This window comes from Heterodontus francisci, chromosome 20 (genome assembly GCF_036365525.1).
Source record: "Heterodontus francisci isolate sHetFra1 chromosome 20, sHetFra1.hap1, whole genome shotgun sequence".
NCBI lineage: Eukaryota > Metazoa > Chordata > Chondrichthyes > Heterodontiformes > Heterodontidae > Heterodontus > Heterodontus francisci.
Window position 1 is genome coordinate 81703922 of NC_090390.1, and position 144179 is coordinate 81848100.

General features: G+C 46.1%; 1 protein-coding gene across 1 annotated transcript; it reads left to right on the forward strand.

Annotated features, from left to right (window-relative positions):
• The first annotated feature begins 13729 nt into the window (after positions 1 to 13729).
• On the forward strand, positions 13730 to 120130 carry sfrp5 (secreted frizzled-related protein 5). The gene is made up of 3 exons (XM_068053126.1): positions 13730 to 14738; positions 32469 to 32546; positions 118763 to 120130. The coding sequence occupies exons 1-3, from the start codon at positions 14219 to 14221 to the stop codon at positions 119086 to 119088; spliced, it is 924 nt and encodes a 307-aa protein (XP_067909227.1). The 5' UTR covers positions 13730 to 14218; the 3' UTR covers positions 119089 to 120130.
• Positions 120131 to 144179: the final 24049 nt, after the last annotated feature.

The window sequence follows — 144179 nt, forward strand, 5'->3', positions numbered from 1 at the left end:
AGACATAGTAGATGACACAGAGAATGATAGACACAGACATGAAGAGAGAGAGAGAGAGAGACATAGTAACAGACCCAGAGAATGATAGACACAGACATGAAGAGAGAGAGAGAGACATAGTAACAGATACAGAGAATGATAGACACACACATGAAGAGAGAGAGAGAGAGAGAGAGAGAGACATAGTAACAGACACAGAGAATAATAGACACACGCATGAAGAGAGAGAGAGAGAGAGACATAGTAACAGACACAGATAATGATAGACACAGACATGAAGAGAGAAAGAGAGAGAGAGAGAGAGAGAGACATAGCAACAGAAACAGAGAATGATAGACACAGACATGAAGAGAGAGAGAGAGAGAGACATAGTAACAGACACAGAGAAGAATAGACACAGACATGAAGAGAGAGAGAGAGAGAGAGACATAGTAACAGACACAGAGAATAATAGACACAGACATGAACAGAGAGAGAGAGAGAGACATAGTAACAGAAACAGAGAATGATAGACACAGACATGAAGAGAGAGAGAGAGAGACACACAGTCACAGACACTGAGAATAATAGACAAACACACATGAAGAGAGAGAGAGAGAGAGACATAGTAACAGACACAGATAATGATAGACACAGACATGAAGAGAGAGAGAGAGAGAGAGAGAGAGAGATAGTAACAGAAACAGAGAATGATAGACACAGACATGAAGAGGGAGAGAGAGACATAGTAACAGACGCAGAGAGTAATAAACAAACACACATGAAGAGAGAGAGAGAGAGACATAGTAACAGACACAGAGAATAATAGACAAACACACATGAAGAGAGAGAGAGAGAGAGAGAGACATAGTAACAGACACAGAGAATGATAGACAAACACACATGAAGAAGAGAGAGAGAGAGAGAGAGACATAGGAACAGACACAGAGAATAATAGACACACACATGAAGAGAGAGAGAGAGAGAGAGAGAGAGACATCGTAACAGACACAGAGAATAATAGACAAACACACATGAAGAGAGAGAGAGAGAGAGACATAGTAACAGACACAGAGAATAATAGACAAACACACATGAAGAGAGAGAGAAAGAGAGACATAGTAACAGACACAGAGAATGATAGACACAGACATGAAGAGAGAGAGAGAGAGAGAGAGAGACATAGTAACAGACGCAGAGAATAATAGACAAACACACATGAAGAGAGAGAGAAAGAGAGACATAGTAACAGACACAGCGAATGATAGACACAGACATGAAGAGATAGAGAGAGAGTGAGAGAGAGACATAGTAACAGAAACAGAGAATGATAGACACAAACATGAAGAGAGAGAGAGAGAGACATAGCAAGAGACACAGAGAATGATAGACACAGACATGAAGAGAGAGAGAGAGAGAGAGAGAGAGAGACATAGTAACAGAAACAGAGAATGATAGACACAGACATGAAGAGAGAGAGAGAGAGAGAGAGACATAGTAACAGACACAGAATGATAAACACAGACATGAAGAGAGAGAGAGAGAGACATAGTAACAGACACAGAGAATAATAGACAAACACACATCAAGGGAGAGAGAGAGAGACATAGTAACAGACACAGAGAATAATAGACAAACACACATGAAGAGAGAGAGAGAGAGAGAGTGAGAGAGAGAGACATAGGAGCAGACACAGAGAATGATGGACACAGACATGAAGAGAGAGAGAGAGACATTGTAACAGAAACAGAGAATGATAGACACAGACATGAAGAGAGAGAGAGAGAGTGAGAGATATAGTAACAGAAACAGAGAATGATAGACACAGACATGAAGAGAGAGAGAGAGAGAGACATAGTAACAGACACAGAGAATAATAGACAAACACACATGAAGAGAGAGAGAGAGAGAGACATAGTAACAGACACAGAGAATGATAGACATAGACATCAAGAGAGAGAGAGAGAGAGAGAGAGACATAGTAACAGAAACAGAGAATGATAGACACAGACATGAAGAGAGAGAGAGAGAGAGAGAGACATAGTAACAGAAACAGAGAATGATAGACACAGACATGAAGAGAGAGAGAGAGAGAGACATAGTAACAGACACAGAGAATGATAGACACAGACATGAAGAGAGAGAGAGAGAGAGAGAGAGAGAGACATAGCAAGAGACACAGAGAATGATAGACACAGACATGAAGAGAGAGAGAGAGAGAGAGAGACATAGTAACAGACACAGAGAATAATAGACAAACACACATGAAGAGAGAGAGAGACATGGTAACAGACACAGAGAATGATGGACACAGACATGAAGAGAGAGAGAGAGAGAGAGAGAGAGAGACATAGTAACAGAAACAGAGAATGATAGACACAGACATGAAGAGAGAGAGAGAGAGAGACATAGTAACAGACACAGAGTATAATAAACACACATGAAGAGAGAGAGAGAGAGAGAGAGACATAGTAACAGACACAGAGAATAATAGACAAACACACATGAAGAGGGAGAGAGAGAGAGAGACATAGTAACAGACACAGAGAATGATAGACGCAGACATGAAGAGAGAGAGAGAGAGACATAGTAACAGACACAGAGAATAATAGTCAAACACACATGAAGGGAGAGAGAGAGAGAGAGAGACATAGTAACAGACACAGAGAATAATAGACAAACACACATGAATAGAGAGAGAGAGAGAGTGAGGGAGAGAGACATGGTAGATGACACAGAGAATGATAGACACAGACATGAAGAGAGAGAGAGAGAGAGACATAGTAACAGACCCAGAGAATGATAGACACAGACATGAAGAGAGAGAGAGAGACATAGTAACAGATACAGAGAATGATAGACACACACATGAAGAGAGAGAGAGAGAGAGAGAGAGACATAGTAACAGACACAGATAATGATAGACACAGACATGAAGAGAGAGAGAGAGAGAGAGAGAGACATAGTAACAGACACAGAGAATAATAGACACACGCATGAAGAGAGAGAGAGAGAGAGACATAGTAACAGACACAGATAATGATAGACACAGACATGAAGAGAGAGAGAGAGAGAGACATAGTAACAGACGCAGAGAATAATAGACAAACACACATGAAGAGAGAGAGAGAGAGAGACATAGTAACAGACACAGAGAAGAATAGACACAGACATGAAGAGAGAGAGAGAGAGAGAGACATAGTAACAGACACAGAGAATGATAGACACAGACATGAAGAGAGAGAGAGAGAGAGAGACATAGTAACAGACACAGAGAAGAATAGACACAGACATGAAGAGAGAGAGAGAGAGAGAGACATAGTAACAGACACAGAGAAGAATAGACACAGACATGAAGAGAGAGAGAGAGAGAGAGACATAGTAACAGAAACAGAGAATGATAGACACAGACATGAAGAGAGAGAGAGAGAGAGAGACATAGTAACAGACACAGAGAATAATAGACAAACACACATGAAGAGAGAGAGAGAGAGAGACATAGTAACAGACACAGAGAAGAATAGACACAGACATGAAGAGAGAGAGAGAGAGAGAGACATAGTAACAGACACAGAGAATAATAGACAAACACACATGAAGAGAGAGAGAAAGAGAGACATAGCAAGAGACACAGAGAATGATAGACACAGACATGAAGAGAGAGAGAGAGAGAGAGAGAGACATAGTAACAGACACAGAGAATGATAGACATAGACATCAAGAGAGAGAGAGAGAGAGAGAGAGAGACATAGTAACAGACACAGAGAATAATAGACACAGACATGAAGAGAGAGAGAGAGAGAGACATAGTAACAGACACAGAGAATGATAGACATAGACATCAAGAGAGAGAGAGAGAGAGAGAGAGAGACATAGTAACAGACACAGAGAATAATAGTCAAACACACATGAAGGGAGAGAGAGAGAGAGAGAGACATAGTAACAGACACAGAGAAGAATAGACACAGACATGAAGAGAGAGAGAGAGAGAGACACACAGTCACAGACACTGAGAATAATAGACAAACACACATGAAGAGAGAGAGAGAGAGAGACATAGTAACAGACACAGAGAAGAATAGACACAGACATGAAGAGAGAGAGAGAGAGAGACACACAGTCACAGACACTGAGAATAATAGACAAACACACATGAAGAGAGAGAGAAAGAGAGACATAGCAAGAGACACAGAGAATGATAGACACAGACATGAAGAGAGAGAGAGAGAGAGAGAGAGACATAGTAACAGACACAGAGAATGATAGACATAGACATCAAGAGAGAGAGAGAGAGAGAGAGAGAGACATAGTAACAGACACAGAGAATAATAGACACAGACATGAAGAGAGAGAGAGAGAGAGAGAGACATAGTAACAGACGCAGAGAATAATAGACAAACACACATGAAGAGAGAGAGAAAGAGAGACATAGCAAGAGACACAGAGAATGATAGACACAGACATGAAGAGAGAGAGAGAGAGAGAGAGAGACATAGTAACAGAAACAGAGAATGATAGACACAAACATGAAGAGAGAGAGAGAGAGAGACATAGTAACAGACACAGAGAATGATAGACACAGACATGAAGAGAGAGAGAGAGAGAGAGAGACATAGTAACAGACACAGAGAATAATAGACAAACACACATGAAGAGGGAGAGAGAGAGAGAGAGAGAGACATAGTAACAGACACAGAGAATAATAGACAAACACATGAATAGAGAGAGAGAGAGAGTGAGGGAGAGAGACATAGTAGATGACACAGAGAATGATAGACACAGACATGAAGAGAGAGAGAGAGAGACATAGTAACAGACCCAGAGAATGATAGACACAGACATGAAGAGAGAGAGAGAGACATAGTAACAGATACAGAGAATGATAGACACCGACATGAAGAGAGAGAGAGAGAGAGAGACAGAGTAACAGACACAGAGAATAATAGACAAACACACATGAAGAGAGAGAGAGAGAGAGACATAGTAACAGACACAGTGAATGATAGACACAGACATGAAGAGAGAGAGAGAGAGAGAGAGACATAGTAACAGAAACAGAGAATGATAGACACAGACATGAAGCGAGAGAGAGAGACATAGTAACAGACACAGAGAATAATAGACAAACACACATGAAGAGAGAGAGAGAGAGAGACATAGTAACAGACACAGAGAAGAATAGACACAGACATGAAGAGAGAGAGAGAGAGCGAGACATAGTAACAGACACAGAGAATAATAGACACAGACATGAAGAGAGAGAGAGAGAGAGACATAGTAACAGAAACAGAGAATGATAGACACAGACATGAAGAGGGAGAGAGAGACATAGTAACAGACGCAGAGAGTAATAAACAAACACACATGAAGAGAGAGAGAGAGAGACATAGTAACAGACACAGAGAATAATAGACAAACACACATAAAGAGAGAGAGAGAGAGAGAGACATAGTAACAGACACAGAGAATGATAGACAAACACACATGAAGAGAGAGAGAGAGAGAGAGACATAGGAACAGACACAGAGAATAATAGACACACACATGAAGAGAGAGAGAGAGAGAGAGACATCGTAACAGACACAGAGAATAATAGACAAACACACATGAAGAGAGAGAGAGAGAGAGACATAGTAACAGACACAGATAATGATCGACACAGACATGAAGAGAGAGAGAGAGAGAGAGAGACATCGTAACAGAAACAGAGAATGATAGACACAGACATGAAGAGAGAGAGAGAGAGAGACATAGTAACAGACGCAGAGACTAATAGACAAACACACATGAAGAGAGAGAGAGAGAGAGACATAGTAACAGACACAGAATGATAGACACAGACATGAAGAGAGAGAGAGAGAGACATAGTAACAGACACAGAGAATAATAGACAAACACACATGAAGGGAGAGAGAGAGAGACATAGTAACAGACACAGAATGATAAACACAGACATGAAGAGAGAGAGAGAGAGACATAGTAACAGACACAGAGAATAATAGACAAACACACATCAAGGGAGAGAGAGAGAGACATAGTAACAGACACAGAGAATAATAGACAAACACACATGAAGAGAGAGAGAGAGAGAGAGTGAGAGAGAGAGACATAGGAGCAGACACAGAGAATGATGGACACAGACATGAAGAGAGAGAGAGAGACATTGTAACAGAAACAGAGAATGATAGACACAGACATGAAGAGAGAGAGAGAGAGTGAGAGATATAGTAACAGAAACAGAGAATGATAGACACAGACATGAAGAGAGAGAGAGAGAGAGACATAGTAACAGACACAGAGAATAATAGACAAACACACATGAAGAGAGAGAGAGAGAGAGACATAGTAACAGACACAGAGAATGATAGACATAGACATCAAGAGAGAGAGAGAGAGAGAGAGAGACATAGTAACAGAAACAGAGAATGATAGACACAGACATGAAGAGAGAGAGAGAGAGAGAGAGACATAGTAACAGAAACAGAGAATGATAGACACAGACATGAAGAGAGAGAGAGAGAGAGACATAGTAACAGACACAGAGAATGATAGACACAGACATGAAGAGAGAGAGAGAGAGAGAGAGAGAGAGACATAGCAAGAGACACAGAGAATGATAGACACAGACATGAAGAGAGAGAGAGAGAGAGAGAGACATAGTAACAGACACAGAGAATAATAGACAAACACACATGAAGAGAGAGAGAGACATGGTAACAGACACAGAGAATGATGGACACAGACATGAAGAGAGAGAGAGAGAGAGAGAGAGAGAGACATAGTAACAGAAACAGAGAATGATAGACACAGACATGAAGAGAGAGAGAGAGAGAGACATAGTAACAGACACAGAGAATAATAAACACACATGAAGAGAGAGAGAGAGAGAGAGAGACATAGTAACAGACACAGAGAATAATAGACAAACACACATGAAGAGGGAGAGAGAGAGAGAGACATAGTAACAGACACAGAGAATGATAGACGCAGACATGAAGAGAGAGAGAGAGAGACATAGTAACAGACACAGAGAATAATAGTCAAACACACATGAAGGGAGAGAGAGAGAGAGAGAGACATAGTAACAGACACAGAGAATAATAGACAAACACACATGAATAGAGAGAGAGAGAGAGTGAGGGAGAGAGACATGGTAGATGACACAGAGAATGATAGACACAGACATGAAGAGAGAGAGAGAGAGAGACATAGTAACAGACCCAGAGAATGATAGACACAGACATGAAGAGAGAGAGAGAGACATAGTAACAGATACAGAGAATGATAGACACACACATGAAGAGAGAGAGAGAGAGAGAGAGAGACATAGTAACAGACACAGATAATGATAGACACAGACATGAAGAGAGAGAGAGAGAGAGAGAGAGAGAGACATAGTAACAGACACAGAGAATAATAGACACACGCATGAAGAGAGAGAGAGAGAGAGACATAGTAACAGACACAGATAATGATAGACACAGACATGAAGAGAGAGAGAGAGAGAGACATAGTAACAGACGCAGAGAATAATAGACAAACACACATGAAGAGAGAGAGAGAGAGAGACATAGTAACAGACACAGAGAAGAATAGACACAGACATGAAGAGAGAGAGAGAGAGAGAGACATAGTAACAGACACAGAGAATGATAGACACAGACATGAAGAGAGAGAGAGAGAGAGAGACATAGTAACAGACACAGAGAAGAATAGACACAGACATGAAGAGAGAGAGAGAGAGAGAGACATAGTAACAGACACAGAGAAGAATAGACACAGACATGAAGAGAGAGAGAGAGAGAGAGACATAGTAACAGAAACAGAGAATGATAGACACAGACATGAAGAGAGAGAGAGAGAGAGAGACATAGTAACAGACACAGAGAATAATAGACAAACACACATGAAGAGAGAGAGAGAGAGAGACATAGTAACAGACACAGAGAAGAATAGACACAGACATCAAGAGAGAGAGAGAGAGAGAGAGAGAGACATAGTAACAGACACAGAGAATAATAGACAAACACACATGAAGAGAGAGAGAAAGAGAGACATAGCAAGAGACACAGAGAATGATAGACACAGACATGAAGAGAGAGAGAGAGAGAGAGAGAGACATAGTAACAGACACAGAGAATGATAGACATAGACATCAAGAGAGAGAGAGAGAGAGAGAGAGAGACATAGTAACAGACACAGAGAATAATAGACACAGACATGAAGAGAGAGAGAGAGAGAGACATAGTAACAGACACAGAGAATGATAGACATAGACATCAAGAGAGAGAGAGAGAGAGAGAGAGAGACATAGTAACAGACACAGAGAATAATAGTCAAACACACATGAAGGGAGAGAGAGAGAGAGAGAGACATAGTAACAGACACAGAGAAGAATAGACACAGACATGAAGAGAGAGAGAGAGAGAGACACACAGTCACAGACACTGAGAATAATAGACAAACACACATGAAGAGAGAGAGAGAGAGAGACATAGTAACAGACACAGAGAAGAATAGACACAGACATGAAGAGAGAGAGAGAGAGAGACACACAGTCACAGACACTGAGAATAATAGACAAACACACATGAAGAGAGAGAGAAAGAGAGACATAGCAAGAGACACAGAGAATGATAGACACAGACATGAAGAGAGAGAGAGAGAGAGAGAGAGACATAGTAACAGACACAGAGAATGATAGACATAGACATCAAGAGAGAGAGAGAGAGAGAGAGAGAGACATAGTAACAGACACAGAGAATAATAGACACAGACATGAAGAGAGAGAGAGAGAGAGAGAGACATAGTAACAGACGCAGAGAATAATAGACAAACACACATGAAGAGAGAGAGAAAGAGAGACATAGCAAGAGACACAGAGAATGATAGACACAGACATGAAGAGAGAGAGAGAGAGAGAGAGAGAGACATAGTAACAGAAACAGAGAATTATAGACACAAACATGAAGAGAGAGAGAGAGAGAGACATAGTAACAGACACAGAGAATGATAGACACAGACATGAAGAGAGAGAGAGAGAGAGAGAGACATAGTAACAGACACAGAGAATAATAGACAAACACACATGAAGAGGGAGAGAGAGAGAGAGAGAGAGACATAGTAACAGACACAGAGAATAATAGACAAACACATGAATAGAGAGAGAGAGAGAGTGAGGGAGAGAGACATAGTAGATGACACAGAGAATGATAGACACAGACATGAAGAGAGAGAGAGAGAGACATAGTAACAGACCCAGAGAATGATAGACACAGACATGAAGAGAGAGAGAGAGACATAGTAACAGATACAGAGAATGATAGACACCGACATGAAGAGAGAGAGAGAGAGAGAGACAGAGTAACAGACACAGAGAATAATAGACACACACATGAAGAGAGAGAGAGAGAGAGAGAGAGAGAGAGAGACATAGTAACAGAAACAGAGAATGATAGACACAGACATGAAGAGAGAGAGAGAGAGAGAGACATAGTAACAGACGCAGAGAATGATAGACACAGACATGAAGAGAGAGAGAGAGAGAGAGAGACATAGTAACAGAAACAGAGAATGATAGACACAGACATGAAGAGAGAGAGAGAGAGAGAGACATAGTAACAGACACAGAGAATGATAGACACAGACATGAAGAGAGAGAGAGAGAGAGAGAGAGACATGGTAACAGACACAGAGAATAATAGACAAACACACATGAAGAGAGAGAGAGAGAGAGACATAGTAACAGACACAGTGAATGATAGACACAGACATGAAGAGAGAGAGAGAGAGAGAGAGACATAGTAACAGAAACAGAGAATGATAGACACAGACATGAAGCGAGAGAGAGAGACATAGTAACAGACACAGAGAATAATAGACAAACACACATGAAGAGAGAGAGAGAGAGAGACATAGTAACAGACACAGAGAAGAATAGACACAGACATGAAGAGAGAGAGAGAGAGCGAGACATAGTAACAGACACAGAGAATAATAGACACAGACATGAAGAGAGAGAGAGAGAGAGACATAGTAACAGAAACAGAGAATGATAGACACAGACATGAAGAGGGAGAGAGAGACATAGTAACAGACGCAGAGAGTAATAAACAAACACACATGAAGAGAGAGAGAGAGAGACATAGTAACAGACACAGAGAATAATAGACAAACACACATAAAGAGAGAGAGAGAGAGAGAGACATAGTAACAGACACAGAGAATGATAGACAAACACACATGAAGAGAGAGAGAGAGAGAGAGACATAGGAACAGACGCAGAGAATGATAGACACAGACATGAAGAGAGAGAGAGAGAGAGAGACATAGTAACAGAAACAGAGAATGATAGACACAGACATGAAGAGAGAGAGAGAGAGAGAGACATAGTAACAGACACAGAGAATGATAGACACAGACATGAAGAGAGAGAGAGAGAGAGAGAGAGACATGGTAACAGACACAGAGAATAATAGACAAACACACATGAAGAGAGAGAGAGAGAGAGACATAGTAACAGACACAGTGAATGATAGACACAGACATGAAGAGAGAGAGAGAGAGAGAGAGACATAGTAACAGAAACAGAGAATGATAGACACAGACATGAAGCGAGAGAGAGAGACATAGTAACAGACACAGAGAATAATAGACAAACACACATGAAGAGAGAGAGAGAGAGAGACATAGTAACAGACACAGAGAAGAATGGACACAGACATGAAGAGAGAGAGAGAGAGCGAGACATAGTAACAGACACAGAGAATAATAGACACAGACATGAAGAGAGAGAGAGAGAGAGACATAGTAACAGAAACAGAGAATGATAGACACAGACATGAAGAGGGAGAGAGAGACATAGTAACAGACGCAGAGAGTAATAAACAAACACACATGAAGAGAGAGAGAGAGAGACATAGTAACAGACACAGAGAATAATAGACAAACACACATAAAGAGAGAGAGAGAGAGAGAGACATAGTAACAGACACAGAGAATGATAGACAAACACACATGAAGAGAGAGAGAGAGAGAGAGACATAGGAACAGACACAGAGAATAATAGACACACACATGAAGAGAGAGAGAGAGAGAGAGACATCGTAACAGACACAGAGAATAATAGACAAACACACATGAAGAGAGAGAGAGAGAGAGACATAGTAACAGACACAGATAATGATCGACACAGACATGAAGAGAGAGAGAGAGAGAGAGAGACATCGTAACAGAAACAGAGAATGATAGACACAGACATGAAGAGAGAGAGAGAGAGAGACATAGTAACAGACGCAGAGACTAATAGACAAACACACATGAAGAGAGAGAGAGAGAGAGACATAGTAACAGACACAGAATGATAGACACAGACATGAAGAGAGAGAGAGAGAGACATAGTAACAGACACAGAGAATAATAGACAAACACACATGAAGGGAGAGAGAGAGAGACATAGTAACAGACACAGAATGATAAACACAGACATGAAGAGAGAGAGAGAGAGACATAGTAACAGACACAGAGAATAATAGACAAACACACATCAAGGGAGAGAGAGAGAGACATAGTAACAGACACAGAGAATAATAGACAAACACACATGAAGAGAGAGAGAGAGAGAGAGTGAGAGAGAGAGACATAGGAGCAGACACAGAGAATGATGGACACAGACATGAAGAGAGAGAGAGAGACATTGTAACAGAAACAGAGAATGATAGACACAGACATGAAGAGAGAGAGAGAGAGTGAGAGATATAGTAACAGAAACAGAGAATGATAGACACAGACATGAAGAGAGAGAGAGAGAGAGACATAGTAACAGACACAGAGAATAATAGACAAACACACATGAAGAGAGAGAGAGAGAGAGACATAGTAACAGACACAGAGAATGATAGACATAGACATCAAGAGAGAGAGAGAGAGAGAGAGAGACATAGTAACAGAAACAGAGAATGATAGACACAGACATGAAGAGAGAGAGAGAGAGAGAGAGACATAGTAACAGAAACAGAGAATGATAGACACAGACATGAAGAGAGAGAGAGAGACATAGTAACAGACACAGAGAATAATAGACAAACACACATGAAGAGAGAGAGAGAGAGAGAGAGACATAGTAACAGACGCAGAGAATAATAGACAAACACACATGAAGAGAGAGAGAAAGAGAGACATAGTAACAGACACAGAGAATGATAGACACAGACATGAAGAGAGAGAGAGAGAGAGAGAGAGACATAGTAACAGACACAGAGAATAATAGACAAACACACATGAAGAGAGAGAGAGAGAGAGACATAGTAACAGACACAGAGAATGATAGACATAGACATCGAGAGAGAGAGAGAGAGAGAGAGACATAGTAACAGAAACAGAGAATGATAGACACAGACATGAAGAGAGAGAGAGAGAGAGAGAGAGAGACATAGTAACAGAAACAGAGAATGATAGACACAGACATGAAGAGAGAGAGAGAGACATAGTAACAGACACAGAGAATAATAGACAAACACACATGAAGAGAGAGAGAGAGAGAGAGAGACATAGCAACAGTCACAGAGAATAATAGACACAGACATGAAGAGAGAGAGAGAGAGAGAGACATAGTAACAGACACAGAGAATGATAGACACAGACATGAAGAGAGAGAGAGAGAGATGGTAACAGAAACAGAGAATGATAGACACAGACATGAAGAGAGAGAGCCAGAGAGAGAGAGAGAGAGTGACATAGTAACAGAAACAGAGAATGATAGACACAGACATGAAGAGAGAGAGAGAGAGAGACATAGTAACAGACACAGAGAATGATAGACACAGACATGAAGAGAGAGAGAGAGAGAGAGAGAGACATAGTAACAGAAACAGAGAATGATAGACACAGACATGAAGAGAGAGAGAGAGACATAGTAACAGACGCAGAGAATAATAGACAAACACACATGAAGAGAGAGAGAAAGAGAGACATAGTAACAGACACAGAGAATGATAGACACAGACATGAAGAGAGAGAGAGAGAGAGAGAGAGACATAGTAACAGAAACAGAGAATGATAGACACAGACATGAAGAGAGAGAGAGGCGGAACAAAAACAAAAAAGACAGACACACTGAAATACATCCACACATTTTGACAAGAGAGTAAAACAGACCTAAGTAAAGCTAAATACATACAAGAACTGAGGCACACACATTGTAGGGGCAAGTAAGAAAAAGACAAATGAGCGAGATTGATCGTCCGGACAGTAAAAGTGAGATGTCAAGAGACTGATTGATTTCGAGACACACACGTGCCCATACAGATACACCAGGATAGAGACAGAGACACACACACAGACATTTATAGAGCAGCTACACAGAAACAGACAGAGAGAAAGAGGGAGATAGAGAGAGACAAGAAGGAAAGAGAATAAGAGAGAGGCAAAAACATTGCGAGTGAGAGACAGAGGAGTGAACAAACAGGGAGAGATAAAGAGAAGCGAGGGTGGAGAAATTAAAAGAAAAGAAAAGGGAAAAGGAGAGAGGGAGGGGTGCAAGATAACGGCAGGAAAAAGAAATACAGAAAGAGAGGGAAAGAAAGCCTTGCCTTTTAAAAGCTGTGTCTCAGTACTCTGAGTTGAGCAAGGTAGCTGTTCCAATGATTGACACACAGCTCTGTGATTCATGCATTCAGATTCACAGGACAAAGTCAGCCCACAAGCTGATTGGCCGCTGTGAAATCCTCCTGGCTTTGTGGGGAATCCTGCAGGGCTGGTCTCTCGCAGTGGAGAGCGAGGAGGAGGGAGCAGCTAAATACTGGCACATCTCCTCAGTCTGCGAGAGCTGAGTGTGTGTGAGAGAGCGTGTATGTGTGTGTATGTGTGTGTCGTGTAGTGTAGTAGTCAGTCTGTGCACTGCATGAGGCTCACTAACATCACAGGCAGCCAGGGAGACTGTGCAACAATCCAAGAAGAGAGAGTGTGACTCTATATCTCTCCATTCCTTCAACACCCGTCAACGTCCTCACGTTTTGGGTAACGGATTCTGGTGGAGACGCCAGTCACTAGCCCACCTGGACTCTGCCGCCCCAGGACCCTCAGCGATAGAGAGCGGGCGGGGGGGACGTGGGAAGAGGCAGCTTTCTATTTTTTCCTTCCTTTCCATCCGCTTCGAACAAGAGTCTGCGAGCAAGAGTGCAAAGTGGACCCCCGAAGGCATTTCGTCCACCGTGTGGGGGGCAGGGTTGGCGCACTGACCATGCAGAACCTCTTTGCCACGTTTCTCGGGCTGCTGCTGGCGGGCCTGGCAGTGCCCAGTTCAGGGGGCAGCGCCGAGGAGTATGAATATTATGGCTGGCAATCGGACCACCTGCAGGGCGGGCGCTTCTACACCAAGCAGCCGCAGTGCGTGGACATCCCCAGCGACTTGCGTCTCTGCCACAACATTGGTTACCGCAAGATGCGGGTGCCCAACCTGCTGGAACATGACACCCTGCCCGAGATCAAGCAGCAAGCTAGCAGCTGGGTGCCCCTGCTGGCCAAGAGGTGCCACCCGGACACCCAGATCTTCCTCTGCTCCCTCTTTGCCCCCATCTGCCTGGACCGGCCCATTTACCCGTGCCGTTCACTCTGCCAGGCCGTACGAGATGGCTGCTCACCCGTCATGGAGTCTTTCGGATTCCCCTGGCCGGAGATGCTGAAGTGCGACCGCTTCCCGCTCGACAACGACCTCTGCGTCTCGCTGCAGTCACTCAGCAACCAGGCAACTCAACCACCAGGTAATGGACAGTCGGGTGAGGGGTTGGGGGCCCGGGGTCAGGCACCAGGGGTCAGGGCATTTCTCACCTCTCTACAAAAAATGCAGTTTCTTGCTCTTTCAAATAACCTTTGCAGCAAGGCTTTTATCTTGAAATTGTTGGTAGTTGGAGATGATCATTAGCGAGCGTTTAATGCAGGAGATACAGGATGACAGGGAGAGAAAGACAAAGAGAAAGGGAGGAGCGAGAGGGATAGCAAGAGAGGGACAGAGAGAGAAAGAGAAGGAGAAGGACATATGGAGAAATGGATATTGAGAGACAGAAAGAGACAAGGACAGAGAGAGAAAGAGGGAGAGAAATGGAGAGAGAGAAATGGAGAATAAAAGGGGCAGAGAGACAAGGGACTGAGAGAGGAAAAGGGCAGAGAGGGAGAGAAAGAGAGAGAAAGAGAATCAGAGAGAGAGGTAGAGGGAGAGGGACAGAGGGAGAAAGGGAGAGAAAAAGAGAGAGACAAGAGCGAGAGACAGAGGGAGAAAGGGAGAGAGGGAGGGGACAGAGAGAGACAGGAACAAAGAGAGAAAGAAATAGAAAGGGACAGAGAGAGAGATAAAGAAAGTGAGAAAGAGGGAAAGAGAGAGGAACATACAGAGAAAGAGAGAGTGAATGAAAGGAACATAGAGACAGAGAGTGAAAGAGGGAGAGAGTGACAGAGAAAGGGACAGAGAGACAGAGGGAACACACATTGATAAGGTGCCTTTCAAGACCTCAGGACATTCCAAAAGTACAGTCATTGTTGGTAGCTGAGGAGAGATAATACGGAGATATGAGCAGAGGGGATGTGATAAAGGGAGAGACAGCCTTAGAAGGAGGGAGGGGAGAGCGAAGGCAAAAGGACAGAGATGGAACAGCAAAAAGAGAGAGGCAGAGAGAGAGAGGGGGAAAGATGCAAGAAGTAGAGGAAGGAAAGGTGAGGGTGAGATAGCGTGAAGGAAAGATAAAGATAGCAATTGAGCAAGGAGAGATAGATAGGCTGGCTGAAACAGGGAAGGGATGAAAGAGAAGGAGAGAATTAAATAAAGGAGAATAAAAGAGATGAAGAGAGTGTCAGACTTTTGAAAGAAGGCACTTTTAATGATTAACAGTTCTTCTGATGTAATGCAGCTGGATTGTGGAAACTTGTGGCAATGCTGCGAAAATGTTGGTACAACTCATTTAGGGGTGATTTGTTTTTCTTCAGTCCCTCAATCCTTTTTTTATGATATATGAATAAGTAATTTGCCAGGAAATGTTACCCTTCATTGAGAATTCTGCTGCTGCAAGCTTTCTGTGCAGCAGGCACCTTACTGTAAATCCCCTAATATAAGGTATCCTTCAGGACCAGGGCTTCTCCCACTTCAAGTCTCAGTATGGTGAAGTGAAGGCTCAGGGCATTGGGGTATCCCCCAGCCCCTTCTGTCCCCAATCTGTGGGTCATTCTCATGCACCCTGCACCCCACGCTCCCCCCACCCCCCGCAACGCCTTCTGGCGGGGTGGCCAATTCCAGAGAGGCATTGACAGTGGTTGCTCATTTGCCAGTCCTCTTGGCTGGAGGATTGCACAGGAAGATCCAAAAAGAGGAGTGGGGGGGGGGACCAAAAGCGAGGGGCTGGCGGAGGTTGGCCCATAACCCACCCAGTGAGCTAAGGATGCCATGTCAACTCTAGCTCCTGGTGGATGGACGTCTCTCCCTGCTGCAGCGTATCTCAAGTGCCTTCTCAGGTTAGAATCATAGAATGGTCCAGTGAAGAAGGAGGCCATTCAGCCCATCGTACCTGTGCTAGTTCATTGAAAAAGTTATCCAATTAGTCCCACGCCCCCGTGCTCTTTCCCCATAGCCCTGCAAATTTTTACAGTTCAAGTATTTATCCAATTTTCTATTAAAAGTTACTATTGAATCTGCTTCCACTGTCCTACCAGCTCACTGGGTAAAAGGTAATTCTCCTAATTTTCCACCTAGTTTGTTTGCCAATTACCCAAAACCCATAAATTGACAGTCTGGTATAGTACAGGCTCTGGAGGAGAATTTGTGGGAATGACTGAATGATTAGTTGGTTTAGGGAATTGAGATCCATTCAGAGCTGGTCTTGTTTCCTGACCTTGTAGTCTGAATCACAGCACAACCCAACTAGTGCAGAAACTTTAACACATCAGAACAAAAGAAAATCTACTGGGATACCAGAAAAAAACTGCTCCAAACATTTTGCCTTGACACATATTCCCTATAGGCACTGTGTCATGTCATTAACCTTTCAATCCCTGACCCTCCGCAGGAGATCAATTCTAATTGCCTCAGTTTAATATTTGAATGCAAAACTTTTTCAAAACCCTTGCCAAACATTTATGTACTTTCAGTTGAAATATTTATCATGCTACATTCAACAAAATAGTTAGATTCATAGAATCTTACAGCACAGAGGCCATTTGGCCCATCATGCCTGTTCTGGCTCTTTGAAGGGTTTATCCGATTTGTTCCACTCCCCCTGATCCTTCACCATAGCCCTGATTTATTCCAAAAAACCTAGATTTTAAATAAATAGGAACAATTTGCTGCAAATTCAACATTTGGCAGTGAAGAGGTTAAATGTGAGACTAAAACAGTCACAAACCATCTCCAGTCCCAGTCCCAGGGTCACAGTGTGGGTGTCTGTGTCTGTGTGTCTTTGTGTATGCGTATGTGTGGATGTGTTCATGTCCGTGTATGTCTCTGTTTGTGTGTGCATGACTGTCTGTGTGTGTGCGTGCATGTGTGTCTGTGTTTGTGTGTGCATGTCTGTGTGGGTTTATGTCTGTGTGACTGCATGTCTCTGTGTGTATGCATGCCTGATTGTCCATGTGTGTGTGTGTCTCTGTCATGTGCATGTGCGTGTGTGACTGTCTGTGTGGGTGAGTACATCTGCTTGTGGGACTGTGCATACGTTTGTGTGCGTGACTGTCTATATGTCTGTGTGTGTCTGTGCATATGCATGACCTTTTGTCTGTGACTGTGTGTGGGGTGTGTGTGCCGGTTGGTTTCTTTGGCCCTCTTTAGCATGATATCTCGTTCACTCACTGGCATTGCCAAAGCTGAAGGTCCCAGATAACTGCATGAGGTAATCACAGTGGATAGAGCCAGGAGACTCTGGTCAGTGACTGAATTCCCCGTGTAACAGACGCACTGTAATTGACGCAGCCTGTGCTGGGAGCTCTGAAAGAAACCAACTCTGCCTGCCTTTAAATTGTGAGAAGGCATCCCCAATCCTATCCCTCCCCAACCCCCTAAACTGAACAGAAATGGTGGTGACAGCTTAATTTTCAGGATAAAAGGAGAACGCTGTCAAAATAAAACTCTTCACTATTTCCATAAATATCTCATGCTCTGCATGGTGCTGCTTAATAGAGTGAGAGCTGTGCACAATCAGATCTTTACAATTGGAACGTGCTTTCTACGGATATAAAAGTTCTTGTCCCAACTGAAATGTATTGCTGGAAAGTTGCAAAAGTAATTCATAGAAGTATCAGTGGAATGTCACATGTATACAATTCAATGTGATTCGGGCTGTAAACATGGTTTTTTAAAAGGCACACACTCAAATGCATGCCCAAACTGGGTGGACCTGTGTTTACAGTTCCCCCGTTAGAGCAACGAGCTTGCGGACACCACGCTCTTGCTTCCCTGTCAATCTAAGGTACCTGTTAAGAACGGAGGAATTGCTAGACAAAAAACAACCAGTTTCCATTTAATTTGCTTTCTACCATGCTGGTCGCACGGATCTCAGTTTTAAAATACATCCTTGTTTTGAAATCGCTCCATGGCCTCGCCCCCTCCCTATCTCTGTAACCTCATTTAACTCAGCAGTTAACCCATCTGTATGAAAACACATGCACGTGGGAAGAGGGACTCAGCTCGAGCGAGTTGTGCCTTTATCTATGAACCTCGCTGCTCGAATGTTTTTACCCCTCTCCCATCAGGTGGGTCAACGCTGACTCAGATTCAGCCCCCTTCTCCTTGATCTGTTCTTCTGTAGTTTCCTTCTACCAAGTGCACTGTTTCAATGTCAAGCACATTTTGGAAGGGTCTGAGGGTCCTTGAGAAGGTGCAGTGGAGATTTACCAGAATGGTTCCGGGGATGGGGGATTTTAGTTACAAGGTTAGGTTGGAGAAGCTGGGTTTTTTCTCTCTGGAGCAAAGGAGATTGAGGGGAGATTTAATAGAGGTCTACAAGATTATGACAGGTTTAGATAAGTTATATAAGGAAAAATTGTTCCCATTAACTAATGGTACAAGGACTCGGGGGCACAGATTGAAGGTTTTGGGCAAGAGATGCAGGGGGAATGTGAGGAAGAACTTTTTTACACAGCGGGTGATAATGACCTGGAACTCGCTGCCCACAAAGGTGGTGGAAGCAGAGACGATCAATGATTTCAAAAGGAAATTGGATGGGCACTTGAAAGAAATAAACTTGCAGGGAATCGAGCAGGGGAGTGGGACTGACTGGATTGCTCCGCCATAGATTCGATGGGCTGAATGGCCTCCTTCTATGCCATAAATGACTCTATGACTCTATGAAGGGGTGGGGAGACAGAGAGACTGGCAGAGAGACAAAGAGAGAGACTAGGTGAGAGAGAGAGAACTAGAGATTGGGGTGGGTAGGTGCGGAGTATAAGAGAGAGAGACTGGGGGAAGGGGAGGCAGAGAGACTGCAAGGGTAGAGAGAGAGAGAGACTGGGAAGAGAGAGAAACTGGGGAGAGAGAGGTACTGGGGGAGAGAGAGAGACTGGGGAGAGAGAGGGAGAGACATCGAAGAGAAAGAGAGATACTGGAGAGTGAGAGAGAGAAAGACTCGGGAGAAAGAGACAGAGATTGGGATAGAGAGAAGGAGCAGGGGAGTGGGGCTGACTGGATTGCTCCACAGAGAGCCGGCATGGACTTGATGGGCTGAATGGCCCCCCTCTGTGCCGTAAATGACTCTATGACCACCCCACTCCCTGTTCTGAGAGAAAGAAACACTTGCATTTATGTACCTCTGGTTATCATTGCTCAGCAATATCCCAAAACTCTTCACGTACAATCAGTTATATTGAAGTGCAGTAATTGCTGTGCTGTAAGTAGATGGGGAAGCTATTTTGTGCACCAGAAAATCTCACAAATTTGTGCTGAATGGCGTTACTTTTATTGGTATTGACTGAGTATGGAATGCAGTTTAGGACATCTCTACTCTTTGATCTTAAAAGCCCAATCTGGACCATTGGAAGAGGCAAGCAAAGTCATCAGTTAGACATCTCCTCCGAAAGATGGCACCTCTGACAGTGTGGCACTGTCTCCGTACTACACTGGGAGTGTCAGCTTAGACGATACACTCTGGAGTGGGTCTTGAGCCCATGATCTTCTGACTCAGATCATGATTGTTACCAACTGTGTCAAGGCTGACACAACACAGCATCCAGATGATAGAACCAGTCTCAGAATAAGGGGGTCAGCCATTTAGGACTGAGATGAGGGGAATTTCTTCACTCAGAGGGTGGTGAATCTTTGGAATTCACTGCCCCAAAGGAACTCCCTCCCTAACAGCACCTACCCCACATGGGCTGCAGCGGTTCAATGAGGCAGCTCACCACCACCTTCTCAAGAGCAATGAGGGATGGGCAACAAATGCCAGCCACATCCCATGAATGAATAAAAATAAAAGTCATTGACAAAGGAAGGGTTAACTTACTTTTCTCCCTGTTGCAAATATATCAACATTGTTTTGGCAATGTTTTTCTTTGTGTGTAAGTTGCAAGATGTAATAAAAATGTTCTTGCAGCAAAACAGATGTTGGGATATATGCAGTGCGGTGGATTCCAGATACTCTGTCATCAGAGAGCGAGGAGAAGTGCTTCTGGGAAACACGCATGGACAAAAGGAGGAGGTCAAAAGTGAAAAAATCAACTCCGATTCATGGATTGGAGTTGATCTCCCATCCCCACCCCTACCCCTACTGCATCTCCCTCAAAGGTTTTGCCTCACCCACTCATAAACTCTGCATCAAATTTGAGTTTTTAAAAAATATCATTTCAAAGTATTCACCTACTGTCCTCAGCACACCCCCCACCCCACACCCCCCCCGCCCCCAATCACCTTATGAGTCTTTGCACTTACATCCAGTGCCTTAAAAAGGCAGGAAAATTATGAAATAATGGAAAACTTGCATTTCTGTAGCCCCTTTCACTACCTCAGGATGTCTCAAAGCACTTTACAGCCAATGAAGGACTTTCGAAGTGTAGTCACTGTTGTAAACAATGCAATTTGTGCACAGCAAGATCCCACAAACGCCCATGAGATAATGGCCAGTTATCTGTTTCAGTGATGTTGATGAAATAGAAGATGAGTTAAATGACAGATTGGTGACTAGGTGACACCAAGCTCGAGCCACATTGCTAAATGGAGACAAAGGGTTAGATCAGAAAAATCAACTGGGGTTCCTTCTCCTGATTGTTAGACAATGACCCCTCCTCGAGGTGTAATGATGTCAGGTTAGGACATGATCAGGCTCACTGGGGATGCTCCCCTTGCTCCCCTCCTCAACCATATCCCTCCACCTGACTCGTCCCCTCACCTGAGAGGGTGGACAGGGACTCTGCTTTTAAACTTCGCTACCTAAAGACGGTGCCTCCGACAGTGGACTGGAGTGTCAGCCTAGATTATGACCTCATGTTTCTGGAGTGGGTCTATGAACCCACAACTTTCTGTCTCTGAGGTGAATGCTATGATCTACGTCACAGCTGATACTGCCAGAGCAATACACCTGTCAGATGACTCACTTGTCCGAACAACTCCTAAAGTAAAAACAGAGGGAGGGCAGAGGGGTGTCCTGTGGAAAGGATATGTCAACTTCCACCTGCCAAGTTCACCCACCCTCTCTGTGGAATGTAGCTCACCTCACTATCTATCTGCGCCTACCCTTATTCCAGACTGCAAGAGATCAGGAACATGTCACATGGGACACCGTGCTAACTAAATTCCCTTCCACAATATCAGTGGACAGGCAGCCCCTCCCTCAACGTACAACATATCAGGTCAAGTTGGTTTGAGCAAATGGTTAACTTGTAATCTTTTGAACTGCTGAATTTACGGTGCCTTGCTTCTTTCTTGAGAAATCTAGGTGAAGGGTCAAGGTTCACAGTGTAGGGCACCAGCCAGTTTGAAAAGAGTAGGAGCCAAGATGATATACATCAAGAAGTAATGATTTGAGGGATGCCTAACTTAGGCCTCAAGCACCTGTAAACTTTAAGAAGGGAAGGCTGAGAGAGGGAAGAACTTTGAGGGCCCTAGTTGGAGTGGAAGCTGATCTGACGAGTCTCAGTATTAACCCAGTGAGTGTTGTTGGAGTCTATTATTGTCATAAAGCTCAAAGTGAATCACTTTAAAACAGAGCAGCCCCAGTTTAGTTACAGTCAGCCATTGCAGGGGTCTACAAGTGAGTTGTGTATTTTACTTTGAGTGTGTCTTAGTGAAATGATTGATGAAGCATTTTCTGAAAGTGATGGATTAATTCTCTTGGGCAGACTTAAGGAGGAAAGCTAACAGTTCTTTCTCTCATGGGCCCCGTGACTTATTTATAGACTCCTTGCGGTAAAATAGCAACAAAACACAAGAACATAAGAAATAAGAGCAGGAGTGGGGCCAGACAGCCCTTCAAGGCTGATCTTCTATCTCAACTCCACCTTCCCACATTATCCGCATATCCCTTAATTCCCATAGTATCCAAAAAATTATCAATCTCTGTCTTGAAAATACTCAATGACTGAGTATCCACAGCTCTCTGGGGTAGAGAATTCCAAAGATTCACAACCCTTTAAGTGAAGAAATTTCTCCTCATCTCAGTCCTAAATGACTAACCCCTTATCCTGAGACTGTAACCCTGTGTTCTAGAGTCCCTAGTCAGGGGAAACAACCTCTTAGCATCTGTACTGTCAAACCCCTTAAGAACTTATATGTTTCAATGAGATCACCTCATATTCTTCTAAACTCCAGCAAATATAGGCCTAGTCTACACAATCTCACCTCACAGGACAATCCCCTCATCCCAGGATTCAGTCTAGTGAACTTACATTGCAACCCCTCTAAGGCAAGCATATCCTTCCTCGGGTAAGAAGACCAAAACTATACACAGTCCTCCAGGTATGGCCTCAAGCAGTTAAAATAGAATTCTGAGTGGGGTTGTCCCATCATAGATTATCTTCCAGTGAAAGTCAGAAAGTCCTTCGAGAGTAAAAGAACCTGCATGAAATGGAATTGCTGACATGGATAGTTTACAGATGTTACACCCAGGGTGTTACCACTACCTTGAATGTGATGGTCCGTGTGCATGTATGAAGTGATTGGGAAAAGCATGCAACACGCATGAAAAATAGGACACTAATTTTTTTTAATTCCACAAGTGAAGTTCTGCAAAATTCTGCGTCCTGTTCTAAGTCACACTTGCCCATCACCTCAACCGTAGCCTGCTTCCATTGGTTTACTGTCCCTCACCCCGACACATCCACTTTGAACTCATTGTCTATGTTGAGAGTTCTCTCCATGGCCACATTCCACCTACATTCATAACCTTGTCCAGCGTTATATCTCAGGGCCATGACAGTCTGTGCTGCTGGTTTGGCTTCCTGTGCTTCATCCCTTCCTCTGCTCTACCACTGGTGTAAGCTCCTTCCGTCATTTTGACCTCCCTCTGCTTTACAACTTCTCTCCCACTATAAGGCCATCTCTTCAGTCAAATTTCCGCTCCCCTTTCCTCCTGTTGCCCAGCACCTGATTCTCCTTCCTAACACACCTCGGGGACAATTAGCTGCGGTTAACAATAGTGTGTGAATGCGCGGTGTGAAAATTCTTCCGATAGATCTCATTTTCCCGCAAACAGCGGGAACGTTGCAAAGTCATTATGGTCCACCTGCCTTGTGAATGGTCAGTCAATGAGGTTTTTATCCTCTCACCCAGAACGCCGACCCCAACCCCGACTCTGCATGATTTCACGATTTATTCGAGGGACAAACTAGGAAAGTGGCAGCAATTCTGCTCCCTGCACTATAGAGGGCATTGGTGTGCAGGAAAAAGAATGAATAGACAACCTGTGAGTTGAGAGAGTGTAAACTGTAGATATCCTGCTGCTTTCTGTGCCAGGTGCTATCAGTCCAAAAGATCACTGATCATTTCCTTCAGTCACTGGAAGACATTTAGAGTAGGAATACAGCAGATTGCTTGTCAAACAAAAGGATTTTGTTCCCCCAGTTTATGGTATCTGAATCTAGAATGCCCTGCCTGAAAGGGCAGTGGAAGCAAATTCAATCGTAACTTTCAAAAGGGAATCGGATAAATGCTTGAAGGGGAAAATGGTCAGGTCTATGGGGAAAGGATAGGAGGTGTGGGATTATTTGGAGAGCTCCTTCAAAGAGCCAACACTGCCAACCCAATACTCTCTCTATCCCTTGGAAGTAAATTTACTCCCTGAATCACACTATACGTGGTGTGTGAGGCCTTGCACATGAGTCCATACCATACTGTGGCTCAGTGTTTTGGGCCACTCTTGGTTGCTCTGATGCAGCGTCTATTAAGAGATGGCCCTCGGTTTTACTACAAGGGTGAAGGTATTCCCCTCAATTTCTTCCATTTTCTCGTGCTCTGTGCTCAAGGTGGTGACTATTTCTGGGCTGCAGTCTCACAGGCATCACCTGTACCCTGTGACTATTCATCCCATGTGACTTCAACAGTCTGCGGCTTCAGGCAATTCAACCATGGGGAAACTGCAGGCAAATGTAATCCTGTTTCACCCAGCATTTCAACACACACTGACACCCACACACTGACAAACACAGACACACACACTGACACAGGCACACACACGCACACAAACACTGACACACAGACACACTGACACACAGACACACTGGCACACACAAACACTGACACACTGACACAGGCACACACACACAAGCAACCACCACCACACTCTGATCTGTACAAATTGACACACAAGGGCACACACATACACTGACACACGCACATATGCAGGTACACACACTGACACACATACACTGACTCACACGCACACACCCCACCACCACACTCTGATACTCACATACAGGCACACAAACACACTGACTCACTCACACAGAGACACTAACACACACACTCACACGTACACACACAGCAGGAGTCACTGGGTAGTACTCACAAGAGGAGACCCTGGTTTATTTATTCCCTCGGACACTGTCACTGAGACTAACTTTTGGTGCCTCAGTGTTGTGCTGACTGAAGACAACTAACTTAGCCACAGAGCCAGATTGAATCTGGGATCTTCCTTGTCTTTGAATTGAATGGGCATACTACATGGCTCGTTTAGTGCTGAGTAGGGGCAGCTTAATTGCCATTTGATTAATAAAATCAGGGATTGGTCTTAAAATAAGCAAATCAATAATCTAGTCAGCGAAACCTGCCGAAAAAGATACCAAGAGCAAGAAGGGTTCAAAAAATGGGTTCAAATGATCTTTAGCCCATTGAATCTCATCCTGTCAGAACATTCCTAACAACTTGCCATAATCCTCCAATCCTCCTTAGATACAGGGGTGGTGCCAGAGGAATGGAGAATTGCAAATGTTACACCTTTGTTCAAAAAAGGGTGTAAGGGTGAGCCCAGCAACTACAGGCCAGTCAGTTTAACCTCGGTGGTGGGAAGCTTTTAGAAATGATAATCCAGGACAAAATTAACAGTCACTTGGACTAATGTGGATTACTTAAGGAAAGCCAGTACAGGTCTGTTAAGGGCAAATTGTGTTTAACGAACTTGCTTGAGTTTTTTGGTGAGATAACAGAGAGGGTTGATGAGGGTAATGCAGTTGATGTCGTCTACATGGACTTCCAAAAGGCGTTTGATAAAGTGCCACATAACAGGCTTGTCAGCAAAGTTAAAGCCCATGAATAAACAGGACAATAGCACCATGGATACAAAATTGGCTGAGTGACAGGCAACAAAGAGTAGTGGTGAACGGTTATTTTTCAGACGGGAGGGAGGTTTATAGGGGGCTTCCCCAGGGGTTGGTGTTAGGGCCCCTGCTTTTCTTGATATATATTAATCACCTGACTTGCGTGTGCAGGGCACAATTTCAAATTTCCAGATGATACTAAACTTGGAAGTATTGTGAACTGTGAGGAGGATATTGATAGACTTCAAGAGGACAGAGACAAGCTGGTGGAATGGGTGGACATGTGGCAGATGAAATTTAATGCAGAGAAATTTGGTAGGAAGTACAAGGAGAGGCAATATAAAATAAAGGGCATTATTCCACAGTGGGTGCAGGAGCAGAGGGACCTGGGGGTATATGTGCATGGATCATTGAAGGTGACAGAGCAGGCTGAGAAAGTGGTTAATAAAGCATGCCATTGGCGGAAGGATCAAGAACCAGAGGACACTGATTTAAGGTGATTGGCAAAAGAATCAATGATGACATGAGGAAAAACTGTTTCACAGAGCGAGTGGTTAGGATCTGGAATGCACTGCCCAAGAGTGAGATGGAGGCAGGTTCAATTGAGGTATTCAAAAGATGAATTTGCAGGTCTACATGGAAAAGGCAGGGGTGTGGGACGAGGTGAGTTGCTGTTGCAGAGAGCCAGCATAGACACGATGGGCTGAATGGCCTCCTTCTCTATGGTTCAAACTCACATGAACCACTCACTAATGTCCAATTTAGCTTCTTGCCAACACATGTAGGACTTTGAGCATAAAGCAGGTGTTGGAAAGGTTAAAAATTATACCATACTCCAAAAGATGCCAACACGATTTTTGTGAGATGCAAAAACATGCAGACAGAGCATGATTGATGTGTAACGGTATTAAGGAGTTAATACTTATATTGTCACTAGTGAAGAATTCAGCAGTGGAATGGTAGCACAGTGGTTGTGTTACTGAGCTAGAAAGCCTCAAGCGTACTTCCGCAGTGCGCCTAATACACCTGCACAGGTCGAATGGAATAAGCAATGTTATCCGAATCAAACCTAAATTTGTTTGGGTTTTCCAAAGCGTTACAAAGGAGATGTACCCCTCTCAGATTTGCAATTCTACCAAAGGAAGCAAAGTCTACAGTAGGGACTAAAATAAAAGGAAAATACTGCAGATGCTGGAAATCTGAAACAAAAACCGAAAGTGTTGGAAATACTCAGCAGGTCTGGCAGCATCTGTGGAGAGAAAAACAGAGTTAACGTTTCAGGTCAGATATGACTCTTCTTCAGAAACAGACCTGCTGATTATTTCCAGCACTTTCTGTTTTAACTAGTAAGGACTGCCTTTTTCTTCCCTTTCTCTATTCACCAACAACAACTTGCACTTATATAGCACCGTCAACATAATAAAATTATACCAAAGTGCTTCACAAGAGTGTTTCCAAGAGCTATATAAGAAGCTTGGACAAAGTGGTACGTTTTTTTTATTCATTCATGGGGTGTGGGTGTCATTGGCTATGCCAGCATTTATTGCTCATCCCTAATTACCCTTGAGAAGCTGGTGGTGAGCTGCCTTCTTGAAACGCTGCAGTCCATGTGGGGTAGGTACACCCACAGTGCTGTTAGGAAGGGAGTTCCAGGATTTTGACCCAGCGACAGTGAAGGAATAGCGATATAGTTCCAAGTCAGGATGATGTGTGACTTGGAGGGGAACTTGCAGGTGGTGGTGTTCCCATGCATTTGCTGCCCTTGTTCTTCTCGTTGGTAGAGGTCATGGGTTTGGAAGGTGCTGTCTAAGGAGCCTTGGTGCGTTGCTGCAGTGCATCTTGTAGATGGTACACACTGCTGCCACTGTGCGTCGGTGGTGGAGGGAGTGAATGTTAGTGAATGAGGTACCAGTCAAGCAGGCTGCTTTGGCCTGGATGGTGTCGACCTTCTTGAGTGGTGTTGGAACTGCACTCATCCAGGCAAGTGAAGAGTATTCCATCACAAACCTAACTTGTGCCTTGTAGATAGTGGACAGGCTTTGGGGAGTCAGGAGGTGAGTTTTAAGGAGCATTTCAAAGGAGAAAAGAAAGTTAAGAGGTGGAGATAGGGAGAGAGTTCCAGAGCTTAGGGCCTCAGCAAGTGAAGGCAAAGCCGCCAATGGTGAAGGGATTAAAATCGGGGATGTGCAAGAGGCCAGAATTGGTGTATTACAAAGAATATTCCTGTTGCGGGTAGATCTGGCTTGATGATTTTATTGAAGATGCTAATTTAATTTTTTAACCCCCAACCAAAAGCAACCATGTTGGGTCTCCCTTGACAACAGACCACTCACAGGATATCAGTGATGGGGAGAAGTCCTTGTGCATTAGGATTCTGGGATTCAGCCCATCTGGGGTTGCCTGACCTCAGGGGAAAACAGCAACAGCTAAGAATGAAACACCTTTTATTTATGGCTATTATCTCTAAGTATATATATTATATATATAAGAATAGACAATGGGAGAGAATTGTGAATTAAGAAGTTCTCTGTATAGATTCATCATTCCCTTTGAGTGAGTGTTATCATATCACACCAAAGTTACTGAATGGTGCTCGGTGATTCTGAATGGATCACAAACAAGAAATGCTGGAAATACTCAGCAGGTCTGGCGGCATCTGTGGAGAGAGAAGCAGAGTTAATGTTTCAGGTCACTGACCCTTCATCACTGGCCTGAAACGTTAACTCTGCTTCTCTCTCCACAGATGCTGCCAGACCTGCTGAGTATTTCACAGAATCACAGAATAATACAGTGCAGAAGAGGCCCTTCGGCCCATCGAGTCTGCACCGATGCATTAAAAACACCTGACCTGTCTACCTAATCCCATTTGCCAGCACTTGGCCCATAGCCTTGAATGTTATGACGTGCCAAGTGCTCATCCAGGTACTTTTTAAAGGATGTGAGGCAACCTGCATCTACCACCTTCCCAGGCAGGGCATTCCAGACCGTCACCACCCTCTGGTGATGCTAGTCCCCTAGCATTTCTTGTTTTTATTTCACATTTCCAGCATCTGCAGTATTTTGCTTTTATTTTGATTCTGAATGGATGTTCACTTAAGTGGGCGGCACAGTGGCGCAGTGGTTAGCACCGCAGCCTCACAGCACCAGCGACCCGGGTTCAATTCTGGGTACTGCCGATGTGGAGTTTGCAAGTTCTCCCTGTGTCTGCGTGGGTTTCCTCCGGGTGCTCCGGTTTCCTCCCACAAGCCAAAAGACTTGCAGGTTGATAGGTAAATTGACCATTAGCAATTGCCCCTAGTATAGGTAGGTGGTAGGGAAATATAGGGACAGGTGGCGATGTGGTAGGAATATGGAATTAGTGTAGGATTAGTATAAATGGGTGGTTGATGGTCGGCACAGACTCGATGGGCCGAAGGGCCTGTTTCAGTGCTGTATCTCTAAACTAAACTGAAGGCAACTATATACAGTTATTTGAAGGGATGATTTAAGTGTGCGCTTTGCAGAAAACTCTGTTTATAATGAATACTCCCAAGATGTATTAGAGTAGGTTAGGTGGCATGGAACTGATAAATGCACAAGCTACAGCTGGCTACTACACCAGCACTCAAGGCTCAATTAAAATAAACAATTATTGGTGGAAGTTTTCAACCAGGGGGCAAGTTTCCAGTCAGCATTGTCATAAAAACCCATCTGGTTCACTAATGTCCTTTGGGGAAGGAAATCTGCTGTCCTTACCTGGTCTGGCCTACATGTGACTCCAGACCCACAGCAATGTGGTTGACTTTTAGCTGCCCTCTGAAATGGCCCAGCAAGCCACTCAGCTGCATTCACAAAAGTGGATCACCACCACCTTCTCAAGGGCAATTTACGATGGGCAATAAATGTTTATCTTGCCAGTGATGCTCACAGCCCTGAAATGAATAAAGAAACAATCAATTTGTGCACAGTAAGCTCCCACAAACAGTAATGTGATACTGCCCAGATAATCTGTTTATTTTTCAGTGACGTTGGTTGAGGGAAATATATTGGCCAGGATACCGGGGAGAACTCCCCTGCTCTTCTTCGAAATAGTGGCCGTGGGATCTCTTACACCCACCTGAGAGGGCAGATAGGGCCCTGGTTTAACATCATCTGCGTGTGATTTATCTTTCTGTTGGAAATGCAGCTCTTTCCCACCAGTAACTGAGCTACATGTTTTCTGTGTACTGGGAGTACGTTTCATCTGAACAGTATCTAGGGTCAGGGATAATGTTATAGCCATGAAGTAATTTAATTTAGCGAGATTTAAGATAACAATGTTTTAATATTTGAATTAAGCTCAATTTAATTAAGTCTACTAGATATAATCTCAGGCTTTGCTAGAATTTAAGGGATCTAAGATGTTCAGTTCTTAATTTTGTTTAAAACTTGAATTTAATTTGAGCCCAAAAACCTACTGTTTTGCTTGTGTGTCAGCTGTGCCTCAGTTGGTAGCATGTCTTACCTCTGAGTCATAAGGTTCTGGGTTTAAGTCGCACTCCAGGGCTTGAGCACATGAATAAAGGCTGACACTCCAGTGCAGCACTGTGGGAGTGCTGCACTGTTGGATATACTGTCTTTTGGATGAGATGTTAAACTGAGGCCCCATCTGCCTGCACGGGGGAAGGGGGAGTGGGGATGTAAAAGATCCCATGGCACTATTTTGAAGATAAGTAGGAGAGTTAACTCCGGTGTCATGACCAATCTTTATCCCTCAATCAACGTTACAAAAGCAGATTATCTGGTCATTATCACATTGCTGTTTGTTGTCCATAAGTTGACTGTTGTGTTTCCTACACTTAAAATGCTTCTTGGGCTGTAAAGCGCTTTGAGGCATCCGGTAGTGAAAGGCGCAATAAAAATGCAAGTCTTCTTTTCTTTCACTCCTTCCTTTAATTCTGTGCTGTTAATAGTCGTCTCAAAATCACAAGGTGCCTGCAGAGCATGTACTTGGGGAGTGCGGGAGGAAAGCAGCAGGAGGCAGGGAAGAGTCACTTCCCCAAGCCACCTGTCCACATCAGCTTGCCAAACAAATTGGCAGGGCATGGTACGAGAGTAAGGACAGAATTTCTCTGCTATTCAATTCTAACCATTAATACGCCAAGTCTGTACACCCAGTTACCCATTACTTCAGCACCAATATAGAAACTCTTATCCTTGTGTTTTTGCTCTCCTTATCTCAGAAAGGATATAAATGCACTAGAGGCAGTGCAGAGAAGGTTCACTGACTGAAACCTGGGATGGGGGTGTTATCTTATGAAGAAAGGTTGGACAGGTTCGGTCTGTATCCATTGGAGTTTAGAAGAATGAGAGGTGATCTTATTGAAACATATAAAATCCTAAAGGGCCTTGACAGGGTGGATGCAGAAAGGATGTTTCCCCTTGTGGGAGAGACTAGAACTAGGGGACACAGTTTAAAAATAAGGGGTCGCCAATTTAAGACGGAGATGAGGAGAAATTTTTTCTCTCAGAGGGTTGGGAGTCTTTGGAACTGCCTTCCCCAGAGAGCGGCGGAGGCAGGGTCATTGAATATTTTTAAGGCGGAGGTAGATAAATTCTTAACTAACAAGGGAGTCAAAGGGTATCGGGGGGTAGGCGGGAAAATGGAGTTAGGCCACAATCAGGTCAGCCTTGATCTTATTAAATAACGGAGCAGGTTCGAAGGGGCCGAATGCTCCTAATTCATATGTTCGTAACCTTCCGTGACCTCACCACTCCTTATCTCTGTAACCTCCGCCAGTCCTACAGCCCGCCAAGATCTCTGCATTCCTCCAACTCTGGCCTTTTGTGCATTCTCCACTTCTTTCACTCCACCATTGGCAGCCCAGACTTCTGCCATGTAGGCCCCAATCTCTGGAATTCTCTCCTTAAACCTCTTCACCTCTCTACTCTCTCCTCCTTTAAGACTATTTAAAACCCACTTCTTTGACCAAGCTTTTGGTCGCCTTTCCTAATATCTCCTTATGTGGCTTGGTGTCAAATATTGTCTGATCACGTTCCTATGAAGTGCTTTTGAACGAGTTTATATGTCAAACAGAGGGAGTGCTGCAATGTTGGAGGTGCCCTGTTTTGGATTAGACATTAAACCAAGGGCCTGTCCGCCCTCCCAGGTAAACATAAAAGATCCCAAGACACTATACGAAGAAGAGCAAAGGAGTTCCTCACAATGTGGGGGGCCAATATTTACCCCTCAACCAACATCACTCAAACAGACTATCTGGTTATTATCTCATTGCTGTTTGTGGGATCTTGCTGTGTGCAAATTGGCTGCTGCGTTTCCTATATTACAACAGTGGCTACATTTCAATACATTACTTCAGTGGCTGTAAAGTGCTTTGGGATGCCCTGAGGCCTTGAGAGGTGCTATATAAATGCAAGTCTTTCTATTAAAGGTGCTGTATAAATGCAAGTTGTTATTGTGTCCGTGTTGATGCTTATGTGGAGTATACACCGGCATGGACCAGTTGGGCTGAATGGCCTGTTTCTGTGCTGCAAATTCAATGTAATTCTAGAATCATTGAAATGTTGCAGTAAATAGATTGAAGGAGGAAGTTTGCTGTTGGTTTCGATCCAGCTAGGTTCAGGAGACCTGTTCTTCCCCACTCTGGTGTCCAGGGTGATATGTTCCCAGGTTGACTCCCACACTGAGCAGACTGAGTGTGCCAGCTGGTTTGTGTTTATAGCGAATCAGATTGATGTTGGGTTATATCTTCTTGGTCAAACCTAAACCTCTGATTTTGCTTGTGCCCTCACTGCAGTCTCGAAGATTTGCCCTCCGTGTGACAATGAGATGAAGGCAGACGTCATTCTGGAGCACTTTTGCGCGAGTGAATTCGGTGAGTCATTCCTCCCTTTGATCCTTCTTCGTTCAGCATGCTAGCAGAAATGCTGGAGATAAAAACTTGTTCAAGGTCCTCGTTTCTCAGTGCCCCCTCTCCCTCCGTCCAATGGGTTGTGATTAATCTACAGAAAAACACCAAGTTGTTCGGGATCACAGAAGAGCCCCATCTGCCCTGGCTCATCGGAGGGTGACTGGCAGAGGTCTGTGGGACGCGGGGGCAGTGGGTCAAATGCTAACAACAGGCAGAGGAACAAGCAAAGCTCCCATTTATATTTTTAGCAGTAATAGACTGCGTAGCTCCTTCAAAGAGCCAGCACAGGGCACAATGGGCTGAATAAACTCCTTCAGTGATGTCAGGCGCAATGACTTGGATATTAAGGGGTGAAGGGGAAGGTATGGGAGAGTGCAGGGATATGGATCAGCAGGGCCGGATTTAAATAATCTGCTGCAGATTCCTGCCAGCCAAATTGACAGACTGTCAGGGACTTGGAGCAAGAGGTTACAGAGGTGGACCCGTGCGGACGATGCCTGCCCCGGCAGTCAGTAAAAGTCTGGCCGCGATCGGAGAGTCAGGTCACGATCGTGGGGAGGGGGCGTGATTGGGTGTAGTCGACGGGGTTTGGGGGTTGTGTCGCGATCAGGGGTTGATCGGTGGGGTTGACTCCGGCTGTGATAAGGACAGGTGATCAGGGGCTGATCGGTGGGGTTGACTCTCCGGCTGTGATAAGGACAGGTGATCGGGGGATATGATCGGGTTGAGGTTGGGTCGCAATCGAGAGGGGGAGTTGATCTTGGGAGTAGGGCGGGGTCAGGTTGCAATTGTGTGGGGCCTAGATTGCAACCTCTGGGCCTCCTTTGGCTCAGGATCCATCTCCCGGCAGGTTGGACCTGACAGGGGAGCTGATGTTGACCCCCTTCCTCGTCCTCCCCCTCCCCCTACCTGCTACCATTACCCCCCACCCAGCTCAGGCCTCAGTTTGAAATAACAGACTGGACCCCGCTTCCTTCCTTTGGGTGTCCTGTCTGCTTATCAAAAGAGCAGGTTACTATGGGGACATGGCAGGAATATAATGGGATCAGAGTGAGTAGCTAACTGGCTCATGTTATTTTAACCCTCCCCTCCTCCCTGGTGCACGCCGAGCGGGGGCCTGTTGAAATCAGGGCCTGTGAGAAGAGTATCAACATGGACCGTGAACACATTCGCTTTTTTAAAAAAAAAACTAGAGTTCCATAAAGTAATTGGGAAATCTGACTCTATGAAATCTGTAATGTATTTGTTTCAGAATTGCTTAACTTGAAAGCTGTGTCGATGTTTAAATGTTCAAAAAAAAACACTGCTTTTAAATCAGTAAGATTAATCTTTGGTACTTAATGGCCAAACCACTTCACAGCATTCCATTTCAGGGCTCCATATATTACAGAAATCATCTTTATTTTAATTATTGGTGGAAAATTAGGGTTGGAGAGAAAGTGGATTCTGCACCATAGCTCATTTCAAGTAAAAGCCAGCCTTAGGCTATCACAAGTCTGTGGATGGCTTGGATTGGAGCCAATCATTAAAGCCTGAAATAAAGAGGGGACATGAGGGCGGGGGGTTAAGGTCATAGGTTGAAGTAGAGGTTGCCAGCTTTCCAAGATTGGTCTGGATTCGCCAGGAATTAAGGACTGATCGCCAGGGCACTGCTGCAAACAAAACCCAGGAGAAAAATCATGGGGAGGTCAAAAAAGTGGTGCTTTTGTTGTTAACTTCTTTGAAAATTTAGTTCATTAATTATAAGAATATTGGACATGGGAATGCAGGTTGTTTGTTTGCCATGTTTTAAAACCTGCTTGATTTTCTTTTGCATTGAAGTCAATCAGAAAGGGTCAAAACCATGATTTCTGATTTGCAATCGCTCATTTGCCTCTTCCGGCAAAGCCAAATTTCACTCCCTTCCCACCTCGTCAAGGAGCAGCCCGAGGCAGAATTTCCAAACCTGAAGTCTTTATTAGTAACATGACTGGTTGCTGCCTTGGGGCGGAATCTTCTACTCTTCGGCCATTTCCGGGTCCCGACACCATTCGGTTAGAGTGCAGGATCTCCCCGGAGGCAGCCAATTAAGAGGACACCTCCCGGTCCACTGTCCAATTGAGAAAGGTGGGTGGGTTCCTGAGGCTGCAGGTCCAATCAGAGAGGCTGCAGCCTTGGAAGGACGACAACCCCATCGCCAGAGGTGGGCACCATCGCGCGAGGGTGCCTCCATCTTGAAGAGGTATCTGCTTCACCTAAATAAACAGTGACCATACTGCCAATTCACCTGTGTGGAGGGGAAAGCCCTCCAAGAATGGCGGGTGGCTGGAGCTCCGGCCTGTTAATGGTACGGCTCCGGGGGGAGGGGTTAATATTGGAGGCCTTGTGAGCCCCCATGACCAGCTGCCACCAGGCACCTGCCAGGCTTGGCCCTCAGTGAGTGTGGGGAGGGGAATCCCCGTCAGTCACACAGAAGATCCCCAATCAGCCCACAAATGGGCACTGAATTATGCAGGTTGGCTAGCCACTGCTGCTGGGCGGGTAGCCTCTGCAGGTGGTGACCCGCTGCTGGGAAGGTCAGCAGGAGGCGGGAAGGCGTCGGACCACCGACCAGAAATTCATCCCAGCCCCATCTTGAAGCCCGCCCCTGAAGGACCAGGAAGATTCCGCCCTCAGTGTCTCCTGACCTAAAATGATAAGCATCAGATACGCAAAGGTTCAGCCTGTGCACCAGGTGGCACTGTCCTGGGAAACCTTACCTATGCAAGCCAGTACCTAAATTAGAAGGGGTTTGGGGGCAGGTGGTGGAGTGTGGTGAGTGGGTGAGGTGGGATAGTGGTTTGGGTTGCACCCTTGCTGCACGGACTATTGGCAAATAAGGTTGCAACTATGACCTTCAGCTCATTCAGTTTCCAATTCCAGCATCAATGCAGACCAGGCAAGGTTTGCTTTTCTACAGTGAGAGAGTGGCAATCACTGAAAGAGCCATAATAGTCAGTTTCAGAGTGGCGTGGAGAATAAGTTGATTAAAACACAGTGAAGAGGCAGTGAAGGTGGAGTGTGTGTAGAATGGAATATTGGAGTTTGTGGGGGGTTTTTTATTTGTTCATGGGATGTAGGTATCGCTGGCTAGTCCAGCATTTATTTCCCATCCCTAACTGCCCTTGAGAAGATGGTGGTGAGCTGCCTTCTTGAACCGCTGCAGGCCATGTGGTGTAGGTACACCCACAGTGCTGTTAGGAAGGGAGTTCCAGGATTTTGACCCAGCGACAGTGAAGGAACGGTGACATAGTTCCAAGTCAGGATTGTGTGTGGCTTGGAGGGGAACTTGCAGGTGGTGGTGTTCCCATGCATTTGCTGCCCTTGTCCTTCTAGTTGGTAGAGGTCGTGGGTTTGGAAGGTGCTGTCTAAGGAGCCTTGGTGCGTTGCTGCAGTGCATCTTGTAGATGGGACACACTGCTGCCACTGTGTGTCGGTGGTGGAGGGAGTGAACGTTTGTGGATGGGTTGCCAGTCAAATCGGCTGCTTTGTCCTGGATGATGTTGAGCTTCTTGAGTGTAGTCAGAGCGGCACCCATCCAGGCAAGTGGAGAGTATTCCATCACACTCCTGACTTGTGTCTTGTGACTTGTGATAAAGGATGGTGTAAGTTTAGAGGACCATGCTGGCTCAGTGTACTGTTACTTCTAAAGCAACAGGTTGTGGAATCAAATCCACCTGCAGAAACTTGAGCACAAAATCCAGGCTGGCATGCTAGTGTAAGGCTGCACTTCAGAGGTGCCGTCTTTTGCATGAGATGTTAAGTTAAAGCCTCAGCTGTCCTCTCAGATGGTTATAAAGGAACCCATGGCACTATTTCGGAGAAGAGTGAGGGAGTTCTCCCTTGTGTCCTGGCCAATATTTATCCCTCAATCAATATCACTACAACAGATTATCTGATCATTATCGCATTGCTGATTGTGGGGGCTTGCTGTGCGCAAATTGGCTGCCGTGTTTCCTCCAGAACAACAGTGATGATAGGAGGAAAGTACTTCATTGGTTGTCAAGCACTTTGTGAAGTCCTGAAGCAGTGAAAGGCGCTATGGAAATTCTAGCCTTTCAAAGAACTTTATAGCCAATTAATAACTTTTTTGAAGTGTAGACACTCTTGTGATGTAGGAAATGTGGTAGCCAATTTGTGCACAGCAAGATCCCGCAAACAGCTGTGAGATGAACAACCAGATCATCAGTTTTTATTGACGTTGATTGAGGTATAAATGTCGGCCAGGACACTAGGGAGAACTCTTCTTCAAAGAAATGTCATAGGATCTTTTACATTCATCTGCGAGAGCAGATAAATGCCTCATCTGACAGTGCAGCACTCCCTCAGTACAGCACTGCGAGTATCAGCTAGAATTTGTGCTCAAATCTCTGGAGTGGAACTTGAACCCGCAACCTTCTGACTCAAAGGTGCGAGTGCTGTTTTTAGAGTGCTGGGCTGCCATGATCTTTTGAGTCCTCGCCTCCCTGCCATGGGGCAGTCATAGCATGGCTACCCTCAGGTGCCAACGAAGGGGGTGATGCAGCCTCTGTTGTGTGTCTGGCCTCTTGCAGTTTGAACACTGAACTGCTAGACTCTAGTGTCCCGTTCTCAGATGTTGGTGGAGGGGGTCTCGAGGTCTCAAGGCATGAGGAGAAGAATAAAAGCAAAATACTGCGGATGCTGGAAATCTGAATCAAAAACAAGAAATGCTGGATTCACTCAGCAGGTCTGGCAGCATCTGTGGAAAGAGAAGCAGAGTTAACGTTTCGGGTCAGTGACCCTTCTTCGGAACTGACAAATATTAGAAAAGTCACAGATTATAAACAAGTGAGGTGGGGGTTGGGCAAGAGATAACAAAGGAGAAGGTGCAGATTGGACCAGGCCACATAGCTGACCAAAAGGTCACGGAGCAAAGGCAAACAATATGTTAATGGTGTTTTGAAAGACAAAGCATTAGTACAGATTAGGTGTGAATATACTGAATATAGAACATCAGCAAGTGCAAACCTGAAGAAAAACAACCTGAAAAAAACAGTGGGTAAGCAAACTGAACAAACTAAGATGAAATGAAATAAATGCAAAAAAAGATTGTAAAAAATGCAAAAAGGAATGCAAAAAAAAGGAAGAAAAAATAACTAAAAATGACGAAAAATGAAAGTAAAGTGGGGGGCTGTCATGCTCTGAAATTATTGAACTCAATGTTCAGTCCGGCAGGCTGTAGTGTGCCTAATCGGTAGATGAGATGCTGTTCCTCGAGCTTGCGTTGATGTTCACTGGAACACTGCAGCAATCCCAGGACAGAGATGTGAGCATGAGAGCAGGGGGGAGTGTTGAAATGGCAAGCAACCGGAAGCTCAGGGTCCTGCTTGCGGACTGAGCGGAGATGTTCCGCAAAGCGGTCACCCAGTCTGCGCTTGGTCTCCCCAATGTAGAGGAGACCACACTGTGAGCAGCGAATACAGTATACTACATTGAAAGAAGTACAAGTAAATCGCTGCTTCACCTGAAAGGAGTGTTTGGGGCCTGGGATAGTGAGGAGAGAGGAGGTAAATGGGCAGGTATTACACCTCCTGCGATTGCAAGGGAAGGTGCCCTGGGACGGGGACGAGGTGGTGGGGGTAATGGAGGAGTGGACCAGGGTGTCGCGGAGGGAACGATCCCTTCGGAATGCTGACAGGGGAAGGGAGGGGAAGATGCGACTGGTAGTGGCATCACGCTGGAGGTGGCGAAAATGGCGGAGGATGATCCTTTGGATATGGAGGCTGGTGGGATGAAAAGTGAGGACAAGGGGAACCCTGTCACGGTTCTGGGAGGGAGGGGAAGGGGTGAGGGTAGAGGTGCGGGGAATGGGTCGGACACGGTTGAGGGCCCTGTCAACCACACTGGGGGGAAATCCTCGGTTGAGGAAAAAGGAGGTCATATCAGAAGCACCGTCATGGAAGGTAGCATCATCAGAGCAGATGCGTCGGAGACGGAGAAACTGGGAGAATGGAATGGAGTCCTTACAGGAGGTAGGGTGTGAAGAAGTGTAGTCGAGGTAGCTGTGGGAGTCAGTGGGCTTATAATGGATATTGGTAGACAACCTATCCCCAGAGATGGAGACAGAGAAGTCGAGGAAGGGAAGGGAAGTGTCAGAGATGGACCATGTAAAAGAAGAATGGCCTGTGCAAGCTGTTAGTGCAGCTGGTTCATTGAAAATGTTTTCTTTATACGCAGTTCACCAACTATCGCTTCACTCCAGAGCCAGTCTCCATGTCCACCCATCCCCCACCGCTAGACATACCCAAGAAATATAGAGCAGAGTGTTGTCTAAATGTCGAGAAGCTAGGAACTGTGCAGGAGCAGGGAGTTTTAAGGGCCCAAGTACAGAAATCACTAAAAGCTGGTGGACAAGTGCAAAGAACAAAGAACAAAGAAAATTACAGCACAGGAACAGGCCCTTCGGCCCTCCAAGCCTGCGCCGATCCAGATCCTCTATCTAAACATGTCGCCTATTTTCTAAGGGTCTGTATCTCTTTGCTTCCTGCCCATTCATGTATCTGTCTAGATACATCTTAAAAGACGCTATCGTGCCCGCGTCTACCACCTCCGCTGGCAACGTGTTCCAGGCACCCACCACCCTCTGAGTGAAGAACTTTCCACGCATATCCCCCCTAAACTTTTCCCCTCTCACTTTGAACTCGTGACCCCTAGTAATTGAATCCCCCACTCTGGGAAAAAGCTTCTTGATATCCGCCCTGTCTATACCTCTCATGATTTTGTACACCTCAATCAGGTCCCCCCTCAACCTCTGTCTTTCCAATGAAAATAATCCTAATCTGCTCAACCTCTCTTCATAGCTAGTGCCCTCCATAGCAGGCAACATCCTGGTGAACCTCCTCTGCACCCTCTCCAAAGCATCTACATCTTTTTGGTAATGTGGCGACCAGAACTGCACGCAGTATTCCAAATGTGGCCGAACCAAAGTCTTATACAACTGTAACATGACCTGCCAACGCTTGTACTCAATACCCCGTCCGATGAAGGAAAGCATGCCGTATGCCTTCTTGACCACTCTATTGACCTGCGTTGCCACCTTCAGGGAACAATGGACCTGAACACCCAAATCTCTCTGTACATCAATTTTCCCCAGGACATTTCCATTTACTGTATAATTCACTCTTGAATTAGATCTTCCAAAATGCATCACCTCGCATTTGCCCTGATTGAACTCCATCTGCCATTTCTCTGCCCAACTCTCCAATCTATTTATATTCTGCTGTATTCTCTGACAGTCCCCTTCACTATCTGCTACCCCACCAATCTTAGTGTCGTCTGCAAACTTGCTAATCAGACCACCTATACTTTCCTCCAAATCATTTATGTATATCACAAACAACAGTGGTCCCAGCACGGATCCCTGTGGAACACCACTGGTCACACGTCTCCATTTTGAGAAACTCCCCTCTACTGCTACTCTCTGTCTCCTGTTGCCCAGCCAGTTCTTTATCCATCTAGCTAGTACACCCTGGACCCCATGCAACTTCACTTTCTCCATCAGCCTACCATGGGGAACCTTATCAAACGCCTTACTGAAGTCCATGTATATGACATCTACAGCCCTTCCCTCATCAATCAGCTTTGTCACTTCCTCAAAGAATTCTATTAAGTTGGTAAGACATGACCTTCCCTGCACAAAATCATGTTGCCTATCACTGATAAGCCCATTTTCTTCCAAATGGGAATAGATCCTATCCCTCAGTATCTTCTCCAGCAGCTTCCCTACCACTGACGTCAGGCTCACCGGTCTATAATTACCTGGATTTTCCCTACTACCCTTCTTAAACAAGGGGACAACATTAGCAATTCTCCAGTCCTCCGGGACCTCACCCGTGTTTAAGGATGCTGCAAAGATATCTGTTAAGGCCCCAGCTATTTCCTCTCTCGCTTCCCTCAGTAACCTGGGATAGATCCCATCCGGACCTGGGGACTTGTCCACCTTAATGCCTTTTAGAATACCCAACACTTCCTCCCTCCTTATGCCGACTTGACCTAGAGTAATCAAACATCTGTCCCTCACCTCAACATCCGTCATGTCCCTCTCCTCGGTGAATACCGATGCAAAGTACTCGTTTAGAATCTCACCCATTTTCTCTGACTCCAGGCATAACTTTCCTCCTTTGTCCTTGAGTGGGCCAATCCTTTCTCTAGTTACCCTCTTGCTCCTTATATATGAATAAAAGGCTTTGGGATTTTCCTTAACCCTGTTTGCTAAAGATATTTCATGACCCCTTTTAGCCCTCTTAATTCCTCGTTTCAGATTGGTCCTACATTCCCGATATTCTTTCAAAGCTTCGTCTTTCTTCAGCCACCTAGACATTATGTAGGCTTCCATTTTCCTCTTAGCTAGTCTCACAATTTCACCTGTCATCCATGGTTCCCTAATCTTGCCATTTCTATCCCTCATTTTCACAGCAACATGTCTCTCCTGCACGCTAATCAACCTCTCTTTAAAAGCCTCCCACATATCAAATGTGGATTTACCTTCAAACAGCTGCTCCCAATCTACATTCCCCAGCTCCTGCCGAATTTTGGTATAGTTGGCCTTCCCCCAATTTAGCACTCTTCCTTTGGGACCACTCTCGTCTTTGTCCATGAGTATTCTAAAACTTACGGAATTGTGATCACTATTCCCAAAGTAGTCCCCTACTGAAACGTCAACCACCTGGCCGGGCTCATTCCCCAACACCAGGTCCAGTATGGCCCCTTCCCGAGTTGGACTATTTACATACTGCTCTAGAAAACCCTCCTGGATGCTCCTTACAAATTCTGCTCCATCTGGACCTCTAACACTAAGTGAATCCCAGTCAATGTTGGGAAAATTAAAATCTCCTATCACCACCACCCTGTTGCTCCTACATCTTTCCATAATCTGTTTACATATTTGTACCTCTATCTCACGCTCGCTGTTGGGAGGCCTGTAGTACAGCCCCAACATTGTTACCGCACCCTTCCTATTTCTGAGTTCTGCCCATATTGCCTCACTGCTCGAGTCCTCCATAGTGCCTTCCTTCAGCATAGCTGTGATATCCTCTTTGACCAGTACTGCAACTCCTCCACCCCTTTTACCTCCCTCTCTATCCCGCCGGAAGCATCGATATCCTGGGATATTTAGTTGCCAATCATGCCCTTCCCTCAACCAAGTCTCAGTAATAGCAATAACATCATACTCCCAGGTACTAATCCAGGCCCTAAGTTCATCTGCCTTACCTACTACACTTCTTGCATTAAAACAAATGCACCTCAGACCACCAGTCCCTTTGCGTTCATCATCTGCTCCCTGTCTACTCTTTCCCTTAGTCACGCTGACTTCATTATCTAGTTCCTTACAGGCTTTAGTTACTACCTCCTTACTGTTCACTGACCTCATTTGGTTCACATCCCCCTGCCACATTAGTTTAAACCCTCCCCAACAGCGTTAGCAAAAGCACCCCCAAGGACATTGGTTCCAGTCCGGCCCAGGTGTAGACCGTCCAATTTGTAATAGTCCCACCTCCCCCAGAACCGGTCCCAATGTCCCAAAAATCTGAACCCCTCCCTCCTGCAACATCTCTCAAGCCACGCATTCATCCTGACTATTCTTTCATTTCTACTCTGACTATCACGTGGCACTGGTCGCAATCCTGAGATTACTACGTTTGAGGTCCTACTTTTTAACTTGGCTCCTAACTCCCTAAATTCTGCTTGTAGGACCTCATCCCGTTTTTTACCCATATCATTGGTGCCTATGTGCACAACGACAACTGGCTGTTCACCCTCCCCCTTTAGAATGTTCTGCAGCCGATCTGAGACATCCCTGACCCGTGCACCTGGGAGGCAACATACCATTCGGGAGTCTCGTTTACGACCACAGAACCGCCTATCTACTCCCCTTACAATCGAAGTACAAAAAATAATTTTAAATTTATCTCAAGAGGGCTGAAATAGAAAGGGGTGGCACTTATGAGACAGTTATAACTTCCTTTTATAACAGTTAGAACGCTCTAATTAGACTCCATTTAGAGCACAGCATTCAGAAGATATAGTGGCTTCGGAAGGGGCGCAGCGCAGAGTCACCAGAATGATACTGGGGCTAAAAGGGTTAAATTATGAAGCCAGTTGCATGGACTAGGCTTGTATTCCCTCGAATATAAAAGATTAAGGGATGATCTAGTTGAGGTGTTTAAGATGATTAATGGATTCAATAGGGTAGGTAGAGAGAAACTATTTCCTCTGGTGGGGGCATAACTTTAAAATTAGAGCCAGGCTGTTCAGGGGTGATGTCAGGAAGCACTTCTTCACACAAAGGCGAGTGGAAATCTGGAACCCCCTCCCCCCAAAATGTTGTTGAGTCTGGGGCTTAATTGAAAATTTCAAAACTGATATTGATAGATTTTTATTGGTAAGGGTATCGAGTGTTATGGACCCAAGGCGGGCAAATGAGATACAGATCACTCATGATCTAGTTGAATGGCAGAACAGGCTCGAGGGGCTGGATGGACTCCTCCTGGTGGAAGAGTGAGGGGCATAGCTCTCGTATAAATAACTCCAAGGAGGAAATACAGAGGAGGGGGTCAAAGAGGTGTCTATGTGCCTCAGTGGGGGCGAGTAGCTGAAAACCTAGGTGTGGTTTACGTTTTCCTGGTCACCAATAGATCTGCTTGCAAAATGATGGCCAACCCAAGGCCCATTAAGAAGTAAATGGTCCTGTCAGATCATGGTGACAACAGACACATCCTCTATTCCCACCAGATAAACATCTCCGTTTTGTTTGTTTACACTGTCACGTCGATTCCCGTCAATCCTGTCAACACTGCTTGATCAGACAACCTTATGCCAGCCGAAGTGTTTTGTATTTGGCACAAAGGTAGACCACTGTCAAGTGGCAGTCAACTAGAGGTCAAAGGGCAACATGCCAATGAACTGGGAAGTAAAAACAAGAAATGCTGGAACCACTCAGCAGGTCTGGCAGCATCTGTGGAAAGAGAAGCAGAGTTAACGTTTCAGGTCAGTGACCCTACTTCGGAACTAGCAAATATTAGAAATGTCAAAAGTTATAAGCAAGTGAGGCGGGGGTGGGGCAAGAGATAACAAAGGAGAAGGTGTAGATTGGACAAGGCCACATAGCTGACCAGAAGGTCATGGAGCAAAGGCAAACAATATGTTGATGGCGTGTTGAAAGACAAAGCATTAGTACAGATAGGGTGTTAACGGACTGAAGATTGAACAGCAGCAAGTACAAACATGAAAAAAACAGTGGGTAAGCAAACTGAACAAACTAAGATGAAATGAAATAAACAAAAAAAAATAGTAAAAAATGTAAAAAAGAAAAAAAGAAAAAATAACTAAAAATAAAAGTAAAATGGGGGGCCCGTCATGCTCTGAAATTATTGAACTCAATGTTCAGTCCGGCAGGATGTAGTGTGCCTAATCGGTAAATGAGATGCTGTTCCTCGAGCTTGCGTTGATGTTCACTGGAACACTGCAGCAAGCCCAGGATAGAGATGTGAGCATGAGAGCAGGGGGTAGTGTTGAAATGGCAAGCAACTGGAAGCTCAGGGTCCTGCTTGCGGACTGAGCGGAGGTGTTCCGCAAAGCGGTCACCCAGTCTGCGTTTGGTCTCCCCAATGTAGAGGAGACCACACTGTGAGCAACGAATACAGTATACTACATTGAAAGAAGTACAAGTAAATCGCTGCTTCACCTGAAAGGAGTGTTTGGGGCCTGGGATAGTGAGGAGAGAGGAGGTAAATGGGCAGGTATTACACCTCCTGCGATTGCAGGGGAAGGTGCCATGGGACGGGGACGAGGTGGTGGGGGTAATGGAGGAGTGGACCAGGGTGTCACAGAGGGAACGATCCCTTCGGGACGCTGACAGGGGAAGGGAGGGGAAGATTCGTTTGGTAGTGGCATCACGCTGGAGGTGGCGGAAATGGCAGAGGATGGTCCTATTGGATATGGAGGCTGATGGGGTGGAAAGTGAGGACAAGGGGAACCCTATCACGGTTCTGGGAGGGAAGGGAAGGGGTGAGGGTAGAGGTACGGGAAATGGGCCGGACACGGTTGAAGGCCCTGTCAACAACAGTGGGGGGGAATCCTCGGTTGAGGATAAAGGTCATATCAGAAGCACCGTCATGGAAGGTAGCATCATGAACTGGGAAGAATCTTTCAGATTAGAGAAGAACACAGAGAGTAGCTGAGAGGACACACAACATCCTGTTGGAAAATATTTTATATGCATCGCTAAGACAGCCTTTTTCCACCTCCGTAACATTGCCCGACTTCACCCTGTCTCAGCTCATCTGCAACTGGAACACTCATTCATGCCTTTGTTAGCTCTAGACTTGACTATTCCAATGCACTCCTGGCTGGTCTCCCACATTCTACCCTCCATAAACCTGAGGTCATCCAAAACTCTGCTGCCTGTGTCTGAACTTGCACCATGTCCCGTTCCCCAATCACCCCTGTACTCGCTGACTTACATTGACTCCCGGTCAGGCAACGTCTTGATTTTAAAATTCTCATCCTTGTCTTCATATCCCTCCATGGCCTCGCCCCTCCCTATCTCTGTAATCTCCTCCAGCCCCACAACCCCCTGAGATATCTGTGCTTCTCTGATTCTGGCCTCTTGTGCATCCATGATTTTAATCGCTCCACCATTAGTGGACACACCTTCAGCTGCCTTGGCCTCAACCCCTGGAATACCCTCCCTACATCTCTCTACCTCGCTTTCCTCCTTTTCGTCACCTGACCTAATATCTCCTTACATGACTTGATGTCATATATTGTTTTATAATGCTCCTGTGAAGCATTTTGGGACATTTTATTATGTTCAGGCTCTATATAAATATAAGCTGTTGTTGTATCTATGTATATATAGAACCATAGAACAATTACGGCACAGAAGGAGGCCATTCAGCCCGTCGTGTCCATGCCAGCCAGAAAAACTAGCCACCCAATCTAATCCCACCTTCTAGCACCTGGTCCATAACCTTCCAGGTGATAGCATCTCAAGTGCATGTCCAGCTACATTTTAAATGAGTTGAGGGTTTCCGCCTCCATCACCAATCCTAGCAGTGAATTCTAGACACCCACCACCCTCTGGGTGAAAGTGTTTTTCCTCATATCCCCTCTAATCCTTCTACCTTAAATCTGTGCCCTCTGGTAATTGACCTCTCCGCTAGGAGATACAGGTCCTTCCTGTCTACTCTATCTAGACCCCTCATAATTTTGTACACCTCAATTAAGTCATCCCTCAGTCTCCTCTGTTCTATGCAAAACAATCCTAGCCTATTCAATCTTTCCTCATAGCTGCAACTTTCAAGCCCTAGCAACATTCTCTTGTAAATCTCCTCTGTACTCTCTCCAGAGCAATTATGTCCTTCTTGTAATGTGGTGACCAGAACTGTACGCAATATTCCAGCTGTGGCCTAACCAACAGGGTTTTATACAGTTCCGGCAATACATCCATGTTTTTGTATTCTATACCTCGCCCAATAAAGGAAAGCATTCCATATGCCTTCTTCACCACTCTATCTACCTGTCCTGCCACCTTCACGGACCCGTGGACATGCACTCCAAGGTCTCTCACTTCTTCTACCCTTCTCAATATCCTTCTGTTTATTGTGTATTCCCTCGCTTTATTTGCCCTCCCAAATGCATTACCTCACACTTCTCCAGATTGAATTCCATTTGTCACTTTTCCATCCACTCAACCAAACCATTGATCTCTTTCTGGAGTCTACAGCTATCCTCTTCACTATCAACTACACGACCAATTTTTGTGTCATCAGTAAATTTGCCAATCGTGCCTCCCACATTTATGTCCAAATCATTAATATATACCACAAATAGCATGGGACCCAACACTGAGCCCTGTGGAATGCCATTGGAAACAGCTTTCCATTCACAAAACACACTTTGTTTCCTGGCCCTGAGCCAATTCTGGATCCAACCTGCCACATTCCCCTGTATCCCATGGGCTTTCATTTTACTGACCAGTCTGCCATGCGGGACCTTGTCAAATGCCTTACTAAAATCCATGTAGACCACATCCACTGCACTACCCTCATCAATCCTCCTTGTTACTTCCTCAAAAAACTCAATTAAGTTAGTAAGACATGACCTTCCCTTAACAAATCCATGCTGACTATCCCTGATTAATCCCTGCCTTTCTAAGTGGCAGTTTATTCAGTCCCTCAGAATTGTTTCTAACAATTTATCCACCACCGAGGTCAGACTGACCGGCCGATAGTTATTTGACCTATCTCTCGCACCCTTGTTAAACAATGGTACAACATTCACAGACCTCCAATCATCTGGTACCTCTCCTGTATCTAGTGAGGATTTGAAGATGATCCTTAACGCATCTGCTATTTCCTCCCTGGCTTCCTTTAACAACCTGGGATTCAATCCATCTGGCCCTGGCGATTTATCCACTTTCAAGTACCTCCTCTCTCATTATGCTTATCATATCTAATATTTCACACTCCTCCTCTTTAACTACAATGTCTGCATCAACCCTCTCCTTTGTGAAGACAGAGACAAAAAACTCATTAAGAACCCTGCCCACATCTTCTGCATCTACGCATAAGTTCCCTTGTGCATCGCTGATGGGCCCAACCCTTTCCTTAGTTATCCTCTATAAACTGATCAAGCATGTCAGTGCTGGGGAATAAAAGAATGACTAGCTGTCTTGCATTAATATAGTGCCTTACATGACCTCAGGGTGTCCCAAAATGTTTTACAGCCAATTAAGCATTTTTATGATGTGTAGTCACATGCCAGCCTATTTGCATACAGCAAGGTCCCATAAATAGCAATGAGATAATAATCTAGTTTTAGGGCTGTTAGATGCATGATAACTGTCGCCCATTAGTTGTCTGCAATTATTTTGCACATTCCAACCCCCCTCCCCCCTGAGACCAGTACAGAATGCAGGCTGTCACTCACAGTGCAGTACCAAGGGAGCATTGCATTTATTTATTCATTTAGAGATGCAGCACTGAAACAGGCCCTTTGGCCCACCAAGTCTGTGCCAACCAACAACCACCCGTTTATACTAATCCTACATTAATCCCATATTCCCTACCACATCCCCACCATTCTCCTACCACCTAGCTACACTAGGGGCAATTTACAATGGCCAATTTACCTATCAACCTGCAAGTCTTTGGCTGTGGGAGGAAACCGGAGCACCCGGCGGAAACCCACACAGTCACAGGGAGAACTTGCAAACTCCACACAGGCAGTACCCAGAACTGAACCCGGGTCGCTGGAGCTGTGAGGCTGCGGTGCTAACCACTGCACTTCATTGTCAGAGGTACTGTCATTCAGATGAGATACTAAACTATCTGCCCTCTCAGGTGGCCATAAGCGATCCCATTGCACAGTTTCAGAGACAAGTAAGGGAGTTATCCCTGGTGTCCTGGCCAATGTTTATCCCTCAACCAACATCACAAAAAAGCAGATTATCTGGGTATTTATCACATTGCTGATTGTGGGAGCTTGCTGTGCGCAAATTGGCTGCTGAATTTTCCTACATTACAACAGTGACTACACTTCAAAAAGCCAAGCACTTTGAGATGACCTGACACCATGAAAGCTGTGATATAAATGCAAGTTCTCTCTTTCTTTCACATAAGTTGGGGCGAATTGTGGTGCACAAGAAGATGGTCGCACTGGAGAACTGTTCCCATTTTGGCGATCCAGTTTTAGCACCAAGTAGAGCTAGTGACAGAGAAGCTTTCCCTACAATGCTGCAACTGTGTGGCTACATCCAATCTCAGAAGGTCAGCCACTACTGGATCAGTGTGGCATACCAGCTATCCTTACCGCTTCTCTGAGGGAGACAGTCATTTTGTGTCAAACTAGGGGCCGTGAGGAGAAGGGAATAGAAGGATATGTTGTTGGGGTTTGATGACAAGAGGTTTTCGTGCCCACTAGCAGCAGTGTTTAAACTGCCACAAAGCTCATTTCACAAAAAACCTAAACCTCTCCACCTCTCTCCTCCTTTAAGAAGCCCACTAAAAGCAACATCCTTGATCTTTTGGCCAGCTATCTAATATCTTATCATGTGGCTCAGTGTCAAATTTTATCTAATTCTGCTCCTGTGAAAAGCCCTGGGGCGTTTACTACAAAGTATTATAAAGTTACAAAGTACTTACAGCACAGGAACACGTCACTTGGCTCATTAGATCTATGTCAGGGTTTATGCTTCACACCAACTTCCTCTTCATCAAACCCCAACAACATATCCTTCTATTCCTTTCTCCTCATGTGTTTATCTAACTTCCCCTTAAATGCATCTATATTATTCACCTCAACAACTCCTTGCGGTAGCGAGTTCCACATTCTCACCACTCTCGAGGAAAAGAATTTCCTCCTGAATTCCCTATTGGATTAATTAGTGACTATCTGATATTTATGGTCCATAGTTCTGGTCTTGACTACATCTTCCCTGTGTTCCCACTATCAAAACCTTTCATAATCCTGAAAACTTCTATCAGGTTGCCCCTCAGCCTTTTCTGGAGAAAAGATCCCCAACATGTTCAATCTTTCTTGATAGGTATAATCAGATCATTAAATATATTCAATAAAGAGTTAGATATGGTTCTTAGGGCTAAAGGGATCAAGGGATACGGGGAGAAAGCGGGAACAGGTTACTGAGTTTGGATGATCAGCCATGATCGTATTGAATGGCGGAGCAGGCTCGAAGAGCCGAATGGCCTACTCCTGCTCCTATTTTCTAATCTTCCGGTATCATTCAAGTAAATCTTTTTTTGAACATTCTCCAGTGCCTCTATATCCTCTATAAAATATGAAGACCAGAACAGTTCACAGTGCTCCAAGTGTAGTCTAACCGAGGTACTAGACAAGTTTAACATCACTACATGAAAGATGCTGTAAAAATGCAAGTTGTGTTCTGACTTTTACAATCCTCAGAGAGAGGTGGCCGTGGCCCTCATTCCATTGACTGGATTTGAAGCCTGGGTCCCAAAGAACAAAGAGAACAAAGAAAATTACAGCACAGGAACAGGCCCTTCGGCCCTCCAAGCCTGCGCCGATCCAGATCCTCTATCTAAACCTGTCGCCTATTTTCTAAGGGTCTGTATCTCTTTGCTTCCTGCCCATTCATGTATCTGTCTAGATGCATCTTAAAAGATGCTATCGTGCCCGCGTCTACCACCTCCGCTGGCAACGCGTTCCAGGCACCCACCACCCTCTGAGTGAAGAACTTTCCACGCATATCCCCCCTAAACTTTTCCCCTCTCACTTTGAACTCGTGACCCCTAGTAATTGAATCCCCCACTCTGGGAAAAAGCTTCTTGCTATCCACCCTGTCTATACCTCTCATGATTTTGTACACCTCAATCAGGTCCCCCCTCAACCTCCGTCTTTCTAATGAAAATAATCCTAATCTACTCAACCTCTCTTCATAGCTAACGCCCTCCATACCAGGCAACATCCTGGTGAACCTCCTCTGCACCCTCTCCAAGAAGCAGAAGGGCTAAACTACGAGGCCAACCAATCCTGGCTTGTCTACATGTAAAATGGCAGACATCAAGAAGGCTTTAGAAATAGAAGAAGGAAGGAGGAAATCTATTTTTTTTTATTCTTTCATGGGATGTGGACGTCGCTGGCTAGATCAGCATTTATCGCCAATCCCTAATTGCCCTTGAGAAGGTGGTGGTGAGCTGCCTTCTTGAACCGCTGCAGTCCATGTGGGGTAGGTACACCCACAGTGCTGTTAGGAAGGGAGTTCCAGGATTTTGACCCAGCGACAGTGAAGGAACGGCGATATAGTTCCAAGTCAGGATGGTGTGTGACTTGGAGGGGAACTTGCAGTTGGTGGTGTTCCCATGCATTTGCTGCCCTTGTCCTTCTAGGTGGTAGAGGTCGCGGGTTTGGAAGGTGCTGTTGAAGGAACCTTGGTGAGTTGCTGCAGTGTATCTTGTAGATGGTATACACTGCTGCCACTGTGCATTGGTGGTGGAGGGAATGAACGTTCGTGGATGGGGTGCCAATCAAGCGGGCTGCTTTGTCCTGAGATTCCTGAGTATTGTTTGAGCCACACTCATCCAGACAAGTGAAGAGTATTCTATCACACTCTTGACTCATCCCTTTTAGATGGTAGACAGGCTTTGGGGAGTCAGGAGGTGAGTTACTCTCTGCAGAATTCCCAGCTTTAGACCTGCTCTGGTAGCCACCGTATTTATGTGGCTCGTCCAAGGTAACCCCCAGGATGTTGATAGTGGGGGTTTCAGTGATGGTAATGCCATTGAACATCATGGGGGGATGGCTAGATTCTCTCTTATATAATAAAAGCAAAATACTGCAGATGCTGGAAATCTGAAATAAAAACAGGAAGTGCTGGAAATACGCAGCAGGTCTCTCTTGTTTGAGATGGTCATTGCCTGGCACTTGTGTGACATGAATGTTACTTGCCCCTTATCAGCCCAAGCCTGGATGTTGTCCAGGTCTTGCTGCATCTGGACATGGGCTGCTTCATTATTTGAGGAGTCACGAATGGTGCTGAACATTGTGCAATCATCAGCGTACATCCCACTTCTGACTTTATGATGGAGGGAAGGTCATTGATGAAGCAGCTGAAGATGGTTGGGCCTAGGACACTACCCTGAGGAACTCCTGCAGTGATGTCCTGGAGCTCAGATGATTAACCTCCAACAACCACAGCCATCTTCCTTTGCGCTAGGTATGACTCCAACCAGCGGAGAGTTTTCCCGCTGATTCCCATCGACTCCAGTTTTGCTAGGGCTCCTTGATGCCATACTCAGTCAAATGCTGCCTTGATGTCAAGGACAGTCACTCTCACCTCACCTCTTGAGTTCAGCTCTTTTGTCCATGTTTGAACCAAGGCTGTAGTTCTCTCACCACAGATGCTGCCAGACCTGCTGAGTGTTTCCAGCATTTTCTGTTTTTATTTAGGAAGAAATTGAGTCTTTTAAAGTGGCTTTCACCTCCTCAGATCATCCCACAGTGACTCACGACCAGTGTAGTGTAAAACACCATTGTAATTTAGTCAAACATAACAACCAACTTGTGCACAGCAAGCTCTCCCCAAACAGTAAATAGTATTCTTGTTTGTGTTTAAAAAATGAATAGAGTGTTTGATAATTTAAATTGCTGCGGTTAAGCATGAATTTTAGCGACTCTGCCTCTCCAAGCCGGTTATGATGAGTATTTCATTAGATTAATGGGTTCCGATCAGAATCTGACAGGTAAGAGAGTGTTGTTTAGTTGAGTAAACTGTTCAAAACCTGCGCTCCAGATGTGACAAGGATTTGTGTTGCAGGTGGATTTGGCCTGCGTGTAGACAATTGGCTACCGTTGGTAGACTTTGAGCCCTCATCAGGTACTGTGCATGTAAGACAGAGTTGAATTGAAGTATTGCATATTAAGGAGCTCAGGGGAATGAGCTGATCCTAAGGCAGGTAATCACCTAGAGCGACACGCTATTAAAATGTCTCTCAGATAGACCTCAAAGTATTGAATACAATTGATAACTTTTCAAGTTTTTTCTATATTCATGCTGGTGACTTGGCTGTCACTGGTAAGGCTGGCATTTATTGCTCATCCCTTGTTGGCCTTGAGAAGGTTATGGTGAGCAGCCTTCTTGAACGGCTACAGTCCATGCAGTGATCGTGCTCAGTGGCAGCTAAATAGAGTTGAGGTGCAGGTCAGCCATGATCTAATTTAATGTCAGTACAGGCTCGAGGGGCTGAATGACCTCCTCCTGTTCCCAATGTTCTTTACAAGGAGAAGGTTATGGGTGAGCTTAGCTCCTGTGATGATAGTTCCTCCAGCACTGGATTGGTCAGACTCCAGTCAGACTTCACTCAGTTCAGTGGAGTTGCTGGAATTTCCAGCTATGTTTGCGTGTGAACGGAATTATCCCCCGCACATCCAGGAAGGTCACGGGCGGTGGAGTCATGGTGCAGCTCGGAGGAGATTCCATGGAGTTTCTTAAACCCCATTGCGTTCCGATTTTATTCACTGTTATTGGTACTGCAAGAAGCAAGATGTAATTTGGTATGTGAGAGATGCGTGTTCATTGATTGTCCATTTCCAGTTATCCTGAAGGTATTGAGGGGTGGAAGTTAAACACTGAAAGGACATCGAGATGGGGCAGGGAGGGGGTGGGTGTGAGTGGTCCAATCGCTGATTCTGTCTGGTGTCATTGGCACGAACCCCGCCCTGTGCCCACATCAAACTGTGAGCTACAAACATTGTTCCAGTACCCTCAGGGACCTCACCGGAGGTGGGGTTGAATAATTCTGACGATTCCGAGGCACATCCTGGTCATAAACTTTATCCCGGAGAGTGGCACGGACAGATTAGTAGAAGGACTCTTTGCTCCTCCTGGCACCAATAAAGTCAACAAAAGATTTAAAGGAAATACCTTACCCTTTCCCAAGCAGCCTGTAGCAGTCCCCCTTTGTGCCAGCCATGGTGCCATGGGTAGCACTCTCTCCTCTGAGTCAGAAAGTTGTGGGTTCAAGTCCCAATCCAGAGATTTGAGCACAAAATCTAGGCTGGCACTCCCAGTAGAGGCCTGCTACCTGACCTGAACCCGACGTGACCCGACAACGTGTGTCGGGTTCGGGTCGGGTTGGGCCCATCTTCAGGGTACGGCGTTCGGGCTCGGGTCGGGCCGAGTCGGGCTGGACGCACACAGTAATTGCTCTGCTGTTAAGTATTGACATTAAAAATACTTACCTGAGCTGGGAGTCCGGGACAAACTGAGTCTGCTCAGTGAGCAACGACATCACTATCACGTCATCGCGCATGCGCTGCAGCTTTGTGGAGCTTCCCAGTCGGAAGGTAAGTAAAGGGATGGTCGGGTTCGGGGCAAAATCGGAAGGGGACGGGCTCGCGTCTGTGGTGGTATGGTCGGGTTCGGATTGGGCTCTTTTTTCCCGACCTGAGCAGGCCTCTAACTCCCAGTGCCCTACTGAGGGAGTGCTGTACTGTCAGAAGTTCCATCTTTCAGATAAGGCCCAGTCTGCTTTTCCATCCCACACCAATGTGGTTGACTCTGATGTGGCCTAGGAAGACACTCAGTTCTATTAAAACCTGTTGCAGACTTCTCAGGGCAAACATGAATGGTTGGCATCCTTCCATCTATGAAAGATGATGGACATGCAGCAAAGGTGGGGTGTCTTCTCTTGCTGTACCTTTGTTGATGGCTGTGAAGGCCATTCTTTGAGAGACAGGTTCTGCCACAAGTGCTGCATGTGAAGCTGCCAAGTGATGCTGTGAGTTGTTGTTTTAGATATTGGCACCTGTTGCCAAGCTGCTGTAGCAACTGGTCGTCATGGTAGTGCACACCAGTTCACAGGATGTGTCACCATTTCCCTCTTTCGCCAGCTACTGCCTCCCAGGTGTGATAGTCGACATTTAGGTCCTTCATGTCACATTTGCAAGCATCCTTGAAGTGAAGCTTTGGGCGCCCCACTGGTCATCAGGCCCCGGCTACCTCACCATACAGAAGGTCCTTGGGTATGTAACTGTCTTCCATCCTGTGGATGTGTCCAATGCACTGAAGCCACCTCTGTTTGATTAGTGCCAACACACTTGGGAGCTCTGCCTTTGGGAGGACTGCTGTATTTGTGATTTTGTCCTGCCATGATATACCCATAATGTACCGCAGACAACCAAGATGGAAATTATTGAGCTTCTTTTCCTGTTAACTGTTAGTCACCCATGTTTCACAGCCATACAGCAAGGTGCTGAGAACACAGGGCTTATAAACCATCAACTTGGTCCTAAGGGTCAGCTTGGTGTTATCCCATGCGCGTTTCACAAGTCGGCCAAAGGTAGTAGCTGCTTTCCCTATGTGTGTATCGAGCTCTGCATCAAGGGACAGATTGTCGGTCACGATGGACCCAAGGTAACAGAATTTGCTAACCACTACCAGTGGGGGGGGGTGGTGTTTAGTGTGATCAGGGGCAGAGATGCAACGCTTTGTCCCATGATCATGTTTTTGTAACACTTTATAGTCAAGGAGAACAAGTTACAGGCATGGGAGAGGCAGTTTATGAGTCTTTGGAGCTGAGTTTCTGTGTGAGCGACTAGCACAGCATCATCAGTGTAGAGGATTTCTCTGATCAGAATGTGATTTGTTTTTGTCTTCGCTTTCAGCCTTGATAGATTGTAGAGCTTGCTGTCTGACCTAGTGTGCTGGTAGACTCCTTCCATATCTGCAGGGAAGGCGAGGATCAGCAGCGTGGAGAAGAAGATGCCAAACAGAGTGGGGACTAGGACACAACCCTGTTTCACTCCATTCTTAACTCCAAAACTGTCTGAAGTGGAGCCATTAAACTGTACATTGCAGTGCATGTTGTCATGGAAGGAGCGGACGAGACTGAGGAGCTTCGGTGGACGGCCAATTTTTCCCAAAATCTTGTAGAGCTCTGCTCTGCTGACTGTGTTGAATGCCTTAGTGAGACCTACACAGCAAAGAAAGAAAGGGTAACTATGAATGGGTTATAAATATTGGCCCTGCCAGTGATGCTCACATCCTGAGAATGCATTGATTACAATAATGCAGGATGAGCTCCTCTATAATTAGACTCCTCTGATATTATAAGGGAAGGTTTATTAAATTTCAGGGCTCATAGGTACCATAATGGACAGGTTTGGTTGATTAAATAGAAAATAATGGCTACCTCGGAATCAGTTACTGGGTGGAATATAATCAAAGGGTTTTACAAAGTCTCCGTGTACCTTCAGGAGGCAGTTTCGAAAGCAGCTCAAAAGATGGACGAAAGGTCTTGTCTCTCTGCTGTTGACTGCAGCACAAAATAAGCTCGATTTTAACCCCTGTATGCCCATCAGGAAACTTGGGTGATTAGTGACAATCAGGCAGTGACTCACCTTGTCTGATCCTGCAGGATTGCACTGAAAGCTTCTGTTTCAAGTAGGCGCGCAAGACACCTGTCAGAATACAGCGGAGCCCTGCTCTAAATATGCAGATCCGTGCCCCCCGTGATGCCATTTTGCTCACTCAAGGGGTTAATATTCCGACTTTTCTTCTTTTTAATAATTGGATAATTATGTGCCGGGCACTCCTTCAAATTTCCGCAGTGTGCTCATGGCCAATAAGGTGCCCCTCTGCCTGCCACCCCCACTCCCATCTCACCACCCCCCGGTACTCGCATCATGTCCCGGTCACCAATCACCCTGTCTTCCCTGACCTACATTGACTGCCAGTCCAGCTGAAGCCTCTAGGATAATCCTGGAGGTTTGGTGACCCTATAAACTGGATACTCAAGGCATTTTATTGTCAGGCTTTGTACTTTAAAACTGTGCCTTCTATATCAATAGCATACAGTTTGTGCTTGAGTGTTTAATTCCTTAATCTTAGACATCAAGGCTGATTGACCCGAGTGTTCCTAGCAGGGTTTAGTTGTATTTCACTATGCACGCCTCTGAGTACCCTTGACTAATTGAACAGGGAAGTGAACTGTGCACAATCTCTACAAAATCAATTCCTCGACTAAATCAGTCAAGGGCATGGCCTGCTAGTGGCGATTGATAGCCTGAGGTCCCGTAAGCATAACAGCTACTGCCCAGGACAGCAAAGTGTCACTGTAGACTTTTGCAACAAGAAAATATGCAGGATGTTGGTGCGAGGCAAAAGTGGTGGTAAAGAGACAATAAAGAAACAAATGATGGGTCTGGAGGAGGTGTAAATGGCAACAGCAGAATCATCACCAGCACCAGCTTTCTGAGAAATTTGGGGGGCGCTCTTTATGATCTGAAATTGTTAAACCGGATGTTGAGTCTAGAAGGCTGTAAAGTGCCGAATCGAGAGGTGTGGTGCTTTTCCTCAACCTTCTGTTGCCCTTCACTGGAACAGTCTCGGAGACCGAGGACCGAGAGGTCAGTGTGGGGATGGGACAGGGAAAGAAAGATTGACTGATTTGCATTTCTATAGTGCCTTTCACAACTTAAGGACATCTCAAAGTGCTTTACAACCAATAAAGTACTTTTTTAAAGTGTACTCACCGTTATACTGTAGAAAGGTGACGGCCAATTTGCACACAGCAAGCTCCCACAAACACCAATGAAATAAATGGGCAGTTAATCTTGGGGGGGGGGGGGGTTTAGGTGTAGTGTGAGGGATAAATCTTGACCACAACACCAGGAAGAACTCCTATGCTCTTCTTCTGGTAGTACCAGGCTCTATATAAATGCAAGTTCTTGCTTGTTGCTTTTGGCAAGGAGCTTGTAGGACATGTTCCTGATTTATTTCACCTCTGACGTTGACAACCAGGATTGGTCACAGTCAAACCCATGTCCCAGCCACGCAGAAGCTTCTGGTGCTGATGTTAGCAGAGAATGCTCTACGTGGCCACATGACATTCTGCGTTTGGCCATTTTAAAGAGGCGTTGAAGGAAGAGACAGTGAAATGTTGTGCTAACAGGCTAAACCTGCATTCACGATTGTGCTTCTTTAAGGGAAGGAAACCTGCCGTCCTTACATGGTCTGGCCTACACGTGACTCCAGTCCCACACCCCAGCATGGTTGAGTCTCTCGACCGCCCCCTGAAGTGGCCTCGCAAACCAATCAGTTGCATCAAATACCCGCTACTCAGCGGTTTGTGAAGAAGGCCCACCACTGCCTTCGCAGGATAACTGGGGTTGGGCAATAAATGCCTGCTTTGCCAGTGACGCCCACACCCCAAGAATGAATTACAAAAACTGGACCAGCATTGGAAAAAGGGTAAGGAGGCATTTCCAGGAGTGTGTTACAACTCATTAAGCACCCCATATTCCTTACAAAGATTTAAACACCAGATCCTGATGAAAAAATGCTGACTGTAGATGTTTGTCTTCTGTTTAGCAAAACAAAGGATAAAAATAACAATTATTACTGTGTTTGAAGGAATGTGCAATGGCGGGTTTCCCCTGATTCATGTGATTTAATTCTTTTGATGGGATATCTTTGATCATTAGCCGGGATGTGGTGTGCGACTGACCCGATGTAATTCCTGTTTTGGACATGAATGAATTCCTTCTCAGTCAGGCCCACATTGTAATTCCCGCAAATTAAGCACGAATCACACATCTGATTTCCATTTTTTCTGGCTATCGTTCCTGCAATAGGAGATCATGTGACAGCTCATCTGGTCTCTCACTGTTTAAACTCCGTATTACAGCAAGAACAACTATCAGTGACACAGCAGATCTCCAACGTAGGAAAAACGGCCCAAAGGCACTTCACAGAAGTGTAAATCAGACAAAACTTGACACTGAGCCACATGAGAGGATATTAGGACAGGTGCCCACAAGCTTGGTGAAAGAGGTAGGTTTTAAGGAACATCTTAAAGGAGGAGAGAGAGGTGGAGAAAACTTTAGGGAGGGAATTCCAGAGTCTAGACCCAGGCAGCTGAAGGCACAGCCACCAATTGTCGACAGATTAAAATCAGGGATGCACAAGAGGCCAGAATTGGAGAAGCATGGAGATCTTGAACGGTTATAGGGCTGGGGGTGGTTATACAAAGATAAGTAGGGGCAAGGCTGATGAAGGGTCACTGAGCCAAAACGTTAACTCTGCTTCTCTTTCCACAGATGCTGCCAGACCTGCTGAGTAGTTCCAGCATTTCTTGTTTTTATGGCAGTTTAAGAATTCAATTGTAAAGAGTCATAGAATTATATAGTACAGGAAGAGGCCATTTGGCCCATCATGCTTGTACTGACTTTTTAAAAAGATAAATAACAATCTGGAAGCAACAAAAAAAAACTGGTTGCAGTAAAAGTTGCCAAGTAGATAAACCTGACTGGTTCACTGCTGTCCCTTAGAGAAGGAAACTTGTCATCCTTACCTGCACTGGCCGACATGTGTCTCTAGTCTTGTACAACATCATCGACTCCCAGTTGTCTAGCAAACCAATCAGTTGTAACTAGGGATGGGCAACACAGAGTGGTCTTTCCCACATAAAGAAAGAGCTTGCATTAATATAGCACCCTTCATGACCTCAGGATATCCCAAAGCACATTATAGTCTATTAAGTACTTTCAAAGTTTAATCACTGTTGTAATCAAGGTAAGAGGGGTTTGTTTAGGGGTGGCCAACACTCGAGGATTGGCTTGGAGTCGGCAGGCATTGAAGATTAATCTCCAGGGCACTGCTGCAAGCAAAACCATGGGGAGAAAAATCACAGAGCCAGTGATTTAGTTTAAACACTTCTGTTTACAACTTATAAAAATATCTGACATGGGGAAAGAAGAAAGTTGGACTGACAGTCAATTATCACCCAATCGCTTTCCACATGGCTGTGGGAAGGTAGGGTGCCGTGAGGGTGGACAATGGTGGGAGTGTGGTGGACAATGGCAGAAGTGTCGTGGACAACGGTGGGAGTTTGGTGTACAATGGCAGGAGTGTGGTGGACAATAGCGGGAGTGTGGTGGACAATGGCGGGAGTGTGGTGGACAATGGTAGGAGCGTGGTGAACAATGGCGGGATTATGTGGACAATGGCGGGAGTGTGGAGGACAATGGTGGAAGTGTGGTTTACAATGGTGGGAGTGTGGTGGACAATGTCGGGATTGTGGTGGACAATGTTAGGAGTGTGATGTACAATGGTAGGAGTGTGGTTTACGACAGTAGGAGTGTGGAGGACAATGGTAGGAGTGTGGAGGACAATGGTAGGAGTGTGGTGGACAAGGTAGGAGTGTGGTGGACAAGGTAGGAGTGTGGTGAACAATGGGAGGAGTGTGGGGTACAATGGCAGGAGTGTGGTGGACAAGGTAGGAGTGTGGTGAACAATGGCAGGAGTGTGGTGGACAAGGTGGGAGTGTGGTGAACAATGGTAGGAGTGTGGAGGACAATGGTGGGAGTGTGGTGGACAATGGTGGGAGTGTGGTGTACAATGGTAGGAATGTGGTGTACAATGGTAGGAGTGTGGTTTACAATGGTAGGAGTGTGGTGTACAATGGTAGGAATGTGTTGTACAATGGTAGGAGTGTGGGGTACAATGGCAGGAGTGTGGTGGACAAGGTAGGAGTGTGGTGGACAATGGTGGGAGTGTGGTGGACAATGGTGGGAGTGTGGTGAACAATGGTAGGAGTGTGGAGGACAATGGTAGGAGTGTGGTGGACAATGGTGGGAGTGTGGTGAACAATGGTGGGAGTGTGGTTAACAATGTCAGGCATGTGGTGAACAATGACAGGCATGTAGTGGACAATGGAGGGAATGTGGTGGACAATGGTGGGAGTGTGGGTGACAATGGTGGGAGTGTGGTGGACAATGGCAGGCATGTGGTGGACAATGGTGTGAGTGTGGTGGACAATGGTGGGAGTGTGGTGGACAATGGCGGGAGTGTGGTTAACAATGGCAGGCATGTGGTGGACAATGGTGGGAGTGTGGTGGACAATGGTGGAAGTGTGATGGACAATGGTGGGAGTGTGGTGAACAATGGCGGGAGTGTGGTTAACAATGGCACGCATGTGGTGGACAATGGTGGGAGTGTGGTGGACAATGGTGGAAGTGTGGTGGACAATGGTGGGAGTGTGGTGGACAATGGTGGGAGTGTGGTGGACAATGGCGGGAGTGTGGTTAACAATGGCAGGCATGTGGTGGACAATGGTGGGAGTGTGGTGGACAATGGTGGGAGTGTGGTTAACAATGGCGGGAATGTGGTGTACAATGGCGGGAGTGTGGTGTACAATGGTGGGAGTGTGGTGAACAATGGCAGGCATGTGGTGGACAATGGTGGGAGTGTGGTGGACAATGGTGGGAGTGTGGTTAACAATGGCGGGAATGTGGTGTACAATGGCGGGAGTGTGGTGTACAATGGTGGGAGTGTGGTGAACAATGGTGGGTGTGTGGTGAACAATGGCAGGCATGTGGTGGACAATGGTGAGAGTGTGGTGGACAATGGCAGGAGTGTGGTGGACAATGGCGGGAGTGTGGTTAACAATGGCGGGAGTGTGGTGGACAATGGTGGGAGTGTGGTTAACAATGGCGGGAGTGTGGTGGACAATGGCAAGAGTGTGGTAGACAATGGTGGGAGTGTGGTGGACAATGGCAGGAGTGTGCTGGACAATGGTGGGAGTTTGGTGGACAATGGCGGGAGTGTGGTTAACAATGGCGGGAGTGTGGTTAACAATGGCGGGAGTGTGGTGGACAATGGCGAGAGTGTGGTGGACAGGGGCAGGAGTGTGGTGGACAATGGTGGGAGTTTGGTGGACAATGGCGGGAGTGTGGTTGACAATGGCGGGTGTGTGGTTAACAATGGTGGGAGTGTGGTGGACAATGGCGGGAGTGTGGTGGACAATGGTAGGAGTGTGGAGGACAATGGTGGGAGTGTGGTGTACAATGGTAGGAGTGTGGAGGACAATGGTGGCAGTGTGGTTGACAATGGCGGGAGTGTGGTGTACAATGGTAGGAGTGTGGTGGACAATGGTAGGAGAGTGGTGGACAATGTCAGGATTGTGGTGGACAATGGTAGGAGTGTGGTGTACAATGGTAGGAGTGTGGTGGACAATGGTAGGAGTGTGGTGTACAATGGTGGGAGTGTGGAGGACAATGGTGGGAGTGTGGTTTACAATGGTAGGAGTGTGGTGAACAATGGTGGGGGTGTGGTGGACAATGGCGGGAGTGTGGTTTACAATGGTAGGAGTGTGGTGGACAATGTCAGGATTGTGGTGGACAATGGTAGGAGTGTGGTGTACAATGGTAGGAGTGTGATGGACAATGTCAGGATTGTGGTGGACAATGGCAGGAGTGTGGTGGTCAATGTCAGGATTGTGGTGGACAATGGTAGGAGTGTGGTGAACAATGGTGGGGGTGTGGTGGACAATGGCGGGAGTGTGGTTTACAATGGTAGGAGTGTGATGGACAATGTCAGGATTGTGGTGGACAATGGCAGGAGTGTGGTGGTCAATGTCAAGATTGTGGTGGACAATGGTAGGAGTGTGGTGTACAATGGTGGGAGTGTTGTTGACAATGGTAGGAATGTGGTGGACAATAGTAGGAGTGTGGTTAACAATGGCGGGAGTGTGGTTAACAATGGTAGGAGTGTGGTGGACAATGTCAGGATTGTGGTGGACAATGGCAGGAGTGTGGTGGTCAATGTCAGGATTGTGGTGGACAATGGTAGGAATGTGGTGTACAATGGTGGGAGTGTTGTTTACAATGGTAGGAGTGTGGTGGACAATAGTAGGAGTGTGGTGTACAATGGTGGGAGTGTGGTGTACAATGGTAGGAGTGTGGTGGACAATGTCAGGATTGTGGTGGACAATGGCAGGAGTGTGGTGGTCAATGTCAGGATTGTGGTGAACAATGGTAGGAGTGTGGTGTACAATGGTGGGAGTGTTGTTTACAATGGTGGGAGTGCGGTTAACAATGGCGGGAGTGTGGTTAACAATGGCGGGAGTGTGGTGTACAATGGTGGGAGTGTGGTGGACAATGTCGGGATTGTAGTGGACAATGGTATGAGTGTGGTGTACAATGGTGGATGTGTAGAGGTCAATGGTGGGAGTGTGGTGAGCAATGGTCGGAGTGTGGAGGACAATGGTGGGAGTGTGGTGGACAATGGTGGGAGTGTCGTGGACAATGGTAGGAGTGTGGTGTACAATGGTAGGCGTGTAGTGGACAATGGTAGGAGTGTAGTGGACAAAGGTAGCAGTGTGGTGGACAATGGTGGGAGTGTGGAGGGCAATGGTAGGAGTGTGGTGGTCAATGGTGGGGGTGTGGTGTACAATCATAGGAGTGTGGTGGACAATAGTAGGAGTGTGGTGGACAATGGCGGGAGTGTGGTGGACAATGGTAGGAGTGTGGTGTACTTTGGTAGGAGTGTGGTTTACAATGGTAGGAGTGTGCTGTACAATGGTAGGAGTGTGGAGTACAATGGTAGGAGTGTGGTGTACAATGGCAGGAGTGTGGTGGACAATGGTGGGAGTGTGGTGGACAATGGTGGGAGTGTGGTGAACAATTGTGGGAGTGTGGAGGACAATGGCACGAGTGTGGTGAATAGTGGCAGGCATGTGGTGGACAATGGGGGGAATGTGGTGGACAATGGTGGGAGTGTGGTGGACAATGGCGGGAGTGTGGTGGACAATGGCGGGAGTGTGGTGGACAATGGCGGGAGTGTCGTGGACAATGGTAGGAGTGTGGTGGACAATGGCAGGAGTGTGGTGGACAATGGCAGGAGTGTGGTGTCCAATGGTAGGTGTGTAGTGGACAATGGTAGGAGTGTAGTGGACAATGGTAGGAGTGTGGTGGACAATGGTAGCAGTGTGGTGGACAATGGTGGGAGTGTGGAGGGCAATGGTAGGAGTGTGGTGGTCAATGGTGGGGGTGTGGTGTACAATCATAGGAGTGTGGTGGACAATGGCGGGAGTGTGGTGGACAATGGTGGGAGTGTGGTGGACAATGGTAGCAGTGTGGTGGACAATGGTGGGAGTGTGGAGGGCAATGGTAGGAGTGTCGTGGACAATGGTAGGAGTGTGATGGACAATGGTAGGAGTGTGGTGGACAATGGCGGGAGTGTGGTGGACAATGGCGGGAGTGTCGTGGACAATGGTAGGAGTGTGGTGTACAATGGTAGGAGTGTGGTGGACAATGGTTGGAGTGTGGTGGACAATGGTAGGAGAGTGGTGTATCATGGTAGGAGTTTGGTGGACAATGGTGGGAGTGTGGAGGACAATGGTGGGAGTGTGGTTTACAATGGTCGGAGTGTGGTGTACCATGGTAGGAGTGTGGTGTACAATGGCGGGAGTGTGGTGGACAATGGCGGGAGTGTGGTGGACAATGGTAGGAGTGTGGTGGACAATGTCGGGTTAGTGGTGGACAATGGTAGGAGTGTGGTGTACTTTGGTAGGAGTGTGGTTTACAATGGTAGGAGTGTGGAGGACAATGGTAGGAGTGTGGTGTACAATGGCAGGAGTGTGGTGGACAATGGTGGGAGTGTGGTGGACAATGGTGGGAGTGTGGTGAACAATTGTGGGAGTGTGGAGGACAATGGCACGAGTGTGGTGAATAGTGGCAGGCATGTGGTGGACAATGGAGGGAATGTGGTGGACAATGGTGGGAGTGTGGTTAACAATGGCAGGCATGTGGTGGACAATGGTGGGAGTCTGGTGGATAATGGTGGAAATGTGGTGGACAATGGTGGGAGTATGGTTAACAATGGCGGGAGTGTGGTAGACAATGGTGGGAGTGTGGTGAACAATGGCAGGCATGTGGTGGACAATGGTCGGAGTGTGGTTAACAATGGCGTGAGTGTGGAGGACAATGGTGTGAGCGTGGTGGACAATGGTGGGAGTGTGGAGGACAATGGTGTGAGCGTGGTGAACAATGGCAGGCATGTGGTGGACAATGGTGTGAGTGTGGTGGACAATGGTGGGAGTGTGGTGCACAATGGTGGAAGTGTGGTGGACAATGGTGGGAGTGTGTTGAACAATGGCAGGCATGTGGTGGACAATGGTGGGGGTGTGGTGGACAATGGTGGGTGTGTGGGGGACAATGGTGAGTGTGTGGTTAACAATGGCGGGAGTGTGGTGGACAATGGTGGGAGTGTGGTGGACAATGGTGAGTGTGTGGTCAACAATGGTGGGAGTGTGGAGGACCATGGCGGGAGTGTGGTGGACAATGGTGGGAGTGTGGTTAACAATGGCGGGAGTGTGGAGGACAATGGCGTGATTGTGGTGAACAATGCAGGCATGTGGTGTACAATGGTAGGAGTGTGGTGGACAGTGGTGGGAGTGTGGTGGTCAATGGTGGGAGTGCGGAGGACAATGGTGGGAGTGTGGTGGACAATGGCGGGAGTGTGATTAACAATGGCAGGAGTGTGGTGGACAATGGCGGGCGTGTGGTGGACAATGGTGGAAGTGTGGTGGACAATGGTGGGAGTGTGGAGGACAATGGCGGAAGTGTGGAGGACAATGGCGTGAGTGTGGTGAACAATGGCAGGCATGTGGTGGGCAATGGTGTGAGTGTGGTGAACAATGGCAAGCATGTGGTGGACAATGGTGTGAGTGTGGTGGACAATGGTGGGAGTGTGGTGAGCAATGGCAGGCATGTGGTGGACAATGGTGGGAGTGTGGTGGACAATGGTGGGAGTGTGGTTAACAATGGCGGGAGTGTGGTATACAATGACGGGAGTGCGGTGTATAGTGCTGGGAATGTGGAGGACAATGGTGGGAGTGTGGTGGATAATGGTGGGAGTGTGGTGAACAATGGTGGGAGTGTGGTGCATAATGGTGGGAGTGTGGTGAACAATGGTGGGAGTGTGGTGAACAATGGCAGGCATGTGGTGGACAATGGTGAGAGTGTGGTGGACAGGGGTGGGAGTGTGATGGACAATGGTAGGAGTGTGGTTAACAATGGCAGGCATGTGGTGGACAATGGTGGGAGTGTGGTAGACAATGGTGGAAATGTGGTGGACAATGGTGAGAGTGTGGTGAGCAATGGCAGGCATGTGGTGGACAATGGTGGGAGTGTGGTGGACAATGGTGGGAGTGTGGTTAACAATGGCGGGAGTGTGGTATACAATGACGGGAGTGCGGTGTATAGTGCTGGGAATGTGGAGGACAATGGTGGGAGTGTGGTGGATAATGGTGGGAGTGTGGTGAACAATGGTGGGAGTGTGGTGCATAATGGTGGGAGTGTGGTGAACAATGGTGGGAGTGTGGTGAACAATGGCAGGCATGTGGTGGACAATGGTGAGAGTGTGGTGGACAGGGGTGGGAGTGTGATGGACAATGGCAGGAGTGTGGTGGACAATGGTAGGAGTGTGCTGGACAATGGTGGGAGTGTGGAGGACAATGGTAGGAATGCGGATGACAATGGTAGGAGTGTGGTGAACAATGGCAGGAGTGTGGTGGACAAAGGTAGGAGTGTGGTGGACAATGGCAGGAGTGTGGTGGACAAAGGTAGGAGTGTGGTGGACAAAGGTAGGAGTGTGGTGTACAATGGTAGCAGTGTAGTGGACAATGGTAGGAGTGTGGTGGACAATGGTAGGACTGTGGTGGACAATGGCGGGAGTGGGGTGGACAATGGTAGGAGTGCGGTGGACAATGGTAGGAGTGTAGTGGACAATGGTAGGAGTGTGGTGGACAAAGGTAGGAGTGTGGTGGACAAAGGGAGGAGTGTGGTGTACAATGGTAGCAGTGTAGTGGACAATGGTAGGAGTGTGGTCGACAATGGTAGGAGTGTGGTGGACAATGGTGGGAGTGTGGAGGGCAATGGTAGGAGTGTGGTGGACAATGGTTGCAGTGTGGTGGACAATGGCGGGAGTGTGGTGGACAATGGTGGGGGTGTGGTGTACAATCATAGGAGTGTGGTGGACAATAGTAGGAGTGTGGTGGACAATGGCGGGAGTGGGGTGGACAATGGTAGGAGTGTGGTGGACAATGGTAGGAGTGTAGTGGACAATGGTAGGAGTGTGGTGCACAATGGTGGAAGTGTGGTGGACAATGGTGGGAGTGTGTTGAACAATGGCAGGCATGTGGTGGACAATGGTGGGAGTGTGGTGGACAATGGTGGGTGTGTGGGGGACAATGGTGAGTGTGTGGTTAACAATGGCGGGAGTGTGGTGGACAATGGTGGGAGTGTGGTGGACAATGGTGAGTGTGTGGTCAACAATGGTGGGAGTGTGGAGGACCATGGCGGGAGAGTGGTGGACAATGGTGGGAGTGTGGTTAACAATGGCGGGAGTGTGGAGGACAATGGCGTGATTGTGGTGAACAATGCAGGCATGTGGTGTACAATGGTAGGAGTGTGGTGGACAGTGGTGGGAGTGTGGTGGTCAATGGTGGGAGTGCAGAGGACAATGGTGGGAGTGTGGTGGACAATGGCGGGAGTGTGATTAACAATGGCAGGAGTGTGGTGGACAATGGCGGGCGTGTGGTGGACAATGGTGGAAGTGTGGTGGACAATGGTGGGAGTGTGGTGGACAATGGCGGTAGTGTGGAGGACAATGGCGGAAGTGTGGAGGACAATGGCGTGAGTGTGGTGAACAATGGCAGGCATGTGGTGGGCAATGGTGTGAGTGTGGTGAACAATGGCAGGCATGTGGTGGACAATGGTGTGAGTGTGGTGGACAATGGTGGGAGTGTGGTGGACAATGGCGTGAGTGTGGTTAACAATGGCAGGCATGTGGTGGACAATGGTGGGAGTGTGGTGGACACTGGTGGAAATGTGGTGGACAATGGTGAGAGTGTGGTGAGCAATGGCAGGCATGTGGTGGACAATGGTGGGAGTGTGGTGGACAATGGTGGGAGTGTGGTTAACAATGGCGGGAGTGTGGTATACAATGGCGGGAGTGCGGTGTACAGTGCTGGGAATGTGGAGGACAATGGTGGGAGTGTGGTGGATAATGGTGGGAGTGTGGTGAACAATGGTGGGAGTGTGGTGGATAATGGTGGGAGTGTGGTGAACAATGGTGGGAGTGTGGTGAACAATGGCAGGCATGTGGTGGACAATGGTGAGAGTGTGGTGGACAGGGGTGGGAGTGTGATGGAGAATGGCAGGAGTGTGGTGGACAATGGTAGGAGTGTGCTGGACAATGGTAGGAGTGTGGAGGACAATGGTAGGAATGCGGATGACAATGGTAGGAGTGTGGTGAACCATGGCAGGAGTGTGGTGGACAAAGGTAGGAGTGTGGTGGACAATGGCGGGAGTGGGGTGGACAATGGTAGGAGTGTGGTGGACAAAGGTAGGAGTGTGGTGGACAAAGGTAGGAGTGTGGTGTACAATGGTAGCAGTGTAGTGGACAATGGTAGGAGTGTGGTGGACAATGGTAGGACTGTGGTGGACAATGGCGGGAGTGGGGTGGACAATGGTAGGAGTGTGGTGGACAATGGTAGCAGTGTAGTGGACAATGGTAGGAGTGTGGTCGACAATGGTAGGAGTGTGGTGGACAATGGTGGGAGTGTGGAGGGCAATGGTAGTAGTGTGGTGGACAATGGTGGGAGTGTGGTGGACAATGGCGGGAGTGGGGTGGACAATGGTAGGAGTGTAGTGGACAATGGTAGGAGTGTGGTGGACAATGGTTGCAGTGTGGTGGACAATGGCGGGAGTGTGGTGGACAATGGTGGGGGTGTGGTGTACAATCATAGGAGTGTGGTGGACAATAGTAGGAGTGTGGTGGACAATGGCGGGAGTGGGGTGGACAATAGTAGGAGTGTGGTGGACAATGGTAGGAGTGTGGTGGACAATGGTTGCAGTGTGGTGGACAATGGCGGGAGTGTGGTGGACAATGGTGGGGGTGTGGTGTACAATCATAGGAGTGTGGTGGATAATAGTAGGAGTGTGGTGGACAATGGCGGGAGTGGGGTGGACAATAGTAGGAGTGTGGTGGACAATGGCGGGAGTGTGGTGGACAATGGTAGGAGTGTAGTGGACAATGGTAGGAGTGTGGTGGACAATGGTAGCAGTGTGGTGGACAATGGTGGGAGTGTGGAGGGCAATGGTAGGAGTGTCGTGGACAATGGTAGGAGTGTAGTGGACAATGGTAGGAGTGTGGTGGACAATGGCGGGAGTGTGGTGGACAATGGCGGGAGTGCGGTGGACAATGGTAGCAGTGTGGTGGACAATGGCGGGAGTGTGGTGGACAATGGCGGGAGTGTCGTGGACAATGGTAGGAGTGTGGTGGACAAAGGTAGGAGTGTGGTGTACAATGGTAGGAGTGTAGTGGACAAAGGTAGGAGTGTGGTGTACAATGGTAGGATTGTAGTGGACAATGATAGGAGTGTAGTGGACAATGGTAGCTGTGTGGTGGACAATGGTGGGAGTGTGGAGGGCAATGGTAGGAGTGTGGTGGTCAATGGTGGGGGTGTGGTGTACAATCATAGGAGTGTGGTGGACAATAGTAGGAGTGTGGTGGACAATGGCGGGAGTGTGGTGGACAATGGTGGGAGTGGGGTGGACAATGGTAGGAGTGTGGTGGACAATGGTAGCAGTGTGGTGGACAATGGTGGGAGTGTGGAGGGCAATGGTAGGAGTGTCGTGGACAATGGTAGGAGTGTAGTGGACAATGGTTGGAGTGTGGTGGACAATGGTAGCAGTGTGGTGGACAATGGCGGGAGTGTGGTGGACAATGGCGGGAGTGTCGTGGACAATGGTAGGAGTGTGGTGGACAATGGTAGGAGTGTGGTGGACAATGGTTGGAGTGTGGTGGACAATGGTAGGACAGTGGTGTATCATGGTAGGAGTGTGTTGTACAATGGTAGGAGTGTGGTGTACAATGGCGGGAGTGTGGTGGACAATGGCGGGAGTGTGGTGGACAATGGTAGGAGTGTGGTGGACAATGTCGGGATTGTGGTGGACAATGGTAGGAGTGTGGTGTACTTTGGTAGGAGTGTGGTTTACAATGGTAGGAGTGTGCTGTACAATGGTCGGAGTGTGGAGGACAATGGTAGGAGTGTGTTGTACAATGGCAGGAGTGTGGTGGACAATGGTGGGAGTGTGGTGGACAATGGTGGGAGTGTGGTGAACAATTGTGGGAGTGTGGAGGACAATGGCACGAGTGTGGTGAATAGTGGCAGGCATGTGGTGGACAATGGAGGGAATGTGGTGGACAATGGTGGGAGTGTGGTGGACAATGGTGGGAGTGTGGTTAACAATGGCAGGCATGTGGTGGACAATGGTAGGAGTGTGGTGTACAATGGTAGCAGTGTAGTGGACAATGGTAGGAGTGTGGTGGACAATGGTAGGACTGTGGTGGACAATGGCGGGAGTGGGGTGGACAATGGTAGGAGTGTGGTGGACAATGGTAGCAGTGTAGTGGACAATGGTAGGAGTGTGGTCGACAATGGTAGGAGTGTGGTGGACAATGGTGGGAGTGTGGAGGGCAATGGTAGGAGTGTGGTGGACAATGGTGGGAGTGTGGTGGACAATGGCGGGAGTGGGGTGGACAATGGTAGGAGTGTAGTGGACAATGGTAGGAGTGTGGTGGACAATGGTTGCAGTGTGGTGGACAATGGCGGGAGTGTGGTGGACAATGGTGGGGGTGTGGTGTACAATCATAGGAGTGTGGTGGACAATAGTAGGAGTGTGGTGGACAATGGCGGGAGTGGGGTGGACAATGGTAGGAGTGTGGTGGACAATGGTAGGAGTGTAGTGGACAATGGTAGGAGTGTGGTGGACAATGGTAGCAGTGTGGTGGACAATGGTGGGAGTGTGGAGGGCAATGGTAGGAGTGTCGTGGACAATGGTAGGAGTGTAGTGGACAATGGTAGGAGTGTGGTGGACAATGGCTGGAGTGTGGTGGACAATGGCGGGAGTGCGGTGGACAATGGTAGCAGTGTGGTGGACAAAGGTAGGAGTGTGGTGTACAATGGTAGGAGTGTAGTGGACAAAGGTAGGAGTGTGGTGTACAATGGTAGGAGTGTAGTGGACAATGGTAGGAGTGTAGTGGACAATGGTAGCTGTGTGGTGGACAATGGTGGGAGTGTGGTGGACAATGGCGGGAGTGTGGTGGACAATGGTGGGTGTGGGGTGGACAATGGTAGGAGTGTGGTGGACAATGGTAGCAGTGTGGTGGACAATGGTGGGAGTGTGGAGGGCAATGGTAGGAGTGTCGTGGACAATGGTAGGAGTGTAGTGGACAATGGTTGGAGTGTGGTGGACAATGGTAGCTGTGTGGTGGACAATGGCGGGAGTGTGGTGGACAATGGCGGGAGTGTCGTGGACAATGGTAGGAGTGTGGTGGACAATGGTAGGAGTGTGGTGGACAATGGTTGGAGTGTGGTGGACAATGGTAGGACAGTGGTGTATCATGGTAGGAGTTTGGTGTACAATGGCGGGAGTGTGGTGGACAATGGCGGGAGTGTGGTGGACAATGGTAGGAGTGTGGTGGACAATGTCGGGATTGTGGTGGACAATGGTAGGAGTGTGGTGTACTTTGGTAGGAGTGTGGTTTACAATGGTAGGAGTGTGCTGTACAATGGTCGGAGTGTGGAGGACAATGGTAGGAGTGTGTTGTACAATGGCAGGAGTGTGGTGGACAATGGTGGGAGTGTGGTGGACAATGGTGGGAGTGTGGTGAACAATTGTGGGAGTGTGGAGGACAATGGCACGAGTGTGGTGAATAGTGGCAGGCATGTGGTGGACAATGGAGGGAATGTGGTGGACAATGGTGGGAGTGTGGTGGACAATGGTGGGAGTGTGGTTAACAATGGCAGGCATGTGGTGGACAATGGTGGGAGTCTGGTGGATAATGGTGGAAATGTGGTGGACAATGGTGGGAGTATGGTTAACAATGGCGGGAGTGTGGTAGTCAATGGTGTGAGTGTGGTGAACAATGGCAGGCATGTGGTGGATAATTGTAGGAGTGTGGTTAACAATGGCGTGAGTGTGAAGACAATGGTGTGAGCGTGGTGGACAATGGTGGGAGTGTGGAGGACAATGGTGTGAGCGTGGTGAACAATGGCAGGCATGTGGTGGACAATGGTGTGAGTGTGGTGGACAATGGTGTGAGTGTGGTGGACAATGGTGGGAGTGTGGTTAACAATGGCAGGCATGTGGTGGACAATGGTGGGAGTGTGGTGCACAATGGTGGAAGTGTGGTGGACAATGGTGGGAGTGTGTTGAACAATGGCAGGCATGTGGTGGACAATGGTGGGAGTGTGGTGGACAATGGTGGGTGTGTGGGGGACAATGGTGAGTGTGTGGTTAACAATGGCGGGAGTTTGGTGGACAATGGTGGGAGTGTGGTGGACAATGGTGAGTGTGTGGTCAACAATGGTGGGTGTGGAGGACCATGGCGGGAGTGTGGTGGACAATGGTGGGAGTGTGGTTAACAATGGCGGGAGTGTGGAGGACAATGGCGTGATTGTGTTGAACAATGCAGGCATGTGGTGTACAATGGTAGGAGTGTGGTGGACAGTGGTGGGAGTGTGGTGGTCAATGGTGGGAGTGCGGAAGACAATGGTGGGAGTGTGGTGGACAATGGCGGGAGTCTGATTAACAATGGCAGGAGTGTGGTGGACAATGGCGGGCGTGTGGTGGACAATGGTGGAAGTGTGGTGGACAATGGTGGGAGTGTGGAGGACAATGGCGGGGGTGTGGTAGACAATGGTGGGAATGTGGAGGACAATGGTGGAAGTGTGGTGGACAATGGCGGGAGTGTGGTGGACAATGGCGGAAGTGTGGTGGACTCTGGCGGGAGTGTGGTGGACAACGGTGGGAGTGTGGTGGACAACGGTGGGAGTGTGGTGGACAATGGCGGTAGTGTGGAAGACAATGGCGGAAGTGTGGAGGACAAAGGCGGGAGTGTGGTGCACCATGGTGGGAGTGTGGTGGAAGGGGGCTGGAGTAGTTGGAACCACGAGGTCATTGATTAAATCAGGAATACATCCAACCAGAACTGGCAACACTAAGTGTGTTGCCAATCTAGATGTAGGCTTGCTGGGTGAAAATCAACGCCAGATGGAGGACTGCAGCAGGGGTAATGTCGCATTAAGATGTCTTTGTTTTCTTTTGTAATAGCACGTACAACGTAATTAGGGACTCCCTGCTAATATTTGCTGTCGCGATCTTGCAGTTTGAGTCACTTTTCCAATTCCCAGACATTTCTCCTCCAGTCTAGCTCCATCGATGCCTTTCCCTATTACTTGTTTCTTTGTGAATCATCAGTAAGACCCCTCCTCATTCGTACCCTTCCTCTTTATTTTCACACTCTAATTTAGACTCGGGGGCTGTGGAAGACAGGATTGTCAAATGCTATCAGCTCATGCAAGGTTTTATCGGAGAGTTAGTGGCGCAGAGAATTGAAACTATCAAGTTACAATATGCAGTTCGTGCACACTCCACACTCCCCACTAGAATTCATTCTACCAGTGAGAAACAACTTCATAAAGTAGACAATGCAACCCAGAGCAGTTTTCAGGCATCAAGACCCTTTGGTTTTTGCCAGAGCATCTCTGTCCACTAAGTGTCAAATGGATTTCGGATGAGACGTTATACCAAGGTGTTGTCTGCTCTCTCAGATGTACATCAAAGATCGCATGGCACTATTCGGTAAAGAGTAGGGCAGTCCTCCCCAGTGTCCTGGCCAATATTTATCCCTCAACCAAGATCACAAAAAAAAATGATCTGGACATTTTCACATCGCTTTTTGTGAGAGTTTTCTGCGGGTATATTGACTGCTGCATTTCTTATATTACAATGGTGACAGAGGTCCTTAAGATTGTGAATGGGTTTGATAGCACTTGTGGAGGAGACAAACACTTGGGACCATAAATATAAGATAGTGACTAATGAATCCAATAGAGAATTCAGGAGAAAGTATCTTACCCAGGGAGAGTGTGGAACTCGCTACCACAGGGAGCAGTTGAGGTGAACAGCGTAGACACAATTTAAGGGGAAGCTAGATGAGGGAGAAATGAATCAAAGTTTTTGTTGATGGGGTGACTGGTGGGAGGAGGATTGTGTGGAGATGGATCTGTTGGGTTGATTGGCCACTTCCTGTGTTTGTTCCTGTGTGATCATCACATCCTGTTCAGGCCTGAGATGTCATGGCAGTTTTCCGCCTTTGTCTTTGTCTCGGTCGATGCTGAGTCAATTGTGCACCTGGGGAAATCACACATCGGCCTTCTCCGGCTAAAACTCATGGTCCCTGTATTTGTGCTGTGGGTTCCACCCGATGTCTCAGCCCTCACACCATTTCCTTAGAGGTTTCATCGATCTCCTGCTGACAGGAGATAGTGGGACCTCTCACACGCGGCAATCCACAGCCTCAATAACTGGGATGGAGAGATTTATAAGCAGCAGCCAATCTACAGAAACACTGCTCATCAATTAGTCTCTATTTGACCCCAGGATGTGCCTGTTTAGATTGCCCCTCCCACCGCCCACCAGGAGTATCCAAGCAGTGGCTTAGATTGGCCAGGTTAAATGGAGCTCCACCGCAACAACTAAACACCATATCCAGACTCCATACCTCAGATGTACTTAGAAGCATCACCATGGGAAATCGGCCAACATATAATTATGAGTATACTCACTAGCAGAATGGAAATTGCTTTGATCTTGATGCCTCACTGAGGCCTAGAACGTCAAACCTGTGTCCCTCCTTAGGTAATGTGGCTGGTAGAGATAGGAGAACAATATGTGAGTGTTACTGTGGTAAACTATCCCTCCTCATTCTTGTTAAACTGTCTGTGGCCTTTGATGTGGTTGAAAACACCATCCTGCTTCGATGCCTTTCCACTGTCGTCCAGCTGAGTGCGACTGCCCCCGCCTGCTTCCATTCTTACCTATCTAGTGGTAGCCCGAGAATCTCCTGGAACAGCTTCTCTTCTCCTTCCCAGGCCATTACCTCTGGAGTCGCTCAAGGATCTATCCTTGCCTCCCTCCTATTTCCCATTTATATGCTGCCCCTTGACGATTATCACCTGAAGACATGACGACAGGTTCCACACATACCCTAAAGACACCCAGCTCTATCTCACTAAAACCTCATCCGAGCCCTCCATTGCCTCTATTTTGTCAGACCGTTTGTCCAACATCCAGTCCCAAATCAGCCAAAATTTCCTCCAGTTAAACATTGGCAAAACTGATGCGATTGTCCTCGGTCCCCACTACTAAGTCTGTGCCCTAGCTAGCAAATCCATCCCCTTCCTGGTTACTGTCTCAGTCTAAACAGGCTATTCGCAACCCATATGACCCTGAGCTAAGCTTCTGACTCCCTATCCTCTACATTACAAAGACATTGTACTTTCTTCTCCATAACATTGCCTGTCTCTGCCCCTACCTCAGCTCATCTGTTGCTGACACTCTCATCTATAAATCTCTGACCTCCAGAATCAATTATTCCAATACTCTCCTGGCCGACCTCCCACCTTGCACCCTCCATAAATTGAAGCTCGTCCAAAACTCTGCTGCCCTATCTAAACTTGCACCAAGTCCCGTTCACCTATCACCCCTGTGCTCGCTGACCTATGTTGCCCCCTCATCTGGCAATGCGTCGATTTTAAAATTCTCATCCTCATTTTCAAATCCCTCCATGGCCTCATCCTTGTCTATCTCGGTAACCTCCTAAACCCTCCAAGATATCTGCACTCCTCCAACTCGGCCTCTTGCACATCCCTAATTTCCTTTACTCTACCATTGGCGGCCATGCCTTCGGCTGCCTGGCCCTTAGCTCTGGAATTCCCACCCTAAACCTCTCTGCCTCTCTCTCCTCTCCTCCTGTAAGCCGCTTCTTAAAACCTACCTCACTAACTAAACTTTTGGCCGCCTATCCTAATGGTTTGATGTCAATTTTTTTCGGACGTATGCTCCAGTGAAGCACCTTAGGACATTTTTCTGTGTTAATGGTGCTACATGAATGCACGTTTTTGTCACTGTTGTTCCTATAAAAAACTTTCTGGGAGGTTCGGAAGTTCCAGCCTTCAGTGCAATGACGAAAATTATTCTAAACAGCTGGGAACTTATCCCTGTAAGTTAGACCATTTCCAACTATCACAGCTTAGATCAACTGGCTCACCACAGACCACGTACATACCATCCGAATGTTTCACTGTGGGCACGCCACTTCCAAATGGAGCCAGTTGGGGAGGCGACTGTCTGTTAGTCAAGACAAACCAAAGACCTTTGGGAGCAGTTACCTCACGCAGTCTTGTGTAAAACTATTTCTAGCCTTGTCCACCGCAGTTTGTAAAAGACACATTTTCTATATTAAATCAAGTAGTTGGAGCAAAGTTCACAAAAATACCCTCACGAGAAAGAGCATCAACAGAGATGGCTTTGGAAAATACCCAACAAGCAATACTGATGTGATGAGAAGCCTTCATCACATGAATGTGCAGATGTCCTGAGCAATTAGCACCGATTTCTCCATGTTTTAACAGTAAAGCCTTGACCTCCTGTCTATATAGTTAGTCCAGACTAGAGACAGTGGAACCAGGTATGGTCAATTTGTCTCAGCTTTGATCTTGAGTCTTCGTAGTGTTTGTTATTCGACAACAACTACTTGCATTTATACAGCACCTGTAATGTAGGAAAAACGTCCCAAGGTGCTTCACAGGAGCATTATCAAAAAAACATTCGGGACACTGGGCCACATAAGGAGAGTTTAGACAGGTGACCAAAAGCTTGATCAAAGAGGTAGGTTTTAAGGGGTATCTTCAAGGAGGAAAAAGAGGTGGAGAGGTTTAGGGAGGGAATTCCAGGGATTAGGACCTAGCCAGCTGAAGGCACGGCCACCAATGGCGGAGTAATTAAAATCGGGGATGTGCAAGAGGCCAGAAATGGAGGAGTGCAGATCTCTTGAGGGGTTCTAGGGCTGGAGCGGGTTAGACAGAGACAGGCGATTCCATGCAGGGATTTGAAAGCAAGAATAAAAAGTGTTAAATTGAAGCAATGCTGGACTCGAAACCAGAGTAGTTCAGCAAGCTCAGGAGTGATGAGTGAACAGGACTTGGTGCGGGTTAGGCAACAAGCTTTGGACGAACTCAGGTTTATAAGATAGGAGAGCAGGAGAACAATGGAATAGTCAAATCTGGAGGTAACAAAGGCAAGAATGAGAGTTTCAGCAGCAGATGAGCTGAGGTAGTTATTTTTCATAATGTACACAGTGCCTGTGAATGAAAGAAAGGAAGAAGGAAATGTGGAATCATACAGTGTTATGACCAGGTGAGAAAGAGGTCTAGGGTTCCCTTTCAGCTTTTACCTGGTCTTACTATAACAGGGTTTAATTTTAAACACACCATGTGTTTAGCTACTCCTTGGTGAATCCTTGTTCACCGCTTTCCAGTTATAAGGCAAAGACATCAGCACAAATAGGCTTTCTCAGGTTTAAAGAAGAAAAGTTGAAATTTATTAAACTTAAACTTTAATTTGGTTGACACCTATGGATACATGACGCACTCACACTAGCATGCATACGCAATATACACATGCAAATAGAGACAGAAAAGAGCAGAAGAAAAATAAAGTGGAAAAGTTTGAGACAATATCTGAAGAGTTGTTATTACGATTCTTCAAGCTCACTGTAGAGTCCTTGATTGTAGGTAGATCTTGCTTTTCACTGGGGCCCAGTATTCTTCTTAAACCTTGTTCACTGTAGGAGACTTTTCTCTCTTGGGGTTCATGTGTCTTCAGTGGGTTTTGGAGTTCCGTGAGAAAGAGATGGGAGGAGACAGGAGAGGCTGTGGTGAGCCAACCAGGAGAGGTCTTTTCAATCCAGGAGCAAACAGCTTTCTGCAGGCTCTTAGTTCAAACTGTACAATTCAGGAAAAAAAAACAGACTGCCAAGCAGGTTAGTCATGTGACTAACTGATTTGACCACATTTGTTTGTGGATTGAATTGGAACAGGGGATAGCTCCTTTGTTCCAAGCACTGTCTGTTAATATGCAAAAATGTCTTTCCAGCCAGAGCCTGGCAACACCTTGTAACAGGTCTTCTCTTCTTCCCAGCAACAATTTGAAATTTAATGTCCATGTGGTGAATTTAATGTGCCTTATTCTTGGCAGATGGGGGCCTGCATGAGAACAGTAAGAGGTGCCAGTAGATCAATAGCCCCTCTTGAGAGAAGACTGTGTGGAGAGAGGCAGAACAATGATGGGGAAGGTTCATTCCACCAGTTTAAAATCAAAACAATCAGCGCAAAAAGAAGTGAGGGAAAAGTCGTCTGGCAACAGCTCATGCTTTGTCATGTTGTAGGAAAGATCATGACGCCACTGTCTGCACCAACCTCTTTATCTGAGCTTGTAGGAAACCATAAGGAAGACGGCAAGATGTCACATATGTTAGCGTGAGTGCAGCAGACATGTCTAGGGCATGATATGGGCAGTCTGGTGCTCTGTAGAAGCATGATGATTAAAACAAGGATCAGGAATCTCCTTAAGGCATGTTGAACATGGACTGAAGCCACGGTCTGGTTGTGGTTGGGTACAGAGAATACGTTTGGGATTAAACTTTACAAGGGAGTATGGGGTTGTGTTGGTATTTGAAGCATGGGATGAAGGCTTAATTAACGGGAAGTTGCTGTCACATTCGCCACTTTTGGAAAAGCTCGATTCCTGGAACTCACTGCTCCAAAAATTCCACGAATGTACCACCAAGTTAAAGAGAAAAAAAATGACAAAATAACTTGCATTATGGGCGGCACAGTGGTTAGCACCGCAGCCTCACAGCTCCAGCGACCCGGGTTCAATTCTGGGTACTGCCTGTGCGGAGTTTGCAAGTTCTCCCTGTGACTGCGTGGGTTTTCGCCGGGTGCTCCGGTTTCCTCCCACAGCCAAAGACTTGCAGGTTGATAGGTAAATTGGCCATTGTAAATTGTCCCTAGTGTAGGTAGGTGGTAGGGAATATGGGATTACTGTAGGGTTAGTATATATGGGTGATTGTTGGTCGGCACAGACTCGGTGGGCCGAAGGGCCTGTTTCAGTGCTGTATCTCTAAATAAATAAAATAATAAATAGTGCCCTCCACAACCTCAGTGCATTTCTGTGCCATCCTTCAGATGAGACATTAAACTGAAGCCCTGTCTACCCTCTCAGGTGGAGGTGAAAGATATCACTTCAATATTTGAAGAGCAGGGGGGTTCTGCTCACTGTCCCGTAAATATTTATCACTCAAGCAACATCTCTAAAAACAGATTATATGATCATTGACTTCATTGCTGATTGTGGGAGCTTGCTGTGTGTAAATTGGCTCTCGCATTTCCTACATTACAACAGTGACGACATTTCAAAAGTACTTCATTGTTACCAGTCTGGAGTGTGATGGAATACTCTCCACTTGCCTGGATGGGTGCAGCTCCAACAACACCCAAGATGCTCGATGCCATCCAGGACAAAGCAGCCCGCTTGATTGGCACCCCATCCACAAACATTCACTCCCTCCACCACCGACGCACAGTGGCAGCAGTGTGTACCATCTACAAGATGCACTGCAGCAACTCACCAAGGCTCCTTCGACAGCACCCTCCAAACCCGCGACCTCGACCACCGAGAAGGACGAGGGCAGCAGATTCATGGGAACACCACCATCTGCTAGTTCCCCTCCAAGCCACACACCATCCTGACTTGGAAATATATCGCCGTTCCTTCATTGTCACTGGGGCAAAATCCTGGAACTCCCTTCCTAACAGCACTGTAGTGTACCTACACCACACAGACTGCAGCGGGTCAAGAAGGCAGCTCACCACCACCTTCTCAAGGGCAATTAGGGATGGGCAACAAATGCTGGTTTGCCAACGACGCCCACATCCCAGGAACAAATAATAAAAAAAGCGCTTTGGGATGTCCTGAGTCCTTTCTTTCATTTTCTTTCTTTAATTTAATGTTAAAAGAACAACTGAATTCTCTGGATTAGACAAGATTGATGAAAATTGTATAAGGGACATTTCCTGAGCACAGAATCTGTTATTACCAGTAATCCTTTTTAAATATCATGTTATTTTGTTGATGGTACTTCTCTTGTTCTGACACACTCTGTCTAAAGGCTGCCACAACCACCCAAGAGCAGTGGAGTCTGGCTCACACCAACTATTATTGGCATTGGCGAGCAGTCATTCATGGGTGCAAACATCTGGCAAGAGGTTGAATGCAACCCTTTCAAACACAGTGGAAAGAAGGGGAACCTTCCCTGCTTATTGGGGCACTTCTTACAGAGATAGCTACAGGGAACAGAACGATAGCTAAGAGACCTTCTTGTCATTGTGAAGCAGTAAACAAAACCTTGGAGTTTCAACAAGAGCTGCGCGAATGTATTTAATGAAGGACAGAATTCTGATTGCAACATAACATGTTTCAACAACTTATTTCTTCCCAAACCATGTCTTTCTATGGAGTGCATACACTGGTCAAAAATCATGCATACAACAGCTTAGCACCAATTCTCGGACCCACATCCCCTGACCAGCTCCTTGCTACACGCAGCTCAATATTGGTCAATTTACCCTATTTGTGTCTATCTCTCTTCCTCTGTCTCTCTATCTATCTAATGTACATCTATCTATCAATCTATATCTATCCATCTGTCTCTCTCTGTATCTATATCTCCATTTATTTATCTATCTATCTATCTATTCATTTATCAATCTCTACCTAGTTATCTCTCTCTATTCTATCTGTATGTCTGTCTATCCATTTAGCTTTGTTCCTGCTTTGGAGGCTGCTTGCTCTGATCAAAGATGTGATTTTTCTTGTTGTAGGTTAATTCCATTGAGCAGAGTGATCACTGGGTGTAATTTGGTCTTTGGGCACTGGTGTAAAGCTGTTAATGTTGGAACAGATGCCCGTTACACAACTCACCCCAGTGACCATCCAGAAATGACAGGCAGGGAAAGACCATCAAGCCTGCCCCACACTCGTGATGACTGCAGCATCATGACGAGACATGTCTTCACTTGTACCCCTTCCCACTTCCATCTCTCCCCCTCCCCCACCCCCAACAGCTGGGAGACTCAAAACATAAGGGGGAAAAAGCCAGGGCCAATAAAGGAATAAAAACCTCTGCAAAATTCCTCTCCGACTCCCTTAGGCGATCAAAACCAGTCCAGGAGATTTACAGTTATCTGTTAATCCATTTACCATGTGATCTCTGCTCCAAAGAAATGAAATTCAGGAAGATGGATAACAAGCCGTCGAATTACTAATGCCTGTGTTTTTACTATGGCCCAAAGTCAAAATCCTTTAATTAGTCAGAAAGAGAAATGTTGGTTCCATTAACATCTGACACATCAGGTGACTGCATAGTCCTCTGTGCACCAACACAGTACAGACCATGGGAGGAAGCTGGATACTGTGCTTCTAACAGCCGACTTTAAATATCAGCATCAAGAAGCCTGGCCTTTCAATGTGCAATGCAAGGCAGCATGGGTAGGATCCGAGAAGCAGATTATCCTTCTTTTAGCATGGCTCCAGACAGCGGCCAATCTCACATTCTTCATCAACCTCCCCTTCTCAAGTTACTCACCTTGCTCTATTGGTAGAAATCCTTGCTCTTCCAGTACAGAAGGGAAAGAAAGACTTGCATTTATATAGCACCTTTCACAAATGCAGAGTGCTCCAAAGTGCTCTACGGTCCATAAAATAGCTTTAATGGAGAAAATGTGGGAGCTAATTTGTGCACAGCAGGCTCCCACAGACAGCAATGCGATTATGACCAAATAATCTGTGTTCTTTTAGTGATGTTGGTTGAGGGATAGATATTAATCAGGAAACCATGGAGAACTTCCCTACTCTTCAAATAGAGCTGCAGGATCTGTTAACATCTACCTGAGAGGATCAATGGGTCCTTAGTTTAACATCTCATCCAAGTGAGAGCATGGTGCTCTCTCAGTACTGCACAGAGTGTGTCAACCAAGATTACATGCCCAAGTTTCTAAAGTAAGACTTGAATCCAGAAACTTTAGCTTCAAAGGGAAGAGTACAATTCACTGAGCCTCAGGTACTTAGGACAAGCCAACAACGAGTGGTAAAAGTTTGGAACTTTCTTGCGCAAACACCAATTAATGTGAGCTCAATTGTTAATTTAAAATCTGAGATTGATAGATTTTTGTTAACCAAAGGTATAAAGGGATATGGGGCAAAGGTGGGTATATGGAGTTAGGTCATGGATCAGCCATGATCTCATTGAATGGCGGAACAAGCTTAAGGGGCGAAAAGGCCTCCTCCTGTTCTCATGTTCGAAAGGTTAACAATGTAGCGTCAGAACGCAATCTGGTGTGATCAAAGCCAAAATGTATTGTAGCCTATCAAATGACACAAAAATGGTGGCTTCTCTCAGAGGGATGACCACTGCTGTGGTAATAGCTTAAAATCGTTTTATTTCTGCTTAGCAATAGGTTTTAACCAATACATTTTTATTTCATAATACATTTCCTACATTACAACAGTGACCACACTTCAAAAGATTCTCATTGGCTGTGAAGTGCTTCGAGACATCTGGCGGTTGTGAAAAGCATTATATAAACACAAGTCTTTCTTTATAATTATTGAATCCTGAGAGAATTTTATTTTGTCCCAAGTTATGTGTTTTAATGGATGCTGTTATGAATATTATTATGACTTTTTTTAACCCCACAATCCCCCAAGCACACAGCAAGAAGAGATGCCCTGGTTTATTGCTGTCTAATTATCATCTGGAGCACAATCAGGGCTCTAGACAGAGGGATATGGAGCAGAGGCTAATGTTCAGCAAAGCGTAATAGGAGGGGAATTCAAGGTTCAAGGATGTTATCTGAACAGGTCATCAAACTGGGCTGGGGAACGTTCAAGCTACTTTAATCACATTGTAGCTTACCACAAGCAATCATTAAAGTCTAAACTCCAGGCACAGCTTTGCAGACAGTGAGACTGCCTGCTGATGGGGAGAGGAGGGAGTCAGTCCGTGCCTCGCTATTCATACTGAAGATCTCAATCTCTCAGCCAACCCCTTCAGGTTGAACAATACACTTTGTATTCCATCTCTCGCTACGACACCAGCTCAGATCGGAGCTGCTTCCACTGGGCTGGTCACAGGTGTGAGATTATTGGTCGCAAGTGTCTCACCTGTAGCGCAACTATATACCCTGTCGACCCAGCAAAGTCCTCCTTACTAACATCTGGGGGCTTGTGCCAAAGTTGGGAGAGCTGTCCCACTGACTAGTCCAGCAACAGCCTGACATAGTCATACTCACGGAATCATACCTTACAAACAATGTCCCAGACACTGCAATCACTATCCCTCGGTATGTCCTGTCCCACCGGCAGGACAGACCCAGCAGAGGTGGCGGGACAGTGGTCTACAGTAGGGAGGGAGTTGCCCTGGGAGTCCTCAACATTGACTTTGGACCCCATGCAGTCTCATGGCATCAGGTCAAACAAGGGCAAGGTAACCTCCTACTGATTACCACCTACCGCCCTCCCTCAGCTGATGAGTCAGTACTCCTCCATGTTGAACAGCACTTGGAGGAAGCACTGAGGGTGGCAAGGGCACAAAATGTACTCTGGGTGGGGGACTTCAATGTCCATCACCAAGAGTGGCTCGGTAGCACCACTACTGACTGAGCTGGCCGAGTCCTAAAGGACATAGCTGCTAGTCTGGGTCTGTGGCAGGTGGTGGGAGAACCAACACGAGGGAAAAACATACTTGACCTTGTCCTCACCAATCTGCCTGCTGCAGATGCTTCTGTCCATGACTATATTGGTAGGAGTGCCCACTGCACAGTCCTTGTGGAGACGAATTCCCGCCTTCACACTGAGGATACCGTCCATCGTGTTGTGTGGCACCATCACCGTGCTAAATGGGATAGATTTCGAACAGATCTAGCAATGCCAAAACTGGGCATCCATGAGGCGCTGTGGGTCATCAGCAGCAGCAGAATTGTACTCAATCACAATCTGTAACCTCATGGCCCGGCATATCCCTCACTCTACCATTACCATCAAGCCAGGAGACCAACCCTGGTTCAACAAGAGTGCAGGAGGGCATGCCAGGAGCAGCGCCAGGCATACCTCAAAATGAGGTGTCAACCTGATGAAGCTACAACCCAGGACTACTTGCATGCCAAACTGCATAAGCAGCATGCAATAGACAGAGCTAAGCGATCCCATAACCAACGGATCAGATTTAAGCTCTGCAGTCCTGCCACATCCAATCGTGAATGGTGGTGAACAATTAAACAACTAACTGGAGGAAGTGGCTCCACAAATATCCCCATCCTCAATGATGGGGGAGCCCAGCACACCAGTGCGAAAGATAAGGCAGAAGCATTGGCAACAATCTTCAGCCAGAAGTGCTGAGTTGATGATCCATCTCGGTCTCCTCCTGAAGTCCCCAGTATTACAGATGCCAGACTTCAGCCAATTCAGTTCACTCCGCGTGATATCAAGAAACAACTGAAGGCACTGGATACTGCAAAGGCTATGGGCCCTGACAGTATTCTGGCAATTGTACTGAAGACCTCTGCACCCCTAGCCAAGCTGTCCCAGTATAGCTACAACACTGGCATCTACCCGGCAATGTGGAAAATTGCCCAGGTATGTCCTGTACATAAAAAGCAGGACAAGTCCAACCTGGCCAATTGCCGCCCATCAGTCTACTCAATTATCAGTAAAGTGATGGAAGGTGTCATCAGCAGTGCCTTCAAGCAGCACTTGCTTAGCAATAACCTGCTCAGTGATGCTCAGTTTGGGATCCGCCAGGGCCACTCAGCTCCTGACTTCATTACAGCCTTGGTTCAAACATGGACAGAAGAGCTGAACTCAAGAGGTGAGGTGCGAGTGACTGCCCTTGACATCAAAGCAGCATTTGACCGAGTGTGGCATCAAGGAGCCCTAGCAAAACTGGAGTCAATGGGAATCAGGGGGAAAACTCTCTGTTGGTTGAAGTCATACCTAGCTCAAAGGAAGATGGCTGTGGTTGTTGGAGGTCAACCATCTGAGCTCCAGGACATCACTGCAGGAGTTCCTCAGGGTAGTGTCCGAGGCCCGACCATCTTCAATATGTATAAAAGCAAAATACTGCGGATGCTGGAATATCTGAAATAAAAACAAGAAATGCTGGAACCACTCAGCAGGTCTGGCAGCATCTGTAGAAAGAGAGGCAGAGTTAACGTTTCAGGTCAGTGACCCTTCTTCGGAACAACCATCTTCAGCTGCTTCATCAATGACCTTCCTTCAATCATAAGGTCAGAAGTGGGGATGTTCGCTGATGATTGCACAATGTTCAGCACCATTCACAACTCCTCAAATACTGAAGCAGTCCGTGTAGAAATGCAGCAAGACCTGGACAATATCCAGGCTTGGGCTGATAAGTGGCAAGTAACATTTGTGCCACACAAGTGCCAGGCAATGACCATCTCCAACAAGAGAGAATCTAACCATCTGCCCTTGACATTCAATGGCATTACCATCAAAGAATCCCCCACTATCAATATCCTAGGAGTTACCATTGACCAGAAACTGAACTGGAGGAGCCATATAAATACCGTGGCTGCAAGAGCAGGTCAGAGGCTAGGAATCCTGCGGCGAGTAACTCATCTCCTGACTCTCCAAAGCCTGTCCACCATCTACAAGGCACAAGTCAGGAGTGTGATGGAATACTCTCCACTTGCCTGGATGGGTGCAGCTCCAACAACACTCAAGAAGCTCGACACCATCCAGAACAAAGCAGCCCGGTTGATTGGCACCCCATCCACAAACATTCACTCCCTCCACCACCGACGCACAGTGGCAGCAGTGTGTACCATCTACAAGATGCATTGCAGCAACGCACCAAGGCTCCTTAGACAGCACCTTCCAAACCCACGACCTCTACCACCTTGAAGGACAAGGGCAGCAGATGCATGGGGACACCACCACCTGCAAGTTCCCCTCCAAGTCACACACCATCCTGACTTGGAACTATATCGGCCGTTCTTTCACTGTCGCTGGGTCAAAATCCTGGAACTCCCTTCCTAACAGCACCATGGGTGTACCTACCTCACAGCGGTTCAAGAAGGCAGCTCCCCACCACCTTCTCAAGGGCAATTAGGGATGGGCATTAAATGCTGGCATAGCCAGTGATGCCCACATCCCATGAATGAATTAAAAAAAACACATAATCCACCTCACACGCCCAATGGGCAGTACTGAGGGGTGCAGCACTGTTGGAGATGCCACCTATAAAATGAGACGTTAGACCGTTCCCCTCTCTTCCCTCTTAGGTGGACGTATAATATCCCCCATGTGAGCCGCATGGAAGATGGCAGGATCCCCAAAGACACATTGTACAGCGAGCTCGCCACTGGTATCAGACCCACCGGCCGTCCATGTCTCCGTTATAAAGACGTCTGCAAACGCGACATGAAATCGTGTGACATTGATCACAAGTCGTGGGAGTCAGTTGCCAGCATTCGCCAGAGCTGGCGGGCAGCCATAAAGACAGGGCTAAATTGTGGCGAGTCGAAGAGACTTAGTAGTTGGCAGGAAAAAAGACAGAGGCGCAAGGGGAGAGCCAACTGTGCAACAGCCCCAACAAACAAATTTCTCTGCAGCACCTGTGGAAGAGCCTGTCACTCCAGAATTGGCCTTTATAGCCACTCCAGGTGCTGCTTCACAAACCACTGACCACCTCCAGGCGCGTATCCATTGTCTCTCGAGATAAGGAGGCCCAAAAGAATAATATCCCACAGCACTATATTGAGGAAGTGCATTGGAGTTACTCCTGGTGTGCTGGTCAATATTTATCCCTCAACCAACATCACTAAACAACAGATTATTTGTTCATTTATCTCATTGCTGTTTACAAATTGGCTGCCACGTTTCCTACATCACAACATTGACTACACTTCAAAAAGTATTTCATTAACTCTAGAATGCTTTGAGAAGTGAAAGGTGCATTATAAAGTGTCTGTTACATTTCCTGTCTGTTACTTTTTAAAACAAACTTAAATAACTGAACCAGCTGCATTGCTATAGAACCTTTCACAACAAAAGGACACCCCAGAGCTCTTTGCAGCCAATGAAGTACTGTGGAAGTGTAGTCACCGTTGTAACGTAGGAAATGTACCAGCCAAATTTGTGCACAGCAAACTCCCACAAAGAGCAAAATGATAAATGACTAGCTGATCTGTTTAGGTGTTGGTTGAGTGATAAATGTTAGTCAGAACACCTTCAAAACAGTGCCATGGGATCGTTTATGTCCAAGAGGGCAAACAGAACATCAGTTTAACATCTCGTCTGAAAGACAGCATCACTGACAGTGCAGCACTCCCGCAGTATGCACTGAATAGTAGGCTGGCTTTGAGGAGAGACTTGAACCCACAACCTCAAAGCTCATCAAGCAAGACAGTGCTACCAACTGAGCCTCAGCTGGCACCTAGCTCAAATGGTCTTAGCGTGTGAGCACTCCTGCATGCGCTGTCAAAAACAGCTGCCATTAACATCTGGGAGCAGGGATCTCAAATACATTTCAGCAAAGTTCTCACCTGGAGCCCCAAATTCTCAGTCAGGTGATGACCCTTCCGATGAAGGGTCACTGACCCGAAACGTTAACTCTGCTTCTCTTTCCACAGATGCTGCCAGACCTGCTGAGTGGTTCCAGCATTTCTTGTGTTTATATAAACACAGCACTCTGGCTGCAAATGAATATCAGAGCTGTCAATGTCAGAGCAGTAACTACAATACAAACAGCTCATATCTGACTGCAGAATCAAGATGGGTCAACCATGAGTGGCTGCATTCCTGCTCTGATGTCTCCAGGGACAGGGCCTGTAGTGTTGGCAGGGAGAGGTGATCATCTCCACTTGCGCACATCCTTAAAATCCTCCCCTCAGCGGCAGACTCTTTCTTAATTGACCGTTATTGGTTAATATGCAACTGTTTTGATTCCAGGAGGGTCTAACCCATTAAACACATCAACGCTTGCCGCTGATTAGTTATGAATGGGCTCATTTAGGTGTTAGCTGTGAGTGGGTGGCACTCCCGCCTCTGAATCAGAAGGTCATGGGATCAAATTCCACTTTGGAGACTTGAGTACAAAATCAAGGCTGGCACTTGCAGTGCAGGACTGAGGGAGTGCTGCACTGCCAGAGATGTCACCTCTCAGATGAGATGTTTAAACTGAGGCCCCACGTGACCCCCTCAGATGGGTGTAAAGGATCCCACAGTACTACTTAAAGAGTAGGTCAATTCCTTTACGTATCTTGGCCAATATTTATCCCTCAATCAAGATCACTGAGAAAATCAGATGATCGGGCTGTTATTACATTGCTGTTTGAGGAAGCTTACTGTGCGTAAATTGGCTGCCACATTTCTTATATTACACCAGTAATAACATTTCTCAAGCATTTTAACTGGCTGTAAAATACTTTGGTATGTCCTGAGGTCATGACAGATGCTGTATACATCAACAACTTGCATTTATATAGCACTCGTAACGTAATAAAAACCTCCCAAGGTGCTTCATAGGAGTGCAATCAGAAAAAGTTGGCACCAAACCGAAGAAGGGGACATTTGGCTGGGTGACATAAGCTTGGTCAAAGTGATAGGTATTATGAGCTTGTTAAAGGAGGAAAGTGAGCTGAAGAGGTTTAAGGAGAAATTTCCAGAGCTTAGGATCTAGACGGCTGAAAGCACGGCCACCAATGGTGGAGCCTCAGGGATGTGCAAGAGGGTCAGTGTTGGAGGGACACAAGAGTTCTTGGAGGGTTGTGGGGATGGAGGGGATTACAGAGATAAGGAGGAGTGAGGCCATGGAGGGATTGAAAACAAGGATGAGAATTTTTAAATCTGTGTTATTGGTTAGGAGCCAATGTAGGTCAGCGAGCACATGGGTGAATGGGACTTGGAGCAAGTTAGGATATGGGCAGGAGAACTTTGGATGGACTTAAATTTATCGAAGATGGAAGATGGGAGGCCGGCCAGGAATGCACTGGAATAGTCGGCTAGGTGTTGGGAACCCATCATTGCACAGTGAGATCTCATGACACAAAGAGATTAACGAAATCATTGGCACAGCAATAGATTGCATAGAGATTTGCATAGGATAGGCGACACAAAAACAGGCCATTCGGCCCAACCAGTCCATACTGGCATTTATGCTCCACTTGAGTCTCCTCCCATCTTTCCTTATCTAACCCTATCAGAATAACCCTTCTGCCTCATGTGTTTATCTGTTGTCCCCTTAAATGCATCTATACTGTTCACCTCAAACACTCCCTTTGATAGTGAGTTCCACATTCTCAACACTCTCTGGTTAAAGAAGTTTCTATTGAATTCCTTATTGGATTTCTTGGTGATTATCTTATACTGACAGCCTCTCATTATGCTCTTCCCTACAAGTGGAAACATTCTCTCTGTGCCTACTCTATCAAAACCTTTCATAATTGTAAAAACCTCTATTAGGTCACCCCTCAGCTTTCTCTTTTCAAGCGAAAAGAGATCCAGCTGTTCGTCCTCTCCTGATAGATATAACCTCAGTGCAACGTTGAATGTAACACACTCTGCCTCTCCCTTTCGAGGCAGTTTTCACAGGGGAAACAGTCATGTTTGAAAACCACTCAATGGTGACAGAAGCCCTAGAGAAACATCCTTCAAGTCATTATAGGGCATGAAATGAAAAGAGAGAAACAGAAGAAATATATGTCGTCATATCTGACTTTTACTGTGGCTGATTGACAAAGCCTCTATCGCACAGTTTGATGGGAAATCAGACAAGCTCAGTGTGTCTCCCCCCGAAACTGCAGTCTCATCATCACAACACGACCTTTAGTAATAACAGTCACACCAAACCAAACCAGGCCAAACCCTGTCCAGTGCCAGGCCCTGCTGTGCCCAACTGCTGGCTGGAGGAATATGCATTTCATCGAGCAATGGGTGCATGAATTTCAACATCAGGAAGCTCATTCTATGTAAAGTTTCAATAAATCTAGGATGTCTCGGAGGTGTAGCGCAGTCATGGTCTGTTTGTGGCTGTCATATTCTTCCTAGTGCTGTGATAACAGATCTTGGACATGCCTGTCAGCATCTGGACGTGCACGTGAGTCCCTGATTACATCGGGTGCGTCTGAGCTCCAGAGGACCTAATAAATGGCGTGTGCGCATTTGTGTGCACGTGAGTGTATGTCTGAGTGTCTGAATTCCCTGGGACTTAACACGTGTGTGTCAGTGTGTATAAGTGCGTGCTTGTGTATGTGTCTCTCTGTGTCTCCTGGGGCTTAATAAATGGTGTGTGTTTGTGAGTGTGTGTAAGTGTGTGTGTGCTGTGTGTGTCTCTCTGAGTTTCCTAGGACTTAGTGAATGGTGTGTTTATAAGTATGTGTGTATGAGTATGTGTGTTTGTCTCTCTGAGTTCACTGGGACTTAGTGAATGGTGTGTGAGTTTGCGTTTGAAAGGTGTGTGAGTTTGCGTTTGAAAGGTGTGTGAGTTTGCGTGTGAATGGTGTGTTTGTGTGTCTGTATGTGTACTTGTGAGTAAGCCAGCAGCATCTTTTTTTTATTCGACCTTGGCATGTGAGCTTTGCTGGCTAGGTCAGCATTTATTGCCCATTCCTAATTGCCCTTGAGAAGGTGGTGGTGAGCTGCCTTCTTGAACCGCTGCGGTCTGTGTGGGTACACAGTGCTGTTAGGGAGTTCCAGGATTTTGGCCCAGCGACAGTGAAGGAATGGCGATATAGTTCCAAGTCAGAATGGTGTATGACTTGCAGGGGAACTTGCAGGTGGTGGTGTTCCCGTGTGTCTGCTGCTCTTGTCCTTCTAGGTGGTAGAGGTCGCGGGTTTGGAAGGTGCTGTCGAAGGAGCCTTGGTGCGTTGCTGCAGTGCATCTTGTAGATGGTACACACTGCTGCCAATGTGCGTTGGCGGTGGAGGGAGTGAATGTTTGTGGATGGGGTGCCAATCAAGTGGGCTGCTTTGTCCTGGACAGTGTCGAGCTTCTTGAGTGTTGTTGGAGCTGCACCCATCCAGGCAAGTGGAGAGTATTCCATCACACTCCTGACTTGTGCCTTGTAGATGGTGGACAAGATTATAATACATAATGAAAATTTACATTTCATACAATATACAGTCTTGAAAGTGTCCTTGAATTGCATTGATTGTGCATACAACCATGCCCTGACATGCCTTGGCCACATACAAATGAAACTCGCAGGTTGATGGAAGAGGAGAGGAGAGGACTCAGAAAGGGCCTTCTGCCTAGTGGTTGTGATGACTAGGAAAAAAAAAAAGAAAACCAACATTGCTGACAGGCAAAGTTCTTGACATCCCTGTACACATCCTTAGTTGTGTCAGGAGGTGAGTTACTCGCCTCAGGATTCCTAGCCTCTGACCTGCTCTTGCAGCCACGGTATTTATATGGCTGGTCCAGTTAAGTTTCTGGTCAACGGTAACCCCCAGGATGTTGATGGTTGGGCATTCAGCAATGGTAATGCCGTTGAATGTCAAGAGGAGATTGTTGGATTCTCTGTTGTTGCAGATGGTTATTGCCTGGCACTTGGGTGATGTGAATTTCACAGCTTAATGTGACATTAACGCTACTGAAATACAAACAAGAAATGCTGGAAATACTCAGCAGGTCTGGCAGCATCTGTGGAGAGAGAAGCAGAGTTAACGTTTCTGGTCAGTGACCCTTGATCAGCACTGTTCTGATGAAGAGTCACTGACCTGAAAAGGTTAACTCTGCTTCTCTGTCCACAGATGCTGCCAGACCTGCTGAGTATTTCCAGCATTTCTTGTTTGTATTTCAGATTTTCAGCATCTGCAGTATTTTGCTGCCTTTAAGGCTACTGACCCCATTTTGAGGCTGTTAACTTCAGCCGAAAACAGTCAACAGCAGCTCCTAGAGCCTATAAGATGGGATGAGATGACCGAGCACTTGGAGCAAGATGAGATAATCAGAGCCTGTCAGTATGTAATTCTCAAACACAGGTCATGCTTGACCAACCTTATAGAATTCTTGGAACAAAAATAAGATGGATGGATAAGGGAAATACGTGGATGTGGTTTATATGGATTTTGAAAAAGGCACCACATAAGAGACTTATATCAAACATCATGGCATATTGAATTAAGGGGAGTGAGACCACAATGTATAGGGCAATGAAAACAAAGGATAGAGTGGCAGCAGGAAGTTATTCAGACTGGAATGAAGTGTGTGTTACTGAAACAGGGGGCTGTGCTGGAGCCTTGAAACCACTCTTATAGTTACAATATACAGAACAGAAATTATAGAATCATTCAGCACTAAGGAGACCATTCAGCCCATCAAATCTGCTCCAGCTCTTTCAAACTTGGCTCCACTCTCCGACAATTTTTTCTCCTTCAAGGATTTATCCAAATCCCTTTTGAAAGCTGGTGTTGCATCCACCACACAGCACATCTCCTTCCCGAAAGCCTATTGCTTTTAACAGCATCATGGTCACTTTTAGTGATACCTTTTTTTAAGTTCCAGATCCAAATTCTCAGATTAGCACGACAGGATTTGAACTAGCTTCCCTCCTAGTATTAGTTCAGGCCTCTGGATTTCTGGTCCAATTGCATTCCCACTGTACTGTCATATCACCTTGAGGGAGTACTATTGAAATTTGCTGATGACACCAGCCTAGGGGTTGAGGTAAATGGTGAGAGACTGCAGGAAGATGTCAATAGATCAGTTGGATAGGCAGGTGTAGGTCAATGTTGGGAAATATGAAGTGATGCTTTTGTTAAAGGGAGCAGCACAGGTACAAGAAAGGTCACTAACAGTCAAAGGAATTGTTGGTATTCTATTTGCAACCTCTCTATCTCTAACCTCCTCCAGCCCTATAACCCCTGAGAACTCTGCCTTCCTCCAATTCTTGCCTCTTGTGCATCCCCCACTACCTTCTCCCCAGCATTGGCGGCTGTGCCTTCAGCTATCTAAGCACTAATCTCTAGAATTCCCTCTCCAAATCTCCACATCTCTTGGGACTCTATTAAGATGCTGCTAAAAAGCTACCTCTTTGACCAAGAGTTTGGTCACCTTGCCTAACATCTCCTTTGGCTTGCTGTTAATTTTTAATCCCATCACACTCCTGTGAAGCAACTTGGAACATTTTACCATGATAAAGGCACTATATAAATGTAAGTTGCTGTTCCCATAGAATACAGAATAATGCGGCAAATTTAAATTTGCAAAGAATCTTTTACCAGGCAGCATCGTGAATATTATGTATGTATTTGGGCAGCCCATGGAATAAACAATGCAACTCAGAGCAGTTTTAAAGCATCAAGACTCCTTGGCAGGCTTGTCCCCAGGGCATCGCTAACCACTAAAGTTCCAATATCTTTCAGACGAGACGTTAAACCGAGGCCCTCGTCTGCCCTCATATTGGCCAGGACATGGCGAGCTCACCCGTGCTCTTCTTCATAATAGTGCCATGGGATCTTTCACATTCACCTGAGAGGGCTGACAGGGTCTCTGTTTAATGTCTCACCGGAAGGACGACACCTCCAACAGCGCAGCACTCCCTCAGTTGGTGGCACTGGGAGTGTCGGTTTGTCTAATCCTCAAGTGGGTTGCCTGGCAACAACACTGACTGGTTGTGCTTTCCCCACCCCCATTTCCCTAACCCAGTGAGGCTGCATCCAATTTGAAACATTCTTGTCACCACCGCCCATCATTGGCTGAGCACTGGGCAAACCACTGAGCCATCCTGGCCTGTATGAGTTAATGCCTTATAAAATGAGTAGGCACACATGAATAGAGTGTACATCTGTGGCTTATGGAAAAATAAGCAACTGGTATTGCATCTGACACTTTCTCTGGACCCTGAGGTGCGTTGTGAGGCACAGACTTGGTGCCTCTCAGCAGCTAGTTTCCCCATCAGTTAGCCATGTTCCTTTGGATATATTTTTAGAACAGCCATTACAACGGGGACTTTTTGAAGCAGGAATGCAGAGGTGAGGGCGTTTAACTCTGTGATCTGGGTAGGATACGCAGCCAAAGGAAATTGGAATTCACAAGGCTAAAAAAACTCTTGTTTTATGTTTCAGCCACTCAACAGGAAAGAGTCATTTTGAGAGTTACTTAAATAACTGATTTTTGGGACTTGAATTACAAGGAAGGCTCTGCTTTGCATTACTCAATTTTCAATTAAGCATATGGCAAAAAAAGTTGTCATTTTCTTTTTCATACTGACAAATCATTTCCCAAATAAGTCACTCTCCCTCCCTCACAATCTCCACACAGCACTCTCCTGTCAAAATGCTGATATTAAGATCCATAGTGAAGGGGGGGGGGGGGGGGCGGGGGGAGGGAAAGGGAGGGGACAGAACATAACAGGAGCAGGAGCAAGCTATCTGACCCCACAAGCCTGCTCCACCATTCAGTAATCCTGGGGGTTACCAAACTAAACTAGACCAGGCACGTGGGGAGGTGGTGGCATAATGATAATATTACTGCACCAGTAATCCAGATCCTAGACTAATGCCCTGGGGACATGGGTTTGAATCCCACCACAGCAGATAGTGAAATTTGAATTCAATTCATAAATCTGGAATTAAAAGCTTGTCTAATGCTAACTATGAAACCATTTTTATAAAAACCCATCTGGTTCACTAATATCCTTTAGGGAAGGAAACCTAGCCTGCATGTGACTCCAGATCCACAGTAATGTGGTTTACTCTTAAATGCCTTCAGTGGGCAATTAGGAATGGGCAATAAATACTGGCCTAGCCCACATCCCATGAACAAATTTTTAAAAAAACACTATGGCTACAAGAATAGGTCAGAGACTGGGAATTCTGCAGCGAGTAATTCACCTCCTGTCTCCCCAGTGCCTGTCCGCTGTCAACAAGGCACAAGTCAGGAGTGTGATGGAATATTCTCCATTTGCCTAGATGAGTTCGGCTCCAACAACACTCAAGAAAGTTCAACACCATCCAGGACAAAACAGCCCGCTTGATTAACGCCCCATCCACCCCCTTCAACATTCACTCCCTCCACCACCATTGCACAGTGGCAGCGGTGTGTACCATCGACAAGGTACACTGCAGAAACTCACCAAGGCTCCTTTGGCAGCACCTTCCAAACCCACAAACTCTACCACCTAATGTTTGAGAAACTTCCAAGCCTGTTTGTGATGAAGACACTGAGATAAGGATACATTGGTGGAGATTGTTTATTGCTTACTTCTGCACTCCTAACAACACCCACAGCCAGTGTTGGCAGGCTCTTCTTTATATTTATATATATATATATATACACGCTTGAATACAATTAACTAATTAACACCCAACACCTGTTCACCCTATTATCTTGAACAAACAGGTATTTATCATCCATTAACAGAACTTTAGACCCTAACACCTAAAAGGACAAGGGCAGCAGACACATAGGAACAACGCCAGCTGCAAGTTCCCTTCCAAATCAGACACCATCCTGACTTTTTTTTTATTCTTTCACGGGATGTGGGCATCGCAGGCCAGGCCAGCATTTATTGCCCATCCCTAATTACCCTTGAACTGAGTGGCTTGCTAGGCCATTTCGAGGGCATGTAAGAGTCAACCACATTGCTGTGGATCTGGAGTCAGACGTAGGCCGGACCAGGTAAGGACAGCAGATTTCTTTCCCTAAAGGAGATTACAACAATCGACAATGATTTCATGGCCATCATTAGACTAGCTTTAAATTCCAGACTTATTAATTGAATTCAAATTCCGCCATCTGCTGTGGTGGGATTCAAACCCATGTCCCCAGAGTAATACCTGGGTCTCTGGGTTACTAGTCCAGTGACAATACCAGTATGCAACCGCCTCCTTAGAATAATATAGCTGTTCCTTCACAGGTGGAGGGAGTGAATGTTGAAGATGGTGGATAGGGTGCAGATAGGAAATAAGAGGAAGAGGAAAATGAGACAATGATACTCCTGCACCATCAGGTTCTGGAGTAACACTGGATGAAAATGTTAAAGTAAAGGCATTGATTGGCTGGGGTGATCCAGGGACATGGACTGAGTTAGGATCTTGGCAGCAGAGCTTTGGAGAAGCTCAGGGACAGGAATGTTAAACCTTGTGATGTACAATTATTATTCTGCTTAAGGGAAGTCTTTTCTTTTCTTTTTCTTTTGGGCCTCCTTATCTCGAGAGACAATGGATAAGCGCCTGGAGGTGGTCAGTGGTTTGTGGAGCAGCGCCTGGAGTGGCTATAAAGGCCAATTCTGGAGTGACAGGCTCTTCCACAGGTGCTGCAGAGAAATTTGTTTGTCGGGGCTGTTGCACAGTTGGCTCTCCCCTTGCGCCTCTGTCTTTTTTCCTGCCAACTACTAAGTCTCTTCGACTCGCCACAATTTAGCCCTGTCTTTATGGCTGCCCGCCAGCTCTGGCGAATGCTGGCAACTGACTCCCACGACTTGTGATCAATGTCACACGATTTCATGTCGCGTTTGCAGACGTCTTTATAGCGGAGACATGGACGGCCGGTGGGTCTGATACCAGTGGCGAGCTCGCTGTACAATGTGTCTTTGGGGATCCTGCCATCTTCCATGCGGCTCACATGGCCAAGCCATCTCAAGCGCCGCTGACTCAGTAGTGTGTATAAGGGAAGTAGTCTGCATTTAAGACCTTAAAATCTAAATGTTGTTAAGTGAACACAGCCAGATCAGGAGACTTTGGAGATGGCAATGTACTTATCATTTTAGTTTAGTTTAGTTTAGAGATACAGCACTGTAACAGACCCTTCGGCCGACCATCAACCACCCAGTTATACTAATCCTACACTAATTCCATATTTCTATCACATCTGGTACAGTCAAAGGCACCCAGTATTATAATATTGTTTTTGCATCTTTAACAAGCTGTAACGTCTGGTGTGTATTTGTCTACATGTGCTGACATACCAATTTGTATATATTAGAAGGAAAGAATAGTACAGCACAGAAGGAGGCCATTCAGCCCATCGAGTCTGTGTCGTCTCTTTCGAAGAGCAAACCAGTTAGTCCCACTCTCATGCTCTTCCAAGTATTTTTTGAATTACCCTTTGAAGGATACTATTGAATCTGTATCCACCACACTCTCAGGCAATGTATTCCAAATCCTAACCACTCGCTGTGTAACAAAGTTTTTCCTTCATGTCGCCTCAGGTTTCTTTGCCAATCACCTTAAAGCTGTGCATTCTGGTTATCAACCCTTCAGTCACTGGAAGCAGTTTCATTTTATATGCTCCATCTAAACCCTTCATGATTTTAAACACCTTTATCAAATCTCCTCTTAGCCTTCTCAGCTCTAAGGAGAAAACCCCCAGCTTCTGCAGTATATCCAGGTAACTAATCTCTCATCCCTGGAACCATTCTAGTAAATCTCCTCTATACCCTATGCAAAGCCGTCACATCCTTCCTAATGTGTGGTGCCCAGAATTGGACACAGTACTTCAACCAGGACTGAACTAGTGTTTTATAGAGGTTGAACATTTTCTATCTTTTGTACTCTACGCCTCTATTTATAAAGCCCAGGATCCCACATGCTTTATTAAGTACTTTGTTAACTCATCCTGCCACCTTCAAAGATTTGTGCACAGGCACCCCGATGTCCCACTATTCTTGAACCCCCCTTTTAAAACTATTATTTAACTTGTATTGCCTCTCCTTGTTATTTCCACCAAAATATATCACATCTCATGTGATGAGGAAATCTCTCATGCAAGTGCTCAGTAAGTCAGATAATGCACGCTTTTGTAAGAAGAGAATTAGACCGTACAATACATTTCCATTAAGATGGAACTATTTGCTTTTCAGAACACAAAGTCTAATTGCTGTTAAGTAAACACAGACTGAGTTTAATTGTTGTTTCGTTCAGCCAACTTTGCAGCTTGGAATGTGCATGTCAGTTTCAGGCTGGCGCTCAAGGGTATAACCTCTGCAGGGACGTCTCTCCCGACTGTCCCCTGTGCCTTCAGTGGCAGATCCGCGAAAACCCTAGAGAAATGCATCGGGCAAACCCCAAGGAAATTCAACCTTTACTACAACAACGAGCATTTGTATAGTGCCTTGAATGTAGCAAAAATGTCCCAAGGTGCTTTACAGCAGTGTTATCAAACAAAATAGAGGGAGCTCTAATCTGTATCTAACCCGTTTGTTTTGTGGCCTTTATACCCCAGGCGCCTTTTATATTTTTGTTGAGGGGGCCTTTATTCCCCAGGCTCCCTTTATATACATGTTAAAATAACTTTATTAAAAATGGATAAATAAATCAAAAACTCAAATTAAAATGCCGTTCTCGGCATCGATGATGCACTCCAACCCCTGCGGTGCCCACCGGTCACGGAAGGCCTCAAGCGTGCCAGCAGCCATAGCATGCTTCTTCTTGTATCTAACCTGTTTTTTTTTTCCCGTTTTTTTTTTCCCGTTTTTTTAAGGTGACCTTTATACCCCAGGCCCCTTTTATATTTTCATGTTAAGGGGGCCTTTATTCCTCAGGCCCCCTTTATATACATATTTACATTTTTTCCAAAAAAGTAACTTTATTTAAAATCAGATAAATAAACAAAACTCAAATTAAAATGCCGTTCTCGGCATCCATGATGCACTCCAACCCCTGCGGTGCCCACCGGTCACGGAAGGCCTCAAGCGTGCCGGCAGCCATAGCATGCTTCTTCTTGTATCTAACCCGTGCTGTACCTGTCCTGTGAGTGTTTGATAGGGACGGTGTAGAGAGCTTAACTCTGTATATAATCCTGTACCTGACTGTATTAAATTACAAAATGTCATGTAATTTTGATCATACAAAATATTGTGTATTAGACAAAAACAGTGGAGCATGGCTGTATAATGAATGGGATAGAATTTACATAGTAATTTACACACTATTTTACACAGTAAAACTGTGAAAGAGACTTGGGGGTGAGAAAAGATTCCTCAACTTCAATGTCAAGACAATGAGGAGAAGTATCTAGAACAGTGGAGTATAAATCTTCAGAGGTTATTCTGTGGTTTTCTAAGATACAGATCGGTCATCATTCAGATTAATGTGTAACACAGATCAATACAGGCATTGGGGAGGTAGGGGGATGAAGAATAATGGCCTGTCCTAAGGAAGGAATGTATACCGTGGGGTTCCCCTGGGGTCAGTATTAGGACCATGGCATTTCTTGTTCTATATTAATGACCTAGACTTGGGTGGGCAGGGCACAATTTCAAAACTTATATATGACACACAACTTGGAAGTATTGTGAACTGTGAGGAGGACAGTGATAGACTTCAAGAGGACAAAGACAGGCTGATGAAATGGGTGAATCCATGGCAGATGAAATTTAATGCAGAGAAGTGTGAAGTGATACATTTTGGTAGCAAGAACAAGGAAAGGCAATTTAAAATAAAGGATACAATTCTAAAGAGGGACCAGGAGCAGAGGGACCTGGGGTCTACGTGCACAAAACGTTGAAGGTGGCAGGGCGGATTGAGAAAGTGGTTGATAAGGCATACGGATCCTGGGCTTTATAAATAAGGGCATAGTGTACAAAAGCAAGGAAGTTATGGTGAACCTTTATAAAACACTGGCTCAGCCTCAATTTGAGTACTGTGTCCAATTCTGGGCACCACACTTAAGGAAGGATGTGAAAGCATGGGATAGAGTGCAGAAAAGATTTACACGAATGGTTACGGGGATGAGACACTTCAGTTATGTGGATAGATTGGTGACGCTGGGACTGTTTTCCTGAGAGAAGAGACGGTTGAGAAGAGATTTGATAGAGTTGTTCAAAATCATGAGAGGTCTGGACAGGATAGTTAGGGAGAAACTGTTGCCATTAGCAGAAGGATCGCAAGCCAGAGGACACCGATTTAAGGAACTGATTTACGGCAAAGGAAGCAGAGGCAACATGAAGAAAAGCTTTATTCCGCAATGAGTGGTTAGGATCTGGAATACATTGGCTGACAGTGTGGTGGAGGCAGATTCAACTGTGCCTTTCAAAAAGGAAATGGATAATTATCTGAAGATAAAACAATTGGAGGGTTGTGGGGGAAAGATGGGAGTAGCTGAATTGCTCTTACAGGGAGCCAGCATGGACACGTTGGGCCGAATGGCCAAACTATGATTCTAACAGTCGAGAAGGAAGACATTGGATTATAGAAAGAATTAAAAGTTGTTTGTAGAGTAAACCCAGAGCATTATTTTAGGTCAATAGAGCACCAAGGTCTCAACTTAAATTAATTGCCAAAAATGTTAAACGAGTCCTCCAAAAAAAACTGTCTTCCCTTAAAAATAACAAACATTTGGAATAATCGACCAGTATAAATATTGGAATCAGGAGTTAGGGGAGTTGGAAAAAGGAAAAAGGAAGGAAGAACTTTAGTGTTGTTCATGTCCTCAGCATGTCCCAATGTCCACCCAATGTTTTATTTTTTGCTGTGCGATAGTTATTCATTTGTAGGCAGACAGGAAAGCCAATCCAGTGCACAGCAAGATCCCACAAACATCAATCAGATGAACGACCAGTTAATCTGTTCTGAGGGTTTTGCTTGAAGATGCAGTTGAAGCTGAAGGCAGGCTAAAGCAGGACTATTTTCACATGCCGAGGGTAAACACTGACATGGACACCTCCCTTCTTTCACCTATCCAATCGAATCTTGAATGTTGGCTTTGCTTCTGCCTGAACCACGAGCCCGAGAGGTGAATTTCACAGGCCTCATAACCTTCTGTGTGAAGAAGATTCTCTTGGTCTCTGGTCTTAATCTCCTTCATTTAACCTTGTATCTACAACCCCTCTACCCTACTGGGAACAGTCTACTTCGGTCTACACTGCCATCCATTCATAATTGAAAACATTTTTATCATATCACCCCATAACACCTGGCCAATATTTAATCCTCAACCATCCCTATCTGGTCTTTTATTTCATTTCACTTTGTGGGAGCTTCCTGCGTTGAAACTTGGTTGTCTACATTACAACAGTGACTAAAACTTCAAAAGTACATCATTGGCTGTAAAGCATCTGGATCGTGTAAAACACTTCATAAATTCAAGTCCTTGTTTGCTTTTTGTTTGATAATCTAATGAAAAAAAAAACAATTTTTGCAAGTCTTTCTTTGTATTTGTGTTTTGTCACACCGGGTTTGTCAATGGCACAAAGATAGATGGTATTGTAAGCAGTGTAGATGAAAGAACAAAGAGATATTGATAGATTAAGTTAGCGGTTCTCAAACAGTTTTGTGTGCGGATAAGTTAGACAGGGCAAAAGACCACGTGGACCACCTACCGGTCCTACCCCACCCGCTTTCAGTTGCCACCGCAAAAAAAAAAACATCAGAATTAGCGGGAGGAGTGCCGCTGCTTTTGCTGAGACACCAGTGAGATGATGTCTGGTTCCAAGCTGGAGAGCTTGTCTCACGTCGGGCTCCACATTCAGTCGGTTCCTCTTTGTCTTCAGCCCCACAAGTGTTGAAAATCCAATCTTGCAGCTGTACGATGTTGGGAATGGCATCAGCTGCTTCAGAGTTGCGTCTGCGAGTCCAGGATACTCAGACAATACATGGAGCCAAAAGTCCATCAAATCTTTCTCGCCGAATACCAGTTTCAGGGTCTGCATTCTGCACCAGTCCGCAGACCACCTGGAGGACCCTCACCGAGCACCGGTGATCCGCGGACCTCACTTTGAAAACTACTGGCTTAAGTGAATGGGCAGAACTGTGGCAAATGGATTTCAATGTAATCAAATGTGAAATCATCCACTTTGGACCTTAGAAGGATAGAAGAGGGCATTTTCTAAATGGTGAAAAGCTAGAAACAATGGAGGTCCAAAAACACTTGGGGATCCAGGGACACAGATCATTAAAATGTCATGAACAGGTACAGAAAATAATCAAAAAAGCTAATGGAATGCTGGCCTTTATATCCAGAGGACAAGAATACAAGGGGATAGAAGTCGTGCTTCAACTATACAAAGTCCTGGTCAGACCACACTTGGAGTTACTGAGAGCAGTTCTAGGCACCACACCTTAGGAAGGATATATTGGAGGGAGTGCAGTGTAGATTTACCAGAATGATACCTGGACACCAAGGGTTAAATTACGAGGAGAGATTACACAAACGATTCACTGTAATTTAGAATGTAAAGGGGTATTTGAGTAAAGGTTTCAAGATATTAAGGGGAACAGATAGGGTAGATAGAGAGAAACTATTTCTGCTGGTTGGGGATCTTTCAGAAGTGAAGTTACAAAACACTTCTACACACAAAGGGTGGAGGCTAGATCAATTGTTAATTTTAAATCTGAGATTGATAGATTTTTGTTAACAGAGGCTATTAAAGGATATGGGGCAAAGGTGGGTATATGGAGTTAGGTCACAGGTCAGCCATGATCTCATTGAATAGGAGAACAGAACTTGAGGGACTGAATGGCCGGTTCCTGTTCCTATGTTCCTTGGCAGTTTGTGTTATATCCTCATCAAAGCTTCAATATCCTGCCTGTAGTGTGGAGCCCAATATTACCTTAGACCGGAACAGTGGCAGTCGGCGGCAGACCTGGGAGGAGGTGGATCCACAGTAGTGGTAGTCAGCGGTGGATCTGGGAGGAGGTGGATCCGCAGTAGTGGTAGTCAGCGGTGGATCTGGGAGGAGGTGGATCCACAGTAGTGGTAGTTGGCGGTGGATCTGGGAGGAGGTGGATCCACAGTAGTGGTAGTCAGCGGTGGATCTGGGAGGAGGAGGATCCACAGTAGTGGTAGTTGGCGGTGGATCTGGGAGGAGGAGGATCCACAGTAGTGGTAGTCAGCGGTGGATCTGGGAGGAGGAGGATCCGCACTAGTGGTAGTCGGCGGTGGATCTGGGAGGAGGCGGATCCGCAGTAGTGGTAGTCAGCGGTGAACCTGGGAGGAGGCGGATCCGCAGTAGTGGTAGTCGGTGGTGGATCTGGGACGAGGAGGATCCACAGTAGTGGTAGTCGGCGGCAGATCTGGGAGGAGGCGGATCCGCAGTAGTGGTAGTCGGCGGCAGATCTGGGAGAGGCGGATCCGCAGTAGTGGTAGTCGGCGGTGGATCTGGGAGGAGGTGGATCCACAGTAGTGGTAGTCGGCGGTGGATCTGGGAGGAGGTGGATCCACAGTAGTGGTAGTCGGCGGTGGATCTGGGAGGAGGTGGATCCGCAGTAGTGGTAGTCAGCGGTGGATCTGGGAGGAGGTGGATCCGCAGTAGTGGTAGTCGGCGGTGGATCTGGGAGAGGCGGATCCGCAGTAGTGGTAGTCGGCGGTGGATCTGGGAGGAGGTGGATCCACAGTAGTGGTAGTCGGCGGTGGATCTGGGAGGAGGTGGATCCACAGTAGTGGTAGTCGGCGGCAGATCTGGGAGAGGCGGATCCGCAGTAGTGGTAGTCGGCGGCAGATCTGGGAGAGGCGGATCCGCAGTAGTGGTAGTCGGCGGCAGATCTGGGAGGAGGCGGATCCACAGTAGTGGTAGTCGGCGGCAGATCTGGGAGGAGGCGGATCCGCAGTAGTGGTAGTCGGCGGTGGATCTGGGAGGAGGTGGATCCACAGTAGTGGTAGTCAGCGGTGGATCTGGGAGGAGGTGGATCCGCAGTAGTGGTAGTCGGCGGTGGATCTGGGAGGAGGTGGATCCACAGTAGTGGTAGTCGGCGGCAGATCTGGGAGGAGGAGGATCCACAGTAGTGGTAGTTGGCGGTGGATCTGGGAGGAGGTGGATCCACAGTAGTGGTAGTCAGCGGTGGATCTGGGAGGAGGTGGATCCACAGTAGTGGTAGTTGGCGGTGGATCTGGGAGGAGGTGGATCCACTGTAGTGGTAGTTGGCGGTGGATCTGGGAGGAGGCGGATCCGCAGTAGTGGTAGTCGGCGGTGGATCTGGGAGGAGGCGGATCCGCAGTAGTGGTAGTCGGCGGTGGATCTGGGAGGAGGCGGATCCGCAGTAGTGGTAGTCAGCGGGAGGCTCTGTTTGTGTCAGCGCGAGTTGCGTTTCAAAAGAGGAAAAAAAACTGTCAGTGACATCATGGAAAATCTGTAAGCTGATTGGTTGGTCAGTAACAGCATTTATCACCTGCAAACAGCTTAATAAAATCAAGGAAAAAAAGTTCTATTTTTTAAATCCTCAAATAGCTACCTTGTAAGTGATAACTTTAGTACTACTAACGTTTTGTTTTTTAGTGTAATTTAGTAATAATCACTAATTATAATACCGCTGTTTGGACAGAGTGAGGCAGTGAGTTGTGCGTGAGGGATTTCACTGACGAGGGGAAGGAGGTGCTCTTTGCAGTCTTTCTTTTCTTTTCTGCCTTTTCAGCCTCCATGTTACAGGGGACGAAACTGATTGGCAAGTAATTTGGAAGTTATTCCAGTTATTACATTACCAATAATTAGTTTGTAAAGCTAAGTAATGGCAGGGCAGCTCGGCCAAGTAGAATGTGCCTCCTGTGGTATGTTGGAAGTCATGGATGCACCATGTGCCCTTGACAAACACATCTGCAGGAAGTGTCACCGGCTGCAGAAGCTTGGGCTCCGGCTTTCGGAACTCGGGTGGCGGCTGGAGTCACTGTGGCGCATCCGCGAGGTGGAGAACTACGTGGATAGCACGTTTCAGGAGGAAGTCACCCCGGAGCTTAAGAGAGCACAAGCAGAGGGGGATTGGGTGGCTGCCAGACAGACAAGAAGGTCAAGGCAGGTAGTGCAGGAGTCCCCAGAGGGCATCCCACTTTCTAACTGGTATTCAGTACTGAGTACTGATGGGAGAGAGGGTTCCTCTGGAGAGTGCAGTGAGAGTCATGACCAGAGCACCATGGGTGGCTCAGCTGTGCAGGGAGGGAGGAAAAAGGACAAGGGAGCGGGGATTCTATAGATAGGGGAACAGATAGGCATTTCTGTGGTCACAGACATGATTCCAGGATGGTATGTTGCCTCCTTGGTGCAAGGGTCATGGATATCAGTAAGCAGCTACAGGGCATTCTGGAGGTAAGGGTGCGCAGCCAGAGGTCGTGGTCCACATTGGTGCCAACGATATAGGAAGAAAGAGGGATGAGGTCCTGCAGGCTGAGTTCACGGAGTTAGGAACGAGATTAACGAGCAGGACCTTAAAGGTAGTAATCTCCGGATTACTCCCAAGGCCATGTGCTAGTGAGTATAGAAATAGAATACACCAGATAAACGCGTGGCTGGAGAGATGGTGCAGGAGGGAGGGCTTCAGATTTCTGGGGTATTGGGACCGGTTCTGGGGAGGGTCGAACCTGTCCAAGCCGGATGGTCTGCACTTGAACGGGAATGGGACGAATATCCTTGCAGGAAGGTTTGCTGGTGCTGTTGGGGACGGTTTAAACTAGACTGGCAGGAGAATGGGAACCTGAGGGTAGTTTCAGATAGTACAAATTCAGGGCAGGGAACAGGAGGCAGAAAATTAGTGAGTCACTCTGCAAGACAGAAGAAGCAAAGGTTAAAAAGTGTGCCGCACAGGAATTTGGCAGTGTTAAAGGGTATTTATTTAAATGCAAGGAGTATAGTAAATAAAGCCGACGAGCTTAGGGCACAGATAGACACATGGCAACATGATATCATTGTTATAACGGAAACTTGGCTTCAGGATGGGCAAGAATGGCAATGCAACATCCCTGGATACAGACTTTTCAGGCGGGATAGAGAGGGAGATAAAAAAGGAGGGGATGTAGCATTATTAGTTAAGGAATTAATAATAGCTTTGAGGAGGGATGATATGCTAAATGAATCATCAAATGAGGCCATATAGGTGGAGCTCAGAAATAAAAAAGGGGCAGCCACATTACTAGGAGTGTACTATAGACCGCAAAATAGTGAGAGGGAGATAGAAGAACAAATATGTCGGCAAATTTCTGAGTGCAAAAACGATAGGGCAATAATAGTTGGGGATTTCAACGACCCCAATATCAACTGGGATATATACAGTGTGAAGGGCACAGAGGGGACAAAATTCTTGAACTTTGTTCAAGAGAACTTTTTTAGCCAGCATGTAACTAGCCAAACGAGAGGGGGCACAATTCTAGATTTAGTCTTTGATAATGAAGCTGGGCAAGTGGAGGAAGTAACAGTGGGTGACCATTTTGGAGATAGTGCCCATAATACAGTAAGTTTTAGCATTATCATGGAAAAGGACAAAGATAAAACAGGAGTAAAAGTTCTAAATTGGGGGAAGGCAAATTTTAAGAAACTGAGAGGTGACCTGGTGAAAGTGGACTGGATACAGCTACCTGAAGGAAAATCAGTGGCAAACCAGTGGGAGGTATTCAAAACTGAGACAGGCACAGTGTAGGCATGTGGCCACAAAGATAAAGGGGTGGTACTGCCAAATCTAGAGCCCTCTGGTTATCTAGAAATTTACAGGATAAGTTATAGAAGAAAATGAAAGCTTATGCTGATCGCAAAAATCTTAATACTTCAGAAAGCCTAGCGGAGAGTAGAAAATGCAGGGGTGAAGTAAAAAAGGAAATTAGAAAAGCAAAGAGAGGACATGAGAAATTATTGGCAGGTAAACTCAAGGAAAACCCAAAGATGTTTTATCAGTACATTAAGAACAAGGGGATAACTAAGGAAAGGGTAGAGCCTATCTGAGATGTAGAAGGGAACTTATGCGTGGATGCAGAAGATGTGGGCAGGGTTCTTAATGAGTTTTTTGTCTCTGTCTTCACAAAGGAGACGGTTAATGCAGACATTGTAGTAAAAGAGGAGGAGTGTGAAATATTAGATACGATAAGCATAATGAGAGAGGAAGTACTAGAGGGTCTGACATCCTTGAAAGTGGATAAATCAGCAGGGCCAGATGGATTGCATCCCAGCTTGTTAAAGGAAGCCAGGGAGAAAATAACGGATGCCCTAGAGGATCATCTTCAAATCCTCACTAGATACAGGAGAGGTGTCAGATGATTGGAGGTCTGCGAACGTTGTACCATTGTTTACGAAGGGTGTGAGGGATAGGCCAAATCATTATAGGCTGGTTAGTCTGACCTCGGTGGTGGGTAAATTGTTAGAACCTATTCTGAGGGACGGGATAAACTGCCACTTAGAAAGGCAGGGATTAATCAGGGATAGTCAGCATGGATTTATTAAGGAAAGGTCATGTCTTACTAACTTAATTGAGTTTTTTGAGGAAGTAACAAGGAGGATTGATGAGGGTAGTGCAGTAGATGTGGTCTACATGGATTTTAGTAAGGCATTTGACAAGGTCCCACATGGCAGACTGGTCAGTAAAATGAAAGCCCATGGGATACAGGGGAATGTGGCAGGTTGGATCCAGAATTGGCTCAGGGCCAGGAAACAAAGGGTAGTAGTCAACGGATGTTTTTGTGAATGGAAAGTGGTTTCCAGTGGCGTTCCACAGGGATCAGTGTTGGGACCCTTGCTGTTTGTGGTATATATTAATGATTTGGACTTAAATGTGGGAGACATGATTGGGAAATTTGATGATGACACAAAAATTGGCCGTGATAGTGAAGAGGATAGCCGTAAACTCCAGAAAGATATCAATGGTTTGGTTGAGTGGGTGGAAAAGTGGCAAATGGAATTCAATCCAGAGAAGTGTGAGGTAATGTATTTGAGGAGGGCAAATAAAGCAAGGGAATATACAATAAATGGGAGGATATTGAGAGGGGTAGAAGAAGTGAGAGACCTTGGAGTGCATGTCCACAGGTCCCTGAAGGTGGCAGGACAGGTAGATAGAGTGGTGAAGAAGGCACATGGAATGCTTTCCTTTATTGGCCGAGGTATAGAATACAAAAGCAGGGATGTGATGCTGAAACTGTATAAAATGCTGGTTAGGCCACATTTGGAGTATTGTGTACAGTTCTGGTCACCACATTACAGAAAGGACATAATTTCTCTGGAGAGAGTACAGAAGAGATTTATAAGAATGTTGCCAGGACTTGAAAGTTGCAGCTATGAGGAAAGATTGGATCGGCTAGGGTTGTTTTCCTCAGAACAGAGGAGGCCGAGGGGTTACTTAATTGAGGTGTACAAAATTATGAGGGGCCTAGACAGAGTAGACAGGAAGGACCTGTTTCCCCTAACAGAGAGGTCAATTACCAGAGGGCATAGATTTAAGGTGATTGGTGGAAGGATTAGAGGTGACATGAGGGAAAACTTTTTCACCCAGAGGGTGGTGGGTGTCTGGAATTCACTCGCAGGAACGGTGGTGGAAGCAGAAACTCTCCACTCATTTAAAAGGTACCTGGACCTGCACCTGAAGTGCTGTCACCTGCAAGGCTATGGACCAGGTGCTAGAAGGTGGGATTAGATTGGGAGGCTAGTTTTTTCGGCAGACACGGACACGATGGGCTGAATGGTCTCCCTCTGTGCCAAAATGCTTCTATGGTTCTATTACCCTCTATGATCACTTTGATCTGTTGCCAGTCTGAATAAGGCAGCCTTGCTTTAATTATTACTTTCTGTTCTGTTCTTGCAACCATACTGATTATTAAGGCTGAGAATATTCCTTTACCACTAAGCATTATGATCTGAGACTAAGTTGAACACAAAATATTAAGATAATTGCCAAAAGAACCAGAGGGGGAAATGAGAAATCTTTGCCTTAGCAACGAGTGGTTATAATCTGGAATGCATTGCCTGAAAGTGCAGTGGAAGCCGATCTAATAGTAACTTTCAAAAGGGAATTGGATATAGGCTTGAAAAGGAAAACATTGGCAGGGCTATGGGAAACGAGCTGGGGGCAGGGGACGGGTGGTGTGGTGGAGAGTGGGTCTAACTGGATATCTCTTTCAAAGCAGCAGCACAGATATGATGGGCGGAATGACCTCCTTCTGTGCTGTAAGATTCTATCATTGTAAGCCGAGTGCAGGATACCAGCCCAGCATCGTCAGCCAACACTTGTTGCTAAAATGGGTTGAATAGAAGTGTTTGGAACACGGGCCATTTCTCTCCAATGTCAGCTTGTATTTTTCTTTTGTAAAAGGATTTAATATACTCCTTATTGTTAATCCTGAAAAAAACACGTTGCTGGTCCAAGCATAATTCTGATCCTAGTGTCGAATTCCAATGTGTCCAAACGGTTTCCCGTTCACTGGCATTACACTAAAGCTTCTCATCCAAGCAAAACATGTTACTCTAGATTCTTTGTCCAAGGGGGAAATGTCCCTTGATTCTCTGCTGCTGCTGCTGCTAATCGCAATATTCACAGTACTGCAGTGCAGAACCAACTGATAAAAGCAGAATACAAAAAAACAATCATTTTCATACCAGTTTGTTATCTGTTTCTATGTATCTTTTTCTTCCAGGTTAGCAATTTGCTCCAATTGTCAACAGTTAGTTGAAATCTTCGTCCGAGCTCAAACATTTAGATTCTGGGCTTAATTCATTCCCATGTATCCATATTAACCATCTGGATTCCATCCTATAACTCACTCCCGGGTATCTGTTATTCTATATATTAAACTCCCAAACCGCTCGATTAGATTCCAGTCTGTAACTCACTCCCGGGTATCTGTTATTCTATATATAAACCACCCAAACCCCTCGATTAGATTCCAGTCTGTAACTCACTCCTGAGTATCTGTTATTCTATATATAAACCACCCAAACCCCTCGATTAGATTCCAGTCTGTAACTCACTCCCGGGTATCTGTTATTCTATATATAAACCACCCGAACCCCTCGATTAGATTCCAGTCTGTAACTCACTCCCGGGTATCTGTTATTCTATATATAAACCACCCAAACCCCTCGATTAGATTCCAGTCTGTAACTCACTCCCGGGTATCTGTTATTCTATATATAAACCACCCAAACCCCTCGATTAGATTCCAGCCTGTAACTCACTCCCGGGTATCTGTTATTCTATATATAAACCACCCACACCCCTCGATTAGATTCCAGTCTGTAACTCACTCCCGGGTATCTGCTTTTCTATATATAAACCACCCAAACCCCTCGATTAGATTCCAGTCTGTAACTCACTCCCGGGTATCTGTTATTCTATATATTTAACACCCAAACCCCTCGATTAGATTCCAGTCTGTAACTCACTCCTGAGTATCTGTTATTCTATATATAAACCACCCAAACCCCTCGATTAGATTCCAGTCTGTAACTCACTCCCGGGTATCTGTTATTCTATATATAAACCACCCAAACCCCTCGATTAGATTCCAGCCTGTAACTCACTCCCGGGTATCTGTTATTCTATATATAAACCACCCACACCCCTCGATTAGATTCCAGTCTGTAACTCACTCCCGGGTATCTGTTATTCTATATATAAACCACCCACACCCCTCGATTAGATTCCAGTCTGTAACTCACTCCCAGGTATCTGCTTTTCTATATATAAACCACCCAAACCCCTCGATTAGATTCCAGTCTGTAACTCACTCCCGGGTATCTGTTATTCTATATATTTAACACCCAAACCCCTCGATTAGATTCCAGTCTGTAACTCACTCCCGGGTATCTGTTATTCTATATATAAACCACCCAAACCCCTCGATTAGATTCCAGCCTGTAACTCACTCCCGGGTATCTGTTATTCTATATATAAACCACCCACACCCCTCGATTAGATTCCAGTCTGTAACTCACTCCCGGGTATCTGTTATTCTATATATTTAACACCCAAACCCCTCGATTAGATTCCAGTCTGTAACTCACTCCCGGGTATCTGTTATTCTATATATAAACCACCCAAACCCCTCGATTAGATTCCAGTCTGTAACTCACTCCTGGGTATCTGTTATTCTATATATAAACCACCCAAACCCCTCGATTAGATTCCAGTCTGTAACTCACTCCTGGGTATCTGTTATTCTATATATAAACCACCCAAACCCCTCGATTAGATTCCAGTCTGTAACTCACTCCTGGGTATCTGTTATTCTATATATAAACCACCCAAACCCCTCGATTAGATTCCAGCCTGTAACTCACTCCCGAGTATCTAGTTTAACTAGATGGCTTACTACTGGGGGTGGGGGTGGTGGGGGTGGTGATTTGGGTGAGGGGAAGAAGAGCACGGAGGGCTTTGAGTGGTGTAATTCGGAAGCTCCTCGTTATCTGCCTGCTCTTCCTGCCCCTCCCACTATCCATGATGAGCCGTAGAGTATTAAGCCTTCAAAATGTGAAGTCAGGAAAAGCCCATTTCCTTATTCTTTTGAAAGCTCAGCCATGTTCGCATCTGGTTGATGTTACTCGTGAACAGATGCAATCCCACATCAGTAGTCAATTTAGCGGAGTGAGAGAGGCTAAGCTCTCTTAATTCAGGCCGATAAGAATCGAGCAGAAGGAAATTGATTTCATTCAGCCAAACAAAGGTTTAAGAATTGGGAGTCTGAGCATGGCACAGGGAATTCTTCACAAGTTAATAAAAGGCACATGAAGAATTAAATGAAATCCTGCACACACTCAAATTAAGCTACAGCAGATAGAGTCCTCGGGGCTCATTTTAACCCAATGTGATGGTTTTACGCCCTACCTCCCTCCCTAGAATTTTGCTCTTATGGGATGTCAATGGAGCATAAAGTAGGGCTGGGGGAGGGGGAAAGTGGTGGGAGGGGGATAAAGTGGTGGAAGGGGTGTAAAATCAGGTGGGGAGTGAGTAGAGTTGGGTGCCCGACTGGAGCCTGCTCTGTTCCAGTCAGTCCTGTTGGGTTAAAGATACCTCCTTCCCCCTGACCTCTACTGGACTCTGTAACCATGTCCATCAGTTACTGGCTGAAATACTCAGACTGACATGGCAACACACACCCCCTTCTGAGGGGGTTCGATTATAAATCTGAACATCTCTTGACGTCTCTTACTTGTAAAACAATCACAGTTTCAATGGGTTTGGTGATTGACCTCACGTTTTTCGATCGCGTATCTCACTCCCAATGCGTTACCAGTGCTGATGGCTCTGCTTTGCATACAGCATGTTTTCACGAAGCTTAGGTTAGTTGACAGGCCTCTTCCTTCGGAGGATTGAGGTTTGGGATCCAATAGCAAACTCAAGCACATAATATGGCATCTGCTTCAAGTGCAGGACAGAGAGAGATCTGCATTGTTAAGATGTGCAACCTTTTGGGTAACATCTTTAATTTGACAGCATCTCTGTTCTCTCAGGTGGATGTAGGAGTGCAAATATAGAAAGAAAAAAAAACAAAGACTTGCATTTATATAGCACCTTTCACAAGCACTGGACATCTCAAAACACTTTATAGCCAATGAAGTACTTTTTGAAGTGTAGTCAGTGTTGTAATGTAGGAAACGCAGCAGCCAATTTATGCACAGCATGATCCCGCAGACAGCAATGTGATAATGAGCAGATAATCCGTTTTTTTGTGATATTAATTGAGGGGTACATATAGACCCCAGGATACTGGGGAGAACTCCCCCTGCTCATTTTCAAGATATTGCCAAGGGATATTTTAATCCCCCCTGCAGCGGCAAACAGTTTAATATCTCATCCACATGACAGTACAGCCCTCCCTCAGTAGTGCACTGCAGTGTCAGCCCTGATTTTTGTGCTCAAATCTGGAGTGGGATTTGAACCCAGAACCTTGTAAGTCAGAGCTAAAAAGCACTACACACTGAGTCCCAGCTAACACTAGCACCCGTCCCCGCTACATTGCAGAGTGACTAAACTTCAAAGGAATTTCATTGGCTGTGAAATGTGTTGAGCCATTGTGAAAGATGCCATAAAAAGAATAAAATAACTTGCATTTATATAGCTCCTTTCACAACCTCAGGACGTTCCAAAGTGCTTTACAGTCAACACAATATTTTTGAAGTGTAGTCACTGTTGTAATGTAGGAAACGTGGCAGCCAATTTGCGCACAGCAAGATCCCACAGACAGCAACAAATGAGCAGATCATCTGCTTTTAGCACTGTTGGTTGAAGGATAAATATTGAGAACCGCCCTACTCTCCTTTGAATAGTGTCAGGGGATCGTTTATGTCCACCTGAGAGGGTTTAAAGTCTTTTCCTAGGACAATTACACCCATATAATTATCTTAATCAGAAGCCTCTATTGTATTAGACCTGAGGCTTGCAGAATCTTCTGGTACCTTCTCTGCTTACATCAAAGCCCGTGTGGCTACTGCATCAGGCCACACTGCCTGGGTTCAGGGCCGGAAGAGGCCCAGAAAGGGAGGTTTATTAAAATTCATTTTGGCTTCATAGCAGCCTGTGCCTCCAGCCTCCGAAGATACCCTCGGCTCTTCCCAGTCCTAGGTCTGCCACCCTTGCCCTCTCCCAAATGTAATCCCCTCCAGAGGCTCCCTCTCACCCCAACAACTACTTGCATTTCTACAGAGCATTTAACGTAGCAAAATGTCCCAAGGCATTTCACAGGAGTGTTATCAAACAAAAATTAACATTAAGCCACATGAGCTGATATGAGGGCAGATGACCAATAGCTTGGTCAAATGGGTAGGTTAAAGAAGGACAGAGAAGTGAACAGATGGAAAAATTTAGGAAGGAAATTCCAGAACTTGGGGGTTAGATAACAGAAAATACAGCCACCAAAGGTGGAGTGATGGAAGTTGGGAAGGCCAAAATTGGAGGAACGCGGAGTTCCTGGAAGGTTGTAGGAGATAGGGAAGGGTGAAACACTGGGGCGATTTGAAAACAGGGATGAGAATTTTAAAATCAAGGCATTGGCAGACCAAGAGCCAACAGAGCTCAGCGAGCACACACAATGATGGGTAGACCTTAGTGCTAGGGAGTGCTCTGTTGGGTCTGTGGCAGCTTGGAATCCGGCTCCCACACCCGGGGCTGTGAACATATTCCCCTTGTTCAGGCAGCAATCTGAGTCTTGTGGTGGAAAATGAGAAAGTGGAGCTAAAATCTCTCCACACTCCACTCAACGCCAACATGAAATCAGGTAACTTGCCCCAGCCAAGTCCAGCCCAATGCAGAAAACCCACTCACCAGTAAAATCACCCCTACACTGTGCTCTTTGGTCTCATCACTTCCTCCACAGAGCCTTGACATGGGGCCAGCTTCACTCTCGTCTGGATTGATTAACTTTCTTGGCCAATGATGGAGAGTTGGTCCCTTCAAGGTTTCAAAATGTGGAAATGGCAAAAAGAAAACTAGTAATCGGGAGGAAATCTTTCACAAAACACAATGTAGCAGTGACACTCGGCTATCAGGGGTAGGCAGGAATGTGGAGTCGAGGTTACAATCAGATCAGCCATGATCTTATTGAATGGCGGAGCAGGCTCAAGGGGCCGAGTGGCCTACTCCTGCTCCTAATTCGTATGTTCGTATGCCCTAGTTGTGGATCATTTCCAGGTCCCAAACCCGCACCACATCAGCATCAGTGGCGCGATACGATTTTTAAAGGGAAAGGCCCTGATTGGCCCAGGGGTGAATTGGACGCCGAGCGCGAGCAGGAAGCAGGAACTGGTTCTGGAGGGCGTGTTTAAAAGGCAGACGGCAGCTATTACTGGGTTTGCTGCTGCCTGGAGGAATGGAGCAAGCAGGAGAGCAGAGGGCCAGCAACCTCGTGAGTGCCCAAATGCTCACTCCTCAGCGGGTCAAGAAGGCAGCTCACCACCACCTTCTCAAGGGGCAATTAGTGATGGGCAACGAATTCTGGCCTAGCCAGCGATGCCCACATCCCATGAAACGATTAAAAAACACTCAAACTGCACTGCTCAAACACTGACAACTTTGAGCCACAGCAGGAGCACCTCAGTTTGACTATCCCTTCATCAGGAATTGTCCTCAGTAGCCACAATAAATAATGGTTCCTCGCTGTTCTCCCAACAGCTGTGCACTAACAAGTCCCAGACTTGTTTGTTTGCTCTTTCCATTATTACCTTTGAAAATTTGATTCTGTCCATTTGCAGCCTGTTAACAAGCTCATCAATGGGCTTAACAGCAATTTAATTGGAGGTGTTTGGGTTGCCCACTCTCCCTGACCTCCTTTTAAAAATTGCAGCATGTCACAGAGACATCGGAAGATTGACATGGCGTCCAAGTGTGCTATTTTCAGAGTCTACCTACAGCCAACTTCGCCCATAGGTAATTGAAAATCTAGCCCATTCTCTCCACATCCACGCTGTCCAACCCATTCGTAATTTTAAAGACTTCAATTATATCATCTGTAAGTCTTCTCTTATCTAAAGGAAAAGCACCAACCTGTTCAATCTTTCCCGATATCTATCATCTATCAGTTCTGGGTACCATCCCTGTAAATGTTTTTGCATTTTCTCCAATGCTTCTATGTTCTTTTTATACTACAGAGACCAAAAGACTTGCAGGTTGATAGGTAAATTGGCCATTGTAAATTGCCCCTAGTGTAGGTAGATAGTAGGAGAATTGAAGGAAGGTAGGGATGGGGGAGGGAAATGGGTTTAATGTAGGATTAGTATAAATGGGTGGTTGATGGTCGGCACGGACTCGGTGGGCCGAAGGGCCTGTTTCAGGGCTGTATCTCTCTGTGACTCTAGAAGTGTGCACAGTACACTAAGTGTGGTCTAACCAGGGTCCTGTGCGAGCAGATGGGCAGAACCTGATCGGGAAGCATCCGGAAAGAAAGAGGGCCCAAATGGGCAAACGGGGAACTTTCTTTGGCAGGACTGGGAGAGGACAAACTGCTGCTTTACACCTCACAAGTAGTATTTATATTGCGCCTTTAACCTAATAAAACATCCAAGGTGCTTTACAGGAGCATTGTAAAACAAAATGTGACACTGAACCACGTAAGGAGATATTCGGGCAGATGAACAAAAGCTTGATCAGAGAGGTACGTTTTAAGGAGTGTCTTAGAGGAGGCCATTCGGCCCATCGAGTCCATGCTGGCTCCCCACAGTGCTATGCAGTGTAGAGGCATTGGAGGAGGATGGTGTGATCAACTGTGTCAAAGGCTGCAGACAAGTCGAGAAGGACAAGGAGGAAATGTTTACCTTTGTCACAGACACATAGGATGTCATTCATGACTTTGATAATTGCTGTTTTGGTACTGTAGGAGGGGCCAAAACATGACTGGAGGGATTCAAGCATGGAGTTCCAAGAAAGATGGGAATGGATTTGGGAGGTGACAACATGTTCAAGGACTTTGGAGGAGAAACCCTTTCCCTCCCACAAGATCCACCTTGCCCGCCACTTACCTTCAAAGATGGCAGACAGTCAAAAAGCACCAGATCGTCAGCCGCTGGCAACCATTCTGTTCCTGTCGGTTCTGGACGAGGGTAGGGGCTGGGGGAACAGACCAGAGGCATTTAAAGGGGGCCTAGCAGTTAAAAACAGGAGAAGACCTCCTGGGAAATGTACTCACCATGAGCGATTTCCTGCCGGGAACGTTCCCCAATTTGAAACGCAGGCTCATCCTGCCATCAGACAGGTCCCATCCGAGGTAAAAGCCTGTTGCCTTTTGAATGGGCACAGGACTTTAGGAAGGACGCAAAGGCTTTGGAGCCGTACAGAAGAGATTTACTAGAATGGTTCCAGGAATGAGGGATTACAGTTACATGGAGAGACTGGAGAAGCTGGGATTGTTCTTCCTAGAGCAGAGAAGGCGAAGAGATTTGATGGAGGTGTTTAAAATCAGGAAGCATTCGGATAGAGTAAATAAAGAGAAACAGTTTCCAGTGGCAGAAGTGTCTATAACCAGACGGCGCAGGTTTAAGGTGATTGGCAAAAGAACCAGAGGACGACATGAGGAAAATCCTTTTTACGCAGAGAGTGGTTACAATTTGGACTGCACTGCCTGATATGGCGGTGGAAACAGATTCAATAGGGGCCTTCAAAAGGGAATTGGATAAATACTTGAAGGAGAAAAAGTTGTAGGGATATGGGGAAAGAACGTGGGAGTGGGGCTAACTGGATTGCTCTTCGAAAGAGTCTGAGCATATTCGATGGGCCGAATGGCTTCTTTCTGTGCTGTACTATTCTATGATTCTATGTAAAGCTACATCTGTGACCTTTCCACACATTTCCCCCCCTCGCCAAGTCTGTCCCATCTCCCCTCTAGGTGTACCCTCCCCTAAATGTACCCCGTTTGTGAGTGACAGCCCACCCTGCACCAATGGGCCGTGTTGTCATCTCCCTAAGACACAGGATCTTATTATTCTGCAAAAGGTTTTAACGTGAAAGAAGATCATTGCTCTCGCAAGAAAAAAAACAAGTGAGGGGCCTCATGCAAGTCCGTGTTTACAGATGACCCGCTGAATGAAGACTCCCTGGTCAACTGTTTAACTAGGAGTTTGATGCTGCTCCCATTAGGAGTCTATAAGTTACCAAATTCCAATCGCTCGTTCACAATCAACAAATTGTAGAATCATACAGAACAAGAGGCCATTCAGCCCATCATGTCTGTCTCTTTGAAAGAGCTATACAATTAATCCCACTCTCATGCTCTTTCCTCATAGCAAATTTCTCCTTTCCAAGTATTTATCCAATTTCCTTTCAAAAGTTACTATTGGATCTGCTTCCACCGCCCTTTCAGGCAGAGAATTCCAAACATAACAAATTGCTGCATTAAAAAAAAACCTCCTCACTTCTCCCCTGGATATTTTGCCAATTATTCTAAATTTGTATTACCGACCCTCCTGTCATTGGAAACAGATTCTCTTCATTTTTTCGATTAAAAAAACCATTCATGATTTTGAACACCTCTATCAGACCTCCTCTTAACTTTCTCCACTCTAAGGAGAACAACCCCAGCTTCTCCAGTCTCTCTACATAACTGAAGCCCCTCATCCCTGGCCCCATTCTAGTAAATCTCGCCTGTCCCCTCTCCAAGGCATTGACATCCTTCCTAAATTGTGGGGCAATGAATTGGACACAATACTCCAGATGAGGCCTAACCAGTGTTTTTTTTTAATCAAAGTTTCCCACAACTTCCTTACTTTTGTACTTTATTCCTCTATTTTAAAAGCCTGACCATCTTGACCTGTCACCTTCAAAGATGGTCTATGTGACCCCCCCCCCCCCCATTTCCTCCCCCCCCACCCATCCCTGCTCCCACCCCTCAGTCTCTCTGTTCTTGTCATCATTGTAATCGCACCAGAATCACCCCAGTTCTTGCCAAGCTGAGCAGATCAGCATGAGGGACAGTCCTCCTCCCAACCCCTTCATGGTTTCCCCATTCCCCGCACCGCCCCCCACCCTGCCCTCCCCCCTCAGTCTGAGTGATCTCCAGCCATCAGACCTGGCCCAGCCCAGAACTTCTGACTCATTTCCAGCCATTTCCAGACACCACAAGTACTTTACTGGCAATAAAATATTTTGGAACATCTGGCGGGCAAGATATTATATATATATAAATACAAATCTTCCTATATGACCCAGCAACACCTTATGTCTGTACGCAATAAGATTGGGAAATAATGAATTGTGTACAAAAGGATTGGGAAATCACACGCAAACACACAAACAAGCACACAAACACACACTCAAATGCAAACACACACTCAAATGCAAACATGCACGCAAACACATGCAAACACACACTCAAACACAAACACACACTCAAATGCAAACACACGCTCAAATGCAAACATGCACGCAAACACATGCAAACACACACTCAAACACAAACACACACTCAAATGCAAACACACGCTCAAATGCAAACATGCACACAAACACATGCAAACACACACTCAAATGCAAACATGCACACAAACACAAACACACACTCAAACACAAACACACACTCAAACACACACTCAAATACAAACACACACTCAAACACAAACACACACTCAAATGCAAACACACGCTCAAATGCAAACATGCACGCAAACACATGCAAACGCACACTGAAATGCAAACGTGCACACAAACACATGCAAACACACTCAAACACAAACACACACTCAAATGCAAACACACACTCAAATGCAAACGTGCACGCAAACACATGCAAACACACACTCAAACACAAACACACACTCAAATACAAACACACAAACATGCACTCAAACACACATTCACCACTCTTACAACTTAAATCAAAGTAATCTTCTGAATTTGGCTTTTCCATTCTGTTAACTAGTCAAGATCCTCTCTCAGGTGACACCATTCCAGGTCGACAAGCTCAAGTCTCTCAGTGTTACCTCACAACCCAGACCATTGGCACCAGGGATCACCTCATGGGTCTTCTCTGCACTGCCTCCAAGGCTTGAACATTGGGGAAAGGACAAAGAAAAGAAAGACTTGGATTTCTACGGCGCCTTTCACATCATCAGGACATCCCAAAGTGCTTTACAGCCAATTAAGTACTTTTGAAGTGCGGTCACTGTTTGTAATGTAGGAAACGCAACAGCTAATATGCGCACAGCAAGCTCCCACCAACAACAATGTGATGATGACCAAATAATCTGTTTTAGTGATCATGGTTTGGGGATAAATACTGACCAGGACACCGTGGAGAACTCCCCTGCTCTTCCTCAAATAATGTCATGGTATCTTTTATGTCCATCTGAGAGGGCAAATAGGGCTTTGGTTCAACAGTTCATCTGAACGACAGTGCCTCTGACTGTGCAGCACTCGCTCAGTACTGCACAGGAGTTCCTGCCTAGATTTTGTGCTTAAAATTCTGCAGTAGGACATGAATCTACAAACTTCTGACTCAGAAACAAGAGTTCTTTTTATTCATTCATGGGATGTGGGCGTCGCTGGTTAGTGCAAACACCTGAGCCATGGCTGACCCCCAAGTGCCAGGCACTTTTGTATTTTTAGTCTGGATAAACAAGTGTTTTCAAGAGAACATTGGAGTCACCTGACCTTATTAAAAAAAAAACCCCACAGGACCAGCTGACTTTTCTCAGTTGATCCCAATTTAGCTTGGGGTGGCAGGGGAGGTGGGGTGGAATCAGACCCTTAATAATTCCTGTTCTTGTTTTTCTTTATTTTTGCAGCACTCAAGATGAAGATCAAAGAGGTAAGGAGGGAGAAGGGAGACCGCAAAATCATCTCTCAGAGGAAGAAGAAGGTACTGAAGATGGGACCTCTGAAAAAGAAAGACCTGAAGAAGTTGGTTCTGTTCATAAAAAATGGAGCAAGTTGTCCTTGTAACCAGCTGGACAATCAAAACAGCAACTTCCTAATAATGGGCCGCAAGTGGGACAACCAACTCCTCCTCACTGTCATCCACAAATGGGACAAGAAGAACAAGGATTTGCGCTATGCTGTGAAAATAATGAAAACCTATCAATGTCCAACATATCATCACGTCTTTCAATGACTGCGTTTGGGAAAGAAACTCATTTGGGAAGTAAACTGAAGCAAACTCTCAAAAATTGCTTTTATAGTGTTCTTTAAAAAAATTACACTCTTCCAGTCTTATTGAATGAACTTTTTCTTATATAATGATTCCTTTATAATCTATCTTGTCTCAATAACCAGATGGAATAGAAAGTTAAAACGTGCTTTAAATGATGAAGATGACTGATAAATGAATACTTAAATGCAAAATCAGAGGTCAGCAAATAAGCCAATGCCTCTCTCTCTATCTATCTCTCTCTCTATATCTCTCTCTCCTCCCTCTCCAAAAATAATACCGCTTAGATAACCTGACATGAGGAAGATTGTTTGAGTTTCCATGAGATGTGGGGACAAAAGAATGATGGGATGTATAACTGCCGGAGGTTGCCATGTGTAGGAGCACTCCAGTGAACAGCTAGTTCGGTGGACCTTCTACAATCTTAAACTGAAAGGAAACTTGCTCCAACCAAGAGATTAATGTTGGTCTTTTCGATATGACACGGACTCCTTGGGTTTGGTGAGAATTGGGTTGAAGGACTAAGGCTTGATCGTAAATGAAATCAGAATTGACAGCATGGTATTGCCATGGCTTAGCTTGCTGTCTGATGAAAGAGATGGTACATCCTATCTGGCATTAAGGGTAGAACTGTTTGGTCGTAGTGTTATACACTATAACGAGGATTGTTGGCTCTGCGTTTATCACCATGGCAATAATTGTCTTGGTCATCTACTGTGGATTAAATGTTTGTACGTGCTGATACCATCAATGTGAAAAAAGTAACTATGCTCCTAAGGCATGGTAATGATGGAGTGTTATTTTTAAATGTACACCTATACGCATCATCATGTATGTTAGAATTACATACCAACAGTGATTATTTTGTTTCTTTTTAAATATTTCAATTTGCAATCTTTTTATTTTTTAAATGCCTGGCGATGGCACTTCGAATTTGAGGTGCCACTCACAGGTACATTGGCCAAGAACTACTCACGTTTAAATAATAAAAAGTAAGTAACCTAAATTAGCACAGTGGTATGTTCTAAATATCTCATTGAGTGTTGCTGTTGCAATTTCCATTTTATTAAAAGGGACACTGTTTTAGTCACTGCAGAAGGAGAAGCAAGTGACCAAGACTTCTTCGATCACACCGTCCAAACCCGCGACATCCGCCACCTTTGAGCAATAAGGGTCTGAGAGCACCATCACCTCCAAGTCACACACACACCATGCTGAATTAGACATATGTATATAAATCCATTTCTTCATCGTCGCTGTGTCAAAATCCTGGAACTCCCTTGGTCATAAACCAGCTAACTGGTGTATTCACCACAACATAATATCAATTCAAAGTTTTAAAGGCGGTAAAGTTGATTGAATCGCTATCGATAGCACTGTGGGAATAACATCACTATACAGACTGCAGCGGTTCAAGAAAGTGGCTCACCACCACCTTCTCAGGGCAGTTAGGGATGGGCAATAAATGCTGATTCTATTGGCAACCCCCACATCCCAAGAATGATTTTTTAATTTAATTAAGAATTGGGAAAGCCATTGGGTGTACAAGGCATAAGGAAGCTGCATTGGGAAGGGAGCCTGGAGCAAGGCATGGATTTGGCATTACATAGGAAGCCGGTTACCAACATGACAGTGCAGACCTGATGACTGAATGCCCTGCTGCTGTTCCAATGTATCATTGACAGCTCACTGTGTACTTCATTCCAGTGGCAAAATTATCTCAAATGCAATCAAGGAAAGCCTCAGAAACCATCCTAAAATCTTGTGAGAATTATCAGGAAAAAGCAAAAAACGTTTGTGAAAATCTACCAAGTGTGATAATAAAGGCAGATATACTTGGGGTTAATGAATATCGAATTAGATAGGTTAGTTAATGTAGAACAGGGGTGGACTGCAACAGGCCCAGGGGTCTTCTCTCATCCCTGTGTTATCTTATGTTCCATTATTTGACCAGTTAAAGACTTGCTTCCCACAGGTGACATTTCCTCAGTTTCAATGGTTACACATTTTCACTCCAATAATGTCACCTGCAAGTGACATATCGACAATTGTTTCCAGTGCAATGACACATTTTAGCATAAGGTTATAATTATTGAGATGAAGGACTTTGGACTAACATACAGGATACCATCAAAGCTAAAAAGAAAGGCTTGTATTTCTATAGCACCTTTCGTGCTGTCCATATGCACTTTACAGCTAACCTTTGAAGTGTAGTCACTGTTGTAATGTCGGAAACACAGCAGCCAATTTGTGCACAGCAAGCTCCCACAAACAGCAATGTGATAATGAGAAGGTAATCTGTTTTAGTGATTTTGGTTGAGGGATAAATATTGGCCAGGACACGAGGGACAACTCTACTACTTCAAGTAGAGCCATGGGATCTTTGGCATCCACCTGAGAGGGCAGACAGAGCCTCTGTTTAAACATTTCATCTGAAAGACGGCACTTCCAACAGTGCAGCACCTCCTGGGCTGGGAGTGCCAGCCTTGACTTGGTGCTCGAGTCTCCAGAATGGGCTGAACCCTACGTTATTCTGACTCAGAGGCAAGACTGCTACCATTACCAACTGAGCCACAGCTGATACACTTGTGGTTACTGAGCAAGTAAGAGCTTTCACGGCTCTGAGCTCCTGGCAAAGAATGAATTGCCAGTATGGAGATGGCACAATGAGATGTAGGAGGCCAATGTTACGAGTTGACACTACCAGCAATGCGCCTTGGGCAATCAGGAGATGCATGTCGTGAATTCCTGATGAGCTTAGTCAGTGTTCGAGTCTTCCCTTGACCCCTTAATTTTAACACAGCAGGGGTACAAAGAACAGCAGCCACAGGAGGGAAAATGGCATGTGTAATATTGATGACATAGAGACAGGAGAGGTGGCTATGGAGAGAAAGGTTAGAGGTGAAGAAAAGATTGCTTTTCACAAATTCTACTTCATCCCCCGGACTGAGAGAAAGGGATGCTCAGAGACACCAGCTCCAGTTTACTGACTGGAAGGAAATAAAAATAGAGTTTTAGGAATCTCTTTTTACAGATTGTATATCTGTGAACCATCCTAAGTGAAATCCTATTTATACAATTGAATAGTGCAAACTGTTATCTAAGGTGGCATATTATGAGCCCTGCGGAGGTGGGGTTAGAGGTGGAACCGGGAGGTAAATTGGGAAGGCCCATGTTGCATGTTGGGTCAGTTCCCCGTTGCGTTCCCACCTCTGAGCACTTTTGGTGAGACTGGCATCAGCTACCCGTCCGACAGCAGCCGGTAGTTAGTTAACAGCAATTAGGTGCCCACTTAAGGGCAAATTGGTGACGCCACCAGGATCTTTCCGGTTGCAAACAAGCCCCCTGCTGAGGCCGAAGCTTGGCAGGAGGCCGGAGATACCCTCCCTGTGGCATACCAGTGGCCAGAGAGGCCTCCTCTAATTGACAGCCCCCCACCTCCCCCACCCCGTACCCCCACCATGCCAACTCCCCCCACCGCACCCCTCCCCTTCCGGAGCCGGGGGTTCCAGAGGACCACAGCTACAGCCGCAGGCCATCCTGTTGAGGGGCTCCCCCTGCACAATGATGGCCTGGCAGCTGTGGCCACAGTTTAATTTGTTTTTGTTTCTATCTTCAGAGGGCGCTTCTGGCTTGAGGCATCCTCACAGTCCCCCGCCTACAGTTCAGGCCCCGGTGGGGCAGCTGGCCGCCCCGAGCCTTGGGCCCTCCCATTTGGCCCTCCTAGCTGCCTGTTCCACCAGCTGTGCTTGATTGGACAGCAAATACGCAGGCAGCCTGGCTAATTGGCCGCCTCCCGGAATATCTCCCCTGCCGCTGACCCAACTGGGGTCGAGACCTGGAAATGGTCTCGACGCCTGAAACGTATAGAAGTGGAGAAGATTCTACTCCCAGAGGGCTAAATGTAGCGCACAAAAATAAGGCAACTGCTTCCTTCAAAAGCAACTCAGTGCTTCACAACCCTACTCTTGTGGATGTCTGTGAATATGACACAGTCCAAATGTTGGTCATTCTTCAGAATAGAAACAGAACTATAGAGCCTGTTTATTTAAAATGGACTCACACCTTGTTTTAAAATGGTGGCCAAGGAACGTCACATCAACAACAACAATGTTATTTTAGCATTTATATGGTGCTTTTACATTGTAAGAAGTCTAAAGGCATGTCACAGGACAGTAACTGGACAAAAAATGGATGCCAAGTCAATAAAGGAGATATTAGAAGGGGTGAGTTTGGTCAATGAGCATCTTAAAGGAGGAGAGAGAGAGGTGGAGAGGTTTAGGAAGAGAATTCCGGAGCTTAGGGCCAAGATTGCTGAAGGAAAAACCATCAATTGTAGTGAAAAGAAAGTGGGGGACGTGCAAGAGACCAGAAATGGAGAAGACAGAGATCCTGAATGTTTTAGGGTTGGAGAAAGCTAGAGATAAGGAAGGGGGGAAATGGATCAAGTGTTTTTTTAATCCTATCACCAGTAAATTGTAATTAGCTTCAGATCATTTCTTTCACAATCTGTGCATCTGTAGCCCCCTTGTTTCGTTCAAAACTCTGACCTCCATTATTATGGAATCTGGTAAAGTAGCCAAGGTGATGCAAAGACGTCTTCAATATTTACGTTGCGATATGTATCCATACATATCTATAAAGATAGTGCATCAGTTCCCATCCTTGTTTCTGTGGGTAACATCACTTTCTTTCTGTAGTGGACCTCTCCAGTTCAATTACTCCTTCCTTGTCCCTCTCCCCAGTTAATCAGAATTGCACATGCTATAGACCGATTGAAGTGTTCGTTACAGAGATGGGGGTAACACTGAAATTCCACCATTTGTCCTTGGAATCCATTGACCATGGCAGTGAAAAGAAAGACTTGTATTTATATATCACCTTTCATGATCTCACAATGTCCCAAAGCACTTTACAGCCAATGAAGTGCTTATAAAGTGTAGCCACTGTAATTGTGTAGGAAATGCAGCAGCCAATTTACGCACAGCAAGCTCCCATATACCCCAAAGTGGCAATGACCAAAGAATCTGTTTTTAGTGATGTTGGTTGAGGGATAAATATTGGCCAGAACGCTGGGGAGAACTCCCCTGCTCTTCTTCAAAATAGTGGCATGGAATCTTTTACGTCCACCTGAGAGGGCAGACGGGCGCTAGATTTAACATCTCATCTGAAAGACAGCACCTCTGACAGTGCAGTGCTCCCTCAGTAGTGCACTGCAGTGTCAATCTACATTGCATGCTCAACACTGTGGAGTGGGAAATAAATCCACAACTTTCAGGCTCCTTGGCAAGAGTGCTAGCCACCGAGTCATGATATCAATTTTACATTAATGTGAGAAGATCAGCCTGGTTCCCAAGTTATGCTCAAGCCATGCAAAATTCTGTTCCAGGAAGACTCAGATATAAAACGTACCCAATGACCATTGTGCCAGTAACTTAACCAAGGTAGAGCAACATTCCCTGTGAGTCAAGGACATAATAAAAGCAATGGGAAAAGGTGCACACTGTAATGAGTTTAATTAGCACAACCTCCTTAGCAGTTGAAGTAACAATTGAGAAGAAGCTAGGCTGTACTCAAAGCTATCTCGCTATGAATAACCAGTGTGAATGAGCAACAATAGTGGCTTAAAGTTTTGTTGTAGTTCTTTAGAGTGGTTTCTAAGCTATTAACATTTTCTTTCCCTGCACAATGTAAACTTAATGCCTGGACCAAGATAACAGGCCTTGATAACAGTTACTAAATCACGTGGTTGCATTTGTTCTCCTCACTGCGGAACAGTTCACAAAAGTAATCCTTAAACCCACTCTGCTATTTAATGATAACTAGGATTCCCCAACCTTTACCTGTGCGTAACTAAATAAATAACTTGTATTACGTGACCAAAAGACATCCCGAAAGTATTTTACAGCCAATGAAGTAATTTTCTTTCAAGTTCTCTCTTGTGAACCAGGAAAAACAGCAGCCAATTTGCACACAGCAAGATCCCGCAAACAGTAATGTGATATTGACCAGATAATTTTTTAATGATGGTGACTGGGAGATAAATATTGGCCAGGACACTGAGGAGAACCTCCCTAAACCAGTGCCAGGGTAATCTTATACATTTCCCTGAGAGGGCAGATGGGGCCTCAGTTCAACCTCCCATCCATAAGACAGCACCTCCAACGGTGCAGCACTCCCTCAATACTGCACTGGGATTGTCAGCCTGAACGTTATGCTCAAGTCTCAGGAATGGGAATTGAAGCCACAAGCTTCACGAGTCACAGACAGGAAAGCTATCCACTGAGCCACACTGACTATGTCCCAACCACATTGGCGGACATTTTGACTGAACTTACCAGGCAGGAAAACCCCCGGGATAGGGTGGAACGCTGGTTTTTACAGCGTTCATTGACGAGTAAAATTGGGTGGGATATTAAACTAACATTGCACCCAACCCTGTCAGCTCCTCAAGGGCGGCTAAGGTTAAAATTGTTTCCACTTAGCCTATAAAGGTGTTTTCTAGCATGTTTCAACCTAACTTAAAAAGAGAAAACTTTGAAGGAAAGAGCTTGTGTTTATCGAGTGCCTCTCATAGCAAATGAATTGACTTTTTGAAGTGTAGCAGCTTTCTGATCCATACAGTCACTTCATGGAAAGGCCTCCAACCTTCCCTCACAGGTTGATAAATCCACGGCCAACTTTGACTTGAGCCGTGTAGACCAAGGAGGTCCTGTGGTTTGATGCCCAGTTGGTTCATTCCAGCTGGGGTGGTGTTGAGATACCACAGTTTGCCTCAATAGGCCAACAGTCAAAGTTGAGGGATCAATGCCCACTTCAGAGCCTTAAATACACAAGTTTAGGCTCACACTCCAGTATAGTGGAGGGAGTGCTCCGTTGTCGGAGGTGTCGTCTTTCGGGTGTGATGTTAAACCGTCTGCTCTCTCAGGGAAAAGTAATAGATCCCATGACACTATTCAGAGAAGAGCAGGGAGAGTTCTCCCCAGTATACAGGCCAATATTTGTCCTGCAACCAACATCACTAGAGTAGATTATCCGGTCATTGTCACATTGATGTTTTTGGGAGCTTTCTGTGTGCAAATTGGTCCCTGCTTTTCCTACATTACAACAGTGACTCTGTTTTATTGGCTGCAAAGCCCTTTGAGGCATCCTGAGGCTGTGAATGCTGCTATATAAATGCAAATACCTTCTTTCTTTGTATTGGCTACTTCAACAAAATGCAACTCGCTTGGTCAAAACAAGATTAATGTTGCAACTTGGAAAAACACTGATTCCACACAAACACACTCACTATTCCTTAAGTGTTTGGAAATTTCCTTCTGTTGGGCACAAATTATAATGTCATCTGGCCTAGCATCCGGAGATTTGTAGAGTTAGCTGATCTCAGTATAATTGACCACAGGACCCTGAGCTAGAGAGGGGAGTGTCCATGGACTCGAGGTGAGGACAGGATTGCACTTGGCTGTGATGCCTCCTCCTGTAGTCAAGCAGCCTGCCGATGCTCACAGGTGAGAGAATGACAACGTGGGTGAGGCACCAAAGTGTGAGCGGTACTTGTAGACCATACCCCAGTCGCTGTCCACTATCTTCGGGAGAAAGAATTGGGAAATCAGTCTTAGATCGGGTGGTGACTCTTAAACCTAGAAAGCTGTAGGTTCAGGTCCCACTCCAGAGACTCGAGTGAAAAATAAAAGTTGATACACCCAGTGCCGTGCTGAGGGAGTGCTGCACTGTCGGAGGTGCCATCTTTCAGATGAAACATGAAACCAAGGAATGGTCTGCCCACTCAGTTGGCCATGGCATTATTTTGAAGAAGTACCTGCACCACCAAAACCAATTATCTGAATATTTACATCCTTACTGATTATGGGATCTTGCTGTGCACAAATTTGTCTGCCATATTTGCCTGAAAAACAACAATGAACACGCTTCAAAGGTACTTCTTTGGCCATGAAGCACTGAGTGGCATTTTGAGGTCATGAAAGGCGCTATATAAATGCAAATTCCTTCTTTAAAAATGCTTTGGCCTGCGTATTAGTCATATCTAAGGCCTAGTATAATCTAGTTAGCCTTTCAGGGCATGGAATGGTGGTGTTATATTGGCCTTGCTTGGCGGATCCTGGATCTACAGCCCCTTGACCTCCCCCATGACCACAACCCCCAGCCTCACCACACCGCCCCCATTTAAATGAACGAGGGCAAATCCAGGGGCCGAAGGACCTGCCATTTCTCATCCAGTGCCCCTGATCGCCCATCAGGGAGCTGCCAGTTGAGGAAAGGGCCCCAGCTTCCCAAGAGTTGAATGAAGCGTGATGTGACATGACGTGACATGACGTGATGTTCCTCGTGCAGTCGCTGCTGATGATTTTTTTTCAATAAGAGAAGCCTGGAATGTGAAGCACTGGCCATGGCGTTGGCAAGTCACGCACGAGTGAGGAAACAAGACTGATCAGTCCCTCGATCCACGGGCTGACAAGCAAATGAAAACGAAGGAGTGCTCCTGCTCTTCGTGGCCCATCAATTAATTCACCTTTCTGGTTCTCTTCTGGGCCTGAGTCTCTTGCCAGTAGATGGGTACAAAAAAATAGTTTAAAATACGAATGGAATGTCGGCCTTTATCTCAAATCAGCTGGAATACAAAAGAGTGGAATTTATATTGCAGTCGTGTAAAGCTCTGGTTGGACCTTATTTCGAGTGCGACATTCAGTTCTGGGAATCATAACTCAGGAAGGGGTGCAGTGCAGATTCCGGGACTGAAAGGGTTAAAGTATGAGGACAGGCTACACAGAATAGGATTGGATTCTGTTTGAGTATAAATGATTAAGGGGTGATCTAATCGAGATGTCTAGGATGATTAAAGTGTCCGGTAGAGTGGATGGAGAGAAATTATTTCCTCTGGTGGGGTTGGGGGAGGGGAGTCCAGAACAAGTGGGCACAATCTTTAAAATGAGAGCTAGGGCCGTTCAGGAGTGATGTCAGGAAGCACCTCTTCACACAAAGGGGAGTGGAAACCCGGAACTCTCTGCCCCAAAAGTTGTTGAGGCTGGAGGTCAATTGAAAATATAAAAACTGAGAATAATAGATTTTTGCTAGCCAAGGGTAGTAAGAGATACAGAACCAAGGCAAATCACTGGAGTTAAGAGACAGTTCAGGCATAATCTAATTGAATGGCAGAACAGGCTTGAGGGGCTGAATGGCCTCCTCCTGGTGCTATGTTTGCCACCACGTTGGCCTGGCATGTAAACCATGACAGGTTCCCCACTCAGATTAAAATTTCAGTCGGACCCTGATGAAACATCAGAGCCTGATCAGGATATTTAAAGAAGGACCTTGCTATCTCCTGACAGGTGTCCCTCCCTCCTGCCCAAAAGACTGGGTTAATATCACGATCCATGGGAAGGCAGTGGGGGTAAAAGTCACAATGGGCATTTAAATTGTCCACCACCCACCCCACCCCCCCCCACCACACCTATCCAGTAGACAGGGTTAAAATCGGCCCTATAAGCTTTGAGGAAGGTTACAAAGGTGGGAGAAAGTGGTGGAGAGGCAAACAGATATAAAGAGAGGATTTGAGACTGGGAGCCAGGAGGCTGATGGTTTTTCTGCCAGTGGTGAGTGGAGACTGAGGAGGAAGCACCAAGGACCAGAGTCAGAAAAAGGGTAGTCCTTGGGGTGGAGGGGTGGAGGTGGGGATTCAGGATATAGGGCTGGAGGCGATTGAAAAGATAAGGTAAGAGATAAGAATTTGGAACACCCTAGGATTATGGCTATAGTAATGCAACTCTCAAAGGAATTTAAAGATGAAGGCATGGATTTTAGATTTAACACATTTCATAAATTTATGATATTGAGGGGAATAGAAATGGTTAATCCTGGACACGACAACTGAGGAACAAAGGGACATAGGTACAAATTGGAAAAAAGGGAAGTTAGAACTGATGTAAAGAAGCACTTGTTCACAAAGAGAGTGATTAACACTCCAAACAGTCTCTTTCTCTTCTTTTCTTTGGCCTCCTTGTCTCGAGAGACAATGGGTAAGCGCCTGGAGGTGGTCAGTGGTTTGTGAAGCAGCGCCTGGAGTGGCTATAAAGGCCAATTCTAGAGTGACAGGCTCTTCCACAGGTGCTGCAGATAAAATTGGTTGTCGGGGCTGTTACACAGTTGGCTCTCCCCTTGCGCTTCTGTCTTTTTTCCTGCCAACTGCTAAGTCTCTTCGACTCGCCACACGTTAGCCCCGCCTTTATGGCTGCCCGCCAGCTCTGGCGAGCGCTGGCAACTGACTCCCACGACTTGTGATCAATGTCGCAGGACTTCGTGTCGCGTTTGCAGACGTCTTTAAAGCGGAGACACGGACGGCCGGTGGGTCTGATACCAGTGGCGAGCTCGCTGTACAACGTGTCCTTGGGGATCCTGCCATCTTCCATGCGGCTCACATGGCCAAACAGTATTGTGGAGATAAAGCCTTGGGAATCATTCAAGAGGCAGATGCTGTGATAAGGAAAGAAAGAATTCCCCTCTATATGGTGTATTCCACAACATCAGAATGTCCCAAAGTGCTTTACTGCCAATGAAATACCTATGAAGTGTAGTCACTGTTGTAATGTTGGAAACATGGCAACTAATTTGTACACAGCAAGGTCCCACTGGTTGGTTGGGATCCTTCCATTTATGAAAGTTGATGGACACACAGAAAACAATCCATTTAGGTGGGGTGTCTTCTCTTGCTGCACCTTTGCTGATGGCTGTGAAGGCCAATCCTTGAGAGACAGGTTCTGCCACAAGTGCCGCACGTGAAGCTTCCAAGTGACGCTGTGAGTTGTTGATTTTGACATTGGCACCTGTTGCCAAGCTGCTGTAGCAACTGGTCATCGTGGTAGTGCACACCAGTCCACAGGATGTGTCGCCATTTCCCTCTTTTGCCAGCTAGTGACTCCCACGGTGCGATAGTCGACATTTAGGTCCTTCATGTCACACTTACAAGCATCCTTGAAGTGGAGCTTTGGTTGCCCCACTGGTCATCTGGCCCCGGCTACCTCACCATACAGAAGGTCCTTGGATATGCGACCACCTTCCATCCTGTGGACGTTTCCAAGCCAGGTCCCACAGAAAACAATGTGATGATGATCAGGTGATCTGATTTAGTGATATTTTTTGAAAGATAAATATTGCCCCCAGCCCATTTGGAGAAATCTCCTGCTCTTCTTTGAAACAGTTCCATGGGATCTTTTATGTTCACCTGAGAGGGCAGTCGGGGCCTCAGTTTAACATCTCATCCAAAAGACAGCACTCTCTCAGTACAGCACTGGGAGCATTCACCTAGATTTTAGGCTCAAGTCCCTTGACCGAGACTGGAACCTACAATCTTCTGATATAATGCTAAGAGTGCTACCAACTGAGCCACAGCTGACACCAACAATAGTGTAACTTTAATAAACACAAAATACTGCAGATGCTGGAAATCTGAACTAAAAACAGCAAGTGTTGGAAATACTCTGGCAGCATCTGTGGAGAGAGAAATGGATTTAATGTTTCAGGTTGATGACCTTTCATTAGAACTGGCAAAAGTTAGAAATGTAACAGGCTTTGAGCAAGTGGGAGGGAGGAATAAGAACAAAAGGGAAGGTGTGTGATAGGGCAGAGGGCAGGAGAGATTAAATGACAGAGATGTCAGAGAATAAAAGGCAAAGGGAATGCTAATAGTTGTAGTAAAAGACAAGGCTTGAGTCCAGAGAGAGTGATAATGGCAGAGTAATGGGGTAACTTTAGGTTCCCATGGAAGGTACAGATGGGCTGATTGGCCTCCCTTATCAGTACTTAGCTTTCCAATCTGCTTGTGATCTACTCATAGCCCCTACTCTGTAAGAAACCAAGCCTCCTGCCCTCAGGACTTGTACGACACTTGTTAATTTTGTACTTATAGCTCAGCACTGGAGACCTGACTTAACTGTAGACTGGGTAATCTGATCTCTGATCTGCCCCTTTTGGAGATAGCACCACAAGCATGAACCTCTCATATCACCCCGACATTATGATATAAATTAACCCCCAACATGGCAGTAGCAAATAGCTTAGCTGGAACAGTTGTTAATTTTAAATCTGAGATAGATAGATTTTTGTTAAGCAAAGATATTAGGGGATATGGGCCAAAGGCAGGTATATGGAGCTAGACCACGGATCAGCCATGATCTCATTGAATGGCGGGACAGGCTCAAGGGGCTGAATGGCCTACTCCTGTTCCTATGTTCCTTCACCTGCAGGGAAGTAATGAGTAAAGAGTTCAGCCACAGAATTGTGTACTAGATTGGACTGTGAAGTGCACTCCTTAGTTTTGTCATTGATTGTTACAACAGCAACATTTTGGGGTTTCCGTCCAGGGGTTCAACCCATGCACTGGTCATAATTTAATCTTGGGGGCAATGGTTGCAAATGGACAACATCAAACTGACTGCCTGATATTCCCTCTGTTGACAAGTATATTATACACCCATCAGGCCTATTGAAGTTGATGGAATGAAAATCAGGCATGGTTGTAATAGGCAGGCAAATTGATTTCACACCATCGACCACAGTTATAAATACCTTCACTGATAAAACCTTCCTCAATGAGCAGGAAAGGACTCCCCTTGACTGGGCTTCAGTTTATGTAGCTGCTGTCCCAGCATTGATGGGAAATATACAGTGGAAGAGATTGGCCTCCATCCATTCTTGGCAATGAAGGAGAGGCGGACACCCTTTTCCAGTCTCCCCCCCTCTCCACCCCCACCACCCCATGCCACTCTGTGACTGGCCTTTGAACAAGGATTTGCTTAATGAACAAAGAAATCACAAGTTATAAAAAAGGTGGGGAGAAAGCAATCCTGGATTGCTTCTGTCTCAATGTTCCTTCTACAGTATGTTCCACTCATTCAGCCATCTAACACTGTTCTTCCCCCACCCAAGGTTTAGCACTGAGTGCAATGCAATTGATATCAGGTGGTGCATATAACGGGCAAGCAATCCAATACCATCCATTCTGCGCCACTGTCCGAGGCCAATTTCTACTCCAGTAAGGTGTGTTATTTCCAAAATTCCACTGGAGTCTCAAGGAAAAGCAGCTAATCACGTTTACATTTGAAGTTCCTAATCTAGAAAGTCAAAGTTTCAAGGAAAAAAGGGTCCACCTGGTCAGCAACTCAACTCAGGTGGGCAGCAAGTGATTGTGCAAAACGTGACAATATCAGCAGAAGCAATGATCGCAAACACAAGGTCCAGGTATAGTTAACATTGAAAGATTAACATCCTGGGAGTCACCATTGACCAGAAACTGAACTGGACCAGGCACATAAATACTGCGGCCACAAGAGCAGGTCAGAGGCTGGGTTTTCTCTGGCCAATAACTCAACTCCTGACTCCCTAAAGCCTGTCCACTGTTTACCAGGCACAAGTCATGATGGAATAGTCTCCTCTTGCCTGGATGGGTGCAGCTCCAACAACACTCAAGAAGCTCGACACCATCCAAGACAAAGCCACCCCGCTTGATCGGCACCCCACCCACAAACATTCACTCCCTCCACCACCGACGGACAGCAAATATCATCTACAAGATGCACTGCAGCAACTCGCCAAGGCTCCTTCGACAGCGCTGCCCAAACCTGTGACTTCTACCACCTAGAAGGCACTATCCTGACTTGGGAATGTATCGCCATTCCTTCACTGCCACTGAGTCAAAATCCTGGAATTGTCTCCCTAACAGCCCTGTGGGTGTACCTATACCAGCTGGACTGCAGTGGTTCAAGAAGGCAATTCACCACCACCTTCTCAAGGGCAATCAGGGAGACAAACAGTTGGCTCATTGTTCTAGTGCTAGTGCTACCTCCCTCACTTCAGCTTTCTTCATGGTTAATCGCTCCAGTCTCCATCAGCTTACCTCCACAGTTACACCTCCCCCCCCCAAACCCCCATCTGTTCCAGCACATCTCCTGCAACAGCATCTCCCCGTGACCCCATTGGTACATTTCAGAAATGCCACAAGTTCCCATTCCTGCCCTCCTCCTGTTTCCTGCTGCTTTTTGATGTTAGAGTCACAGAGTTATACAGTACAGAAACAGGGCCTTCGGCCCATCGTGTCCATGCCGTTATTATACCTAAGCATATGGTGAAGTCTCCTGATGTATCCTGACATCACCTAGCCCCGCCTCTCTGTCTCCAGGCTTGAGTCCATTGACATCACTGTGCTGATCATTGCTGGTCTATCGTCAAGTCATGAAGGAGCCAGAAGGTTCTGCAAACCAATATTGCCAACGCCAAAGCAAACTGTTTGAGTCCCATCCCAAAGTCTAATCCTGTGGTGGCTGTTGACTGTTTGACTTCAAGAGGGAGATGAGCCAGTTCTTTACTAGGGCGAAGATCACATCATTTTTATTCAAGGATTGTGGGCGTCGCTGGCAAGGCCAGCATTTGTTGCCCATCCCTAATTGACCTTGAGAAGGTGGTGGTGAGCTGCCTTCTTGAACACAACTGAGCTGCTTGCTGAACCATTTCAGAGGGTAACCACATTGCTGTGGGCCTGGAGTTACATGTAGGCCAGACCAGGTAAGGACAGCAGCCTTCCTTCCCTAAAGGACATTAGGGAACCAGTTGGATTTTTATGACAATCCAGTAGTTTCATAATTATCATTATTGAGACTAGATTTTTTTTTAATTCCAGATTGCATTTAGTTAACTGAATTTAAAATCCCCATCTGCCATGGTGGGATTTGAACTCACTTCTCCAGATAATTAGTCCAGGCCTCTGGATTACTAGTCCAGTAAGATACCCAATCTACCCATCAGATGCATGTAAGTATCTATTGGTCCAGGTGATCTGGACAGGTTTGCGTCACCTGAGTGGGTTGGAGAGGATTTTTCCTGTGCTTTTTCCCCTCATTGGCCATGAGTTTTTTCTTCTGTGATTTAGCCTCTGCCATGTTGGGTGAGTATGGATTAGAAAGTGTCTAGTCACAAACTCCAGCCCTCATGAGTGCGTGGACCAGCTACTCTTTCCCAGCCTTTCAATTTTGTATGTTTGCATGTTTGTAAAGTCTGAAATACCTCTATCAGATCTCCTGTTAACCTTCAATTCATTCTCTGGGTCCTTTGTATGATAGTCCACCACAATGAGGTTTACATTACCAGCAGGCTGACTAATTTGTGCCAGTTGTTAATTCTTACTGACATGTTAACAAGTATATTGAATGGCACTGAACTGAAAGGAGAGAGCAAAGTTCAATTATCCTCATCCCTTCAGCACGACTTCATTCTGCGTTCGCACAGATATTTCCCCTTCATTATATTCCAGCTGTGCAGCATTTTAATTCGAAGTGATCCAGTGTTACACAATGATACGGAAAGGGCTGGCTGGAATCAAAGGAAGACTTGCATTTCGATAGCACCTTTCACAAACTCAGGGCATCCCAAAATGCTTTACCGTCAATGAAGTGGTTTTGAAGTGTAGTCACTGTTGTAACATAGGAAACGTAGCAGCCAATTCACGCACAGCAAGATCCCACAAAGATCAATGTGATAACGACCGGATAATATGTTTTCGTGATGTTGTGTCTTTTATGTCCACCTGAGAAGCCAGACAAGGACTCGGTCTGGTGTCTCATCTAAAAGACGGCATCTCTGGCAGTGAAGCACTCCCTCAGTACTGCATTGGGAGTGTCAGCTCTGATTATGTGCTGAAGTCGCTGGAATAGGGTATAAACATATGATCATCTGAAGCAAGAGTGTGACCCCCCTTGAGCGATGGCAGCGTTCATTATCTGTCCCAGGCCAATAATGTGGACCTAGGGACACCATTGACACTGTCCTCCCACAGTGCCAAAAACCAGAGAAAATTAGAGACCTCAGGGCTTTTGCTAGGGAATAGCAACCATAAGGCCCGCAAGTTCTAAAAATCTGCCGGGTAAGTATCTAAAATTTTAAATCTCTTTGTTCTGGTCCTGCTGCAAGGCTCCCTCAGACTATCTGGTCTAGGATGAACCTTCTACAAACATTGTTTTAATGTGACAAGGCCACTACTTATTATCCATCTCTAATTACCTTTGGGAAGGTGGTGGTGAGCTGCCTTCTTGAACCACTGCAGTCCATGTGGGGTAGGTACACCCACAGTGTTGTTAGGAAGGGAGTTCCAGGATTTTGACCCAGCGACAGTGAAGGAACGGCGATATAGTTCCAGGTCAGGAGGGTGTGTGGCTTGGAGGGGAACTTGCTGGTGGTGGTGTTCCCATGTATTTGCTGCCCTTGTCCTTCCAGGTGGTAGAGGTCACGGGTTTGGAAGATGCAGTCGAACGAGACTTGATGAGTTGCTGCAGTGCATCTTGTATATGGTGCACACTGCTGCCACTGTGTTGGAGGGAGTGAATGTTTGAGGTGGTGGATGGGGTGCTGATAGGGCTGAATTTTATAAGCCCGCTGCCGAAATCGGTGGGGGGCAAAAACGATGGCGGTCCGTCCCCTCGGTCCACACATCATGGAGGCCCCATGACCCTAAGCGTGGTGGCTCATTTAAATAGCTGGGGTGGACCACCCCCTAATCATATGGAGGGGGTGGGCTGTCCGTCCCCAGCAACGGCATTAGCTTCCTGTGTGCATGTGCTGGCGCCATTTTAAAAGGGCTTTGAGCCCTCCCATTAAATTGAAATATTTAAAGTGCAAGGACATAAAAATAAATAAAGACATTTCTTCTCCCCCTCTCCCACCACCCCCCCAATAGCAATTAAATTAATTACTTGCCCCTCTCCCTCCCCAAAATACTTACCTTATCCACCTGACTTTCCCTCCCCAAAGTGCATAAACTTTAACTTCAAACCCTTCCCACCATCCCCTACACCAATGATATTACTTTGACCCCATTTCCCCCACCGCCCCCACATTGGGAAACCTACCTCCTCCCCCCTCCCCACAAGTGTTCTGCCTTGTTTCCCCAGACGGGGATCCGAAGACGCGGGGGGTTTCGGCCACCAGGCCTTAGATTGGAGCGGGAACTCAGGTGGCGACATAAGTATAACTAATCCATTCATTTATATTTATTTGAACATGCAAATGGAGGTCCCGTCACCGAGCAGACTGGGGGGAGGGGCTGCCACAGGGCCTCGCCGCCGCCGGCAGTATCGGGCCGGGCCCTCCCAGCATCGGGGTGCATGGCGGCTCTCTCCTGGAGGCATTTTCCGGCCCCTCCCCCACCTCTGCCACGAAACCCAATGTCGAGGGGTCTGTAAAATCCAGCCCATCAAGTGGACTGCTTTGTCTTGGGTGGTGTAGACATTCCTGAGCGTTGTTGGAGCCGCACCCATCCAGGCAAGTGGAGAGTATTCCATCACACTCCTGACTTGTGTCTTGTAGATGGTGCACAGGCTTTGGGGAGTCAGGAGGTGAGTCACTCACCGCAGAATTCCCAGTCTCTGACCTGCTCCTGTAGCCACAGGTAGAAGTATCTTTATATATACTTCTTGCAGCACTCCTCCATCTGGAAACTCCTTGCCCTTGACTCAAGGAGAAAAGAGGACAGCAGGTCAGGAATGCTGCAGCCCATCTGGTTTAGGGGATGACAATCGCAAGCATAGGCCCAGCTCTGCCCAAATCCCCCACCCCATTCTCCTTGTGAGAAGCCCGAGAAACCCTGGAACTACGTTGAAGGGGGTGAAGACATGGGCTACATTTTACTGACCTTTACATCCAAAGAATTGGTAAAAATCACTTGACGCTGTGGGGAGGACCAACAGTCAGAGAAACTGACCCCAATATTCCGACCGTGGCCGGACCAGTGATTCAGATTGGGTCAGCATTACCTGTTTACTTTGTTTTTATACTCTGCTATTTATAAAACCTATAGCTCCATGAACTTGAAGAGAGGAGGGGAGAAAATTTGAGATTAAAAAAATCAAAAGTAGCAGAAGGAGAGGTGTGCCCCACCGAGAAACGAGGTCATACAGATCACCAAAAGAGACAGCTGTATCTGACTCCACACTTAAATCCAAATGTTATAGCCAACACCAGTTGTTTGTGTGTTGAATTCTTTCTGGGCTGACTTTCGGGCTGTTTGTTGTGTTCGGTCCATGGGATTATGCCTTGAGCTCTCTGCAGAAATGAAGATATCGTATTACTGCAGGTGGGAGGGTGAGGGAAGGGAGCCGAGGGGGTTGCATCTCTTCTTCTGGAGCGTCAAATAAAATAAAAAACAAAGGGAACACAGGAAGAGCAGAAGAGATAGAGAGAGAAGAAATAAAGAACTCAGTTAAGCGAATCTTCTATTAAATATAAAATTAAGTCTCAAACTTATAAAATTAAGCATTGAGAGAATCATTCTCAGTGTTCCTACAAAGGAGTGGTGTCTGCCACAAATGTTAAGGGAGCAATTATCACATTAAAATAAGGAGACTGTCTACTCACCCCTCCTCCCCGCCTACCCACAACTTTCACCCACCATAAAGCATCCTTTCTTTTAACAAAGCAACATGACTAGGCTAAATCCATTTATCGCCCAGCCGACTTAGAAACAGTCGCCAATTATTCTGGGACATGACTGAAAACAATTGCGTTTTATTGAATCAGTTGCACTGTATTCTTTTGCCCAGAGGAGAAACCTTTTTCCGAATTCCCGTCTGGTTCTTGGCTGCCCCGTGACCTCCTAACTTTCCCAAGCTTCTGAAAGATACGCCTACCAACATGCTAGGCCAGGGGTGAGCACCTTTTTACCTGAAGATCCTTGACAAAGAAATTCCCATAAATAAAAACTACTGGGAGCCATAAGACGAAATAGTAGCATTTCTAATCCAAACACTTGGCAAATTGCCAAGTGTCTGTGGTAGAATGCATAATTTGCATATATAATAAAATACATGTATTGAATTAATGTATCAATAGAAAAAAAATGTAAAATAGACTTTACTCTGAATTATCACATTTTTGACTTTTTTTAACTGGAATTTTATCAGCAAAGTCAGCTTTCAAACAAACTATTACTTAAGATGCGTAGAATTAAGGCGATTTTTTAGACTATTGATTCTCGTGAATGGAAACTAGCTTCTAATAGCACATTCGGAAGATAATCTCATTTCAGCTATATTAGAAACTGTAAAGGTTGCAACCATAAAATCTGTCCTCAAACCAAAGGCATTATCTATACCCATGATGTCTGTATACCATTCAAACAGGTTTAGTTAAAGCACTGTGATGTAAAGTAAAGTGCAGCATAATGATTAGCTTTTTATCCCCACAATAAAAACATGGCTCATATTTTTCTTGACTTAATTTTTTTTCAGGCTTTTTTCATGTTAACGCGATCCAACTGGAAAAGGTTGGGAGTGGCAAGTGAGGCATTAGAAAGCCTGAGCTAAGATGGCTCCTGGGAAAGCTCACATGTTGCAGACGACCTTCCTCATGTCCCATCCCCCATTCCCCCCACCTCACCCTACTCCAGCTGGTGATGTTACTGGGATCAGCACTTAAAGGTAACTCAATTACATTTCCTTATGCAGGGAGCATACTGTCCAGTCTGTTTGATAACACTATCTTTGGGCCTCCTTATCTCGAGAGACAATGGATACGCGCCTGGAGGTGGTCAGTGGTTTGTGAAGCAGCGCCTGGAGTGGCTATAAAGGCCAATTCTGGAGTGACAGGCTCTTCCACAGGTGCTGCAGAGAAATTTGTTTGTTGGGGCTGTTGCACAGTTGGCTCTCCCCTTGCGCCTCTGTCTTTTTTCCTGCCAACTACTAAGTCTCTTCGACTCGCCACAATTTAGCCCTGTCTTTATGGCTGCCCGCCAGCTCTGGCGAATGCTGGCAACTGACTCCCACGACTTGTGATCAATGTCACACGATTTCATGTCACGTTTGCAGACGTCTTTATAACGGAGACATGGACGGCCGGTGGGTCTGATACCAGTGGCGAGCTCGCTGTACAATGTGTCTTTGGGGATCCTGCCATCTTCCATGCGGCTCACATGGCCAAGCCATCTCAAGCGCCGCTGACTCAGTAGTGTGTATAAGCTGGGGGTGTTGGCCGCTTCAAGGACTTCTGTGTTGGAGATATAGTCCTGCCACCTGATGCCAAGTATTCTCCGAAGGCAGCGAAGATGGAATGAATTGAGACGTCGCTCTTGGCTGGCATACGTTGTCCAGGCCTCGCTGCCATAGAGCAAGGTACTGAGGACACAGGCCTGATACACTCGGACTTTTGTGTTCCGTGTCAGTGCGCCATTTTCCCACACTCTCTTGGCCAGTCTGGACATAGCAGTGGAAGCCTTACCCATGCGCTTGTTGATTTCTGCATCTAGAGACAGGTTACTGGTGATAGTTGAGCCTAGGTAGGTGAACTCTTGAACCACTTCCAGAGCGTGGTCGCCAATATTGATGGATGGAGCATTTCTGACATCCTGCCCCATGATGTTCGTTTTCTTGAGGCTGATGGTTAGGCCAAATTCATTGCAGGCAGACGCAAACCTGTCGATGAGACTCTGCAGGCATTCTTCAGTGTGAGATGTTAAAGCAGCATCGTCAGCAAAGAGGAGTTCTCTGATGAGGACTTTCCGTACTTTGGACTTCGCTCTTAGATGGGCAAGGTTGAACAACCTGCCCCCTGATCTTGTGTGGAGGAAAATTCCTTCTTCAGAGGATTTGAACGCATGTGAAAGCAGCAGGGAGAAGAAAATCCCAAAAAGTGTGGGTGCGAGAACACAGCCCTGTTTCACACCACTCAGGATAGGAAAGGGCTCTGATGAGGAGCCACCATGTTGAATTGTGCCTTTCATATTGTCATGGAATGAGGTGATGATACTTAGTAGCTTTGGTGGACATCCGATCTTTTCTAGTAGTCTGAAGAGACCACGTCTGCTGACGAGGTCAAAGGCTTTGGTGAGATCAATGAAAGCAATGTAGAGGGGCATCTGTTGTTCACGGCATTTCTCCTGTATCTGACGATGGGAGAACAGCATGTCAATAGTCGATCTCTCTGCACGAAAGCCACACTGTGCCTCAGGGTAGACGCGCTCGGCCAGCTTCTGGAGCCTGTTCAGAGCGACTCGAGCAAAGACTTTCCCCACTATGCTGAGCAGGGAGATTCCACGGTAGTTGTTGCAGTCACCGCGGTCACCTTTGTTTTTATAGAGGGTGATGATGTTGGCATCGCGCATGTCCTGGGGTACTGCTCCCTCGTCCCAGCACAGGCATAGCAGTTCATGTAGTGCTGAGAGTATAGCAGGCTTGGCACTCTTGATTATTTCAGGGGTAATGCTGTCCTTCCCAGGGGCTTTTCCGCTGGCTAGGGAATCAATGGCATCACTGAGTTCCGATTTGGTTGGCTGTATGTCCAGCTCTTCCATGACTGGTAGAGGCTGGGCTGCATTGAGGGCAGTCTCAGTGACAGCATTCTCCCTGGAGTACAGTTCTAGGTAGTGCTCAACCCAGCGGTCCATCTGTTTGCGTTGGTCAGTGATTATGTCCCCCGATTTAGATTTGAGGGGGGCAATCTTCTTGATGGTTGGCCCAAGAGCTCTCTTCATGCCATCATACATTCCTCTGATGTTTCCGGTGTCTGAGGCCAGCTGAATATGACTGCATAGGTGTTGCCAGTAGTCGTTTGCGCAACGCCTAGCTGTTCTTTGTGCAGTACTTCTGGCTGCTTTAAGTGCTGCGGATGTTAAATCGCTGGGGGCTTTCTTGTAGTTCAACAGTGCAATGCGCTTAGCGGCTATGACAGGTTCCAGCTCTTCATTATGAGATTGAAACCAGTCTGCATTTCTCTTCGCACTTTTGCCGTAGGTGGTCAAAGCTGACTCATAGATGGCGTCTCTGATGTGGGCCCACTTGGTCTCAGCATCCCCTGTGGGAGTGTTTTGAAGGGCTGTTACAAGTGAATTTAGAAATTTTTGTAACAGCTGTGGGTGAGAAATTCTGCTCGTGTTGATGCGCGGGTGGCCCTTCTGCTTGGAATGATGCAACTTCTTTGGTCTGAGTCTAACCTTGCTGCACACCAGGGAGTGGTCGGTGTCGCAGTCCGCACTGTGGAAGCTGCGTGTGATTTGAACACTGTTTAAGGCGGCTCGCCTTGTGACAATGAGGTCTAGCTGGTGCCAACGACGTGATCTTGGGTGCCTCCATGAAACCTGGTGACAGGGTTTAGTGTGAAAGAACGAGTTGGTGATGCAGAGGTTATGATAGGTACACAACTCAAGCAGTCTCTGCCCGTTCTCATTCATCCTTCCAACGCCATAGCGCCCAAGGCAGGAGGGCCATGAGTCATGGTTGGCCCCAACCCTGGCATTAAAGTCCCCCAGCAGGAATAGGTGTTCGGTGTTGGGGATGCTGCTAATGATGTTATGGAGTTGTTCATAGAACTGGTCTTTAGCTTCAGGTGCGGAGCAGAGTGTTGGAGCATAGATGCTGAGTAGGTGTACTGGACCAGAGGTGGTGAGCAGTCGGATGGACAGTATGCGTTCCGAGCCATTTGAGGGAGGCTCTATCATGCTGAGCAAGGAGTTTCTGATGGCGAAGCCCACTCCATGCTGTCTTGGTTCTTCAGGATCCCTGCCCTGCCAGAAGAAGGTGTAGTCTTGCTCTGCTAGAGAGCCACTCGCGGGGAGGCGAGTCTCCTGAAGTGCTGCAATGTCCACATTGAATCTACTGAGCTCGTTGTTAATGATGGCGGTCTTCCGAGAATCGTTGATTTGTGTAAGGTCTTCCGACAGGCCAGGACACATAGTTCTGACGTTCCAGCTTGCAAAGCGAAGGGCTGGTACCTTCTTTCCTTTTTTCATGTTGTTTGGTGCGGTGTATCAGTCCACCTTTCGGGCAATGACCCTGAGCTCCAAGCACCCATTGAAGCAGGCAGACTGTGGCGGGACAGAACCTTATTGACCGGGGGCTGCCCGGTTTGAGGCGGGCGGTAGCTGTCCAGTGAGGTGCAATGACCTCTCCCACCGACAAAGGCAACCCGTGGCGCCCAGTTTCTACGCCAATTTATCTGGACTTATAACCCGTAACTGCTGCCTTCCATGTTGTTTTAGTCGCTGTGAGGCAACTATGGAGTGACCTCTCCATGGCGCATGCCTGGGCAAATTTATGGAGGTTGAGAGTTGCCCAGTCGTCAAAACCCCCCTCTCGGCCTTTCTGGTGGGGTCCAAAGGAGTTTGATAACACTACCACGTCATAAAGACCAGGAAGACATCATTCCCTTTCACCAATCTGTGCGATGTTAGCTGATCTCAGTGCGGAGCTGGTGGTAGGGAGGGTTCTCAACAACAACATCAACAACTTGCATTTATATAGCACGGTTACGACCCGGTGAGAAAGAGGTCTGTGGTTCCCTCTCAGCCTTCACCTGGTTCTACCGTAACAGGGCTTAATTTTTAAACACACTGTATTTTTAGCTCCCCCTTGGTGAATCCTGTTCACTGCTTTCCAATTATAAGGCAAAGAAACCAGCACAAAAAGGCTTCCTTAGGTTTAAAGAAAAGAAGGTTGAAATTTATTAAACTTAAACTCTAATTCAGCTGACGCCTACAGACATACGATGCACCCACGCTAGCATGCATACGCGATACACACTTGCAAACAGAGACAGAAAAGAGCAGAAGAAATAAAGTGGAAAAAGTTTGAGGCAATATCTGAAGAGTTTTTTTGTTACAGATCTTTGAGCTCGCTGTAGAATCCTTGATTGTAGGTAGATCTTGCTTTTCGTTGGGGCCCAGTAGTCTTCTTAAACCTTGTTTGTTGCAGGAGACTTTTCTCTCTTGGGGTTCATGTGTCTTCAGTGGGTTCAGAGGCTTTTGAGAAAAAGATGGGAGAAGACAGGAGAGATCTTCTCAGTCCAGGAGCAAACAGTCTTTTTCAGATCAAAACCCCTGGAACAGTCAGTTAGTCATGTGACCAGCTGGTCCAACCAGTCCTGGCTCCTGTGGATTGCATCACCCCAGCAGGCCCTGGAATGTGATTCCCCACCCCCTCACAGTCCGGTGATCAACATCCATTGTGGGTTGAATGTGGCAGGGAATGGTCCTTTGTCTACACAAGCACTGTCTGTTAGTATGCAAAGATTTTTTCCAGCCATGGCTGGTCTGTTTAATAAGTCATTTCCTCACTCCAACAACAGTTAAAAATCAATGTTCCTGACAAAATTGATGTGCCTCATTCTTGGTTGGTGGGGGCCTGCATGACACCTCCACACCCAGCAGAATGAAAAGCGATTTGAGATAACGCATTTCATTAAAAGGGTTGAGAGAAAATATAAGATACAGGAAAAAAAACATGCATTTCTCTCATTCATTCAAAAATCTGAAAACTCATTACAGTCTGTCTTTTCTTAGTGGCAACGTTGCTTTAATTGCCCCTTTTTGGCATCCCGATAAACATGTGGGTTTTTCTTAGGAATGTTTTTCTTCAGTTTTCCCATTTCCATGGCTGCCTAGGGTCTTTCTTCCTGTTGAGGTCTGAAAAGGACGTGGGGTGGGGTGTGGTGGGGGTTAGATTTAAATTAGCCCTAAGCTGGAATTTTTTTCCTCAGGAGAGCCAGTGGGTCAATTCTGAATTCTCAGTGCTTTGCTAAGTCATGCAAAGATTTTGACTTTAGGGGGATGGGTGGTTCTCTTGTGTCTGACTGTAGGGAACGATTCTTTGCTCATCTCCCTTTTGTCCTCTGGGACACTCCTGCCTGCAGGTATTTGTGCAGACTCCACTGCACGCCCCTGTGGCATTTCGACTAGGTGAGGCATCGCCCTCATGGTTTCTCTGCCCTCTAGAGGTCTTTCTTTGTCTCTGCAGGTTTCTGTAAATGCTGTTAGCAGCTCTGGTGGGACGCTTCTAGTGTCTGCATTCAAGTAGGAGGATGTGGGGTCTAATTTTTCACATTTTCCGGAGTTGGCTGACCGGACAATAGGGGTTTTCATCCAGGATTCCTCCCGGTCTTCATTTACCCTGCCCTCTTGGACACTTTTTCTCCTTCCCTGTCTAACCTTTTGCCAGCCTTGTGCCTGCCTGTCCCATTTTGTTCTTGCTGGGGGTCCCTTACAGTTCACCAGCCCTCTGCTGGAGGGTCTTCCT

Bases quoted from the DNA above. Each gene is read 5' to 3' on its own strand.
- sfrp5 (XM_068053126.1), top strand. From the start codon at position 14,219: ATGCAGAACCTCTTTGCCACGTTTCTCGGGCTGCTGCTGGCGGGCCTG. The intron at 14,739-32,468 runs GTAATGGACAGT...CCCTCACTGCAG, and splicing joins CCAGGCAACTCAACCACCAG to TCTCGAAGATTTGCCCTCCG. The intron at 32,547-118,762 runs GTGAGTCATTCC...TTATTTTTGCAG, and splicing joins CTTTTGCGCGAGTGAATTCG to CACTCAAGATGAAGATCAAA.